Source organism: Erigeron canadensis, chromosome 4 (assembly GCF_010389155.1).
Source record: "Erigeron canadensis isolate Cc75 chromosome 4, C_canadensis_v1, whole genome shotgun sequence".
Classification (NCBI taxonomy): domain Eukaryota; kingdom Viridiplantae; phylum Streptophyta; class Magnoliopsida; order Asterales; family Asteraceae; genus Erigeron; species Erigeron canadensis.
Genome location: NC_057764.1, coordinates 31,194,195 through 31,305,460, shown reverse-complemented (window position 1 = coordinate 31,305,460; position 111,266 = coordinate 31,194,195). Strand labels below are relative to the sequence as shown.

Sequence of the window (111,266 nt, the reverse complement as noted above, 5' to 3'; positions counted from 1 at the left end):
GCTCTAACAATACAACGAATGAGGTTTATCCTTGCCATCAAGTTATACCAACCTGAGATAACTATAACTATAACTATATATATATATATATATACATATATATATATATATATATATTATTGATCTTTGGTACTTAGATCCAAAATTTCCTTGTTATATGACATTTTAACTCGTTAATAAGATTACGATTGGTTACAAATAGGCACCCATAATTCATGCCACTAGATTTAGGCATTTTTAACGTTATTGATCACTAGTCTAATATGTAGTTTGTTTGTAATTTTGTATCACTTTGTATGCATGATTCATGTTTTTTACTCTTATAAATTACCATCATAAACCTATCGATATAAAACCGTTGTTTAGACTACGTATTGTGCACTTTCCTTTCGAGACCTAGATTATAGGAGTCTCGGATCTCCCTACAATGGAAAATCTTGATCCCCAACCATCACCATCGCGCAACTATCAAGATCTCATTGACGTCTTTTGCTTCGTTGGAATTTCAAACGTGAACCTGGCCTTATGCTTTACTTATGGAAGAGAACACCAAGGTGTATTTTTATTAAGCGCCTTTTTGCTAATAATCATGCTCTTGTTCATCTTACTGCAATATTGCCTCACATTAGCCACAACATTCGAATACTACCTTTTTTTCATAAAATATCTTTGTATAAGCTCAAGTTTGAATCTTGTACACGCATCATTTGTTCTGGGATTGGCATTAGTGATCACCGGTGTTACAGGTGTTTCCCTTGTGATAATTCTCTCCTTTTTGAAAAAAAGGTATCAAGGGTGTAACGGAACCAACTTTGTCTCAAATCAGATATTTTTGATGATCCTACAAATTGTATGTATATCATTTGTCAATGGTTACACATGTTTGTGCTATTGGTGTCTAAAACAGGCAAGTCGTGTTTGGGAATTAACAGGAATAGTGCTTGTTGGGGTTCTAGGGCTTTTGACGATGATATGCTGCATCTTGCGGTTAGTCAGCCGATGGCAGGAATATCATGGGAGACAGGTTCGTGTAGTATCCATCTCAAACACAGTTGAAGGAGCTTGATTTGTGACTGCTTTTACCTCTTATAGTGTGATTCATGAACTATTTGTGACTTTTATCATTGTGAACTTGCACATGCCAAATGAGTATGCTTCAAGTGGTTAAGACTTAAGACACATATATAATGTTACTAAATTTAGATATAAACACTCCTAGACAAAGAGATTAAACATTACCATGAAGTCATACCAACTCTAGACACATAATTAGTTTGTCAAAAGATCATCTTCAGTGATTTGTCATGTTATTAAAGTTATACAAAGGTTCGAATCATGTATATAACTTTCTTACCTACAATAAAAATTTAAAATTAAGCCGAATAGCCGATGAAGCAATCACATGTATACAAACTTTGAGATCACGTATAGCAGACTGGTTTATACACTTCATGAAACACCAATAGGGTGTACGATTGAAGTTTTTAAACTTTCTTGAAAATAAACATTTTACAACCTTTGGGCTTTGACAACCCATTTAACTAAAACGTGCCGAGCCTACAGTCAATATGGAGTCAAGGCCCAACACGAAGTATGGAACAATGATGTTGCTATTGGATAGCTACACAGAAGAGGAACCAAGCCCAAAGAACTAAATCTCCCTCAAAGCCCACTAACATTGTAAGAACTAAGAAGCAATAACACAGTTTGAATCATATATCATACTCCTTTCATCCCAATTTAAATGTCATAGTTGACATTTTGGATCTTTCATTGGTCGTCAGTATTAGTGTTATATGATACTTGATGTAAAATATGAATAAATAGATTTTTATGTATTTTACATTAATATAAATCAAGTATTATATAACACATACAAAATTATTTATGGTCAAAGTTATGAAAAAAGACTTAACAAGTCAAAATATGACATTTAAATTGGGACGGATAGAATATATGTGATGAGTGATGACTCATAAGTGTGAGCTCTAGTCTCGTAATGAACACTTCAAAACTATACGTATAATTTGAGTAAATTGTGTAATTAATTTTATTGAAAATTTTATTAGGAAAAAAAAACCAACTACTATCTCTAGTCTTTACCAGTAGATTCTGTTTCAAGCAAAGAAACTTCAAAGTCTCATGATATAATTATTGGATTAGTGTTGAGAATATAAAAAAATTCTTTAACATACAGAGAGAAATCTCTAATGTTGATGATGCTTAAAATTAACAACATGAAATTTAATATATTGGTATATTGATGCATTAATCAATCGTGGTATAGTGGACATAAATTAATCTAAATTTAATTAATTGAATTTCTTGGTAGAATTGACATGAATTGATCTATAAACTGTATAAAGACACCAACAACTTCATTATTAGTATATATTGACACATGACACAAGAATATACCCCAAAAAAGTAAATATTGATTACTATTTCTAATGGGCATTGAATATTAACACTTGTTAAGGGTCTCTTGTACTTTTCATAACATGAAAGTTGTGATTTTTGACATGTATTAAAACAGTAACATCATGATCACATTATCCAACTTTTGGAAACTTTGACTTTTTATAAAAATTTGTTTGCATGTCATATTCAGTCGTAAGATTCCTTTTTTGAGAAAGATAAAATGCATCATATTCTATATACATTAATCAAAGATGTTTGTTGCGTGTTGGGATATAAGATTTACATGAGTAAATATGAGCGTAATTAGCTATTGAAGTTTGGGGTCGATTTAGAATGAATACACACCTTGATATATGCCTGAATTAATTAATAATGACAAACGGCAAAGTAACAAGCAACTCACGAGCCTATTATTAATTTGTAACAAAAACAGAAATTGTATTAGTAATCGAAATTTGAGTGGGGTCTATAAACGTACTATAGAACTTGACTTTCCATTAGTACTATACATCGTCGTTGATGAAAAACAGCAAGCATTCTTTGGTTATAGTTCAAAGTTAACTAACATGATCGATCAGTATAAATTAATAGAATTTAGCTCCCTTTATATATATAATGAAAGGTAACTTTATTATGGCTGTTAATAAATTTAAGGCTGTAGAGAGATAACAAGGTTTTTAAACTTAATTTTACTTTAATATATAAATAATTTTTTTTATTAAAAAAAAACATGAAATTATTAAATTTTGTGTTTGTATAAATATCAATCTGATATAATAACTACTTTTGAAACTTCACAATATATATCATTGTAGATGCAACCTATATATTTTTTATTTTTTTTATTTTAGAACGGCTAGATACAACCTATATAGTTCTGCGTTACCGATATAGCGTGTAACCACATCGACTAATTAAGAGTTACTTAATAATTAATGGAGTATTAAGGAAGACAAACAAATCCATGTAGTTTTGGCTGTTGGTTTTAAATAAGTCCAAAACTGGAAACTCCATGTGGACCATAGAAAAAGGATGACGGAGCATTTGTTTAATTTGTCTGTTTCTTTGTGAAGAATTTTATTTATACATGAAATCATTGTTTTTGTTTTCACATTCATTTTCATCTAAAGCTTCTCAATTCCTTCTTTTTGCCATTTTCATTTCTTTGTAAGCTAGCTTCTTCACTACACATCATATATTAATTCTCACAATTATATATATTTAGCTAGCTATATATGTATGATGACATTTTACTTCTTGGTTACTTTTCGACATATAGTAATCTTAAGTATACCGTTTTTTTTTTTACCGGGATCTAATATATATATATATTGTGTACCGAATTGAATTTAGGATTTTATATGGCTCTTGAAGTGTTATGCAAAGACCAGAAGGAGGTAAGAATTCATGAAAACTTGGAAGAGCTTAGCACAGATTTGGCTGACCATATTGAACAATTATCCGAGGCATCAATCAAAGAGCATGGAGTTTTTGCTGTTGCTTTATCCGGAGGCTCACTTGTTAGCTTATTAAGGTACCAAGAGTTTGTTTGGTCGTAGAAAATTAAAGTGTTTAGTTCTAAAAATTTTTAAGGAAAAACTAAAAAACAAAAATTACGTTCAAATAGATTTTTTCTTTTTTATATAGAAATGTTTTTCAATTCTAGGAATAGAAAACTCTTTGAGTTTTCTAAACTTAAAAGATATAAACAAAGTAAGTGCATTTTCACCACTTAAATTCACTATAATCTCTAACAAAATATAGATATTTCAATAGATATTTCAATTTTTCACATATTAAGGGAAAAATTAGAAAAGAATTATGTAACTCAATGCCTGTCTAATTAAAGGTAGGATAAAGATTCTTTAAAGTTATTTCAATTTTATAGGTAAAGTTGTAACAATTTTAGAATTAAATGAAGGGTTAGAATTAATATATCAAATTTAAATCTTAACCCTTGATTTTAATCCAAGAATTAAAGTTGAATAAACTTTAGATGATTTTTATCCGTGCACCTATCACTTGTCCTACATGTGTTTAATGACATGTTTCAAAATATATATTGTAAATATTATCATCTATATGTTATTTTATTGAATAATAGTATACATTTTGAACTCGATGAATTACAGAAAACTATGTGAAGCTCCATATAGCAAGACGGTGGAATGGTCGAAATGGCATATATTTTGGGTTGATGAACGTGTTGTGGCCAAGAATCATGTTGATAGTAACTATAAGCTTGTTAGGGATCATTTTTTGTCCAAGGTAACTTTTTCCTAGTTTCTTTTTTACCTTTACTTTTGAATCTTTGATTAGCAATTCTACTTATTTTGTTACAATAAAACTGTGTTAAACTTCCAAATGGAAAAAAAGGCTATATATTAAAAGAAGGGGAAGGAAAGAACATGGTGTGTTGGGTGATAGATACTATGTACATTTATGTATACATAAATTAAAATGGTTGTCACTATCTAGGTTACTTGAGAAGACAGTCTCGTATTCAATTGCGCGCACGCAGCCTAATTATTTAGGGATGACGCTTATGTTGCAAAATTGGGCTTGTTTAATATATATGCAATTAGGCTTTATCTTAATCTCATAATTTTCTTGGCCAATAGACTTTACATGATATTTTAAACTTCTATTTCTAGTTGCCTATTGTTCCAAGCCATATACATTCTATCAACGATTCTCTAAAAGCAGAAGAAGCCGCCAATGAGTATGCATTTGTCATTCGGCAGCTAGTGAAGACACGTGTGGTCAACGTTTCTGACATCAGTGACTGCCCAAAGTTTGATCTTATCCTTCTCGGGCTCGGCCCAGATGGCCACGTGGCCTCTCTGTTCCCTAACCACTCAACCCTCGAAGAAAAAAACGAATGGGTAACTTTTGTGACAAACTCTCCAAAACCACCACCCGAACGGATCACATTCACACTGCCGGTGATCAACTCTGCTGCCAACGTGGTGGTGGTTGCAACCGGTGAAGAAAAGGCTGAAGCCGTCCACATGGCAATTGATGACATGGGTCATGAATGCACGATTTTGCCAGCTAGGTTGATTCAACCTGGTGCTGGCAAATTGGTGTGGTTTTTGGATAATAAGGCTGCTTCAAAGCTCACTAGCTAGGTTATCCTAGTTTAGAGGTTTTTGGCTGAGAGTTGAGACTTATAACTTATGAGGATGTAATTGAAGAAATTTGTGTCAAAGAAGTCTAGGAGATTAATGAAATCATTTGCATGACAAACCACACTCATTGCATAGTTTGCTTACCTAGATTTTGGTCATTATGCCAACAAATGTGTACTCTTAATTTTCTGGAATCTGGACATTAAGTTAACAAGCTAGTAACCCAACTATGAAAATAAGTTACATGCTTTGATTACTTTATACAAAAGTATACGTTAATATGTATGCACATATTTACAGTTTATCCATCGTATAACTAATACAACAACCTTTTGTTGATCGATAGGTCCTCAAATACGGACCGATGTCCTTTGATAAAATAATACATTTGATTTATTGATTATAATAAAATTGATATATAAAAATTCATAGAACACAGTTAAACAAAAATTTCATAATGCACAGTTAATAGAAAATATTATTTCGTATATATATTTTTTAGATTGTTTTATCAAAACCATATAACCTATATACATTACAGACCCACGATACACCAAGATAAAATGTAGACACGCACTACGCACATATATAATAACCGACACATAAGCAACATATGTAACCCAAAATTTAACAAATTTCATATAAATTTATGAAGTATTAAATCCCATATGCTTTGAGCTATAGTAAAGCGTAAAAAAAGGCTAAACAAGTTTTGGTCCCAGAATGGCACCAATCAATATTATACAACAAGCTAAACTGTTGGTCCCAAAACTGCACCAATCATGACTAAATAGCCACTCGATATTAAAAAAGCTTAACTTATCTACTATGCCTGCCTTAATTTTTTATGTATATTTCTACATGTTACACGTCATGTATTGACAATTTATTGGAGGTTAGGGGAAAGGATTCATGTCTCCTAAAATTCTCACTCCCAAATTTCACAAATCAAATACCTCAAACTCAATTTTTTTTTTCAACCATCCCAACCATCCCTCACAACAATTTTTAATGGCATTCATGACTTTTCAACCCTCTCAAATTTTATTTTTTTCTTTTTCATTTAATTTAATCAAACTTCTTCTTTTTTAATAAAAACTTAAATATTATATTAAAATTAAACTAAACATTACATAAACATGAATTAAAAAGTACATAACAACATAAATCGAAAATTAAAATTCTACATGATAATGAAGACAACTAAATCAAACTCGCAACTAATGGTGGCTGCATCACTGGATTGTCAAGGTATGATAAGTCTAAAGCCGATACATGCGCCGTGAGATCATATCGGAGCCGATGATGCACGTCCTCGTCCTGTAACTCCAGGTTTGCTTCCGGGTTATAAACTCTTGGCACTGGTGGATCCATAATATGAACCGGTGATATTGCCCGCCCGTTGTCTTTGATGATCATATTCTGTAGTATAGTACACGCAGCGACGACTTTTTTGATCTTATCCTTTGTTCATAGCCGGAGAGGACGGTCCAAAATCTTCCATTTTCCCTTGAGAATACCAAACGCCCGCTCAACATCCTTTCTTGCAGCCTCTTGTAGTCTTTTAAATTTCTTTTCATCTTGTTCCATTGGATGAGGATAAGGCTGGCAATTTTGACACGAAACCTATTAACACGACACGACACGACCTGTTCTTAACAGGTTTCGTGTCTTAACAGGTCCGGACCTGTTAAGATTCGTGTCTTAACAGATCCGGACCTGTTAGGACCTGTTAAGACATGTTAAGATTATACATATATATAAAATACCAAGAATTGATATTATGATTTGATATATGATTTTTATAAGGTAAGATGTTTATGAACTTTGTTATTGTAAGGATTATTGTCGCTATAAAATAGTTGAGATTTGTAAGAGTTTTTGTATCCTTAAGGGGTTTTTTTCAATATTAGTCAAGAATTTTATAATATACATGTTAACAGGTTCCTTAACAGGTCTTAACAGGTGCACCTGTTAATTTTCGTGTCATGTTCGTGTTTGAAAAAAATGGCACGATTAGTTAATAGGTCGTGTTCGTGTTTGACCTTAACAGGTTCGTGTCTTAACAGGTTTCGTGTGACCTGTTATGTCAGCCTTAGATGAGGATAAGCTTTAACAAACGCAACCCACCTAGGATAATTCCATTGGTAAGGTAGTACCCGCGCTTGTAATCATGTCCATTTACGCTAAATGAACTGTCTGGCGCGGATCCATTACGCTCGTTTTAAAACAACGGCGACTACTGCAAAACGTTGACATCGTTGTCCGATCCAGCAGGACCGAAAAACGAATGTCAAATCCACAAGTCATAGGAAGCAACACATTCAATCATAATAGTAGGTACCTTGTGATCACCCCTCGTGTATTGCCCTTTTAAGTGTCTAGGGCACATCCTTCATTCGATGTGTGTGCAATCAAGACTACCAAGCATTTCTGGAATGTGGTGTCTTTCTTCATGAGCTTGTGTGATGAGAGCAACGTCATGAGATGTCGGCCTACGTAAGAACTCCTTTTGATATAAATTGACGACCGCATCACAAAAGTACTCCATGCCCTCGCGTCCCGTTCTGGCAGCCATACATAAATACTCGTCATACGCGTCTGAAGGTTCACCTTTAGACAGTTGTTTGATCGCTGATGTGCACTTATGAAGAGCGGTGTAACTTTTTTTACCCCGTGCGTCGTACCCCTCTTGAAAGTAACTAAAGTTAGCTTTAATATCACCAACAATCTTCAAAAATAACCTCTTGCTCATGCGAAAACGATGACGAAAAAATGGTTCGTTAAACTTTGAGTCTTCAACGAAGTAGTCATGCATTAGTATCGCGTGAGCTTGTTCTCGGTCTCGATCGATATACCTACGAGTGTCGGAAGAGGTGCCGGTATCTTCAAGCTTGGCGTACACTTGATTAAAAAACTGAAAAGTACTCCCCGTAGACGAATTGTCTAACTCCGGTGGAACACAAAATGAAGAAGATGAGGAAGAAGAATCCATTTTTTAGTAATGTGGTGTTTTTTTTGGTGAAAGTGTGAAGATATGTTTTTATTTGGTGATTTTTTTAGTTAAAAATGATGTATATTTATAGATAAAGAGGTAGGGAAATTTTATTTTTTTTTTAATTTGGGTTCAAACAGTCAAAAAATGGGCTGGAACCCACCTCGCACGCTCCCCCCAACGGTCAAATTCCTCCAAGCCGCGCAGGGCTTTAAGCCCGCCAGCCACCATGCCGTCTTCATGCCTTCTTGATGGCGGCGGTGTTACTTCGGTGGGTTGGCCATGCCGCCACCATACCGTTGACCACTCTCCCTCTTATGCATTGCTTTTTTCAACAATTGTCTGATTAAATTATTATAATTAAAATGATACATGTGACGTGTTTTATACGGAAAAACATTTCAACTCTTAATTATAAGTTGTGACCTGGGAGGTTGACCTGATCGTACAGTTTCGTACAATTGGTCAATTATCGATTTTATATCAATTTTTACTATCCTTTCGTGGCTATAAAATAAACTAATAAAGTAATAAACCGATTTACATATGAAGGTTATTTGCATAATAATCCATTCTTTATAGTCACATTTTGATCGATTAACTATATATAGTTTGGTTATTAGCTCGGTCAAATGAATAAGCTTTAAAGGAAAATCCAAAACTAAACTAGTTCAGATTTGCCCCACATGTATATATGTAATCATCTACGTCTACCAACTACTAAATCCTTCAATACAACTAAACTTATTAACATGATATTTACAATTTACCAAATAATGATGTATTAAGAAATGATATATGATGCTATCTACATAGAAATGATGTGCTCCTAAAAAGTTGGACTATATGCGCGATTCCACAGTATATTTTCAAACCGTGCATAGTCCGACCTTGTCCCATAACGGATTATTTCTCCCTTATTTAGTGATAAAACTCAAAATAAGGACAAAAACATTCACGGGTCAACCCAATTACAGATTCTACTACAAAATTTACTTGTATGGGCACGCTACATGATCTAGTAAAAGAAAGGACATGTTATCCAATTACTTGTCCAACTTCGTTTGCTCATATACAAGTATTCACAACTTTGTTGTGGCCTGCAAATTAATTACCTCGTCTAATCATGATTATTACTATTTGCTAATGTTCCAGGAATATATACCTGCAGCTGGCTGTCATCAATAGCCACTGCAAAAGCACCAGAATTTGAGTCATCAGCAGCCAAACATGACAACGTGGCTCCTGATTTCACAGACATACAAGTATAAACAGTTAGAAGCTATAATTGTGCGAAAAGTTTTACATTAGATCTAGTTTCCAAGAGAGATACAATTGCATTTCATATCCATTGATACTAAAATCATCTCCAAAAATATGTTGCATTTTATTTAAATTTTGAAAAGCACAATTTACACACCTACAACCACCTAATACTTTGCACCAATTGCCTCAAGCGAGACTTCAGCCCATAAACTCCAGGCTGATGGGTCACCCCAATACCGCTAGGCAAAAGGCCCTTAGGTATGTTGCATAAAATTTGGGACATTTCAATATAGAAAAACTGCACTTTTAGGCACGAGGTAGAAAGAAAAAAGAAGCATACCTTTGCAATGACTCAGATAACCGAGCTTAGTACCTGTCGACATTTCCCATATGTATAGAGAAGCTTCTCTTGTACCTATTATACCATAACCTGCTGATGCACCAGCTATGGTGGCACTGCATACCATAGAATTACATCTCGGTTATATAGACAAAAACCATATGCATTCAAGGATGAAAACAGATGGCATATAAAGTAGCGGTAGCAAGATGAGCTGAATAGGTCACAGTTTCAAGTCAAACAGGTCGGTTTGGCACGGATCAAAAGGGGGCTAACTGGCCCACAAACACTATTTTGTCCATTTTTTAGAACATATATATAATTTACATCTGTTATTATTCTCATAAAAACAGTTAAAATAATGCTCCAAATTGTTGGGTAAAACAGCTTAGAAAGTTGTGTATATAAATGCGTTTTAGAGGACTTACTGGCCATTTGATTCATTTCCCTTGCAAGTAGAAGCTTTTGCATCTGACCTTACATATCATCAGAAATTATCACCTCTAGCATAAAACTTGACTTAAACTAAACTAATTTATAGGGTATACATTCATTGGTATTCTTCATCTTGTGTGTCATTTTTTAAAGAACAGGTATGTTACGACCATTTCCAGCCCAACTCATCAAGCACAATACAAGCCCAATGGGGTTCCAATCTAAACCATATGGTGACAGAGAAAGTAGCCCACAAGCTTATATACATGCTTAGTGTTTATTCTTTTTCCAATGTGAGATGGGTTTACACCCAACAAGATATAAGCCTCCACTCAATTTAGAGAGATTCTACTTTAATTTTCTGAAAACTAGACCTGGTATTTTCCAACTTTCCATGTCCAACTTTAACATATAAATATTACGTCTTTTACCAACAAAAAGTCTTTATTATAATAGATCTTATATAGTTACCTAGGATCCAAAGAATTTTCTTGAACCAGCTTTCCTTTGGCCAACAATGCTAGGCTCCAGGATCCGGCTGGAGTGACTCCGGAATCTTTATATAGATAGTCATTGTGAAGATCAACATTTGAGACAGAGGAGATGAGAAGAACAAGGGACAGGTCTTCATTTATTGGAAGTGAAGAATGGCAGTCTGTTTTCATAGACCACCTTTGTGTTTCCTCCATTATATCTGCAACTTTGTTCTTTCTACAAGCATCTGTGGTAAAAGAAGCTTGACTGGGACACCTATATATATTAATAGGAAGGAAGGGAAGAGATGAAGTTCCTGGAGCTGAAAACTTGGACACAAGGGCTCTTCGTGGTAGGTCCCTGTACAATGTGACCATTTCCTTGGATGAGGTCCCAAACAACTTGAATTTATACTGGTACTCTTTGCTAGAACAAACACTAAAAACTTATTTCAAATGGGACATAATATTTTCCGAATTATGTTCTTCTCGGAAATTAATTTATATCGAGATCCCATTTCTGTTCAGTGTGCTAGTTTATGCCCTTCGAAAAAGCTGCTGCTAAACCAGATAAGGTGGCTTCAAAGGAAGCATAAAAATCCACTAAAAAACTTGTAAAAATGATTTTGCATGATAGGTTGAACGTCAACACTAATTTGTGCATTCTTTGGGTAAAACAAAACACCTAAATATTAACCAACTATTAATTTGTATCGGGGAGGACAGCGAGACATGTAAGAGCCAAGAATGTACAACAGAAACATGAATGCTATGTAAAAAAACTTTGATGCTAGGTTACCTTAAAATAGCTTCTATGAAGTAATACAACTGATCCAAAACTATTTTAAGTGCAAAGTTAATAGCATATGCTGTTTATCTAGCCACAAGCCCAAAACTTAACATTACAAGGATGAAATGGATGAAGGCATGTGAAGATGTGCTATAAACGTTAACTAAAATATAAGATAAACTAAATAAGGAAATGAGAAGTTAGAGCCATAAGTTTAAATAACATTTACCACAAGAAGAAATCCCCACATGCACTGTGACCAACAATGAGAGATGGAAAACTTGGTATTCTCTTCATCTCAACTATATAGTTTGGCATGCAATCAGATGATGGTAAGTAGCTTTGGTCTGTTGGTGCACTGGAAAAGAAACATAAAGATGCATATCACATACAAGTTAATGGTATGTTTGTGCTATTAGCCGGTGGTGGCATAGCCGGTGGTGGCAGTTACAAGCCAGATATATGATAATGGATTAACTGGTTGGTCAAGTTTTGATTTTATTGACAAAAGGTCAAACATGTGCAATAGAAAATTTAGCTAAACATGATATAGGTCAAATGGTTAAACAAGCAGAAAGTGGCCAAAAGTGAATTCAAATAGACTTAAAATCATTTAATTAAAAATAATATATGATATTATTAGAAAATACAGTTTCTGATATCATACTAATGCACTAACTGTTTATAGAACACAAAAGGCGTTGATGAGTTGACCCTTATGACCCTAGCCCATTTTGAACTGTTACTCTTGCGAAAAGTAACATAGAATCATTCTTTTACAGTGTATAGTTCTATAGTGAGATACCCATATGTCATATGAAATTAACAAAGGTAAAGCAAACAAGTACAGAAGTCAATATAGATGATAACCTCCAAGGTGAGTTCATGGCCCACAAGTTCACTCTTCCACTATCTTCAGCAGCAACAAGATAATTAGGTTCACAAACTAATATAGAGCATACGTTGTTAGTGGTTTTTAGTTTGCATACCACTTCAACATAGCCAAGTTTTACTTGCACAACTTTTACTGCATTCTTCTCGAAACAATCTGATGTACAAGGTGAACATGAACAGTTCACACTGCCTTCCCTAAGAGTATGAATGAAATGTTCTCAATTAACACTCAAACAGTAAGCTGAAACTTACAAAACCAAATACTACGTATTATATTTTTCTGGTCAAGATAGGATAAAAGTATAAACACTTTTTGACTATTCCATAGAAAGAACTTCATGAGTACCTAAAACATTAAATATGCTTAAATCAGCAACATAATGTTACAAAATAATCACAATCTTTAAATATGCAGAATTAGGCAGATGTATGAACGAAAAATACTTCCACCCATTGGGCCCATTTAACACACTCCCTTTCTTAGCTAAATTTATGATCCCCTAAACCCGTTTAGAAAAACAGCCTAACATGACCCACTTGTAAATAAATGGGTCTAAATGCCACCTAAGATATTTGCACTTATGTAACAAACCTGCAGTATGGAGCTTTAATTTCATTCAGTAGAACAAGACATTCTCCATCTGGAGTAAACTGCAAACTTGAGCTATCCAACAAAATCTAGTGCAAAAAAAAAATGTTATGTTGAAATTGGTGAATTTGAAATGCATCGGCATAACAAGTATGGAATATTTTAACTTACTTGTCTGCCAGATGCATATCTTGGAATTGGTGACACAATTGTTGTATGACCAATAATAGAAGGGCAACCTCTTCTTTCTCCTTCGATAGATGCCTTGTAAAAGAGCAAGGTTCTGTCTTTTTCCATCAAAGATCCACATAAAACACATATGAATACCTCGTTCCCTTTTGTTCTCAACATTACCATTGAGATTGGTGTTGGATGCACATAGCAACCTAAATGCTCAAATACATTCTCTAACTCATCATTGGATGACATTTTGGCTTCCTTATTACTGTGCACCATTTTAGTCTTGACATGTTGACTAGCTCTTTGATCCTGCAGATCTAAAAGTGAACCATCTACCTCCTGATGACCCTGCTCAAACAATTCGGTGGAGTCGGAGGCTTCACATTGTTCTTCACGGTTCACTGATTCTCCACAAACCTCTGGAACAACTTTGTAGTTTGGAGGAAAAATATCGTCTTGATGTTGTGCACCGTTAGGCCCTGTGGGTACTCTATCCAGTTGAAGTCTGTCAATTTGTTCTCCATGTCTCAACTTATCAATTTGAGTATTTGAGGCAGATACATCGGCGGTTGAGCGTGTTTCATTGCCATCAACAACACCTACAGTGAAACCTATTGTTTCCTTTGGAGCTCCGTGATCAACAGTTAGCATAGAAGACATGATAGCAGCTCCAAATCCCTCTACTGCTTCACTAGCTTGATTATTAGGAAACACATGGATCCCTTCATCGGTACATGAATTCATAACAGTATCTTGATCAGCTTCAACAGTATCTTCAACATGTCCAGCCTGAGTACTCTCCATGACTTCAAATTGACCGTTCTCAAAACTATCAGGTGCAACAGTTACTGAATCCTCTAAACCAGGTGCAACCGTACTTGTATCTGTACCTGGGAGAAGAACAGCATCATCCTTTTTCTTACAGCTATCCTTTCCTGTGAAGAGTTTCTCTTGAATATGAGCTTCACCAGTAAGCTTTTCCAACTGAATTTGCTCAGAATATTTGGCTGCCAGTTCAGTAAAGAAAGCCACACAGAATTAGCATAATATACAAACCTCTCAAAAACAGAGAAATAAAAGACTTAAGAAACAGGCATAAATGCATAATACATGGCACTTTCCTTTATACTTTATGTATAAATACATAAGCTTCCTAAGTATTACCAGCATAATGCTCCTGGTAACGTTGTTGTGACTTAACTTACTACTACTTTTGCTTCTAGATTAAACTATACCAGAAAAACTAAACAAAAGAGAGAACCCCTGAGTCACCAATTATTATATCATCCCATTGTAAACTTTTATTATTCGTTTGGCGTTTATGTTTGGTAGACAGAAATTATATATACTAATGTCAGTGTAATACTGAACCTGAAGGTACATCCTCTTGACATAGGTCAGTTTCTTTCCTTTGATGCTCTGTTGTTCCATAAAGATCTTTCTTTGTACAGTTTTTGGAGGTCTTTTTCTTTCTTGAGAAAGTCCTGAGAAGAGGAAGAGCCCGGGGAAGCAGTAATGTCATCATTGAATTGGTTATCTCATGTCCAAGTGGATCTGAATCACTCTTCTCAGAATTTTCGCTTCCGGTGGAAATAATCATCTCATCTTTTATATGTGAATCGGTTACACAATTTTCAGAAACTGGAATTGAAGATGAATGTAACTTTTCATATAAGGCACAAGTACTTTCTTTGGGGATCTCCACCTCCGGAATGCATGTACTGTCTGCATCAAAAGATGGTGTTATCTACAACACTAGACTAGGGAATAAGATCAAAAGTAGCAAAATATATCAAATACCTAAGGTTAGATCCAAAGTATCAGGTGCATAGAGGTCCACATCATTCAACATCTGAGAATCTTTTTGAACTGGTAAGTTAACCTGTTCATCTGTCTTCATAGAGGTGAGTGTGCGGTTCGACATCGACACGTCAAGCTGTGAAAGAGTGTTTCCGTGCTACATTAACTAACTACCAGTAAGGCAGTAAATGATATATAATTCAACAATATGAACTCTGAGCTGATGGTAATTAAATGTATCTATAAGCAATTACTATACTGGCATAGTCATAGCCTTATGCCTTTTTAAGTTAGGGTATATGCAAATGCCCCTAAGGAAATAACTAAACAGGTTCACATAGTCACATATGCTAAAACATGTGTAAACTGCTATTAGAAGAGAAAATATATACCATTCAAATGACACTTACATTTTCCTGGTTTTCAAACAAGTTGGTACCTTCTCCAATTAATATAAGATCTTTGGAACCTGTAGAAACATCTTGGGCAGACATACACTTCTCCATTTCAAGATGTTCAGAAGTGATAGAAGTATCAAACTGCGCACCATCTTTTACTGATAACAATTCAGAATTATTATTTCCAATACAAGAAACCGTTTCCAGGCCACTGTTCTCTTCATTCTGGCTGCAATGTGGTCCATCATCTCTTTGTATCGGATCTCGAGGTCGTCCTCTTTTAGGATTGGTACCACTGAGTGATTTCACATGAACTTCTCTACGCTTCTTACTCCTTTTCTCTTTACCCGAAGTTTTAACCAACTTTGGTTCCACATCAGCGTGATGTTCACGTGTTACTTTTGGCTGCACATCGCTACAGGAAGAAGATTGCAAACTTTGCTCTGTAGTTTCGCTGACATTTGCCTTCAATCCCCGTAATAACCTCGAGACAAGTGGATTTTTGAACCCAAAAAGCTGCATTGTTGAAAGGGAGAAATTGCAGGTAGCACAATATGTCATTACATCACTTACGAAAACAGAAAATTTAGGAATATAGGAATACTAGAAAATCAGTTGTTAATGGCTGATGTGAAACACGTATTATTAAAACCAATTGTTAATGGTTGAGTTGATAACTTGATAATATAAAAGTTTAACTATTTTTATGTTTTAATAACCAAGCATTCCGATCTGTTTAGCTAGTATTGCCCTTCTGTTTACAGTTGCTTCTAGTAAGAACGTGAAATATTAGGAAATGTAAATTATAACAGTCGAAATACAAGCCTTGTAAATAGACTTTAAATAACTAATGAAATAGTTAAAACATGAAAAAGAAAAATTATACTCGTAACAAACTTGAATGTGTACACAGAAGAAACCAAAACAACTACCTCTGCGCCATCTATCTTACACGAGAATCTCTTTCCTCGCCAAAACTTTATACGAACACAGCTCTTTTTTTGAAAGCCATCCCATGCAATATCTGGAGTTTGACCAGAACTAGATTGTCCATCTGTTGAACTAATCTGTAAAGTTATCAAAATCGTAAGTAATATTGTCGCTATGAAGTAGTGAGTACAACAAAAAGTCTTACAAGATTTAAAATACTATGGTATTATCCACACACCACAAATTCGGGTCCTTTAAGTCCCTCAAGGATTGCCATCTTGTAGGTATTCCCGTTATTCGCCCGCAGAGATACATATCCAACTGGATATGGATGCCGGTCTTTACCCTGAGAACATGAAAGTATATAGAAAAATTAAATAGTGATAGCAATAACCAGCCTCCTCACCAGGCACTAATTTCTAGCGTACACAAACTATTATTTTACAAGAGAAAGTACCATCTGGGGGTTGGAAATAACTACTACTTTCTTTATCCATATCTTCATTCCTAATATTGCACTGGTTTAGCCACTCTGATAAATTTATCTACTCAACAAACTTTTCCGTATGAATGAAAAATGTGCCTACTGTAGTAAGCAAATAATCTTACAAATGCTGTTGACTTTAGTTACTCTAAACTAGTGGTGTATTAAACTATGCAAGTTCATTCCAATAAGTCGCATTCCCTTACTGACATAATGTCTAATCACAATGGCTCAATATTATCTCGATAGCATGTAGCTCAATTAGTAATGGGTTGAGCATCTTCGCCACAAATAGCACAAGTTGTTGGGTATAAGCCCAGGCATCCCTATAGCCACGACCGTTAAGTGAGTCCGATATGAACCCACATTACAGCCGATTGTAGGCCAGTTAGGGTTGGCCAGTAATCAACCTTTCGCCACAATATTATTTCAAAACTTCAGTTAAATACTAGTTTTTGAAACTTTCACTACATACATTTTTGCATCTTACATGAATCGGCACAAACCTAAACCGAATATGCAAAACGTGACATCAAACCGAAAATTCTTCACAGTTTTCTTACTATTCAACTATCTGTGTTGACCTAATAGAAGCATTACAGAACGATGCATACACCAAAAAATTACTTCATGCCCCACAACAAAAATGGAAGAGGCGGCGGTGGTGGTGGCATTGTTGGTGGTGGTGGCGCCAGTGAGTAGTAGAAGTTATTGATGTAATGTGGTTATGATGAATAGTACATCATGCATTAGAATGTGTACATTGTTAAAACTTAAAATCAAATGTGAATTTGCTTTATAATCAAAAGTGAATTTGCTTTATTATATAGTATATATATATATATATATTTTGGTTCACACATACAATATTCATCTGTACAGATTTGTCTGAATTTGACCGCCCCTAATTTAATTTGTTTCAGATTCTATCTTAGGTCTAAACAATACAATGATACATACAATAAATAGATATACAAACAAAACTATATATATATATACAGGACGTGCGAAATAAATAGATATAGATATATAAAGGATAGATAAGATGGATATCGAAATTAACAAACCCTAGATGAGCTCCAATACTTTTTCTCCCAAGGACCTTCATATAGTTTTCCGATCGAAACAATATCCAGTCCGTCGGATTTATCGGCGGCGGCGACCGGCTCCGTCATAGTAGTCGATTCTGTGTGTGTGAATCACTGTGTGTGGATGGAGAGATAGAGAAAAAGGAAAGGAGAGTTGAAAGTTTTGGCGCGAAATCAAAATGTAGAAAATAGTTGTATTTTGTCTTCCCACCAAACACAAAACAAAAAAAAATAGATACAGATGGATGACACGTGTCGTTATTAACGAGAGAAAGAAAAAAATAAAAATAAATAAAAAGAAGAAGGGTACGCCGTTGCCGGGGATCGAACCCGGGTCACCCGCGTGACAGGCGGGAATACTTACCACTATACTACAACGACTTGTACATCTATTTTAACGCATCTGAGATAGATAATCGAAGGTGTTAGTTTTTAGTTTTTTTTTTTTTCTCATTTTATTCCCGCGAGTAATTCATTACACAACAAAGATATTCATGTATATTTCATTACATTTCGAGACTTAAGTTTTTTTTATATAAAATTTTATAAGAATGCAAATAATTTAGTCAAATTTTTGTCATAGATGGATTTTATTTTTATTTAATTGAAATGCAAATAAACTTTTGATTTGTAAACTACTTCATTACAGGTCGTAAAAGGGAGAATTGGCCACTTCCTATATTGGGAAGTTGGCGAGTTGTAAATAAAAGGTTACTTTTCAAAAAAAAAGGGAAAGTTGCTTTCATTGGTCATGATCAAAACTTGTTTCTTAATGCGGAAAACAAAAACCAAATCCAACATATCATGTACCATTTCAGTGGGAGTTATTCATTTTCATATGTTCACTACAAACCATATTGCATTTGTTTACATTTTTAGTGAGTGTAAACAAATTAAAAATTTTGTCGCGTTTTTTTGTGTGTAAAAATATATATATAAAATTAAAAGTGTATCGAAATTTCTCCACACAAAAAAGTGTGTAGAACTAATTATGCCTAGCTAGTTACATGTTTATGTTTCAAATAAACTTTAGTTTTGTCTAAAGTGTATCCGTGATACAAATAATTCTATAGCGTAATGAGTCTAATACAATTGTTTAAATGGTAATGATTGATAGTGATCATGATAAACTAGTTGCTCAGGCACGAATAGTGTCTTATCACGGTCACCACCCAACCAGACCCCGATATGGTGCTCGGTCAACGTGTGTTGTAATGGCGATACGTCGAGACCTCTAACATCTAACTATCTAAGGATGAATACATGGAAAAATTTTAGTGCGTTACGGATGGTCTAATTGGAAAAACAAGGACTAGCTCATTATTTCAAAATGTAAAAGTTATAATTATATAGGTAACTAGAATATTAAAATTGATATAATTAAGGGCATTTGCTTTCAATAAATTCCAAGACATTAATCATCACGCGAACTATACATCCTTCCCTTGATTGAAGCTTTGTAATATTTCATTGGTCAACCTATCTATACTCCCTATATAAACAAACTACCTCTTCCCAAATTAAACACTCTACTTTTAAAATTTCTATTTTATCCTTTTAATTTACACTATCACCAAACCATTTATTCCTGAATCTATACTATATTTTTAACCATCTACCTTTAAAATACCCAAAATACCTTTAATTTTCAACACATTACTAACTCACACACTAAATCTATCTAATATATTTCTAAAATATTTTACACCCATATTTTTTCAAACTATCTATCTCCTTTATTAATTAATTTAAATATATCTACCTAACATCTCTATAGTATTCTTAATAAATTAAGTTATATACAAAATATAAATCTCTTAACCATAAAAACTATCATTTACGTCTATTATTTTTAGATTAATAACCACATCGTTACCACTGTCACCACTCACCCGTTGCCGTTGCCGTCGCCGCATTGCGCGGGTACCTATCTCGTTTAATTACTAAGCTAACATGGTGGACACTTATTTTGTATGTCACTAACATTATGCAAGTATATAGACGTTTTAGAACATTTATATATATTAGTAGCAAGTTTCAACAGATGTATACAAGTTTCATTCACACAAATACACAATATATAACAAACCCAGCCTCAAGTTTTGAAGCTAAAACTTAAGAGCAAAACATTGTCCATGCAATTTACTCATCTCATTGCATATCAAAAAATAATAATTATTGATCAATAATCAATATAGCAAAAATAAACAAATTAATATTGGAAATATAACTATAAAACCCTTATGAGTTATGATACATATCATCATAATCAACTTAAGTATGTATAACCTTGACTTATAATTTCCCTTGTATGTGTAATCAAGGTTGTTAGCTAGAGATTGGTGCACCCCTTTTGATGCTATCAATATGAGTAGTTTCAAAAACCGGCAAACCACTTGAATAATAACCCAAATCACAGTTTGTTAACTCAAATAGATCAGAACTTGAATCACTATCTCCACCATCATCATCATCATCAAGAATGAACCTTTTTAGTTCTTTAGTCTCCATTGTTGGATCATATTTTTGATGATGATCATCTTGTTTTATATCACACACTTTACTTTTTTCCAATAACCCATTTCCTAAGCTTTTTTTCTCATATAGTCCACTTTTGACCTTTTGGTTTCCGTTCTTGTGGCTTTCAATTATAGGTGGTTTGGTAGTTTCACATGTAGGTTTGTGATGTGAACAACTTATGAGATCTCTATAAGTTGTAGTTTTAGTGCTTGTAGGTCGTATTGGTGGAATGTGATATGAAGGTGGTGTTTTTGAGCAAGAAGATTTTGTGTCACTTAAATGGGTGACATTACTATTATTTCCACTTCTAAAAAGGCTAATGCTGCTTCTTCTTTTTCTTCTCCAACTACTAGGGCTTTCATCTTCATCTTTTATAGATTGAATTGATGAGATTGACTTAGATTTTGATTTAGACTTCTTGGAAGATGTTTGATTGAAAAGGGAATTCAAGAAATGAGCCAACTTTCCTCCCGGTGAACTTGGTTGTTTGTACTTCTTCTCATTCTTGATCACCATAGGGTTGTGATGATCCATTATCATGTCTCTTAAACGAACCGAATTCCTGTTTTCCATCATGGTTTCTAAAGGAGTAGAGTTTATTCTATTGTTTGGGATATCTAAACTTAGTCTTCCAACACCTTCTCTCATGTAGCGCTTATGAGTGAGAGTCGGGTTTGAGGCTTCAAAGTAACGAGCCGCCTCAAAGACATGGAGATCACCCGAACCATTCCTACGATGGAACGGCTTCTTGTTTTCTTGTAGAGTAGGAATGGTCTTGGGCATGGTTGGAAGAATATAAAGACACAAATTTGTTTGATTAGAGTCAAAAACTATAACATGAAATGTTAATGGTTAGGACTCAAGAGTGTTCTCACTCAGTAATTTGGTGTGTTGGTGTTGGTTGGATGGAAGAATGATAAGATAGATGATCAATTTAGAGGAAGCATGACTATTTATAGTAATCATTACCTTCCACTCCGTTTTGTATGAATAAGTTTTACAACTATTTAGTGCATAAAATACAAAGTTGTAAAAGTTAGAATTTGAATAAGGAAAGTGATAAGTTATGTGCCTATGTGGGCATTATGGTTTTGTTTTGCATGATGGCATTTGGTTAGAGAAAAGACATCTCATCCGGCCCATATATATAAGTGGAGTGAATAGCATCTACCTTAATCATAGAAGACAATATCTAGGTCAAGTGGGGCTCAAAATAGAAATTTGCAAATTATAAAGCTTTAGGTGTCGTTTTGTTAGATCATTAAACTAGTATATGCCCGCACAATACGTCAGCTTAGTGACAATGACAATGACAATGACAATGACAGATAGTGGTGGTGTACAGCGGTAACGGCATTGGTGACGGTGAAGGTGACGACGAGTATAATAAACTACCCCCTTTAAGACTTTAAGCGTATTTTTTATCCTTAAGATACACCACTGTGTTTAGTTATTATATTTATACATTGCTATTCTATCAAAACAACCCTTATAAATATATGTAAATTTGTGAGAACTAATTGTACTAATTTGCTGAAACCGTCACTTGTTGTCGCCGACACCGCTACCACCACCAATTGCCACCACCGCCTGCCGCATTACATTACCACATCCGCTTGTCACCGCCACCGCCGCCACCATTACATCATCGTATATCGCGTCGGTACCCTTCTAAAAAGGGTAGTGTAGTTATATATGTAATGAGTTAAGGGTAAATGTTGTAAATTAGTTTTATTTGATATATTATAGATATTTCTAGTATATTATTGTTATATCAAGTGGAAATGCATAAAGTACTGGAAAAAAAATAAGGAGTATCTTAAGGTTATCAACTATATATTTGTTTAAAATGATTTATAATGTAATATAAATACATCATACGTCTAGCGGCTGTTTGGTTCAGTGGAATATTTCATGGAATTTCAAGTGATTTGAAATTTTAAAATCTCATAAAATTTTATGTTTAGTTGTTTTAATTGAAAAAACAACTGGTTAGATGTCTCTATCTCAGATAGAGATCAAGGATGACAACGTTAAATGTTATTTATAACTTTAAAATAGTATTTATACATCTTAATTTTTCTGCTTTTGGTAACACTATTTTTATAAAATAGTATTTATACATCTTAAAAATTAGGATGACAACGTTAAATAGAGATTAAGGATGACTGATGCGGAAATGACCCCGAGTCCTTTTCACAAAAAGGATTGGCTCGTATATTTGTTAATCAAAGATCATCAAGCAACCAATTACCCTTGGTTATCCTTTATTAGCATCATACTACTGGTGTATATTGATCTTGATGTTAATTAAGTCAAGCACTGAAGTTATGCAACGAAATCAAGTGTTGTTGGTCTTAAAGTTCATTAGTAACAAAAAAGATCAACAACAACTCTTGCCACCAGATGCAACCAGCAAGTGTCCAGATCAGCAAACAAAACACTTTAGCGACAAGTCTTCAGTAACTTCATTTAAGTAGTACTACTGATGAGTGACTAGTTGTCAGCTACTAGCTCTCAGTCATTCACTTTAGTGGCCTATTTCAGTTTGTGTTTCGACAATCACTTCTATCAGCAAGAATCTGGAACATCAACTAATCCTTCAGCGAGCAACCTTCAATTACACTTCAGCGAGCATCCACTAGTGATTTTAACATCTATGTTTCAGTTACACTCCCGTGAGATACTTCAGTCTTCATGCTCCAGATTACGATCCAGTTTAGGCTCTAGTGAAGAGGCTCCTGTCAAAGATCCTCCAGTGAAGCGACTCCATGTCAAAACTCCAGTGAAGTGACTCCAGGATAAGGCTCTAGTTAAGACACTCCAGTGAAGGTTCTCCAGTCCAGACCCTTCAGTGAAGATCCTCCAGATCCGTGCTCCAGTGAAGATCTTCCAGTGAAGCTTACCAGTGATCGGCTCCAGTCCAAATACACTAGAGTAATGTCACCAGTTTTAGTTCAGCGTATCTGTCGTCAACTCACTAGATTCTGGTCCAATAAAAAGGATTCCTCATACATAGCCCTTATGAGTATATTCAAGAATATTTCAAAGGGTTATGGATATGAATGGACAGCTGGATGTGACACATTTCCTAACGGTTTGCTTGTGATAATGGTGAGGACCATTTCTATGGAAATAATTCTATAAGCTGTACATGCCCTTTTTTTATTGGTTGTCTAAAAGTAGTGATGGTCCCTAATGTCTATGACAACCTTTTATTTCTTTTATTATTGTATTTCTTTAATTCTAGAAAATAGCATTAGTGGTTATAAATAGGGGTTCATTTCTCATTGTAAGGGAGACTAGATTGATTGAAAGAACTTAATAGAGCAGCCTCTATTTGTTATCCAAAAATCTTCATTTACCTTTATGGATCTTTGATCTTGGTGGTTTGAAGTGACCCCTTTATCTATATTTACGGTGGTTCGTCCTTTATCAAATAGTGGTGAAATCCAAAATCTTCGATGTCTTTATCTGTGTTTGTGGTGGTTAGTCCTTTATTAAGCATAGTGGTGGATTGGATTGTTTCTTTTATCCTTGATTCCGGTGGCTTGATCTTTACGAATCTTGGTGGTGGATTCTTTTATCTATCCTTTTAAGTTTTATTGTCTTGTTTTGTTGGTTTTGTTTCATAAAAATCTTAAAATACCAAAAATGGTCATCCGCTGTCTTTTGGTGCGTGTTTTACGCATCAATGACAATGTCTTATTCTAGCTTTTGGTAACACTGTATACATCTTAATTTTTTTATTCACTGTTAAAAATAGTATTTATGACTTTAAAATGCATTTGAAAGATATTATTAAATGTTATTTGGTTTTAAATGAAAGATTTTAGACTCTAAATAAATGGCTTCCTTCAAAATCCCTTAAAGATTTGAATTAATGTGAATATTTATGTCATTTTCCATGAAATAATAAAGCAAGTTAATGTGAATATTTATGTTTAACTAATTAAACACATTAATGTAATTTAAATCCTATGATTTAAAATCCTCCGATTCTCATATGATTCAAAATTCTTAAAATTTCCAGGATTTGATATTCACAAGCCAAACGCCGTTTTACTTTATAAGATCTAGTTTTATATTTATACTATATTACACATTTACACTTGTATATATTACTAACTAATTGGGAGCAATAAGATTGTGTCTCTTTATACAAAATAATGAAGTAGAACGGTAGCAAATTATAATATTGTCGTACTCTAGAAATTAAAAGAAGGTTGGAAAAGTAAAGGGCAATTAGCAGTTGGTTGAGTAAATATGATTCCTAAACAATTAAAATCGTCTTTTAATCTATTTCTATGCTATACCAAATGCAGCATAATGCAAAGCTAATGTTTCAAAACAATATAACCTTTGTTTATAGTGCTTTGAGAGCCATGAGTTAGGGCTTGGTTTTGTGGGGTCAAAATGTTCTATTTTTCATTGGATTCTATATGTGTTTTCAAATTTCAACACTATAATAGAGGACTAGCTTTCAAAAGTTGATGTTGGCCATGCATTGTGCCAATAATTCTCCTTTACAATTTTTTTTATATAAACATTAAAAGGGTAGATTTAATTTAGATTTCCTTGCCCCCACTCTTTATCAAAACTAACAATCTATAGTCCACATAATATACAATATCGATGTTCTACGTACGGTTAATAAATAGATAGTCTTTTCTATAGATTTAAAAAGTTACTATATTCAGAAAAAGGTTAATTGGCTTCGTTTGAGGTGGTATAACTTTAATGGAGTTTTTGGTCATGTTTATGTCCCAGGAATAAGAAGTTTGTATGCCTTTTTCCTTACAAAATTTCCAAAGCATCAAATCCAAGAAAGAAAAAAAAGGTCGAATACATAAATATTGCTAGTAATATTGATAACAATTAATATATCTAAGATACTATGTTATATGTTGGTGTGCATTGATCATTATTCGATTTATAATCAGCACATAACATGTGTGATAATGAGATATATGACATTAACTAATTAAAGTTCAAAACTGGGGTCATAGTATTTTTAATTTCTTTTACATGAAGTTTTTTTTCTTTTCATAATTATATGTACCTGTTACATTACATTAAAATATGATTGTTTGGTGAACTTTAATTATATCAACAATCATGTATATATGAAGTTTTAAAAATAAAAAAATCATTAAATGTTAACAATAGTATCTAGCTATCACCATGAAACATGCAAGAAGCCCACAATGTGAGATTTGACGTGGTTATTCACTTATTCCCACCTCGACGTGGTGGTGGCCTGGTGGGTGAGGTGACGACGTGACGGCAGCATGGTACTCACCACGTTGTTATGTGTGTGGTTGTTTTGTGAGTCAAGAATAATTTTTTTTCTCGAGTAAATTAATTAAAATATATAAATTCAATGTGTATTTAATAAATAAGTAGAATTAATTAAGAATTAAGGCCCTTTTTTTAGTCATTACTAGTCGCGCAATGCGGCGGTGTTTGTGACGGCATCGGTGTGGTGAGGGCGATTGTTGGTGGTGTAGACGGCGTCGAGTGGTGTAGATGATTGATTTTGTAATTTAATCATTAATGTTATTTTAGTAATTCCTCCATAATTTTTAGATAGAATTAAAGGTTGTTTTATTTATTAAATAATATAAAAGTATAGATTATGTGTATAGGGAAATTAAGATTAAAAAATAAGGATATTTTGGGAATAAAAAAGTGATGAATTTCATAAAAATATGAGAGATCAATATACTTTATAAGGATTTATAGATTATAGAAGTGATGATGAATGTATTAAGTGACTGAATGTATAAATAATGTCTGCATGTATTAGGTAAAAAAAATGAGTAATTGATGGTTATTTTCTTTTATTAGTAAAAAAAAAACATAAAATTTAAATGAATGCATTAAATTCTTAATTATTAAGTCTATTAAAAAAAAAAAACATAGAAGGATTGCATTTGTGATGACGAATAAGCTTACTTTTTTTGAACAATAGATCCTCAATGTAATCGTAGGGAATCCAAGAAAAAAACATCGGCTTGTTATTTTGAAAAGTCGAACCCAAAATTTATAGGTAAAAATAAGGGATGTCTCATCAATTGTCAATTGATCTATATTTAACGTACTTTTCTATTTTTCACGATGATTTGAATTTAGAATGAAAAATATATATATATATATATATATTATATGAGATAATTAAATATATATTAATGTTGAACTTTTGATAGCTAAGTAATTTGTGATTTCAGGTTCATTGGATTGGACGTACGTTTATAAAAAGACATTGGTCAAAACGACATTAGGAAAATTAATAAAGATTATGGGTATGTTTGGAAAAACTAGATGGTAGATTTTTTTTTTAAAGGTGAATTTCGCTGGAAACTTTGTGTCGCGATTCGACAGCGGAAGGTCTAGAATACGTTGTCTTAACCGGGTTGGTGCTAGAGAGCTCTCTCGAAGTAGAAATGTCTATTTCAAATACCCGATGGAGGGAAAACCCCTTACTAATCCGCCCAAAGGCACGATGATCAATAGGGGTAAACTCTGTCCCCTCAGACTTGAACATGGGTATACCCATTGGGTTTTATGGAAAAGTGGTGAAGGAAACGTGAACAATTTTAAGTTAAAAGTTATATTAAATTGTCTTATTTGCCTTTGAAGATGATTTATCATTCTCTGAAATGCATATTAATATTGATACTGATTATATGTGAGAGATGAATTTTGTTTTTCATAAGTTTTGTAGATGTTCAATTATAAAAAACAAATTGTTTATCATGACTTATATCGATCTGCATGTTTTTAAAGTGTGTTTAAAAAATCAGTTTACAGAACGATGTATGTGTAATTTTCGTTTAAGACATACTATTTTACTGGTGAACATTATACTTTCTTTTGAGAGGGCTAAATTAGTCAAAGTAGCACAACTGAAAGAAGATTTTCCATCAACCCAAATCGCTTTTGAGTTTTGGGCCTGATAGTTGCATTTAGTACGTGGGTTGCCAGGCACGTGCATACTCTAAAAACGAACACGTGAATACATTAAATCTCTCACTCCATTACTTTTTTTAAAACAAAGTATTTAAAGGTACCCCATATATGTTAAAGGTACATCTATATAATCATTAATTAATTAATTATTTCATTAAATGTCTTTTTAATTAATTAATTTATTTAATCATGTCATTTATTATTTTTTTTTTTTACCCATACATTAAATGCTTTATTTTTTTTACTAATTACAATATATTTTTAATAAAATTTATTTATTTTTATCTTTATACATTTTTGTTAAATATTATTGACAAAAAAAACTTATGTATTATATAGAAATCCAAAAATAACATAACTAATGAGGATATATTTTAAAAACAATAACTAATATAATGACATTAAAAATAGATCTAATCATTTATATATCAAGAAAAACTCTTTTTCAATGATAAGTTTCGGATGAGCTAACAAAATGAACACTCTAATAAAATATAAAAGTAAATGAAGTCTTTAAAAAAAAGCATAATAAAAAATTTAAAATTTTAACAAATACTAGTTATAAAATGTAAATATAAACTGATGTCTTACAAACAAATTTAACAACAAACGTTTAACAACAATAAAGTAATGTCGTTCAAAAGAATATAATTTAAACTTAGCGTTTAAATAAAAATTAGCAAATGTAAGCGATGGACATTATTTTATTAGCAAAAAGTAAATATATTTCATAGTAATAATAATAATAATAATAATAATAATAATAATAATAATAATAATAATAATAATAATAGATGTGTAAATATATATGATGTAATATTTAAATTTAAAAACCTAACAATAATAAAACAGTTAATTACAAAAAATTAGTGTAAGGATATATAAATTCCTTCTCATTTAATGCAAAAGAATTAATTACATATAATTTGAGTTATTAAATGTTAATGTTTAATTGTATTAAAAAATGAAATGAATTAAAAACTTTGACTGATAATAAGAGTAATAGGGGATGCCTTTATAAAATGGGGTATTTATAACATGTCCTTAATCTAAATTTTCATGAAAAGATTTCTTTACCTTTGGGTTATTAATTTAATACTATTCTCATACATATCTGCATTTGATGTTTAACCGAACACAATTATTGACAGTCGTTGTCTTGTTGACTTTTAAATATATTTAAATTTACACGTAAATCAATTTTTTGAAATTTTTTTCGTAAGTTTCAATTTGTACATTCAACTAGAAGTGATACTTCGTTAACCTCCAATTTTGTGTTATCTAAATCTCGGGTATATTTACATTGATGTTATCTAAAACTCAGATGGTTTATTGGTTTAAACATGCAGTGTGTTTTTTTTCATTAGAAAAGTGAATATTTGACCAAATACAAAAATAATAAATATAAATAAAATTTTCAAAAGACTGATAATTATTTATTAAATCATTAAGATAAAATTTTTATTACATAACTACTACACGTATAACAAATCATTGTGCACACTTTTTTTTTCTGAACATTTAGTCGGTATATGACATTGGGTAAACCTCACCATATAATGGTGAAACCCCACACGTACCCTAGACAACGAGATGTTAACCATGAGCCGTTACAAGTATTCAGAGAAAAAAATTCGCCAAAAAATAATCTTCAAAAATCACTAACGTCTTTTGCGGTTCAATAAACATCTTTTTGTGTGCATACATATAAAATACAGATCTTAATCTCTGATTTTACCAACATTCTCTCTAAAGTTACTAACAAACATCATCAAGGTGAGTAGGTGATCTAGTCTTTACAATTAACCTCTCTACGTTGGGCTAATAATAACTTTTATCTTTTAGTGAAATATTTAAGTTTTTCTCACTAAATTTGATCGTTTAAGCTATAAAATTCGAAGTTTCAAAAATTTGATGCTTAACTCTTTGAAATGTTAAGTTAAATAAGTTAACATAAACTTAGATAATGATTGTCTCATATTAAATACTACATAAAGTATGTGCACTACACTCCAACGAAAAAGGAAAAGGAAAAAAAGACAAACAAATAAAGAACAACTTGTGTTTGTCTCGAAATCATAGTATTTGTTCAATCAAAGGGGTTTCATGCTGCATATAATGCAGGCATATGAATTAATTTCGTCCCACATTGGCATCAGGGTAAACTAATTGCCATCTGACACGTGGATTATGAGACCCAAATAGCTACACAATTTCAATTTCTAATGTTGGTATACACATATACATACCAAGTACATATAAGTTGTATCTATCAGGGTTGGATCCACTTAATTAAACATAATGTTTGGTTGCTTTCTTTTGCTTAAGCACCATACGTACCAAAGCAATAACTCATGGCTATTGCTTATTGGCTACCATTAAAGTTTCCCTCTAATGGTTTAACCTTTATTTTTTTCATGTCTTGGACCCTATGTCACTCATATCACATCACATTTACGATGGTAGTTGATTACTAATTGGAAAGTGATGGATCGAATTACATGTTTAGGAATATGTACTTCTTGTAATTTTTGGACATAGTATGCAGGGTATTAGATCAAGAAGTATGGGTGTTTTAGGATTCAATAACGGAAGGCTCACTTGGTCAAATGTATTCGTAATTTAAGTAAAAGAGTTTAAATAAGTTATAATTAGACGAATACCCGCGCAAGGTAGCGACGTGTTGGTGGCGGCGGTGGCGACTTGTAATGACAACGGGAGTAAAATGGATAATAATTGATGTAAAATAATGTGATTCAAGAAGTTAATAAAGATAATTTAGTAGATAGAAGATGTATGTCATAAATGTTTTAAGAAATTAAGAGATTCCAAAAATAGAATACCTAGTTTGTATTATAAGGGAAGTATAGATTTTAACATACCTATTATTAAGGATTTCAAGATATATCATAACAACAAAAATGATCTAATTAAATTAACATTGATTTTATCCGTGAATATTACATATATTGTTCAAGAATACCAATTTGAATAAGTTTATGAAACTGGTTAACAATTCTTTAAATTACATTATTTTTTCTATAGAGTATCAGATATACTAGTTATTTTTTGAAAGATATTACTTGTTATTTTTTCTTAATGGTACAAGTATTATTAAAATAATATTGAGCATCTTATGAGGTGCTACAGTATTATTAAAATAAACATGTTATGTGGGACCTCGGGGAGTTTAATCCAAGGTCTCAAGTTCGAGCCTTGGTAGGTTTTCCTCGACAGTATTTTTTAATAAAGGAGGTGATATGGTGAGAAAGACTATTTAAGATCTGCTTAGTGCGGGACCCTTTTGTTGTGCGATTAACACACATCATACGCGTCTGAGGTAAAATTCACTTATCAAAAATATTTCAAAGTAAAAAAAAATCTAGAAATATATCAAGCTTGGAGTTTTAAGACTGTAAAATAGATGAAAAACTCAAGCCACTAACATGCTACTCACTGCCGACACACGTCACCGCCATCAATCATGTTGACATTATCACCATTGACACCGGATTGCGCGTATCTTCGTTAGTTTGATTAAAGAAATAATAGTACACAATCGCATCCGGAGGAATTACAATTGTAACGACTTACGAAGGAGAAGTAGGCCGGCCCAAAAGAACTTAACGGTAGTCTTGTCCTAGCTTCCTAGAGTCCTAAAGTCCTAGCCCAGCAATGTAATTAATGGTAACATAATTGGGTTCGTACAAAATTGGGTAATTTCAACGGATAATGGGATATTTGTTAACCCGATCACTTGATGTGATTGGGTCTTCAAAAGATGTAACATCTCAAACTTTTCAAGTTTGACTATTTGACTATTCCGTTAGTTGATGTCAATTCATTTAGTTTATGTGCCCTAAATTGGGATTATGTGATTAAATGCTTATATGTTTCATATGTGATGATTAAAGTAAATCGAATGAAAGTAATTAAAAGTAATATGAAAGTCAAGTGCTTGTTAGGTTGATGAGTGTCCCGGTTAGTAAGTTAACCTTAAAATGTGATGTTTGAGAAGTTGAAGGACTTAAGGTGACAAAAGGAAAGTGATGGCCAGGGGTTTAAGGGTTAATTAGGCTTCCCTAATTCTTATTATTCAGATCTACGTGTGTGTGAAACCCTCCAGCCGCTCCCTCTCTCTTCCAAAGCAAATTTCCTCCAAAACCCTACGTTTCTTGGTGTTTGATTGAAGTTTGATCAAGATCTTTCGTCCTTGTGATTATATAAAGGTAATATAGATGATTTTTCTTTGATTGTTGATGGTATGAGTCAAGCAAATAGACTAGAATCTGGTCTTAGGGTTTTGGGTTGGTTTAATTACAATCCATTAATTGATTTCGCGTCATTCGGGTGATTAATCGATTGTATAACGATGGTAAATGATTCAAGGATTAATTGGTGTTTTCAATGAGTAATTTTGGTCTTATTTTAAGTGTATTTGATGTTCATAAGACCTGGAGATGTGTTAAAGTCGTTTGGGATGTGTTTGGTTAAGTTTTGGGGTTGTTTTTCACGACTGGTCGTCGTAACTCCCGTTACGGTTGTGTAACTCCCGTTAGCTGGATAATTGCGATAACACATCCACTGTAACTCCCGTTAGGGATTGATTTTGTTAACATTTCTAAACGACCATAACTTTTGAACCGTAACTCCGTTTTTGACGAATAAGTTATGCACGGAATCGTGAGAGAGTCTATTTTCTAATGGTAATGCTTTTAAAAGATGATGATGATGTCAAGTTTTCAGAAAGGTTAATTTAGTGAGTGAATATCGAGTTCCGTCGAGTTATGTAAGCTCTAAAACATTAATCGAACCTCTGATGCATCAAGCTTTGTCATTGGTCATGTTTATAGGTATCTAGACCTGAGTTATGACCATAAGTAAGTGGATATTTAATTGGCTCATTATGTCGTTTAATGATTATAGGTAAGCCGAGAATAATTGCAAAGCTCGATAACTTACGTTATCATTTATTGTGCTCTTAATGTGCTCTTCAACGAGGTAAGATACATGACTTTTCTCACGCTGGAGGCACAACAAAAGTAGTTTTCTCTAATTAACCTCTTAATCGGATTATCTTATGTGTGTCGGGTTATCCGGGTCATGCGGGAGGTTATATGGCAACATATGCATGTTGAAGTAGTTAATTATGTTGTGATGTCGTTTAAAGTTGAAGTAATTATATGCATATGTAGCGTGATGATTACAATGATGTTTCCATGAAGTGTATATGATACGTGTTGTTGAAATGATTTATGTTGATACGTTGACATTTAAAGTAAAAGTAAGTATGTGCATATGAAAAGATGATGATTATAAGGACGTCATCATGTTATGATATGTGATGTGATGTTGATAATGTCGTTGATATGCCTTAATGTTGATATGTGATGGCTTGAATGTGGGACTTAAGTATGACATGTCTAGTTCACTAGATACACGTGGGAATTGCTATGAGTTGTGCACGTTAGTGGGATTAAACGTTAAAGTAGATGTGGGATTAATTAGGTAATGAATACCTAATGTTAAAGTAAAGTGTGAAATGTGGGAAATCGTTCTAGCCTTAGTGTTAGTGCGTAAAAGTAAGAAAGATAAATACGTGGGAAATGCTATAGCTAAATACGTGAGATTGACGTGGGAAGTGTTAAGCTTAACCCGTACTAGTTGTAATGCTAGTGCGTAAGATGTGGGAAATCGTGCTAGACGTAATGCTAGTGCGTAAGACGTGGGAAATCGTGCTAGACGTAATGCTAGCGCGTAAGACGTGGGAAATCGTGCTAGACGTAATGCTAGCGCGTAAGACGTGGGAAATCGTGCTAGACGTAATGCTAGCGCGTAAGACGTGGGAAATCGTGCTAGATGTAATGCTAGCGCGTAAGACGTGGGAAATCGTGCTAGATGTAATGCTAGCGCGTAAGACGTGGGAAATCGTGCTAGTTGTAAAGCTAGTGCGTAATATGTAACATGATGTAATATGTAAAGATGTAAGACGTGAGAATAAGTTGATAAGATAATTATAAGAATATGTGAGAAAGATGTGCATGTAATTTAAGACGTGGGATCACAATGTGATGTGGGATTTAATAAGATGTATTGAGACGTGTGATAAAAACAATGCATAGGCACAATTAGGATTATATGTCCTACATGTGCTATGCATATATGTGCGATATGTTTATGTGTGATATGTAAGACGTAAGATGAAGTTGATTAAGCTGATTAAGATGATAATAAGATGTGTGTGGAAGAAGTATATGTGCTTTACGTTGTGAGACCACCATGTGACGTGAGAATATGTGCTAATATGAATACATGTGACAAGTTTATGCGTGATATGACAAGATATGATATGAAGTTACGTTTAAGTGGTAAGTCTATGTTGATATGATATAAGATACTCATTAAGATATGGGTATATGATAATATGATGTATATGTTGATATGAAATGAAATGTGATGCAATGTGAGAAAAGGGAAGTATGGGTTGATCTATGATAATTGTGAATGAAGTGTAATGTGATCATATTTTGATAAGTAAAATATGACGAAGTTTTATGAAAGTAAAATGAAGAACGTTTTATCAAAATGTGTGTATCTTACTTAGCTAATTTTATTAGCTAACACTTGCTTTTATGAAAATGTTGTGTCCTTCAAGATAAGCAGGTTTGAGTTAGGAAAGGATTAGCTCGGTGAGATGGGTAGATGCAATAAAGAAGACTAGCATAATTTGTTGAATGCTTAAACTTCCCCTTTTAGCCTTATGTCATGGCTACTTTCGTTCATGATTTATGAACATGTATTAATGATGACATTTATGTTGGTGCCATAACTTGGATTTCATTTATATTGTTTTGATGATGCACGTTAGTAACACCATTTTATAAAGGTACCATCCGGTTACGGATGGAGCAGTTTTAAAGTGATCCTTTTCCGCTACTTTTTAAACGCCGTTTGGCAAAGTTTTTGAAATCCAGGTTTTTAAAATGACGGGTGTTACAAAAGAACATGTCATTGATGTGTAGTTGTGTACATTTAAAAGTGTACGATTAATTCTTTCACTCTTATCCTCTCATAAGAGGAGGATGCAAGAGTTTCGCTCAACGGCTTAAGGACTACTTGACCTGCTGATCTTCCTGCAATTCAATTCCCTAATGAGCATTTATGTCTGGGAACGTTATGGGTAACATGGCCTATGAGCTCTGTCGGTCTCTACGATTGCTTGACTTAAAGCTATAGTCAACTTTCACTTGCCTGACTTCTTCAGTCTCATACTCTCATGCTTCTATAAGTCTTTTAGAGACTCCACCTATTGTGATATTAGGGTAGGAATTCTTATATGAATTGCCAGAAATCCCTTTCATTTTGTCAATAAGGGACATGTTAGGAGATAGCTCTTAGCCTGTTGGTTGCTTGCCTGTGACTTGACTTCCTCGTACTCCTACTTCCACTTGTGCAGTGGTTGGACATAAGACAATAGTTTCTTTGTGATGGGTGAGGTTTTTGGATCAAACCTTGAAAGGGCAAAGTTTTTCCCTAATTAGTGTCGTGCATTTGGGCGGCTAGTTAGAGGTTTTTTTTCTCCTACCGGGTATTAGAGGGTGAGAAGATATGTAAAACTAGCTTTCGCTGCAATGATTAATCCACACCTTTAAAAAAAAAGTATACTGTATATGTATAATAATAAGAAGAAGTTGGGTATGGTTGGTAAGGCGTTTTTAAGGTGCTGTTAAGAGTTTAAAGGCCTAAACTTTTAAAAACAAACCTTTTTTTTTTTAAATAGCTTCTTTTTTAAAAAAAAAAGGGTATCGTGAAAAATAACCATACTTTTTTATAAATACATTATAGCTCAAAATTCAGAAACAATAAACATTAAATAGTTCAAAGCATGTACAATATATAATAAAACAATAATATAAATATAATAATTATATAATAATAATAATATAATAATCATATATATACAGAAGAGTCTAAACTAAAAAAAAAAACTAATGATATACCGAACCACCTAACTAAAGCAAATCATATATACCACTAATTAGGGGTTTTTCCTCTACTAAGTGCTAAGTGTTGTGATGTTCTCCGCACGGTAAAATAATAATATACCAAAGCACGGACGATGATTTATTTATTAGTCTTGTTCTTCGCCAACTTCAATTTGATCCGCATTCTTGAAAGCGAGCCACCCCTTTTTCTTGATAAAGTTCATCAAAAAATACCATAAAACAGCACCAATAGTGATTAGCGCACATATAATGCGTGGTATCTTTGTAGCAAACACCATGATCAACACCAAAAATGACGACGGTATCATCAATGCCACCGCTAGAAGGATTTTATTATCAATTGGCACGCGATAAGGTCGTCGTAAGGTTGGATACTTGACCCGAAGCCAAAAATAAGAGGCATACTCTATTAACATGCTCAAACTGTATAAAAGATTCGCAGCCGCTATAATAACTGTAAAATCCAAGAATACTGAACAAACCATGACAATCAAAGTTGATAGCAATATACCAATCCATGGTGTATCAAATTTTGATTTAGCCCCAAAAAACTTTGGTAAAAAACCAAAATCAGACATTCCTAGTATTTGATAAGAACAGCTACATAGTAATGCGAAAAATAAACCTATGGTTGATAACATAGCTCCGATAATTATCCATACCCTTAACCACTTTCCTACAATCGTGGCCGCGGCCACGGCAAAATATCCTGACTCCCACGCGTTTTGGTCAAGGTCTAACGCACCGGTAACCGCCATCAAAGGGATTATATAAGCTAAACAAGTTAAAACAACCGCATATAATAAAGCTTTAGGAAAAGTAGTTCTTGGATTTTCTACTTCCCCTGCCATAGTACTAATTGTGTCCCAAAAATTTAAGTTCCAAAAAACATTATTAAACGACCCATTCCAGTTTCTTTTCACACCTTTTTGGCCCATACTTAACCATCTTTCGGGTTTTATATGTGGGACAGCAAAACCCGCCATGATACCAAACGGACATAAAGTTAAAATCCCTAAAATAATCGAAAGAATTCCCACGATATTGACACCCAAAAAAGTAATGAATGAGAGGACTGTGCTGATTCCCATCATTGCCGCGATACGCGGCAACCCAGAGTTCAAAATTGGAAAAAGTGTTTCCAAGTATTGAACCCCAAGGACTGGGTACGATGATAAATTTATTACACAAGTAAGGTACTTCAGTACCCCTAATAAAGACGCCATAAACGGCCCGAATGCTTTATATGTCCAAATAATATAACCACCGTTTCCGGGTAATGCAGTGGAGAGTTCAGCTGTGACAAGAGCTTCAGGTATGCTCCATATGAATGGAAATATCAAGAATTCGAGAATGGCAAAAAGTGGCCCGACTGCTTTTACTGCAGGTTCTGCACCAAACGGGCCACCCGCAACGTCAAAGTAAATGATAAAGATCAATGGGATGAGGCTTAGTCTTCGGTGTACGGTTGTTGAAGCGGCGGTGGTTATGGGCAGGCCATCGCCGGCAGGGATGGTGGTGGTGATGGCTGTTGCGGGTGAGAGAACAGGCGAAGGAGGAAGAGTCATTGTGTTGTTTTGGTTGGATATAGATATATGTTATTCGACGTACGTACAGATTTTAATTTTCCTATACGTAGGTTTATTATATGTAATTTTACTGTACGTACAGACTTGTGTTAGGATATGATCATATGGATTTGTTTTGTATACAATTTAGGATTATTAAAAATTGTAGAAGATATCAAATTCGTGTGGATACTTTAGAGTTTAGATAGAATAGTATACGTAACCTAAACAATCCTACATAAACATAATCTTTTGATAAATACTCGTAATAATAATATTACGAGCATAGTTGTCGACTCGTAACTTTTGACTCGACTCGAAAACCTGATTTTTGACTCGTGACTCGAAACGTGACTCGACTCGTACGAGTCCGGACATTTGTATATACTACATAATAGTGTATAATTATATATATGTGACGTATTTATAAACAAATTCTAAGTGGATTACTTTAATACATTACCAAAATATTACATACTCGATACTTTTAAGTCATAGACTTACAGTTTATCTCCAAATTCGTACTAAAAGAATAAAAAATACATATATAACATACAAAATAATGTAACCATAAATATGATATATAATATATAACCATATTATCAAACTACAACAGTGATAAATTTGCGACTCGTAGTGACTCGTTTCAAATTCACACTGCGACTTGTAAGAGTTAGGAGAAAAATGAGTCACACAACGAGTCGTCTCGTTTTCGGTCCAAATCGACTCGACTCGTAAGAGTCTAACAACTATGAGTACGAGTAATATAATACTCCGTAATGATTGTTATTGATGTATCAGGTCATCACCTCAGTAACAACTAACAAGTCAGCAAAATACTGAATTCACATTGTTTATCAACATAATAAAACTCATTTTGCCCATATTGTCATTCGTATTCAACTAAAAACAAACTATATTACAATAAAAAAACATATATTAATTTTAAAACACTACATATGAAATGAAAATATAGATATAACATTTGAACCGGGTTGTAGTTATAATGATTGAGATAATAGTGTTTTTATAAAAATTTGATGTGGGGAAAATAAAAAATTTACAAGGAACGACTGAGGGGGAAAAATAAATAATATGAAAAAAATTACTATGATAGAATTTTTTAATTTTTTTTTTTTTGAAAACTTAATAACAATCATTAAATTAAACTTTTTTCAATCATTAAATTTTTTTTGAAAACTTAATAACAATCATTAAATTAATTTTTTTTTGAAAACTTAAAAAAAATTACTATGTAGGCAACCTGAAACGGACTAAAATTAAATTAAACTTTTTTAAATAGGTTTAGATATCTACTACAACTATTTACAAAACTATGTAAACTCATGCGTCAAACTCCTTAAGTTATATTACCTATACTTATCTACACTTTCTTATAAAACAAATTACTATTTTCAGGTTTTAAAATATCTAAACAACCCTTCTTTACTCTGATTTAAATTTTTTCATTTAATATATATACCTATGATAGTTTAATAAAATAATTTAAAACGTTTATCGTTCAACTCTTAAAATAAACACATTACCCCTATTAAATCAATTACTGTTATATTAATAAACACATCCGTTACCCACCGCCACCGCTACCAGCGCCACCCGTCGTAGCCGCCATCACTCACAAGTCACCGCCGCTGCGCGCATTGCGTGAATATCCTTCTAGTATATCTAGATCTATACTACTCAGGGGGTGCTTGGTTCACAAAGGGGAAAGAGAAAGGTAATGGGTAAGGAACACTATCATTATAGAATATTATTATATAATAAAAATAATAAACAAAACAACCTACCCATTTTCCATTAATAATTCATCCATGACAATAATACATGTATATCCTCCAATTTTTATCTTCATCCTCTCATCCTCTCTAATAATCACACATACGCATCTTCATTTTCTCTGTCTCTTTAATATATATATATATATATATATACACACATATATATACATATACATACAGGACAGTAAAAACATATATTATATATAAATAACGCCCTAGGAGCGGTGGTGGTTCTTGTATATGAAGGATGTCGGATGGTGGTTCTTGGTGGTGGATGCGGATGGCGGTTGTTGGAGGTGATGTTGAGTAGTGCTTCTTAGAGGTGATGTCCGCTGGTGCTTGTTGGGGGTGATGTCCGCTGGTGCTTGTTAGTGGTGATGTTTAGTGGTGGTTGTTGGATGTGATGTCCGGTGGTGGTTGTTAGAGGTGATGTCCAATGGTGGTTGTTAGAGGTGATTTCCGACGGTGGTTGTCGGAAGTGATGACCGGTGGTAGTGGTAGTCCTAGCCAGAAAAAGGAGAAGGAAGAATTATTGAGTAATGCTCCATTACTTACTTTGAGGTATTGATTATCTTTGCTTATAACAACAAAGTCATATATCTATAATCATTCTCTTTACCATTCCTTACCCCCTCGATGCCTCTTACTAGGCACCCCCTCAGTAAAACAAATTACCACCTCCCCTTTAAGTAATTAAAATTTTAAAATGACAATATTACCTCTCCTTTTCATTCACTAATTTAAGCGTCTTCACCTATTTACTAATAATACTCTTAATGAAATAAATTACAACATAGATTCTCCAACCCTTAAATAACCATATTAACCCCTCTTACATCAATTAATTTACATTCACCACCACGCCGCCGTCACCGCTGCCCATCGCTGTCACCACTGCCGCCGTCACCACATCTTCATCATTACCACTATCAATGTCTTATCGTACGAACATCTGTCTAGTATTGGTTTATAATAAATACTACTATTAAGTTTTGTTTCCAAAATCTTTTGACAATCTAGTTATGATTAAAGAAAAAAAGAAATAAATATGTACTAAATTACGAAAGCATCTTCTGGTGTCAATAAACTTAGTACGAGTTTACTAGAATATACTTTCTTTCTTTATAATCCATGAGTTGACTTATTTAAGTTGGTTAGACTATCCATATATGGGTCAACTTAATTGATAAAACCCAAAATAAAAATAAAACAAACCCGAGACCTATTTTACATGCTTCCTCCGAAAAAAAACCCCTTCGAGAATTCATATTCAAAAGCATCAAAGATGTCAGCGCACCAACCAATCGAAATCCAAGCACAAATCATGAAAAGGCTTCCTGTGAGAATATTGATTCAATTAAAGATGGTATCAAAGGCATGGAAGGCACTGATCGAAAGCTCCGAATTTATGGCCGATTACAACATCTCCCAAACTGGACCAAATCATCTATTTATAAGGTACGACGACAAACTATCCAAGGAGCTAAAATATGTTTCAATTGTTGATAACAACCCATTCCCACAACGCAAATTTGTTCACACTCTTCCTGAATCCTTTAAACTATTTTACAGATACGGAGAACCAAGAGTTGTCGGTAGTTCTCAAGGGTTGTTTTGCCTTCATGGCTACTCAGGTGTCGGTAAGTTTAATATTGTTATTTGGAATCCGTCTATTAATAAGTCTGTTGCTCTTGATTGTTATGGTTTTAGCAGAATAGGATTTGGGGTTCGTCCCGATACGTGTGACCCTATGATTATTAAGATTAATGATGAATATGATTTGGCTCGGAGATTCGAGGTATTTAGATTAAGTACGGGGGTTTGGACTATCCCACATAGTAGCAACCTGCCTCGTGAATCGATTTTTTTTACAGTTAACCATGTTGATGTCAATGGGTTTATTTATTGGACTGTTTGTGATCGTGTTGCATGTATCTATTTCATTGTTTCATTTGATATGAAAAGCGAAAAGTTTACAGAAGTAAATGTACCCAAGTGTTTAACGTCTAAATTTTTTCCGATTTGTAAACTAAGGGAGTCTCTTGCTGTGCTTGAATTCTATCAAGAGGCCGAGGCCCAGAAGCAAGTTTGTGCTGTATGGATGATGATGACCATGGAGGATGGTGTTCAAAAATCGTTTTCAAAGCTATACACTATTAGCACACAAGATGCGTCAATATTAATGGTACCTGCGTTTAGGAACTGTGGCAAACCTATCGTGGGAACAAGAAGAACATTGGATGAATATGACGAAGGAGCGTTGCTTTCAGTTTATGAACCATACTCCAAAAACATCCATAGTCTTGGGATTCACAGAGTACATACTTCATTGACATTGTTTGTGAGCTCTTACGCGGAAACTCTACTTCTTCTTGATCAACCGGGCAAGCCTATTCCATACCGAAGTCGAACCATTCATTGAGTTGTGGTTATCAATATGTAGTTATCCGTCGTGCTTTAGTGATACTTATCGAGTTAAGATCGAGTTTTCTTAGTATCTTTGGTCCATATGTTCATGTAACAAAAACTCAGAAATCTATACATCAATTTTGTGTATTCCATTTGATGCTTATTTTTTTTTTGCTTTTATATGGCACAATTTTGTCCATAGATCTCTTGCTCTACAAATTAAGTGTCCTTAATTCTCGGCTATATTTGTAGTTGTACATTGTCTTTAAGGGAATATCATATACAATTTTTTTTTTTTTTTATTCTTGGAACGCTATCTTTTATTAGAAGGATAACTAATAAGGCGTTTGAAAAAAAAAACTTTGATATTTAAAAATATTAAACTAAACATTAATACGTAAAAATAATATATAAAAAGACAAAAATAAATTTGTACATTGTTAATTGAGAGATATAATTAATTTTGAATGGATTTTTTAGACACGGTTGAAATTTTTTTATTTAATTAAATGATTAAAAAACTTTAAAAAATCTACGCAAATTGATGAATAAAATAAATATAAATTAAGTATTCAAGGCTAAAAAGTTATAAATTATTGATGGAAAATAAAAAAATGTAAATTAATAAGACTTTTTCTAAAAACACTAAAATAATAACATATTATTATTAAGGTTTTTAATTTATAATTAAATTTAAAAATGACATAAGCGAAAGTCAATTTGATAAAATTGAACGATTTGATTGAGTAATAAGTTATTAGCTCAACTGTCTTATAATACATAATAAGATAAGATAAGATTAAGATTAAGATATATGACGGAAATATGCAATTATTTGTTTTATCTATCTTTTTATTATACTAAAACACAGTTGTTCTAATAACATATCAATCAATCAGAGCTTTCGATTTCTTAATGTTGACTTTTGTTTTCAATTTTGACTTTAATTTACATTTTTTAGTTTTTCATATCAAATTTACACTTTTTACTCAATAATTGTAATATAATAAATAAATAATAATAGCTAATATATATCTGATACAATAATAGCTAATATTTATCCAATAAAATAATAAAATATTTTTAATGATTATGTTATATTATCAGTATTTTATTTTTGTTAAATATTTTCATTGACCTTTTACAATAATCACTTTTATATCAATTATTTTTACCCATCGACACCGCCTCTACCACCAATGTTGGGTTAGCCCGTAGTTTCCTTCCTCTCGTTCTCTTTCTGGGCTCATTCCCCACCACCATACCATCACCGTTACGAAATCCATCGCATTGTTCGAATACCATACTATTATTGAAAACACTAAAATACAAAAGGGGGTAAAGTGTATATATTTTTTCGTTTTCGTTTATTTCCCTCGTTCCGAAATCGACGGTTCCATACCAAAACAAAATTAGTTACACACTCACTCACACTTCCAATTACACACACTCTCACTAAAATCCTTCACAACACACACCCAAATTCAACAGAAATTTAGACAATATGATTAGGTCTTCTCGCAACCGTCAGCCCGCCGGAAGAAACAGAGTTCCGATAACATTCTATCTATGGGCAATAGGTTCAGGTCTTCTTGCGGAACAACACGAAGGAAATCGGCGCTACTCGTATCCAGTTGTTGTTATCAAATCGGTATGGAACCTTGCGTTCATTGTGGTTGCGTTTTTTACATTGATTTTGACTCTTGACGAAAAGCCGAAACTGTTGGAAAATTAATGATTCGTATTAATAAATATAATATAAAACATGATTAATAACACTAACCTGAAGATCCTGTGGAACCTGTTAGTTGATTCAACATTCTTGCCATTGAGATTGGTTCCCAAATTAAGGTGATTATAGGTTAGATGGGGAAGAAGATTAGAGAGAAAACACACACAAATTAGAGAGGGGGGGCGTGATTAATGATTCATTCGTTACTAATGATGATTAATGATGTTATATTTATATATATAACATTTATACTTAGCCCCCTTGGTGTTTTGTGTAATGTGTATTATTAGTCTCCTTAATTCTAATCACCTAATGGGAAACCCTATATTATGTCATTAATAGTAAATACGCCCATCGTATATTTACCGACATAAGGATTTCATTTATTTGTCAATTATCATATCGGACTGATATATGATCGGTGAAGGTCACAACTACGTGAGTCCAACAGAAACATCCGTTTAGGCTTTGGATTTCGGTTTATTCGTTGATATGTGTAGTTCTACTCTAATGCGAAAAGGAATACCAGAATTCGAAAAGGAATACCAGAATTCGTATTAACAACGCTGTGATTTCTACTCTAATGCGGTGAGTTCTTGTTATAAATCGAAATTTTCTTTTCAAGTTATGCAGTTAATAATTAATATCAAGTCGCATTCTAATTTTGCACGTTTTTCTATTGTATGTATTGGACTGAAAAAAATGGTTAGAAACTTAGAATGTATATGACTTGTCACGTTTTGTTATAGTGTTTATCAAACTTTCTTTGTTGACATGATGATTATTTAGTTGACTTGTTATCAAAAGTCTAAACCGTCACCGTATCAACATATTAAAACTTATACAAGGCCAATTACATGAAATAGCAAAACGTTGAATGCATAAAACGTGACAAGTTGAATACATATTGACGTATTTATCCCTTAATAAATTGTCCTTTTGTATGTACTCCCTTCGTCCCAAAGTAACCATACTAGGCGAAAAGTCCAAAAAAATGGTTAACAAAAAGTGTGTATAGTGCAACTCAGTTTTTTCATACTATAATGACAGTTTTACCTTTTCCATTTGCTTACTGTTTCTTTAAGCTTTGTGCTACTAGTTTTAATTAGGGGTAATATGAGAGATTATATTTAATCATTTATATAAATGAACAGTTATTTTAGGACAATGAAATAGTAAGGTGGGCAATTGTTCTAATACGGACAGAGTTTTAGCCGATTACATGCTATTGGATGTGTCATATACACGTTAACACGTACACATATGATTAGCGACATTTGAAAGTTTTGTACATTACCATATAATATCTTTTGTTCATTCCTGTTGTAGTTGGTCATAAGCTTTTGATTCTACTATATAAGATATCAGAATATGTAAGCCAATCATAAAACGAAAACGATAAAGCCAGAAAGGTAATTGAGAAGTGAATAGTTTGTATTAGAAGCTTCGGTGTTACAGAGGAATAGTTTTCTAGTATAGCCAGAGAAGAAAAGTTAGCGTAAGTTGGGAAATGTATTGGAATTAGTAAGGAACTGGTCAACGAATTTAAAGTTTATCTATGAGACTGTCATATGCATTGGGTCTGAAACATCATCTGCAAACATTTAAGTGAGTCGGAGTTAACTGAAACATACATGAAAATTTATGATAGGGAGGGTCTGGAGGTTTTCCAGCATGTTGGGTGTTCTGTGTGTGTGTGTGTGTGCAGACACAAGTTTAAATAGCCTAAAGTCCAATAATGTGGTTAAAAGAGCTCAAGTCATGTTTATTGAACAGAACATGATTCAAGTGGAAGCATGTGGATTAATCAAATTCTATTTCAGCCTTACAGGTTTCATTAACAACTTAGTTGAGCTCAATTTGAGTAAGCTAAGTGTTTTTACAGTTTATGTCAGGTAACCACTAATTTGTATTAAAATGATATATGATCACTTATGCTTAGACATGCTCTACACCAAAAACAACTTTATAGGGTATGTTGTATGTGGTTGTGGTAAGAAAAAAATTAGGCTGCTAAGGTATTACATTTGTAAGCCTCAGGCATGGCCCATGAAAGAACTATATTACTTTATCGAGTCTTACTAGTTCCAATATACATCCTCCGACTGATGTCTTGTATTTGGACTTTTCAGTTCTTCTACAATATTGGAAGCTCTTACTATAGAATTCAACGAGGCTTGGATGTTGTATAGCAGTTGGTGACTTGGTGTATCCGTCATATTGGCGAAATTCCCCCGCCTGATGCTCCACGTCTATTCTGGTATGTTTGGAATATATATATATATATATATATATATATAGCTTTATTATCTTCCATAAAAGTCTTGTAAACAGTTTGAAGTTATGCTTGGATCTATTTCAGTCTTGGGTTTTCAAGACTATACTTATTGATATTTATTGACATTTTTTCATTTATAAAATGAGTGGACATAGATTATTGAGTGTCAGTTCCTTTTAATTCTTTCCTTTGTTCATTAATGATGGCAGGTTGGCTCTGGCTTGCGTGCTCCCTGGCTTGTTCTTTTTTCACATTCGTTACTGGCGGGTTCTCTCAAATTTTAGCTCCTTATTCATCAAGGTTTCTATCATAACTTTTGTGTTGTCAAAATTTAGTCCTCCGTGCCTGCAAATCTAGCTCTCAAGTGTATAGGCTCTAAAGTTAATTATTTAGTTTTGTTTACCAATGGTTTTGAGTTTTTGACAATTATGCTTATAATAGAGAGGTGCATCAGATGCTGACATCAGCATGCTTCCCAAATACATATTTGAAGTGTCCAATGATGAGAATCAAGCTGATGGTAGAGCACGTAGAATGGTTCCCATGTTGACAAATGGTCCAGAATTCTCTCCTGAAGGTGTTTATCTAGTACTGGATGCGGTAAGTCTATTTTCCACTGATAAAGTGATTGCTTACTGATATAATTAGCTATTTAATGATAGAATCATGCCAGCTGAAGTTATATTGACTATAGGACCACGTTACACTAGAGTGCTTGTTCTGTATACATGTATAGCAACATATATATCTAGATACCTATGTGGAGATGGTAAAATGGGTGGTTTGGGTAATAACATTAAACAAGTTTGGGTTGAAACATAAACTTTTTTAGCGCAGGGCAAACAAGTTAGTTTGACCGGAAGACCCTTTAGAGTCTACTTTTTAATTTACTTTTAGATAAAGAAAATGAATTGAAAAAAGATACAAAACACAAATTATTGATAATCTAAATGTTTTATTGAAGTCATATAGGGTGTTGTCTGCATAAAAGTACAATTGGTATGACATTTAACCCATTTATCCACTTGAGTTTTAGGTATCATTTTTTGATGCAACACGATTGGGATAAAGATGACTTATATTGTCAGGTAGGATGGTTGTACGTAAATAGCTTGAAGCTGCCAAGTCTAGTGTTAGTAGGTACCATGAAACTGCAGAAGAAAAACTTGGCAGGATGGTTATAACTTGTTCATAGTAACTATGCTGTTTCCCTGTGAAATTAATCCATGCTTCAGTCCTTCAATTTTACCAAAATGGTTATAGCTTAATGCCATTTGTGTGTTGAGTGATCGATTGCATTATGATTTATCCTTGTTAATTAGATATGAACCATCAAACTATGGTATATTTTTTTGGGTATGTACTAAGATAAATTGAAAATAAAGGAATGAATTAGCTTTATTGACAAGATGGGAGGGACAGGTGCATAGGGTGACGTGTGAATACAGGTTTGGGTTGAAACGAACAGGGCTAGATAAACTTGCAAAAACTTTTTCATCCACTTATAAATAATATCTAAATCTTTGTCTGAAATGATTTAGGAGGTTGTAAGTGACAGAAGTACCGTTTCTGTTTAGTTATTTCTTGTATATATTTAGATACAACGAATTTATGAAAGAAAAAAAAAAGTACAACCCATTTAAGGAAATACACAACCCAAATTAATAAATGGGTTGAAATGACCAACTGTGATATTTAATATTGTTGACTAAGTAAATACTACAGGAGCTATCCGAAGAAACTAACCAGTCTGACTTTCATCTCTGTTTTTTTGAAGGACTGCTGTATATGCCTCTGCAACTGTCAAGATGGAACAGAACTTTGTTCACTTCCATGCAACCATCACTTCCATACTAGATGCATCCGAGATTGGCTAGTGCTAAGAGCTTGTTGTCCACTCTGCAAGCGTGAATTGATCAGGAAAAATCAGAACTGGAAACATAGTTTCGATTAACACAAAAGAACCAAAATAAAGGAAACTTGGTATAGGTCAACCATTGTTGATATACTTCCGTTGTTCCATGGCTTCAGATTGTGTGATTACCTTGTTATTGGCTGCCTCTGAATTTGGCAGGAAGGAAGGTTATATGGATCAACTGAAAAAACTTCGTTTTGAGTAGAGTGCTTGTATAGAGCTCAAACAACTAATAGTATCTTGTATGCAAGTAGAGATGTATAAAGTGACTGAACTAGTAATTAAGGTGACATTTTGTCTGATTTTCTTATGAATGTTCGGTTTGTGTTGTGTGTTATTTCAAATCGCCCAGATTATAAAAAAATGCTAAAAGAAAAATGGTTTGAATGTCTCTTAACTTTTGCACATACAAACTTCTAAACCTTTTACCGAAAAAAAAAAAAAAAACTTCTAAACCATTTTTACTCAAAGATTTGGATTTTTGCTGAAAATCCGTACTATTGTTTTTGTTATCATGGTCAATGCATTAACGATATCTGATCTTTTTTAAAAAGGACAAACAAATATTGGTGGCTAACTCATTCATACAGGGATTAGAAAATGGCCTGTTGCACTTCCCTTGTGGCCTCTTGCCCAGCTCACTACCTTCATTCAATTTTGATTCGTTTGAAACCTTCTATACCGGATCCTTGAACCAGTAGGCGCTGATCAGTTTTAAACTTCTGAGCATGGTCCTTTCGCAGACCTCAAGGTCATGTAGGTGACAGTTTCACCTCTTTTAAGCTTATGTCTACCTTGAATGGTTTAAACATGTAAGGTTTGAAAAGATGGCCAAAAAAAGGGGCTAAATGTATCTCTTGGCATACAAATTTCTAACCTATATTATACTCTAAAAACAATACACCCTGTGCATTCATATTTTGCACACTAATTAAAATTGTGGACAAAATGAATTTCATGCCAACCTCAAGTCTATATATATTCGTATGTTTATTCTGATACTCATCTTTAACAAACTCCCGGTCATTATATATAACCATAACCTTTAGATTAAAATTCTAGTCTAGCGGTATGTAAGTTAGGTATAGTAACCATGAATTTATAAGTTCAAGTTTCATTATGAACAAAATTGGGAAGTATTATGTGAGATGTTACTATTTGTAATTATGAAAAAAAAAAAAAAAACCCTCAAAAAAAGTGCTTTAAAAACCAAATTTAACTACGTTTGGATTTATGTGTGTGTATTTTTATTTTTTTTGGATTTTGTAATTGTGTTAACCATAACTTTTTTTTAGCAAAATCTCGAACTTATCGTTATTTGTTGCAAAAACCTGTCTACATTAGTCCGTATTTCACAGTCAAACATTTCTTCAGAGTCTGAAAAGTCAAACATTCTCAACTTTACCTTTTCCTAAAATTGATTTTACTTTACACTACTAATCGCCAAATATTCATATTTTCCCTCTCTAATATAAACAAAAGCCATTCAATTTTATATCAGAATCACACACACACACACACAGAAATTAGCTACGTTTGAGAGATGGCGACGACAGTGCCGGAGATCATCGTGGTCATCGAACCGGAAAATCAGGACGATATCGCCGCACCAGAAACAGTTACCTCAACTTTAATCTCATCAACTCTTCGAGGTCTTTTCGTGTGCCGGATTCTGGTATCATCTGTACTAACCGGATTTTTCTATAATTTTCATGAGCCGAATTGGTTGGAGAACTGGAGAGCGAATTTCGGCCCGGTTGTTGTTATCGAGACGATTCGGAAGCTTATATTAACTGTGGTTTCTGTTGTGATTTTGAGTTGGAGTGCTGTGAGTAACGAGAGGAATGTGTTTCTTTTTCGTGTTTTGATCTCGTTTTACTTGTTACAATGTGTGGTTGATGTTGTGCTGATGTGGAAAGAGTACTATACAAGGAGTAATTCAGCAGTTCCTACTCAAATCAGGTGATTTCATTTACATTATTATTGAATACTTGTAATTGTTACAAGCTTGGATCTGAAACAGGAAAGATAGGACCGAGGATTCAATAGACAAAGGTATCATTCTAAAGAAAGGGAATTTGAGGTAAAGCAGGCATAAGAGAATTGAGTTACAGAGCTAATATTCAAACATCAATATATATATATATATATATATATATGGAGACAAACAGTTTTAAAATAAGAACGGTGAGAACACCTTAAAATCATCATTTTGATGCATTAAAAGTCCATAAAACTGACATAGTGCATAACTATTTATCATTATTTAAGCGTTTAACAACACATTGATTTATCAAAATCGAAAAAATCACGTTTTTTGTTGGATTCATCATTTTGATGAATATGCATCCAAGATGGATGCACAAAACAAAAATCATGAATATTTCGATTTTGACGGATGAATGTGTTGTTAATCACTTAAATAATGATAATTAGTTATGCACTATGTTAGTTTTATGGACTTTTAATGCATCAAAATGATGTTTTTAAGGTGTTCTCACCGTTCTTATTTTAAAAGTGTTCTCACCGACAGATCAGATAGAGATCTACTTTTTATTCCATGGGCAGCTCAAGAAATATATATATATATATAGGGTAGAGATCGAGAGAGAAGGTTCTTAAAGAGAGAAGGAAGAGAAGGTCCGTTTTTTAATTTTTTTTTAACTTGTTTTTTTAAAATTTTTTCATTTTTTTTTAATTAACTCAATCCATAAAAAAGTTTTAAAAAAATTTAGAAAAAAAAAAATTTCTAACCCGAGTTAGTGAGTTATACATGTAAGGTTACGGTACGGGCTTCGTCCTTAAGGATATTAATAAAGAGTAGCTGGTGGGAGTGATAGGTCATTGAGGGTGATAGGTCATTGGGGGTGATCGGTGATGGGGTGATCAACTTTACGGGCTTCGCCCTTAGATATCATGGCTCCGCCATAGTCTGAGAGGCTTCGCCTATAGCTTACGGGCTACGCCCTTTGAAAAAAAAATATTTTTTAAAATTTTTAAAAATTTTTATATGAAATTGGTTAACTAAAGAGGGAATGAAAAAAGTGAAAAACGGGAAAAAAGTTCAAAAAAGAAGCTAAAAAAAATAAAAAACGAACCTTCTTTCTCTTCTCTCCTTAAGGTACCTTCTCATTTGATCTCTATCCTATATGTATATATTTATATATAATATTATAGTAAGTTTATGCAGTGCTAGCTGTAATTTAGAGTAAGCTTTTGATTATACTCAAAACTGAGTGCAAAGAGTTTTATAATGCAAAGTTTGTGCAGTGCTAGCTATAATTTAGAGTAAGCTTTTGATTATATACTCAAAACTGAGTGCAATGAGCTTTATAACGCACGCGCTTTGTGTTAATTAACAGAAAAACGGCAAAAATAAGAATATAAGATACAAATAGATTAACTGATTAAAATAAGAGGGGCTAATTAATGTAGAAAAGAGACCGAAGTATTTGTCACAAGTTCAAATATAGTGGATTAAATGAACAGTAAATTGTGCGACGAGTCAACTCAACAATTCATCATATAGATAAGTTATATAGCTCACCTTAGAGGCTAACATCTTGAGGATCTAACTAGAAGTTTCAGTTTCGAATCCCCTTAGTTACAATTTTGGAGATGGTTGTCTTCTTGGTAACCTGAATAGAAAAAGCATGATTCATTTACCATCTATGAGTAGATAAGTTATATCTATGTATGCAAGGCATAAATATATTAACTGTTAGCCTGTTAGGATAAATAGTAAATTGAGATTAAGATTTGTTGAGAGGTAGCAGGTGTTTGGTTTCAAGCTAAAGTTGCGGTTCTCATCATCATGAATTTAATCAAACTAAAATGGGATGTTCAGCAAAAGTTTTCAGGGGTACTGCCTATATAAAATGTTGACATGTCTGTCTTAGATCAAGTGTATATCATCATATTTGTAATGAGAAATTAAGGAGAAGCAAGTTCTTTTTAATAAATATTGTTGCATCACTCTACTAATGTCAACAACTTTTGGACATTTCAGTTCGTATAGAAGATGGGACATGAGTATTTCACCGATCTGGTGTCCGTGGTCTGTAATTGCCATCCTATGGATGCTCCACAACAACTTCCATTTCAAGATTCTCCTTAATGATGCTCCACGTCTATTCTGGTTTGTATTAAGCAAACACACTTAGTGATTAATATAAAAACTCAACATGTGCCCCCTCTGTCATAGCTGATAAACTGCTTTGGTAGATTTACTCACATCCTTCCTTAGTATATTTCCATGAAGAAAAATCTTTTATAGATGAAAATAAAAAAGAGTACAACAGGTAATATTGTGGGGGCCATTATTTATTATTAAGAGTTCATTTGGAACAAGAGGTATCGCGTAGGGTAATGCTGTCAACATGAACGGTTACCAATAAAACGAATGTTATCAATAAGGTATGTGTCAAGATACGAAGTTGGTTGTGTAATTGACTGAAATTATGTCTCTTCAAAAAGAGAAGATATATATTTGTATCAGGTTTGTATCTCATGTTCTTAAATTTGTGTTATTAAGTTTTCTTCATTGTTATAAATTGATGGCAGGTTAACTTTGGGCTTTTTGGTATCCAGTGAAACTTTTCTTGCTGGTTTGATTGTGATTTTCTGCACCATGGTCTTGTTTATGTTTATCTCTTTTGGAAAGGCCCGAATATTTTTTGTAAGTGCACTACCCCTGCGTCTGCCCCTGTTAACTGTTTTTGTTATATCAATGTAATGCAACTTTGTTTACCAACGATTCTGAAAACCATGCTAATACGCAGGAAGGTGCATCAGAGAATTACATTAGCGCCCTTCCCAATTACATATTTGAGTTGCCCAATTGTGTAGTGGAATTGTCCAATAGTGTGGAGCAAAATGATGGTAAAGCAGGTAGAATGATGCCTGTGGAAACAAATGATCCAGACTGGTCTAATGAAATTCCAACAGATGATGTGGTAAGTCCTTCCCAAAATTCGAGTATCACTTGAGCATACTGCACACATGCACACAGCCTTACCTATATACATACATATTTATGTTGTCTCAGACATACATACTTATTTATATATATGTTACTCTTGGTAGTTGGTACTTCATATTTTATAACTATCCTATCAGATACCATAAAAACCATAGAAGAAAAGCAGGTTCCAATGGTTATAACTTGATCATATGTTTTTTCCAAGTGGCATGAATCTATATCAGAGTTCTAAATATGGTTATTACTTGGTAAGTTTTGTGTGTCTGCCAATCGATTGGTTGAGGTAGCAATTATGATCTTATTATGAGCGGGTCATTCGTGCTATGTTTAGTCTGTAATAGGTAAGCTAAATTTCTGTGAAATGAGTTGAATAGTTTGTATGGGTCAAACAAGGGGAAAGTCCCCCAAATGTATTTCTAATGCTAAAAACTAAACACTATTGTACAAATATAATTCTTCTACTCTTATTTAAGAGTTGAGACATTGACTTATTATAAAATTTTGGACAAAAAAGTGTGTCGGATCAGCCTGACCCATTTTAAAGTTACCCAAACCACCTTTTTTCACTTCTAATCGATTACATATTAATAATAAACGGTCAACTATTGTCTATATCTTTCCAGAGAACTTAACAAAATTTAAGGAACGAAGATGGACTAATAGTAACAATATGATCGTATCTTTTTATATGTTGATTTCTCCCGAGAAATATATGACAACCTTCATATCAAGTGAATAAACTGAAAATAAAACCTTTTCCTCTGATTATAAATAATGAAATCAAGCCATCACCATGTCATCCTTACTTCTTTTCAACTTGCCCAATTTTTATTGCTCTTTCTGCAACTTGCCCAATCTTAGACTGGATTCTTCATTGCTGAGCCGGCATATGAACTATATAGTTTTGAGTTTTGACCATTATCATCATTGTTTCAGGACTGCAGCATATGTCTCGACTTATATGAAAATGGATCAGAAATAAATTTACTTCCTTGCAAACATAATTTCCACGCTGCATGCATTCGGAAATGGCTAAGCATAAAAAGGATTTGTCCGTTATGCAAGCAAGAGCTCAAGTGATATTCACAGGTTTTGAAGAGCGCCGCTTTCTATAGGACTATTGGTAAAGGTACATTTAATATCATTGCGGGAATAATAGTTTAACTGACACAGCGTACAAAAACCAAAATAAAGGCCGGCATCGTATAGGTCGACCATTGTTACTATAGCTACATTCTCAAGTCATGATCTCTATATGTCTTGAGTCCTGGTTCTATATGATTGATACCTTGTTTTTGGTTGTATTTGGTGTATTTGTGAGGAGAGGTTATATGAAACAAACTTCACCTTTTGATCAGAGGGGTCATCTATTTTGTATACTGAGTAGAGATGTCTACAATTGACCAATTCATATTGACTATATGAAGTTTTTAGACGACTAGCAATTTTTACAAAAGCTATTGCAAAACTAGATAGGGAGTCATCAAAACTACTTGCAGAAGTACTATTTCCGAGCTTCCCAAACTTGGATCGTAACTTTCTGATGACCCCAGTTCCCCAAACGGGCTTTGTCCAGTCTGTATGAGCAAGATCACATGCTATCTACATATTTGAAAATGTATGTGTAGAGTTAAAATGATAACTAAGAAATATGGTTTAGACTTTAGACCAACACAACGGAAACAAAAATATAGTGTAATAGTATATAGGTTGAGCATTGATTGCTACTTTGTCAAATCTCCATCTCTCCATGTCTCGAGTCCCAAACCATATGTATTCAGCAATACTTGGTGTACGGTAGGAAGTAGAGCTTATATGGATCCATCCGGAAAAACTTCAACTTTCAATCATTTTAACATCACTTCAAATTTCCACTGATAAATTGATTGCTTACTGATATACTTAGCTATTTAATCGACTATAAGACCATGTTACACTAGAGTGTTTGTTCTGTATACATGCATAGCAACACATATATCTAGATACCTATGTAGAGATGGTAACGTGGGTGGTTTGGGTAATAGTTTTAGACAAGTTTGGGTTGATACATAAACTTTTTTAGCGCAGGGCAACAAGTTAGTTTGACCAGAAGACCTTTAGCATCTACTTTTTAATTTATCTTTAGATAAAGAAAATGAATTGAAAACCGATACAAAACACAAGTTATTGATAATCTTGATGTTTTATTGACGTCATATAGGGTGTTGTCTGCATAAAAGTAAAATTGGTTTGACGTTTAAGTGGATAAATGGGTTAAACGGTTTAACCCATTTATCCACTTCAGGTTTAGGTATACTTTTTTGATGCAACAGGCTTAGGATAGAAATGGCTTATATTGTCAAGTAGGATGGTTGTACGTAATAACGTAAATAGCTTGAAGCTGCCAAGTCTAGTGTTAGTAGATACCATGAAACTGCAGAAGAATTTATAACTTGTTCATAGTAACTATGCTGTTTTCCTGTGACATTAACCCATGCTGCAGTCCTTCAATTTTACCAAAACGGTTATACCTTAATGCCGTTTGTGTGTTAAGTGATTGATTGCATTATGATTTATCCTTGTTAATTAAAAATGAACCATTAAACTATGGTATATTTTTTTGGGTATGTACTAAGATAAATTGAAAATAAAAGAAATGAATACTTTAATTGAATAATCCCTGGAGAATAAATCTTGTTGTCAAGGGACAATATCTGGATCAAAGCCTTTTTTTATTGAGAAAATTACATGTATCCTCCCTGTGGGTTCCCAATTTCATTAATCATTGCTAACTTTTTAAATTACTCTGTCGGGTAATTTTTAAATATTAGGGAGGATTAATAAAAATTTCTACAAACCACAGAGACAGACCCGTGTTATTTTTTCTTATATAAGATGCGGATTGGAAATATTGAAAGTGTGCTATCACCTCACTTCTTTTACTTCTTTCCATCTGGTTTTTAATAGATTGTTTAGCCACTCGATAATTTTCGGATAGCTTTATTGGCAAGACGGGAGGGACAGGTGCATAGGGTAACGTGTGAATACAAGTTTGGGCTGAAACGAACAGGGCTAGATCAACTTGCAAAAACTTTTCCATCCATTTATAATAAATAATATCTAAATTCTGAAATGATTTAGGAGGTTGCAAGTGATAGAAGTAGACGGTTGGATGGACTTTAACCCATTTGAACCGTTTCTGTTTAGTTATTTCTTATTTATATTTAGATACAACGAATTTGTGGAGGTACAACACATTTAAGGAAAAACACAACCTAAATCTAATAAATGGGTTGAAATTGACAAAGTCTGATATTTAAAATTGTTGTCTAAGTAAATAATACAGAAACTATTCGAAGATACTAACCGGTCCAACTTTCATCTGTGTTTTTTTGAAGGACTGCTGTATATGCCTCTGCAACTATGAAGATGGAGCAGAACTTTATTCACTTCCATGTAACCATAACTTCCATGCAACCATCACTTCCATACTAGATGTACCCGAGAATGGCTAATGCTAAGAGTTAATTGTCCGCTCTGCAAGCGTTAAATGATCAGGTAAAATCAGAGCTGGAAACATAGTTTCGATTAAGACAAAAGAACTAAAATAAAGGAAACCTGGCATAGGTCAACCATTGTTGATATACTTCCGTGGGCCCATGGCTTGAGTCTGTGTGATTACCTTGTTATTGGCTGCCTCTGAATTTGGCAGGAAGGAAGGTTATATGGATCAACTGAAAAACTTCATTTTAAGTAGAGTGCTTGTACAGAGCTCAAAAACAACTAATAAGTTCTTCATTCTCTTATATTACAGTATCCTATTCGAAAGTGGAGATGTATAAAGTGACTGAACCAGTAAGGCAGTTATCTAGGTAGACATTTCGGCTGATTTTCTTATGAAGGGTTGGTTTGTGTTTTAATTCAAATGGCCCAGATTATGAAAAATTGCTAAAAGGAAAATGGGTTGAATGTCTCAACTTTTGCACATACAAACTTCTAAATCGTTTTTACTCAAAGATTTGGATTATTGCTGAAATGATCCGTACCATTGTTTTTGTTATCATGGTTAATGCATTAACAACATTTGATCTTTTTAAAGAGGACATGTAAATATTGCCCAACTAATTCATACCAGGATTAGAAAATGGCCTGTTTCACTTGAATCCGTTTTGGGCTCTTAACCAGCACATCTGCCGTTCCATCTTGATTGGTTTGAAACCTTCCAAACCTGATCCTTGAACCGGTAGGCAGTAATCAGTTCTGAACTTCTGATCATGGTCCTTTTGCAGACCTCAAGGTATAAGTCACTGAATTTATACGTGTCCTTCCTATACATATATATATAGTATATAGTATGGATAGCAGCAATAAGATGCATAATAATGATGAGAAATAATAGATAATGGTAAAAGTGGTAGTAACTAGAAACGACAGAATTAAGCATAAAACAACATAACATGAAAAGTACCAAGTAGTTCCAACAACATGGATGACCAAATTAAGTTTGACAGAAGATTATTAAAGGACACAAACACACATGAGCAAGCAAGCAGTAGCAAATAAGCAACCTAGATGATAATAATAACTAAGAAAGCCTATATATAATTAATAGCCTGATCGAGGCCGCTTGATAACTTGTTGAAAGAGATCCTCATCGTGAGCATCAAACGCGAGGGACATGTTGTTGGATATCTTGAAGCGGTTACAATCAAAACCATCCTTGGGATCCAGATCAGGATAGTTGAAGTGGTAACCGTAGTCATGCTTAGAGCTAATTGTGCCGCCCTCATGAGTACGAAAATTTTCGTACCAGGTAGCTGCCCCCTCTCTGAACCTCCGCATATCCTCCTCCCTTACCTTCAGCTTAGACTTGATAAAATTATGAGTCCCCTCCTTTTCCCTCTTCTGCAGCTCCTTCAGCCAAAGATATGAACTATGAACCTCGTCAGCCCAAGTTTGATCATACTTCGTATCCTTCTTAAACAGAGCTTCCACTTTCTTCTTATTATTACGATTAATCTGGTTAATCATACGCAGACCCTCCGCCTTGGTGATTTTTTATACCGTCCATGGTTCTTCCGTTTTCAAGAAAAGAATAAAAAGTTCCCGATTTCAAATCTTCCACTGAAAGCCCCCATATTCTCATCCAAGACTCGGCGTCTGCTAAGATATTAGCATATGCACAATTAGGACGGCTAACATCCATTCTCCTTTTACTATCTGGCTTCAAATCGTTTAAATTAACCCCTTTTCTAATCAACCCACAAACCAACATCTCCTTGCGTCCGCAGGGACCATAAATATCAACCCACTCTTTGCAGGGACCATGAATATCAGCCCACCGTTTCTTCCCACCATCGATTCCCGAAAACATTTTTAGGGTTTTGGTTTTTCCTTTTCTCTTCTTATTCTTATATCTGAGTATCTATAATATACAAATATAATATGTTATTATATTTGCATATAATACAGAAAGTTGAACTAGTTAGACAATGAAAGTACATGAAAGTTCAACTAGTTAACACAAGTAAATTTCTATCCTAAATAGAGAACTACACCATGCAGCAGATTTATTGACTTTTTTTTTTCTTATAAGCATTAAAAATGGGGAAAAAAATAATTCGATGATCATAGAAAGCTATTTATAAATTACTCCCTATAACATTAGATTATTCAAGGCACCATCTTAGAACATCTGTTACTTAATTTAAGGACCACACCTCACATAGAAAGCTTACACTCATATAGAAACCAAATTGGACCACATGAATGGTACAAATTTTATATATACACATGGTTCCCAAAAGTTCAGACTTGAGTTCTGATCAGTATTATGTGCCAAAGAGCAAGATTTTTAACAATCAAAGGTATCTAGTAAACAAAATTAATCTACAAGATACTATTCCATTATATTGTCAAACTACACTAATCAAAATTTATACTATCAAAAGAAGAATTGGGCTGCAACTAAAACTTTGACGTAGAAAAAAAAAAACTAAAAGTAATACGGAGTATATGATTATCATCATACTCAAATTTATCAAGTACAATCAAGAAACTTTAAAGATTTGTTAAAAATACTAAACAAAAAAAAAACAGAAGAACATTACGGCACTTACCACAAGGAAAAGATGAACAATACAAGAGAATGGAATAGGGTTGCGTAGGATTTGCTTATGGTGAAGATGTATGTATAGCAAAGATTTAAAATAGAGATATATACTGAAAAGAAGGAACGTGATTAGAGATTTGGGGGTATATGTGTAATATTAGATAAGCTCTAGATTTTGGTGGAACGCTTTTAAGACTAGCATTCTGTATAACAACTTATTGTTTCAAAATAAAAGCTAAAACTATTTATTATCAAATAAAGCTGTTGATGGAAGAGGAGTTTTTCACCCAAATTAAAATCTAAAGCTCCTAAAAAGCTTCTTGAAAAGCTTGTACCAAACAAAACCTAAGTGAGATGGTTATATAAGGCCGGCCCGTTACTTTTTTTTTTATCTATGTGACCCAAACATTCATGGCTTCCAAAGTGTCGAATCCAAGACCACCATTCTTTTTAGAAGGCTAAGGGGTAAGGTTTAGTCGGCTTGTTTTATCGGCAAAAACCATCGGCAAGCATCGCCTCATCGGCTATACTATAGCACATGTATCGGCTAGTTTTTGGCAAGTTTAATCGGCTAATTTTGGCTATATATATCAGCATGTTTGACCGATCCTTGTGAACGTTGGGAGCGTGTGTACTTGTGACCGTTTTTATTTTATTTTATTTTTGTTCTTGTGCCAATCTTGTGTTAGGAACAGGTTGCACATCGGAAGCAAAACAGAAAAATAAATAAAGAACACGAGAATTAACGTGGCATCTCAGTCAATGTGTGTGAACTAATCCACGGCTGCAACTAGGGTTTTTTATTAGCTCAGCACAACAATTACAATGCATAGACCTGAATATATATAGATAATAGTCTAGGGCTTCTTGCTTGGTGAATAAATAAACCGAATGGGCTTCCTAAATAAGCCCAAGGCCTTCATAAAACTTGACAATCTCCCACTTGAAGGCCTTGCGAGAAAACAAGTCACTAACAAATACACAACAATCCAAGTCTTTAGCAATCAGTAATCCCAAAACACACAGAACGGAAGTACAGGTCCAACTCAACGAACAAACCAAACTTCTAACCATAGCACACCTAGTTGCAGCGGACCCCCACTCATTAGCAAATAGAAGGCCCTGTTAGAGCCTCAGATGACTCCAACACAGTGTCAACAGACCCCGACTTTTCATCCTCAATCCCAACTGATTCCCATAGACTCAAACCATCAGATACAGGGACTCTTATAGGAACACTCTCCACTAACAGTAACTTCTCATGAGAGATTTCATTCGGATCCCAAGTCTTCTGAACCCAACGTAGATTTCTAGACTGTGTCGAGCTACTCCCACTGTCACGAAACTCCCGTACACGTTCAGACTTCCGAATACGCTCAAGCGGATTACCTAGAGTCCCAGAGTTCTTTACCGTCAACTGAACTCGTTTAACTACTGAATCGGCGAGTCCGACTTTGGCGTTTGTCTCAACAAGGGTGGTCACTTCCCCATACGGAACAGGCACCATATACAACGACCCTTCTTGAAACCCCTAGTAACCACGAGATTTCCTTTAACGACTTTCCACTTTCCACCACCAAACTTAACGTCTAAACCTTGTTCATCCAACTGCCCAACGGAGATCAACTTCGTTTCAAGCCTCGGAATAACCCTGACATTACACAAAGTCCAAGTAGTGCCAAAGTAGTAACAAGATCCAAATCCCCCAAGCCAGTCACATCAAGAATTTCACCGCTTCCAAGCCTAACCTTGCCAAAATCGCCTTTTTTAACATTTCGCATGCAATCATTGCTATGGGTAGCATGGAATGATGCACCGGAATCCATGACCCATGAATCCACATTGCTTTCAACACACATCATCAAGACATCGTCTTCGGAGTCGCTTTCTGTAGCACTGTTTAATCCATCAGAATTCTTTTTCAGAGAATTCTTATTCGAATATTGACTCCTGTAATGTCCAGTCTCGTTGTAGTCCCAACATCGCATACTCGGACGAGCCCTATACGAGCTCCTGCCCTGACCTTTGCTGCTCCCACTATCTCTACTATTATTTCTTCCCCTGCCAACATATAACAAATCAGAAGAAGACCCACCATTTGCACTTCTTCGGCGAATGTCTTCACCCTGTACCAAGTCGCGAATCTTTTCAAAAGTCATCCCGTCAGTTCCCACTGAGCTTGTAACAGCCATTACAGTCCCGAACCAACTATCAGGCAGTGAAGATAACAATAGTACAACCTTGGTCTCTTCATCATATATATAATACAAGTGAGATGGTTATATAAGGCTGGCCCCGTTAATTTTTATTTATTTTTATCTATGTGGCCCAAACATTCGTGGCCTCCAAACTGCCGAATCCGAGACCACCATCCTTTTTAGAAGCCTAAGGGGCAAGGGTGTAGTCGGCTTGTTTTATCGGCAAAAACCATCGGCAAACATCGGCTCATCGACTATACTATAGCACATGTATCAACTAGTTTTGGCAAGTTTAATCGGCTAGTTTTGGCTATATATATCGGCATGTTTTGGCCGATCCTTGTGAATGTTGGGAGTGTGTACTAGTGACCGTTTCTTTTTTTTTTCTTGTGCCAATCTTGTTCTCTCACCGGAAACCTAAAAAATCGATTTGGGGATTATCGATTTTGAGGCTAAAACTATGTTTTTCTTGGCTTCTATTGCCGGAATACATGCCGATAAAACTTGCCGATGCTCCTAACTTTATATACAGAGGCGGATCTACCATACAAGAAGGTAGGTCCTATGACCTACCCAAGTTTTGGAAGAAATTTAGAGGTTATATGGTAATTATTTCAAGGACCTACCTACAGATCTGGTCAGGACCTACCTTGGCATCCTATTGTTGTATAAACATTCAGGTTTGGTGGTGAAATGTTTTTTTTCCGGCGACTGTAAAAGAAGAGACCAAAAAAAAAGATGAAGATGGTAGTTATTATTTAATACTCTCTGACTAAATGTGAGGCACATGCTGACTAAAAAAACCAAGAGTGCTATTTTTTTTCTCTTCTTTTTAATAAGTTAAAACTTAGAACTTAGAAGTGACCCAAATTTTTTTTTTTTTCTTTTTTTTTTTTGCTGCTTACCAACTTATGATGTATATTTTTGTTAGCTAAAAGTACAAGCTATAAGAGCTAAGGTGTAAAGAATGAAACAAGATTTGGTGTTTTTCTTTTATCTTTGTGAACATGTAGCAATTATTAATTAATATTATCATTTATTAATTTAAGCCTAAAATTATATAATATTTTTCAAAACAAGATTTGGTGTTTTTTTTAATCTTAGATAACATATTGCCATTATTAATTACTATTATCATTTATTAATTCAAGGCCCCAACTATATAACTTTTTCAAAACGTACATGGATTTGTATTGAGCACAAATTAATTTTAGAGTAAAAAACATATAAAGAATTGTTGTGTGTTTTGAAGGCCCAATTTATATTTTGAAGACAAACATGATAACATTATGTTAATTTTAGTATTTTTCATATATATTTATGTATTATATATGGGTAAATTTATAATGGTTTTGATGTTATGCATTATTAATAATCTAAAATCCTCTTTGTATAGAATTCATGTTTTTATATATGCATTTGTGACCCGATAACTTATCATGTGAAGATTAGGATGAAGGTATTATACCGGCATCATATGGCTCCTACGGGGTGAGTCGATGAGTATCCCATTGTGATACCGAGGCTAGGGTTCTCTCAATTACTTTTTTTCTTTCATTTGTGACCCGATAAGTTGACCCGGCCCATTTAATTTATTTTCCATCCCTGAACTAAATCATCGAGTCAAAATTAAGGACCTACGTAACTTGAAATCCTGAATCCGTCACTGGTTATCACCCTTTCCGGTGAGATCCGAAACCCCTTTTTTGGGTTTCCGGTCGTTCTCGGCAAAAAACGTTCACTTTATTATACCCAAAACTTTGTTTGGCTTGTGCAAGGGTATAGTTGGATAAAAATAATATTTAAAATCTTAATAATGATATGAAATTTTCATAGAAAATTGCTTCAAAATTTCTCTATTTCTTTCTTATTTCTTTGGGAGTACTAAAGAATTAGAACCCAAAAAAATAGAGTAAATTTTATTTTATTGAGAAAATTAAGTATTAACTAATTAACTATCAATGTATATATCATTTAGCAACTCATGAAAAAATCATGTAAACAACTATCCTGCTGACTACTGTATTTACGGTAGATATTACTCTGATTGTGAAAAGTCAAAAATTTCCACTTTTGCGCAAAATTAAATTTTAACTTTACACCGTTTATCGTAAAAATACTATACTACAGGGGGTAAAGTGTAAATATGTATCATTCATTTTTCCCTCTTTTTAAACAGGCTTTTTCATTTTAAAACAGAATCACAACAAACACATATTGGCAGTTACAGACTTACAGTTATCACAAAAAATTATTACACACACAAACTAACAGAATTCAGCTATGGAGGAGGAGATCATTGAAGTCAACGATCCGCTAATTCCGGTGAGTCAGAACACAACCGCCACACCAGCTAACGGCCGAGCTGATACGATTAACTCAACGGCACTCTTCTTTCTTCGAGGATTTTTCGCAGGCCGGCGTTTCGTGTCGTTTCCGTTGATGATTGTTCGATATATGTCAGTGGAACTGCTGGATGACTGGAAAGAGGATTTTGGCTACTTGTTACCGGTCGTCGTTACGGATACGATTTGGAACTTAGCGTTTGTTGTGGCTTCGGTAGTTATGTTGATTTTGAGTGTGTCTGAAAAGCCGAATGAGCCGGTTAGGGTTTGGTTATGCGTTTACTTGTTGCAGTGTGTGGTTCATGTGGTGCTTGTGTGGTTGGAGTACGTAAGGAGAAATAGGCTTGATTCGAGTCGTTTGACAGATTCAACAACTGATATTTCAACTCAGATCAGGTGATTTTACAGTTTTGAATTGATATTTATTTAGATTTATGTTATTAATAAGTTTACGTTGCTATTAATTACTATTTGACTGCAGTAATAAACCGTATGCGGCTGTTGATTATATGTCATATACTTATAAGAACTATATCTATATATGTTAGGCATATAATTCAGACTTGGCTATATAACATACTGTGATATATATCTATATGTTGTGTCTTATATGGAAAGATGAAAATGAATGAATTTAAGTTTTATCCAGTGAATAGGAAGTTAAGGAATTGGTCTATATATATGCGCCACTGGTATGATTTAACTCTCCAAAGTTTGGAAATTAGTATCCGAAGCAGAGTGATATGCAGTAAGTCTTAAAGTTGAGCTCATCACGATTTAACTATCGAAAATTTATTCTTACTAGTTGCCAACTGTTTTCTTGTATTTGGTGGATTTTTGGTAAGGTAACATCTATTTTCCTTCAGACAGTGTGATCTCTATAATATGCAGTCCACGCCAATGTATATTTTTGATTTTTTTTTCTTGGCATGTAAAATATATTCTTCGTGTGCTTGTGAATGTGTGTTACAGAAAAAGAGGCAGAGAGAACTAGGCATGTTTGGGTGTCGAGCACCTCACTCTACTCTCTAGACTTATAAACAGCAAAGTTTTTTAGCATCCTCAATTTCAATCATGTGGATAGAGCTTAAGTTTTGCTTATATAAACGATGATTATTTATATTGAAGCACGTTACAAGTTTTTAGAAGCATTTCGTAAGTTTTTTAGTAGCTTATAGCACAACCTAGTTACAAGTTTCATCAACTTTGTTTCTGCAGTTTATTGAATTTTCGGAAAGGTAACTTATATCGGGAATCATACCTGTGTGTTCATTTGAGATTATACAATAACTTCATATGAGGGATGTGGCTGAACGAAGAATAGAAGCCTTTAAGCTGTTTTCGATCAAGTATATAGTATTAGTAATGAGCAACGTTTTTCGAAATATATGTATATATATATGCAGGCTTTTTGAATCAAGCTACATGTTTGTCTAACCACATTGCTCTGATTTGTGAAATAGATGTCATCCTTGATGCTTCTGCCAATATAAATACTACCTTTGTGGCACAAGAATCATACTATATATAAGACTCTATACAAATATGAAGGCAATCAGTTCATGATATTTTGTAAAATATCTTTTGCACATAAACTAAAGTACATTTTGTGGATCAGAGGAGTAACAGTTGCAGTACTGTCATGATAATAACATGGTGGCAATATGGGGATGTAACATAGAGTTCATTCAAAAGAAGAGGAAATGTAGAATTCCTGTGGTACATTAAGGTATCCGAAATAAAAATGATGTGCTTCTTGTGAGATGGAGAGAGGTGCCTTCTATAAGCAGGTTTCTTAATTTTGATGCAACAGTTCTGCATCTCTCTACTAATGTCCAACATTTTGGACATTGCAGTCCATACAGAAGATGGGAAAAGATTAATACAGTGATCTCGCATATGTGGACGCTAATTGGCACCATTTGGTTGGCTATCGGTAACAAGATTCTTTTGGATGATGCACCACGACTATTCTGGTATGTATTAAACCAAATATACTTTTGTGACTTGTATACGTTATCTGGAAATAAAATTAGAACGATGCATACTTTGAAATAGTTTTCTCTAGATTCATTGTAAACCCATATATTTGATTTGAGAAGCTACTATTTTGCCTTTTCTATTGCACACATACTTGATATAGTCCACGAAAGTGTACATTCAATTTAGAGAGGGGTTCTAAGTTTTGATAATAAACAGCTTAGGGGGTGTTTGGTAAGCTTATTTGAAACGGTTTAGTTTAGAAAAATCCATCTCCACTGGTAGTTCTAAAAAGCATGGTCAATTCTTTAAAAATTCACCAAGCACCCTCCATCCAAAAAGCTAATAAGCTGTTCCAATAAGCTTACCATGCCGTCCCTTGGTGTATATCCTGAGAAAGAATTGAATTACAATAAAAAGAATGTACAACAAGAAATACTGTTGTTTAGTTATTAAGATTTCGTTTACAATGGGAGGTATCATGTAGCCATGTAGGATAATGCTGTCAACGTGAATGGTTATCAGGAAACAAGTATAATCATCATATATGTTTCAGTTATTTGTTTTTCTAAACCTAAATCATGTTCTTAATTTTTCTTATAAGTTTCTTCTGTTGTTTTAAACTGATGGCAGGTTAACGCTGGTATATTTGGCATCAGACACATTTTTTGTGGTCGTTTCTATCCTTATTTCATGTTCATTCGCGATTACTATTTTGTTCTGCTTCCCCTGCATCATTTACGATATATATTTCAAAACTCTTCAGGTGAAATAGATGTGAATTGCTTCATTATTTCCCGTTTATTTTTATATGCGAAAGACTCTGAAAACTATGCTAATACACAGGAACCTGCATCAGAGAATGAGATCAGCACCCTTCCCAAATACAGATATGAAATATCCAATGATGAGGAGCAAAATGATGATAAAGCAGGTAGAATGATCCCTATGGAAACAAATGATCCAAACTGGTCTGTTGAACGTCTAACGCATGATGTGGTAAGTCGTTACTAAAATTAGAGTATCAGTTGAGCATTCTGCATACATACACACATGCTTACCTATGTGCATACATATTTATGATCTGTCACATGGTATTTTGTAACAATCCTAACAGACACCATGAAAAACCAAAATGGTTAGAACTTGATCTTGACGACGGTATCCACTTTCTGTGTGAGAGTAATCTATACCTCTGGCTATAAATATGGTTACAACTTATAACTTGGTGACTTTTTGTGTGTTAAGCAATTGATTCTTTGAGGTGGAAATTCTGATCTCTTTATGAATGGGTCATTCGTGTTACATCTAATCTGTAATGGGTAGGATATTATTTTGTCGCTTGAAATGGGTTATATGGTTTGGATGGTTCAAACAGGTCAAACGCCCTTCCTTTTTAAGACATTGACTTTTTGTGAAGCTTTGGACAAAAGAGTGTGTCATAGTGTCAGGCTACCTGACCCTTTCAAAATTACCCAGGCCTGTGTTGACCCGTTACCCGAACCAACCTTTTATACCATATATAATTAATTTCATTCATCCATGATAGTTAAACGAAGACTTACAAAAGTTAAAGAATGAAGAATTGCTACTAGTAATGAGATGACCATATCTAATTTTACTTAGACTTTTCTTAAGAAATAAATGACAACCTCCATAATAAGTGAAAATAACTGGATTGACCCATTTTACTCTGATTGAAATTACTGAAAACGAACCATCACCATGTCATCCTCACTTATTTCTAACTTGCTCTATTTCTACCGGTCTTTTAGCAGCTCAACCTTTTCCCAGATTAGATATTTCTGTAGTTTTGCTTGACATATAAAATATATACGCTTGACCATTATCTTTATTGTTTTAGGACTGCCGTATCTGTCTCAGCTCATATGAAATTGGATCAGAACTTCAGTTACTTCCCTGCAACCATAATTTCCATGTTGAATGCCTTGGGCAATGGCTAAGGCGAAATGGGGTTTGTCCATTGTGCAAGTACAAGATTGCAGGATCTCTTCAGGTTTGAAGAGCATCGCTTTGTATTGGACTATTGGTAAAGTGTACAGGTAAAATCATATCGGGAAATATAGTTTGACCAATACAACAGGAACAAAAATAAAGGGGACAACGTATAGGTTGACCATTACTAAAGTTCTTTCATAAGTCATGATCTCTCCGTGACTTGAGTTTCCGTATTGATACTTTGTTTTTGGCTATATATGGTGTACTCGTGTAGAAGAGGTTACATGGATCCATTGAAAAAGTCAAAAAAACTTCAAGTTTTGTAGGGTGCTTGAAGCAACTATTGTAATAAGGCACTCACTTTTGTGTATGAGTCGATATATAAGAGACCAATTCATACAAAACCTCTCAATACCTTTGAATCAAATTCAATTGTGATCTTGGTCCTTTAATATTTTTTGCCATTAAATTTATACTGTGTGGCACATGGTAACTTTGACTCGTTAATTTGTAACATGATGATCTGGACTAAATATGTTAAAATCTTTCACCGGATTTCTTATAAATATGTAGGTGGCTGGTCAAAAGTTGACAAAAGGGCTGTGATTTACGAGTATATTATATGGATAAAAAAATAAAATGATCAATACAACGGTTCATGGTTTTTTTAAAACTATTGTTGCCCCCCTAAAGTTTATTGATGTGCACATCTGATTCCTCATTCAACAACCATGTTAGATGAGCTTTTCCCATATACTCGTAATATTTTACCTATTTTGATAAATTATGCATTTTGAATTGACTATGAAAAATTTAAAAAGAGCATTTTCGATTGTCATGTTATTGGTTTCCAATAATAATACTGTTAAAAGAAATTCAATAGTTTTTAATTATGAAACAAAAAAAAAGTTGTCAAATTTTGTAAAGACTTTTGTTCAACTTATTATTTTATTTTTTTTATTTGAATGAGAAAATTTTTATGAAAATTTTTTTTTAATATTTTTTCAAAATGCTCCGTGATAAAAAGCTTTTTATAAAGCTTAATTGGAGATATATTTATACTTTTTTTCACATACATAAATATGAAATTCAGATTAACTAAGCCTCCAAAACGGACTATAAATATTTTTTCAAAATGCTCGTGTATTATTCATTGCGAAAAGTCAACCATTTTCAACTATAGTCGTATTTTCCCTCTTATTTAAATACCAAACTATGGGGAGGTAAGTTGTAAAATTATTTATATCATATTTTCCCTCCAATGTATGTACCAAACATAGGGACGTAAAGTGTAAACTTACTTTTATCATATTTTTCCTGCTATATACACCAAACTATAGGGGAGTAAAGTGTAAAATTATATTTTCCTTCCCTCCTATTTATACAAGCCGTGTCATTTAAAAAGTCAAAACAGAATCACAACAAACAAATGCACTAGCAGTTACGGTGGTTACCACGCTAACACTCTCTCTCTCTCTCTCACACACATACACACACACTCACTAACAGAAATTAGCTATGCCGGAGATTCCAACGACTTTGACGGAGATCACCGTCGTTGACGAGCCTTTACTTCCGACGAGGCAGAACACAACCGCCACACCGTCTGCCGGAGTTGATACAGTTACCTTAACGGCAGTACTCTTGTTTCTTCGAGGTTTTATCTCAGGCCGCCGTTTAGCGTCGATCCCGTCAATGATAGTTCTCGATAATGCGGAGGATCTGTTGGAGAAATGGCGAGAGGATTTTGGCTACTTGTTACCGGTTGTTGTTATCGAGACAATTTGGAACTTAGCATTTGTTGTGGTTTCGGTCGTTATGTTGATTTTGAGTGTATCTGAAATTCCGAATGTGCCAGTTAGGGTTTGGATTGGCGTTTACGGGTTGCAATGCGTTATTCATGTGGTGCTTGTCTGCTCGGAGTATGTAAGGAGAAATAGGCCTGACTCGAGTGACGGTGATGATACCGTGATTGTGGCTTCTACTCAAATCAGGTGATTTTACAGTTTTTAAATTGGTGTTTAATGAAAATGATACTTCTATTAATTAATTATTTAATCAAACATAGGTTTTAGATAAAGTACATCTGATCTGATTTGGGAACTAAGTCAAGTGTTATCCTTGAGGTCTATGCCAAACTAAATACGAGTACTTCCTGTGTACCACAAGAATCACAACATTTTTCTATACAAATATCAATTGGATCAATTGTTTTCGATACATTGTGCTAACTTGTAAAATATCTTTTTCACGCATACTACTAGAGTAGATTTTATGGATCAGATGACTAAAAAAGGCTTGTCCTGTTGTGTAATAACATTGTGGCAAAATGACAATGTGACTTAAAGTTCATTAAGAAAAAAAGGAAGTGTTGAAATTCCAGAGGGAAATTGATGTATCAGAAATGAACATGCTTTGCTTTTTGTAAGATGGAGAGGCACCTGCTATAAGCAGGGTCATTTTAATATAGTAACATTTCTGCATCACTGTACTAATGTCAACCATTTTGGACATTTCAGTCCGTATAGAAGATGGGAAATGATTAATACAAAGATCTCTTATATTTGGTTGATGATTGGCTTCTTTCTGATGGGCTTTGGTAACACGATTCTCCTGCATGATGCTCGACGTCTATTCTGGTATGTTTTAAAGTTTAAACTATTACTCTATACTTTTGTGACTTGTATAACTGTCTGGGCGTCTGGCACACAATTTACAATGATGAATGCTTTGGAATTTTTCTGCATGGCAGACACTCCAAGCTTAGATAAACCAAGGGGGGTGTTTGGGCAAGCTTATTTGAAAGGGCTTATATTTTAGTAACAGTTAAGAATCAATTTCTACCGTGTTTCCAATTAAAAAAAAAAACTAACCAAAGTAGTTCCAACCCTCCAAAAACACAATAAGCACCCTCTATCCCAAGAGCTGATAAGCGGTATCAATAAGCTTACCCACACACTCTTAATGTATTCGCAAAAGAAAAATGTCTGGTTACATTAAAAGGCATGTACAACGGGTAATATTGTTGGGGTAGCGTGTTATTTTTTTGGAACTAGAGGGATCATGTAGGGGTAATGCTGTCAACATGAAAGGTTACTAAGGAAGTGGTATAATCAGTCATCTATGTGTTAGTATATGATGGATTTCGCAGATTTGACTGAAAGGTGAAAGCTTTGTATTTCATTTTAAGAATGAGAACCCAAAATCCTGAATGATGTTCATCAACTTTTCTTGTTTAAAGTTTCTTCCATTATTTTACATTGATGGCAGGTTAACTCTGACATTTTTGGTATCCGACACATTTTTGGTTGCTGTTTATATTCTTATGATATGTATGATCCCTCTTGCTGTTTTGCTCTGCTTCCCCTGCCTCATTTACGTGATGTATTCCAATCCTGTTCAGGTGAAATAGATGTGAATTGTTTTCTTATTTCCCATGTGATTTTATTTACCGATGATTCTGAAAATATGCTAATATGCAGGCAGGTGCATCAGAGGATGACATTAACGTCCTTCCTAAATACAGATTTGAAATGTCCAATGATGAGGAACGAGATGACGGTAGACCAGGTAGAATGGTCCCTATGGAAACAAATGATCCAGAAAAGTATCAAGAACTTCTAATCCAGGATGTGGTAAGTCCTTACTGAAATTTGAGCAAGTATCACAAGCATACATATATAACTTTTGGGTAAATAAAAAAGCAATAAGCGATCGGCTCATATTAAGAAATTCAGGCATACACATATATACACATATATCTAAAAATGATTCACACATACAATGTGCACATGGTAAGATAAAACCATCCTACTTTCTAGCAGAGACCATGAAAAGCAAAGATGAATAACTAGGCTATCATGATTATAACTTGATCATGGCGTATAACTTGTAATCTATACATATGGTTATAAATTATGGTTATAACTTGGATACTTTTGTGCGTTAAGAAATCAATTAGTAAATGTGGAAACTATGATCCTTTAATGGATAGGTCATTCTTGTTATGTTGAATCTGTAATTGGTAAATGGGTCTTTATTCATTTGTAGCTTGAAATGGGTTAAGTGGTTTGTATGGGTCAAATGGGTCAAAAGCCCCCAAAGTGTATTTATAATGCTAAAACTAAGGATTATTTACTAATATAATCTTCTAATCCTGTTTGAGATATTGAGTGATGATAAAACTTTGGACAAAAAAGTGTGTCAGATCAACCTGACCCATCCCAGAGCTACCAACCTTGTATTAACCAGTTACCCAAGCCCCCCTTTTTTCCACTTCTAACCGATTGCATTCATCCATATTATTACAGAAATAAACTGGATTGAACCCTTTGCCTCTTATTAATACTGATGAGAATAAACCATCATCATGTCATCCTCACTAATTTTCAACTTGCTCTATATCTAGGTCTATTAGCAACTCAACTTTTTCAGACCGTATTCTTCATTGTTGGACAAGCATGTGAAATATATAGTTTTGACCATTTTTGTTATTGTTTTAGGACTGCCATATATGTCTTAGCTCATATGGAAATGGATCAGAGCTTCAGTTACTTCCATGCAACCATATTTTTCATGCTGCATGCCTCGGAAAATGGCTAAGGCAAAATGGGGTTTGTCCAATGTGCAAGTACAGGATCCCGAGATATATACACTTTTGAAGAGCACCATTTTGTATTGGACTATTGGTAAAGTGTAAAGGAAACATCATTGCAGGAAATAGAGTCTGACAAACACAACAGAAACAAACCTAAAGGACATCATCGTATACTACTATAGTTATTACTCCTGTAGTTACTCTCGTAAGTCATGATATCTCCATGACTTGAGTCTCCATATTGATACCTTGTTTTTGGCTATATTTGGTAATATGGATCCACTGAAAACACTTCAATCTTGTATAGTGCTTTAAAGCAACCGTAATAAGGGTACCCTTACGGCCCTACCCCACTTGGGTATGAGAAGAGATATAAAGTGACCAAATTATATTGACTATATGTATGAAAGTCTCTCAATACCTTAAATTGATTTTGAATTTTGATAATGATAATGACTAATTCACATGTGTTTAAGCCATTAAATTAGTGGCAGTGAGGCTCGTGGTAATTTTGGCTCTTGAAAATTTGAATATATGTTATATTCTAAAGGATCAAACAAATTGTTTGGTTAAATAGGAGAAGTTATTCAAATGGAATAAAGTCGGCGATGTAATTTTGATACATTATATTTGGTAACTATAAAATTGTACTCACTTTATTATTTTTCTACTGAAACGTACAGCTATGATTTTTATAATCATACTTCACATTTTGAAGTATCTTTATAAAAAAAAAAAATGAACTTTTGGACAAAATGTGATTTGCAGTCTAGCCAACAACCCAGGTTATGGGCTATGGTGCATAAAGTAGTACTGGTTTTGACATGTTATGCATCTTGCAATTGACCTGACTCGTTAAGCATCTTGCATCTTGTGCCTCCAGGCAACTTCTTCTTCTGAAATTGTTGTCCAGTGGATCGGCTTAATTCGTTCCTACTTGCTTTGGCTTGTCAAATGTACGTCATTTTGATCCGAATACATGACATGTTGATACGTACATGTCAATTGTGATAGATATGGTGCCATGTTGGCAAGGAGAAGGTGTTCGTGATATTTAAAAGTTAGTCGCCAACACATGAACACGCCAAATCATTAAAAAAAAAATAACAATGTTGTGAAAACTCCATATATATTAACTTTCCATTGATTTAAGCATGTAACCTGAATTAGACCACTTGAAGAAAAAGTTTTAAGGATATTTATCAAAATGATAACTTGCTATGTTATTCATCTAATTTTATAGATTTTTTAAATCGATCTCTATTGTAAGTTTACACACTATAATATATCATGTCACATACAACTATACACAAAGTGAAAAAAAACATTATCCTATATATATTATTGATTTTGGATTATACGATAAAAAAAATATATAAAATAAACTGACAAATTTAAAAGCTAGATTAGTAAGTATGATTATAAAGAAATAAGCTGTTACCTGTAAGACAAAATGAAAAGTACATTATTTATTTTTTTAAATAACTCTTAAAATTATTTCAAAATTCTGAAGACATTTACATTTCTTATGTGTTATATTTACGGTCAACTATTGTTGTCAACAAAAAGTCAAACATACTCAAACCGCCCTTATCGTCAAACTGTTAAGGGGGGTAAATGTAAACATATTCCACTTTTTCCGTCTCACTATATAAAGTCTCCATTTGATAACAGAATCAGTTACACACAAATCACTCACACGTACTAGACTAGCAGAGAAGCAGTTATTTCACGCACACACAATTCACCACACCTACTATCACTAATCCTTACTGATCGCCGGAGAAATGTCGGAGCCAGCGATCCACGCCGTCAACCAGCCGCTACTGATCGCCGGAGGAAACAGAATATCGTCCGCGGCGACACTCAACATGTTTATCGAATTTTTCGCCAGCCGCCGTGGATCATCGATGATAGTCCGACGGAATGTAACGCGTCAGTTTCATGACTGGCGTGACGAGTTTGGCTACTCGTTTCCGGTTGTTGTTATCGACACGATTTGGAACCTTGCGTTTGTTGCAGTATCTGTTTTTATGTTGATTTGGACTGCGGCGAGTGAAGAGACTAACATTCCGCTTAGTGTTTGGATCTGCGGTTACTCGGTGCATTGTATAATGCATGTGGTTCTGGTGTGGAAGGAGTATAAGAAAAGGAGCAGGAGAATGGCCCGAGGACTGAGTTTAGATAGTTCTGATTCTTCGAGTGATTCGTCAATTGCGTATGATGAACCGAATCGTGCTATAACTGCTTTAGTATATGATCATCTGTTCCTGTGAGTTTCTTTCATGATATGTATATGTATAGTTAAAAATGAGTTTTTGATGCTGCTTATATATATGTAAGACTATAAAGTAGTACTCAAATAGATACGTTAATATCATTAGGTCGAATCTCGACGTATATGGATGATTATATACCAGCTATTTATGTTAGTTGAGGCGGAAACTGGTACTTTTGGAATAACTGCTACCATTATATAGTTCCCTGTTTTGAAGTGTGTAGTGTGATCATATGCATTTAGGTCGGAAATAGTATATACTGTTTTGAAATATTTATGTGATTGAGTTCTTGTTAAATTGATGAAGAATCTATGGCAGAGGGTATGACTTGTAAGTGTGCATAGATCGTTTAATTTCCTGTGCGTGCGTGTGAGTGACAGAGAGAGTGACAGAAAGAAACGAGTGAGAACGCGAGGCATTTTGAGTGTTGAGCTCGTCGTATGTGTCCACTAAAGGTTTTATCAGGTTCGGATAGAGGCATTTTGAGAAACTTGTCGAGTTAAACTTGAGTTAACTAAATTTCTTTTTATAGTTTATGGAACATTTTTAGAAGATTCTTCTATTAGGGCTCTGTAATTATGTGATTACTTTGGTTATGAGGTATGTGTATCTGGAGTAAAAACATAATAATGTTTTAAGTTTCCAAAGTATCGTCTATTTGATGTCTTAAATGTATTTAGTGAATCGATGAGGGAGATTTCAGATCTAGAAGGTCAAGAAATATATCTCGAGTAAAACTTAATTAGGGACAAAAAGCCAATCTGTAATGTTTCTTTTCGATGTCAAGCTATATCTAGGTGAGCCTTCGGTAGCAAGTTAACGTTTGTGCAAGGTCGTTTTTCTAAATTTTGCACTTCACGTTATCCTTGTGTAGCTGCAAAATTAAAATCTCTCTTTGCGCTTTGCGCAACAGGAACCACAACATTTGTCTATGTAAATACTAATTGAAGTACTTGATCATATTTATGTCTGAAATCCCCTTGTAAGTCGCATTTGCATGAGCATCAAATAAGTGAATAGCTATATGCTAATATGTAAGTGATTTACTGCTAAATTAATTGTTAAAGAGTCTATGGCAGGGGAAGGTCTGGATAAGGTCTTATGGCTTGTTGAGTATTTTCTTCACTGTCTTTGTATTTGTGTGTGTGCGTGTGTGTGTGTGTGTGTGTCTGTATCGAGAGATGGCACATCTGAGTGTTCAGCGCCTCACTCTAGCATTGTGTCTACCAATAACCAAAGGTCTTAGAAGGTTCAAATAGAGACATATGGATTTCATGTAATCTGTTACAAGTGTCATCAATAAGCTAATTGTTTTCTATAGTTCATCGATATTCTGAGAAGGTAAGTTAGGGGATCATAAGTTGCTAAAGGTTATGAGGCATCTATCACTAGTATGATCAAGTAAATGCCATTGTATTCTTAAAAAATTATCAAATAATTATGGCTGTTCTAATGTATTTTTCCACTGATGTCTTATATATTGGACATTTCAGGTCTCCTAAAAGATGGGAAAACCTTCATACAATTACCTCTTATGCATGGTGGGTAATTGGCGTCGTTGGGATGGTCTCAGCTTACAAGGTTCTCCTGCATGCTGCTCCTCATTTATTCTGGTATGCTTTAAACCTTTATAATTCTGTAAATTAAATAGTCCATGATTCAATCTGCTCCTCATGGCTTTACAGGACTTATTTTAAACCTATCTGTTTGATGTAAGCCTATTTTCATTCTTTTAAAATATCTATTGATGATCTCATAGGACTGCATAGAGTGGTCTGAGCTGAAGCTCAGCTTTTTAGGGTTAGGGCGGTTAGGCTAAGCTCAAATTTTCATTTGATTGGTTGATAAGACTTTATCTACTAAAAAATTAAACATTTATGACATAGATGTAGAAATGGTTTCTGTGAAGGGGACATGAATCAATTGAAACTAGAGTAATCATGTAGGTGTAATGCTGTGAACATGAAGTATGAAACGGTATAGTATAAGCAGTCATGCATGTAGGGAAAATGTTTTTTAAGAATTTTATATTTCCTCGTTTCGTTTGCTGCAGGTTGACTCTGGTATTTTTGGCTCTAGACGGATGCTTTGTTGCAATCGCCATTCTTTTCTATTGTGTACTGGGGCTTGCTGTTTGTTTCTTCTTTCCCTGCATCCTTGGCTTCATATATTTCATTTCTCGTGAGGTGACATAAATAATTATTTACTAGAAAGACATTATTTCTATTTATATATAACAATGAAATTGACGAATATGCTAATACACAGACAGGTGCATCAGTGCCTAACTTCAGCATCCTTCAGAAATACGTAGTTCAAGAGTTTGATGATGAGGAGCAACCAGGTGTAAGAGCTTTGAAATTGCTACCTATGAGAACAAATGATCCAGATTTCTTAAATGAACGTGATCTTCCAACCCAGGATGCGGTAAGTTCCTTGTAAAATCCATGTTCCATCAGTTAATCATTGTATATACATACAAATTAACTTGCATATATATGCATGTTACATATAACCATCCTGGCAGATACCATGAATATGACTATGTTGTTTCATGATATTAATCTATGCTTGTCATTCTGAAATCGTTGGCAACTTAACTCTGAGTCTAAAATTGTGTCTCAAACAATTGACAGAGATTACAATTTTGATCTCTAAATGGATTCAAGAATTTGATCTTTAAAAGTACTGTCAAATGGCTGAATGGTCAACAGGTTAAGTGTCAAAAGGTTAAATGGATTCAAGCACATGTTGGTTATTCATACAGTTCTGTACAAAAAGTGTTTTGGATTAATATAACTAGTTACAAACTTATAATTGCTACGCATTCAACCCAAGTCTGTTTACCCATTGGCAGAAGCCCAGAGGTACCCATATTTCCACTTATAATTGATGCATCATTCATAGTAAATCACTAATTAATCATTCATGTATATGGTTAGTTGTGCCAAAGAACAGCAAAAATAAAGAAGTGTAGAATAGATAATTAAGCATAAGATTTTTACATTATTTTCTCGTGAGATATAACGTTTTTGTGAAATAATGTTTAAAAGTTTTTGCAGATTGTATTTTCCATTGTTGAATTGACATATGAAATATAGTGTTCATTGTTATCATTGTTTCTTTTCCAGAACTGCTGTATATGTCTCAGCTCATATGAAAAGGGGTCAGAAATCTATCTACTTCCCTGCAACCATGACTTCCATGCTACATGCATCCTGAAATGGCTAATGCTAAAAGCTACCTGTCCCCTCTGCAAGAGGATTGTCCACACAGACGAACTGTTTTGAAGCGCATCAGTAACTGTACAGGTATATTCATAGTAGCAAATATACTTTTTGAGTAACACCAATCAAAACCAAGATAAAGGGCAAGACCTCCTAACTGTACTTAATACGTAAAGGTCAGGGTATCTCCATGACTTGATTTCCATATCATTTCCTTGTTTTTGGCTGTATTGGTTTGTTGTAGGAAGGACAAGTTAAATGGATTCATATAAAAAAAACCCAATTCTTGTAGTGTGCTTGTTTTGAGATTTGAAGCAACTAAACTAATAAAGTACCCACTTGAGAAAAGGTCATGTGTACAAGTATAGTAGTAGATATCTGTAAAATGTCCACATTGAAGAAGAGCAAACCTCTCAATATTTGGTCCTTGAACTAATAGGTTCTAATTCTGTCTTGATCATACAAGTCCTTTTGTCTACCTTTGGATATTATGACTTTGATATTAACAGCCTAGAAGCACATGGAAATTCCGATTTTGAAGCATAAAACTATTGATTTGTTTGATCACGGTCCTTCCACTGTCATTAAGAAAGACATGGAAAACCATATCTATATAATGAAATTTTCATTTTCCCTGCTGATGCAACGTTTTCAACATATTCGTGCATTCATTATAATGCATTTACAAGCCGGGAAGCCGTTATAGATGAACTTCTTACAAGTGTCTGTCTACGTCATCTCAATCTTGTATATGTGGTGTTCTCGTGTTTAGGATATTTTAGGAGTCCTAGTAAATTGACAGCTTCCTCATTATAACATATCTAAGAAGCCTTCAAGAAGCACAAACAAGTACTTTCAAAGTTTGTGTTTGTCATTTTACACTTAAGTTCCAATAACACTCGATCAGTGTTTCAGAGATACTAAAAATGAAATGCGTCGTTAACTCATAAATGATTATCTTGGAGGAGTGGGCTTTGGCATTGGGTTTCCTTACATAGTTAGATACAACATTAACGTCCATACTGGGCCCACCATACGTTTGATACCATTTGTTATCTTGTTGATTACTGATTTTGGCTTAACTCGTACAAAACCAAGAATATATACATACCCAATTAGATTAAACCCGAGCGAAGAAAATTGAAAAACCATAACTTAACATATATCTATAGTTAATACTATTAGATATTAAGTATTAAATTTAAAATAACTAAAAATAAACAATAAATTTTAACAATTTGACACGTAAGCAAAAAACTTAGGTGTAATTAAAAAAAAAAGTGTCACATAAACATTTTCATATCCTCTTTTAGTTATATAGAGAGATTGAGGTCCATTCTAATATCACATGGCAATAGGACATACGATGGCAATAGGACTAGCACATACGTACATAATGCATCTAAGTCTTTCTTTGGAAATGTCATCAGAAGTTTTTGTATAACTTGATTGTAGTGTATAACAATGTTCATTCCATGTGGCAGTATGCTATGTTTCCTGGAACAGTGATGAGTATGGTCATAAATCGGTATGTATTAAGCAAATCGTAGATCTAGGAAATGTGATTTGCCATCGATTTACTTCAGAGGGAGTCAATTCAGGTTAATTTTCAGTCTCTGTCACATGCAAAAAAAAAAAAAAAAATGACGAGTAGATTAAATGGGTTGTGACTTGTGAGCCGTTTTAGCGGGTAGAACCGTAAAAATGTAAAACAGGTCAATTTACTCAAATGCATGATAATTGCATGTATTAAAAATCCTACATCCTGTTATTATTAAAAGAAATATATATTGAACTAATCTAATCCTTGTAATCATATTTGACAAGTCGCCACACAGCCACACAGGTATCGTTTTAGCTGTGGAGTGGACTAACATTGTTTGGGCCAATCTAACCATTCGACCCAAGCCTGTCCTAGCCCAGTACCCAAACTCATTTTGCCAACTCTAGTTAATTGCATCCAACATTCCCAGTTTGATAAAGCACCATCCGATTAAGGTCTTTTGTAAAGGAATGAAGAAGGATATGCCATTATGCCCATTTCCCTTTACTTTAATTTCACGTTGAAATATGTAAATTATATGTAGGAATCAGAATAAGTGGTTGTTATATATCTAAGTTTTGATATAAAATCTTTCACATCTTAATATTTTAATCTATAAAAAACATGAGGCTCAATCATTTATTAATTATACAATTAATATTTAAAATTTAATATATAAACAAAATGTTTATAAATAGTTTCATACTTAAAAGTGTGTGAGTTAATTTGTCACACTTAATTTTTTTCACACTTCCTCTTGTTTGGAAAAATTTGGTGTCACAAATTACTTTCACGTTTAAGTGTAAAAAATTATATAATCTTATACACTTAAAATTGTGAACTTTTTGTTTATATATGAAATTATATATATATAGGGGGAAGGGAATATGAGGCTGTTAGGCACCCAAGTTGGGTGAAAAACCCCTCACATATTTTTTTTTAAAAGGTAAAAATCATGGGAGGACATGTATTTATTTAAAATAATAAAATATTAGTATGTAAGGGTCACCATCAAATGAGATTATGTGAACTAAATTAAAATAAGAACAAATAAGAATCAATAGCTAACATCCACATCACCAATCATCTTAAAGAGTAAATGAAACAAATTAAAAATATATTTAATCTCTATATTTTATATGGCAGTTATTGATTGACTAACGTAACTTCTATTCCAATTTTCAAATTATATATGAGATTCGAGAGAAATTATGTTTTATGTGAACCCACGACATTTCAATACATGGACGCATAACTTTCATAACTTTCTAATAAATGGATGCATAACTTTTATATGAAATGGATGCATCATTTGAGAATTGTAATATGACTTTGTTAGACGCATAGCGTCTGCCACTTCCTTAATTGTTTCTTAATTGAATGCACAATTTATATAAATGATGCATCCTTTAAATTCTATGACTTTGTTGGATGCCTAACTTAGGATAAATTGGATTGGTCTGTCATATAATTTCCTTAATTATTTTTTAATTGGATACACAATTCTTATATAAAAAGGATGCATTCTATGAAAATTCTAAGTTTTTAACTGCTTTTCTATTTTCCTTAGGTGCATCATGTCTTCCCACTGAATGCATTTTCATTTTATTTTTCTTACATGCTTTTTTTTTTTTTAAGATTACCCTTATATCCTTAAATATTCATTCAAAAGACATCTTTGCCTTTAAATTATTTAATTATCACAAAAACACCCTTAATCATCTTGACCTTTAATTTATATTATCCAAATGACATAAACCGTTTTTACTGTTCTTATTTCAAATCCGTTCTCACCGGAAAGCCACCCTATATAAGTGTGTGTATATATATGTATAGATATATATATATATATAAGGATGGGAATATAAGGTTGTCGGATATCTAAGTTTAGGTGTGGAACACTCACATATTATTTTTTTAATCCATAAAAATCATGGGGGTCCATGCATTTATTTATTAAACAAGAAATAATATAAATTATTATGTGAGGGATTCCACACCTAAGCTTGGGTGCCGGACAGCTTTATATTCCTTTTTCTCATATATATATATATATATATATATATAGGGTAACACTCCGGTGTAACACTTTTAAATTAAGAACGGTGAGAACACTTAAAAACATCATTTTGATGCATTAAAAGTTCATAAAACTAACATAGTGCATAACTAATTATCATTATTTAAGTGTTTAACAACACATTGATCTTTTAAAATCGAAAAAAACACGTTTTTGGTTTTGTGCATCCATCTTGGATGCATATTATCAAGATGATGCATCTGACAAAAAACGTGATTTTTTTCGATTTTGACGGATCCATGTGTTCTTAAACACTTAAATAATGATAATTAGTCATGCACTATGTCAGTTTTATGGACTTTTAATGCATCAAAATGTAGTTTTTAAATGTTCTCATTTGTTCTCATTTTAAGTTGGTTCTCATTTGATTGTCACCATATATATATATATATATATATAAGTCAATAAATGTAAAAAGATTTTGATCTTTTGAATTTCTTTCATGCTTTTTAATGTGAGTTTCTTTCACACATTTATTAGTGTGAACAAAATAATAATTTTTTACACTTTTTAAAAGTGCGAACAAATGAATGTCAATAAATGACATATTTGTTGTAGTGGGGTGAGTTTATTTAAAGGGAAAATGATCTGTAATGTAGACTTTACCTAAGCTGAAGTACTGTCACTTTAAAAAAGTTATAATTAAACATTTGAATTTAATAAACATACATAGTCCTTCCTGAATTTTACATAATCTCCCTCTGAATTTTACATAATCCTCTCCTGCTTTACCTAAGATAAATACTGCATGCCTTAACTAATTTTTCCCCTTATTTAAATCGAAACATTACTTATGGTTCTCACTTATTTTCAATGTCTACGATTTTAGTTAATAGGGGTCTATAAGATTTGGGTTGGTTACTCACTTGAGGTGTGGAAATATAGTATAGTTGTGGCACGTCAGGAAGGTGATGACATAAAATAAATATCATTCGATTGTAGCTCATACTATTAAAATGTCAAATTTCTTAAAATACTACCAACGATATTTTATATCTTAGAAAACATATCGTACTACGTATGTCAGTACTAAAAAAGACCATTTGTCATTTGCTACATTTATGTCGAATGCTAAACAATTATCCTAAAGTCACCATTCATTCTGTTGTGTAAATCCAACTTCATTGTTGACTCTATGCTTAACAAGTTAGAAACACAATTAAATGTTTTACATTAAAAATTTAAAACATAATAAAATCAAGAATTTAAGGATACATAAAATACAATTAGCAATTTAGATCTTTAAAAACCAAAAGGAGAAAAAAAAAACTAAAGCGTAGTTTATAGCAATGGCGGATCCAGCGTTGAATTAGGAGGGTCACCACCCCACCCTCAATCAATTTTTCTTAGTATTTTATTTTAGTCTCATAGGCCACGGCGGCGAAAGGAATAAGGGTTACGTTTGCAGAGTATTTTATCTGCAGGTTATCATGTGGAAGAACATATCCTTTCTAGTATTTATCTATTTAAGTCCTTTTTGTATATCTATGCTTTCAGTTTAGTCCTTCAACTTTTAAAGTTATTTCTTGTTTGGAATAAAATGCATAAGGTTATCATGTCTATTATTTTTTTATAACCTCTTCTAAGTTATGATTTTATTAGTTTAAATATGTAGATCTATACGCTCCATAACCAAGATAAGCTTTTATGTTTTATCATTGAATAAATTTTTCTGATCAACTATCCTTATGACCTTATAGGCTTATACCAATATATATTTTTCTAAGTTGCAACTTTGTAAGAATTTTTTAACATAATACACTCATTGTTAGAATTTAACGACCAGTTTAATTAGATTATAACCCCTTAAAGCGAGAGTGTTGCGTGTTCAAAATTTAAACTATGTAAATGTTTTCCGTTTCATCATGTGCATCACAAAATTAAGACCCCTCATGTTTATAAGTATATATATTATATGCAAATTATATAAGTTTTGAAAGAATTCAATAATAAACAAAATAGGCCCCCATCTTCTAAAAGTCTGGATCTGTAACTGGTTTATAGTTTGTGGATTTTGAGTTCACAATTCACAAACAAGATAACTAATAACTATAACACATAATAATATAATATTGAATGAAAGATGATATATTTTTTAATTCATTAAACTAAAACTGTTTTTTAAGATAAGATGATTATATTTGATAAAATCAAATAATAAAATTAAAAAAGACAATCAGTGAAATTCACATATTAAATTCATAAAGTTTTATGAGAATTTTTAGCCTAATTTTTAAAAAGATTAATTATGTTTCATATTGAGTTATTAGCAACTTAATATGAAATAAAATTAAATCATTTAGGTGGGTTGGTCTGGGATATCTTCTAAATTCATTATGTGGGTCTCGGAGGTGAGTTTTTTTTCAAGGTCTTGGGTTTCTCATTTCGAGATTTTTTCCATGAAGAATGGGTTGGAGGTCCAACAAATTACTAGTTAAATATGTTTCCAACATATCTGAATCGAAACTAACTTTAAGAAAAAAAATATGTATAATACTGTAGATACAAATATTTTTAATGGACGGAGAGTGATATTTTTACTATAAATTTTGATACATTCATTGAATTATCATATACAGTATGAGTATCTAATGTAAAGTGGTGGTAAAATAGTCAATTTTTTTATATTAATATATCATCTCCTTGAAAAGTTGGAAGTGGTGGAAAAATAGTCCCGACATATAGATAACGAAATTTTTTGGGTTTTTTTTTTTCTTAATTCTTTTGCTAAGTTTCTATAATGGCGGTGGAGTTTTTTATTTTATTATTATTTTGGCTGGATTATAGGTTGAATTTTAAATTGATGGAGTCGTTCAAATACTGGAGACAAATGGCGGTGGGTTGTTTCTTTTTTGTTTTTTTGTTTGTGCTGAATTATATGTTTAACTTCGATGCTGAATTATATGTTTAACGGCCACATTCATTTTTTTGGTTGGCTGTAAATAAAAGTTGATGTTAAAGAAAAAAAAAAAAAAAAACTAAAGGTCAACGATTCGATTCAGTTCGCTTCAATTAGATTAGTTAGAAAGTTTAAGCTATTTTTTGTATGCGGTAATCTTATTCTACTCTTCGAGCTCAGGACCGTATCAAAATGGTAACCAACAATTCGGTTGTCCGAAAATCAATTAATTTTGGTTAATTTGATTTACGGTTAGGTATGAATGTCACACTGATACAAAATTCTGAGTTTTACATTTAATTTTGAATTATCTATACTACTTTAAAAAAAAATTATACCCCATGTTGAAATGTTATGATTTTTTTAACTTGTGAAATTACGATTTTACTCTTAATGAATTAACTTACATAATTATTTCATTTTCTTCTAAAAGATATCCACTACACTTTTAAATCAAATATATATCTTTATATCAAATACCTACATCAGTTGACACATCTGCTGCCACCAACGATCGTCGCCGCCGTCACCATCTGTCGATGCCACAACATCATTGTCACTGTCATCGTCGCCGCATTGTGCAAATACCATGCTCGTTTTAATATTATATATATCACATAGTATAATTAGTTTCTAAGTGATCTGTTACTTAAATTTTTTCTATATAATATCATGGTAAGTAAATATAAGATTATCTCATAAATTTAATTATAGGGTTAAGTATATAAAAGTGTAAGTAACTTTTACTCTTTTTTTTTTTGTTGTTGTGTAAATGTAACAGTTATTTGGTTCATTGTATGTAATAAACCCACAAAAATGAACGATTAATTTAAATTTTTTACGTTGACCAATATGGCTTGTCACGTGTATACTTTTACATTAATCGTATAATTTAACGAGTTATTTAAATACAATGAACCAAATAAAAGTTGCATTCACACTATAAAAAATGTAAATGTTATTTACACCCCCATATACTAAAGCTTATATCTATGTATTAAAAAATATTTAGTTTCTTTCATTTGTTTTAATTAAGTTGTTGATGACTTTAAAATGTCACTCCTTTTTTTATTCACTATTTTAAGTATGTTACATATATATAGTTATACAATATTATACACTATAAAAGAATGTCGTGACTCTTACAAGTTGATTCACATTCTGAGTCAGAGTTCAAAAATTCATGTTTCAATTCGAGTAAAAAATTACGAGTCGATAACTAAGATCATAGGTATTAAAAATCAGAGCTTTTAACCGAAAGTTTTATATTTGGTTTTTTTTTTCTTTCATGTTAATTTTTTGAGTTTTCAGCTTTTTTGAATTTTGGTTTATCTTATGCATTGAAAATTTAAAAGTAAAAATTACCTAAATGGTCAACTATGAAAGTATATATCTAGATTTAGACACCTATAAATTTTTTTTACTCATTTGGTCAATTAATTCTTACAGACTAATCTTTTTAGTAAGAAATAATACCACGCTATAAAATAATTTCATGTGTCAAACATGAGATCCAAATGTAATAATGAAGCCGGAAAAGTAACACGTATCGGCTATTAGTGGTATAACAATTTTTATTTTTATTTTTTGAACGGTTAACAAAAATATTGACATGGCAAAGTATATTGCTATGTAGCATAAGTTTTGTCATAGAGATGGGTTTTAATGGGTCATTCTAGTTTGGACTGCGCATGTGGGTATGATCAACTCAAACACATGTTTGATACTTCATGGTTTGCTTGTTTGTTAGCTTTGGAAATGTGTCTACAAAAAGTTAGAAGTCATAAGCTCGTGCGTGTTTGTTTATTTCACTTGCGAGTCTGGGCTCTACCAGCAAATTACCGAGCTACTATCATTATGGCCTTATGGGGTATTAACTATCAACAAACTTCAGTGTGTGTAAATGTGTATTAATAAACTGGATAAAAGTCTGAACATCTTTCAACATAACTTAATTGCATTGGCTGCCACGAACACAGATATTAGAAGATTTATACCCAGAATACAAATTTGTTTGAACTCGAACATGGAATTTTGGACCTTGTTTTCCACAATCTATACAACTCTTCATATATATAGTGTATAAAAATAAAAGTTACAATTTTTGGATCCACATGTGATGATTTTATTGGATTATTCTATTTGATGTTAGGTAGTACTGTAAGAACTAATTAACCAAATGGGTAAAATATTTTTTAGATGTCTATATACCTTCATATTTGACCATTTGGGTAATTTTCCTAATTTAAAATACTTTCTAGAATTTTCAAGCAACAACTCCAATAAAATAAAAAAAAATTACCCATATGGTCATAATTTAAGGTCTATATCCCCATTTTAGATATTACAAATTTTCTTTTACCTATTTGATCATTAAATCCTTACCACTTAAAACCTATAGTAGGAAACAATACCAACCAATCAAAACATTACAATAGTCACTTCACAACTTTAATTTGTACTTTTGACAATCTATAAGTTTCTCCTAACTTTTAAGCACAAATAGATATTACATAAATAATAATAATAATAATAATAATTTAAGCTTTGTTGACGGAAAGCTAATTTATCTTGGATGAAAAAAAAGTTATTCTCATCATGATTTTCCAAATGCACAATCTCTTCATCATCAAGATTTGTGGATTAGTGATGTTTTTGTAAAGATGTGATTTCTAAATTTTAGGATTTATTGGCCTTTTGATGCCGATGGTGATCAAGCATCATCTTATTAATTGTTTTGCATGTTTCTATATTTTCAACTTTAAATTTCTTAATTTGAAACTGGGATAAAAAAAAAAAGTCTTGATTAACTATTCAAAATTTGAGTTTTAAAATCACAAAGGTTGTTTTGCGGCTTACAAAAACATCTATTCATTGATTGTTAACAAAAAAATTTACGAAACCAAAGATCTAAAACTAGCATCATGCATTTTTGTAACGATCAAACTCATTTTTCATTAAACGACAATTTTTTTTCCTTATAATTTTTTATTTAAGATTCGCCGCGTGTTTTTATACATGCGCCGCATTTTTTTCAGACATGAAACATGCGCCGCATATTTTGATCAGAAGGCACCTAAAAATTTCAGACCTCCAGAAATGCGCCGCATGGACCAAAAGATGCGCCACATATTTGGGCCTGACACAATTTAAACTCAAATTTTCCATTTGACCCCAACTTAAAAATTTTACCAACTCAAATTCTCAATCAACAAAACAAAATTCCATATTTCAAACATCCATTTGACATAACATTTGCTACTTACAATAAAGTTTTTAACAAAAAGAATCAATGCACGACCAAACGGGTCATTTATCCAAATCCATGACCTACTAAACGTTTAGTAGGTCTAAACATTTACTTGACCTACTAAACGTTTACATAACCAATTATGACTCAAATGGCTACAAACTTGTCCAAAACACAGATTTTATACACAACAAAATTTGTTAATCCAAAAAGAGTTTGTATCAAGAGCCAAAATATACCAAAGGATTGTCTGTGCCATTATCCAAGTTGTCAACCTTCGAAGATGACCAAAATACCTTCAACAACAAATTTCACTTCAAATATATCACTTGATCAAATCATTTCCCTTGCTACTACCAATTCATATAAAAAGTTAAACAACTAAAACATAAGCAATTGCTTAGTGAATGCATACATATATGATCATGACCTAGCTATATAATTTTAAGTCCATACAAACAACTTTGAGCCATTCTTCCAATAGTCAAAACAACAACAACAACTCATGATCATGCTAGTTCTACTTGGCCAATGATGTTTGCTATTAGGTATCTCATCATCTACTAGTCTTACTCATAATATATGCTAGTAGGTATCTCATCATCCACTAGTCTTACACACACCTTATATGCTAGTAGGTATCTCATCATCTACTAGTCTTACACACAATATATGCTTGTAGGTATCTCATCATCTACTAGTCTTACATATACAATTTATGCTAGTAGGTATCTACACATCTACTAATCTTACACGAAAGCAACATACAATCGGGTCATAGGAATTTACCCACCTATGACTTCTATATAACTATGATCATATACATATACACTCACTTTGGTTCTTGACAAAAAAACACACTTGACTTTTTGACTCACTAGAACAATCTTCTCTACCTATACATTAAGTAAGTTACTATGAGTTTTTCTTAACTCAATTCATTCACAAAACTAACCAAACTCAAAATTCAACCATCATACATGGTGTTTGGCTTTCAAGGCCATTTTTCATAAAAACTTCCCATAATTCTAACAATATAAAAATTTGGCCAAACACTCTAAAACAATACTTTCACCAATATGGGTTCACCATCAAAACACCATTTTCATCTTCCCAAATTTCTCATAACAATCTCATTAGAGTTCTAACAAATTCCCAAACTTCCAAAAATCCCAATTTATTCAAATTCCCAATTTCATTAGTCAAGAACCCCAATTTCAATAATCAAAAACCTTAATTTTAATTGAATCAAAATAACACTTCTTTAATAAAATCTCAATTTCATATAATTCAAGAACCCTAAATTCAAATAGTAAAAAATAATTAGATACTTACATACCTTCAAGGAATAATAAATCAACTTACTAAAAATCATACTCTCTTCTCCCTTTTTCTTGGCAATTTTGACACACATTCACACACCACTTCTATCAAAATTTCTCTTATTATTGATTGTTGATATGTTTAGATAGAAGATTAAATATGTAATTGATTGAATTTTGATGTTATTCTAACCACACATGAAATTGGAAGATTGGAGATGGAATGAGTTTCAATGAAATGGAATTATGATTCATCAAATAAATGACTGGCTCCCCCTTGTTGCCACGTTTTTAATAAATAAAATAAGGGTATTATACCCCTTAGCCACTAAAGCTCTAACTAAATTAATCCATTATCTCAAAACTAAATACTAGGAAATTATTTTAAGGGCTAAAATATATTAAATATTAATTTATTTATATTTTATATTTTTAGGGTGTTACAATTTTGATAGACACTTGCTACTATATTTCAAAGAGTAATAGAAAAACTTTAGGATAAATATTAATGACTAATCGTACATTATATTCATAATTTCATATGTCTAGTTGCTGATGCTAATATGATAAACAAGTCAAAACATGAACTCAGTTTCTGAAATTGAATAAGAAACACTCATCAAATAAAACTAGCATTGTACCCGTGCAATGCGGCGGTGGTGACGGCGACGGTGGATTAGTGGTGTTGGTGACGAGTGGTGATCGATGACATCGACAATTGATGTCGAGTGGTCTAACCGTGTAAGTTGATACAATGATGATAGTGATATTTTAGAAGATAAAGGTTTAAAGTGTAAATTAATTCATTAAGGGTAATTTTGGTAATATTTAATAACCCTTTCCATAAGGGTTGTTTATTAAGAGCAATCTAGTAATTTCTCATTTAACTATTTTTCTAACTCTTTCCTAAAATAGGGGGTGAATAATCATTATAAAAGAGTAATAGATACTCATAAATAAATGGTGCATACATTTAAGCTTTTTTAAATAACGACAATTGAATATAATTTGTGGAACTTACCATGGACACTTGTTACATTTTGATTGGCTAGGATTGTTTTCTTACTAAAATATTAAGCGGTAAGGATTAAATGACCAAATAAGAAGATTAAATGACCAAATAGGTATATTTTTTTTGGTGTCTAAAATAGAATATTGATAATGCTCAAATCATATATATTTAGTTGAGCGTTTTTGTGCCATTTAACGTATAAATATGACTCATTTAAATATAAATTAATGTATTTTAGCTACTTATTACTTGCATAAGTGTTTTTGTAGGTTGCATTGGAAATTGATGAGAAAAATGCACTAAAAAAGACAATAAAAATGTTGCTGAACTGTTTTGGCAATAATATATTCATTCGGACTCCGATCGAGACAATTCAACTTTCTACGGATTCAGAAGATTAAGCTCTACAAGTTTCATGTTGATTACTTTTGAAAAATTAGCCATCATGATAACGTTTTGGAAGTTTGAAGCATAAAGATAAAACATGCAAGCGATATTATTTACCTTGACTCCATCTATTAAACATTTGCAACAAATGAATTGAAGATTTCATTTGAATTAGCACGTTTTTGATATGATTTGGCTATGTACTTGCTATTCACGTACTTGGCAAAATTCAGATATAAAAAGAGCATGCGGGGGATCAATTGAAAGTGTGCCTGATAGGTGCCTAGGAAGAATCTTAAGGTCTCCACACCATCTCAGTCATAAACTAGTCTAAGTTATCATCCAAAATCTTTAATATTAGTGTGTAATAGAATAACTTAGTTCTCAAGTTATTTTATTCTTGTGTAAAACTTTTGCTACTTTTGGAATAAACTTCAATAACCAATTCTTAGAATTAAATTTGTAGTTGTTACATTGCTCAAAGTTACTAAATTTTCAAAGCACTCATCTGTTGCATCTTTCATTTGAGTTTAAGTACGAAAGTTTGTTCAGGAACTTCTTTGTTACAACTTTTACTTTGGTTCTCTTTATAAGTTTAATAATAATCGGGTTTTGATTCCCTCATTGAGAAAAGTCTCATCAAGTTTAGTTAAAATTCACAAAGTTTTAGTTTTAGTTATTGGTATTATTCTCAAATTACAATTGGATAAATCACAAGGGTTAAGTGGAGCCGTTGGGATTTAACATTTGAGTATAAGTTAATTGTCCTTAATTTATTGCTTGTATCGATTATTTTTCTTGTTCTGCAGTTACCAATCTTATTTGGTACACTTTCATTTCAAGGTTAGAATTTCACTTTAACTTATTAGTTTATCAATAGGATAGTGACAGTCTGATTATAAACTGGGGGTTGAAAACAGTTTCTGGTTACAAAGATCAAACAAACTCTTTTCGTTAAAAATAGTTAAAAAACTATTTTTAGACTGTAACTCCTATTTAAAAGCTTTCAAAAAGACCAATTGTAGTTTGTTAAGTAACGTGACAACTCGGTCACAAAACCCCTCAATTTTACACTTTCTTTTTAGATTTGATTTTATATCGTTATTAACTTCTAAACTAATTCCCTTGAACGATCTTGGACTTACTACTAACTATAATATACGTGACGGGGTACACTGCCCGTGTGTGTCATATAATTATTAGTATATCCTTGTTTTATATGAAACTTGAGTGATTTTTATGAGCAAAACGATTTAATAAAATATGCACTAAAATACACGCATCAAACATACAGCACAAAATATGACCATATAGGTAATTTCTTCATAAAATAATACAAACCCAGTGCCCTTTCTATTAACCTAGTGTTTTATCCTAGTATTATTCATTCTATTTGGAGATTGTTTTAAGAAATCCAATTGATAATCGTACCATTTGTTTTGATGTTTTTACCACAATATTGCATTACTGACTTATACAGTCTGCTACATATATTGTATTTTATGGTATATTAATTGAAAAGTGTTGTACTAATATCATTTCTTTTTAAGAAAATGACCCTTCAAATTATGTGGCAAGTTCAATGTACGTATCGGAGGAGAAAGTCTAAGCGAGACAATGAATAATTAATATTTTTTTAGAATTTAGCAGTGCACTTTGTTACGACTTACGTATACATCGACGCACGTTTGCAGACACTCTCATGGGTAAGAACTGATACGACAATATTTTTATTTCAAAATAGTCGCCTCGGTTGAACATTCCCTTTTGATATTTGTTCTTTGTATATGTTCTAGTAGTTTATTATCCACGTAGAATACCGAAATTAAAGAAAAAAACACTATCAATCGTTATCGCCACCATCCTACCGCCACCGCTACTACCATCTTCGCTATATCGCATGACACTACAAATAATATTGTATTTGTCTACATTTTTAGTATATGTGAACAAATTAAAAATTTGTCACACTTTTATGTGTGTAAAAATATGTAGAACTAAAAGTGTATAAATTTATTCACACTAAAAAGTGTTGAGAACTATAAGTTCACACTTTTTGTTGTGGACTTTCATAATTATTTTGTAACACCCCATTTGTCCACACTCACTTTCTAGTTTGCGTAGAATTCCACACAAAAAAGTCTGAACTTTAGTTCTACACACTTTTTAGAGTGGATAAATTTTTACACACTGTTAGTTCTATATATTTTTACACACATAAAAACGTAACAAAATTTTTAATTTATTCACAATCACTAAAAGTGTGAATAAATGCAATATTATTTGTAGTGTGGGTACGTTAATGATTATGTATAACATACATGAGTTAATGTTTTGAATATCTATACTACATAATAAAAAGAATAGCCCCTCATGTTGAAAGTTACATGAGGGAAAATGTCTAAATTACCCTCCACTATAAAGCTTTCCCTTTTTCATATATAGTCAATCATTCAAACACACGCAACTCTTTTTCAATATATCTCTCTCTTTTTTTCATTTGCACCATGTTAATGGTATTCCCGCTAAAACGTACGGGTACCATGCTAGTATCATATAACGCAAATTGGATGCAATGCCAACTTTGAATTTTCTTTCGTTAGCGTAATATTAGTTAGTGAGTATATATAGTAATGATTATAATTATATATGTGCTAGATTTTAGGCTCATGTTTAATACACGGGGCTTAGAACGTTATTAATATTAGATTACAAAATATAATATGTCTATCAAAGTTGTAAATTGTGATATACTTAGGGATATTCGAACATTAATAAATCATAATAGGCCACTATCATTTTATTTGCTATATTGTTATATATGGTGTATTACATTCTAATTTTACACTATCGAAAATAATGTATTACCTTTAGATGAAAGATATATCTATATAATAGAACATATTATTGGATATATATTAGTTATTATATTATTTGATATATATCAGTTATTATTTTATTGGATAAATGTCAGCTATTATTCTATCGGATATATATTAAATATTATTATCTATTTACTATATTAAAATTATTGGGTAAAAAATGTAAATTAAAGTCAATTGATATATATCAGTTATTATTCCATTGGATAAAAATTAACTATTATTCAATCAGATATATATTAGCTGTTATTATTAATTTATTATATTAAATTTATTGGGTAAAAAGTATAAATTTATAATGAAAAATAAAAAAATATAAATTAAAATCAGATTTAAAAAAACAAAAGTCAATTTTAAAAAATTAAGAGCTATTATTAGTCGATAAGTTATAAGAACAATGGTTATAATTATGTATCATATAGTGGAGTGTTTATTATAATGTTGACGGCTAAGTAATTAGATTAGAATTTGTTGAGTCAAGGATACATACTGTATACTGTAATTTAATCTTCAATAATGATTCGGGGTAATTTTGTAACGCTATATAACATGTCCACATATAACCATTTGAACTTGGGCTAAAGAGAAGATATAGTAGTAGACTGACAACATTATTAATGGCTTCTTCGACTCTAAAAGCAAGGTTCGTACATTCATTTCTTCTTATTTTTATATAACCAATTAAATTAATAATAAACGAACTGTGCCATTATTTACCATCTACATTATATTTCATTTTTTTCTTATCCAGTTAATTACTATAATCGATCGTTACATGTACATGTTTTTCCAATGATCATACCAGCTATAACATAAATTGAGTGTTTTAGACTTGAAAATAAGGTAGCAATCGTCACCGGTGGAGCTCAAGGAATTGGAGAATCCATGGCAAGGACGTTAGCAAAACATGGAGCTAAAGTTGTTATTGCTGATCTCAAAGATGACTTAGGGGAATCACTCTGCCAAGAATTGGGACCCGAATTCGTTTCATTCGTTCACTGTGACGTCACCATAGAAACCGATGTTGAGAACGCCATCAACACCACCATCACTAGGCATGGCAAACTAGACATCATGGTAAACAACGCAGGGATTATCGACGAATCAAAACTAAGCATCTTGGAAAATGACAAGGCAGACTTTGAACGTGTTGTTAATGTCAATTTAACAGGAGTTTTTTTAGGAACTAAACACGCGGCCCGTGTGATGATCCCTAACTGCAGGGGAAGCATCATCACGACCGCGAGTGTATGTTCTGTCATGGGGGGTATTGCTTCTCATGCTTACACAAGCTCAAAGCACGGCGTTGTAGGACTAACAAAGAACGCGGCTGCAGAGCTTGGCAAGTATCAAATTCGGGTTAATTGTGTTTCGCCTTATGTGATACCAACTTCATTGGCACTTAAGTTCTTTAAAATGGATGAAAACTCAACTGTTTTCTCAAACCTAAAAGGAAAGACACTTGGACCACAAGATATTGCAAATGCTGTTCTGTTTTTAGCAAGTGATGAATCTGAGTATATAAGTGGGCATAACTTGGTTGTAGATGGTGGCTACACAGTTCTCAATCCTGCGTTTGGCCTCTTTGATTGGAAACCATAGATATATCTCCTAAATTACTACTACTATCATATGTTTCAGTATTTGTATTTTGTGTGTTTGCTTTTTTTTTTTTTTCTCCTCTTGTTTCCTTTCCTGGATAAAAATCTAGTCTTGTCCTTATAAATAAAGTTAAGGAATGCAATAAGAAGTTTCTTTGTTCTGTTTTTAATGTAATACGAGTAATCCCTAAGTACCATAAGACTATTAAGTATTAACATTAGTAAACCAATCTAATCCAATCTTTAATTAAAAATTAATTTCTCTTTCTTCCATCTATACAATTCAACCTAACTCAAATTTTTAATCACATTCACAACACAACCTAAACTATCTTTTAATTGTATTAATATAATTTATAAATATTTTTATCATATTAAAAATAATTATTTTACTTTAAATAAATAAAAAATATTCACATCAATCTTATAGATACAAAAAATAACAAAAGTAGAATACAAATGAGTAAAATATTAGAAACTACATTTTTTTAAAAAAAAATAGTTCCGTTTTTAATAAAATTTATGTCAAAATGTTCGTAAAAGAGTAACAAAATATATGATGATTTTATATTTATATAAAAAGTTATAAGATTTAACTTTGAAGAAATGTTAGGTAAAACATGCAGTACCTATCTTAGGTAAAGCAGATGAGAATTATGTAAAAATCAGGGGGGGTATGTAAAATTTAGGAGATACTATGCATGTTTATCAAATTCAAAGTTTTAATTTATAACCTTTTTTAAAGTGGCAGTACTTAAGCTTATGTAAAGTCTGCAGTACGGATCATTTTCCCTTTAGCTTATTAATGAAAGACTAAGATGAAACTAACTATATATAATAAATAATATAGAAAACGTTATCTACCGAAAACTTGCCATGTGGCAACAAACTACAACAATCTTGGATTGAAATGAAAACCAAATCGTGAGGATGACTTTTGGCTTTTTCTAGTTTAATAAATTTTATATTAGTCGATCTACTCTTCAGTTCACCGTTATGAATGGTCTAACGTCTTATTTTAATTTTCTTATAAAGGGTTTTTTTAGATTTATTGAGTTTTTTTAAAATTAATGTATATATATATATATATATTATTGCTCAGTGTGGAGATGATCAGCTGGTTCTGATGGTATACCCAACGATCCATTAGTAAAAACAAATTTACCATAAATAAGAATTAAAAAAAGTATACTCCTATATTTAATATTTTATTTCATCAGTTCATACATATAAACTTCCAATACTTTAATTTGTTTTGCGCTATCAACCTGTCCTTGTAATGGAATGTTCATAAAAGACACTTTCACCTAATTATCATTTAATCATGACTTTTCCAGTGAAACTTTACTAATGGTTCTTTAGGGATAAGTATTAGATGGTCACCTCATTATCATTTCATTAGACTTTTTCATTAATTTGATATATGCCTTGATTTAACTTCCTTACATCATGTCTAAGGTTAATGGTGTAGTCCGTATATTTCAATCCACATGGGAGTGTGGGACTTCAGCACACATCGTCACCTGACATCATTACCCCCTTCATTTCGGCCTAAATTGGCGTTTAACATAACCCCTCAAATCGGCATGGTGATGCCGATGGAACCAGCCGTTGGGATCAATCCCCACCACATAAAGAGAGTATCAGAGTACTATGAGCTAAAATTTTCCATTAATGTTTTGATTTTCACTTCACCCAACACCCTAAACAATTTGACATCATTGGCATGTGTGAAATGACCGGATTTAATTGGGTGTTGACATGTTAATTCGGGCAAAGTGACAACGGCACCATTCACCATTGTATAACTTAATTTTAAATTATCAATATACTGTCCAACTGAAAGTCATTATGGTGTCTCGAATGCTAACTACTAACTCGTTGTTTAAAAAAAAAAATCAATATACTACTATTATAGTTTCAATACAAATCAAATGATATTATATATAGACGTAATTTGTGTGCCTAAAAATAAAATATGACATGTTTCATAATGAATGATAAAATTTAAAAGAAAGAAAGTCATGATACATGTGTTAGATATCATTAGACATATCTTTCCGTCTATATTTAAGTATATCAATCATTTTGCATATCTTATAAGTATATATATAAGGAAAATGATACTCAATAACAACTTATTACATGCTTGAAAACTTATACATTATATATTAAAAATCGCCCCTGATTTTTCTAACAGCAAGGTACAAATTTTAATGCACCCAATTAGTTTTGACAACCCTAAGGGCTGTCACTAACAAAACCCTATATATAAACTACCATCTTTCAAGAAATAATTATCCATTGTCATGTACAAGAATTTATTGGATGCTAACGTAATGATAAAAGGGAAAATATAAAAAAAAATAATTATTGTATTTTTAAAAAGCTAAAGAGAGGGGGATCAGTTTAGCTTCGAGAAAACAAAAATGTAAATTTCGTGATGAATAGTCGGAGAAATTCAAATGATAACTAGTGCTGTCATAACTAATAACTAATAACATGAATACAAAAGCATGGGCCATTTGTTAAATCTTACCATTCGTATTTGGGCTATAATCTTTCACACACAACGGAAACCCAATAAATAAAGTATTTGGGCCATATACCGTAATTAGAAAAATGGCTCAATGCCTCAATCTAATTATTAATTAAAAAACTTAGAAATACAATAATTCTTCTGTTTTCAAATGAGTGACACATCATCATTTTAGAAAAGTCACCCTAGTAAACGGTGATCATATCGCACCATTTAACATGCATGTTTTAAGGTTAATATAATATCTTTTCAGCTTCAAATAGATCAGATATTTTGTTTTGACACTATAATGAACAACTTACTGTAAATACCCTTGACTACTTGAATTTCATTTTTTTTTTCCTTTTGTCATTATTAAATTTATATATATCTGTATCTAAATTTTACTATATAATAAAGTATCAACCTCTTACAATTTTTTCAAATTATAAGTTTAATGTATCCAAAACACCTTTTATTATGCAAAACCTATTACCACCTAACATATATGGTCTTCCAAAAATATACTTACTTAAATAATTTACGACATCTCTTTTCGCTCTTAAAATAATTAAACCACTCCTTTTATATCAATTACATTTACATTAATAACTTAAATCGATGCCGCCGTCATCAACCATCATCGTCATTACCCTCATTTCTGTCGTATCGTGTGAGCATGAATCTAATTTAATGTAATGTAGTGTTTTGACATATTTATGTTTACAAATCCAGTCGCATAACAAAATAACAAGAAACTCTCCAATAACTATATTTACCCTTTCTCAGCCTAACAACCTTACCGAATGCAATATAAAATTTTCATTTTTACCGAAACGTACGGATATCCGCCAAACAACAACAAAAAACATGGAAACAAATATTGATGGATTCTATTTTTATTTCGATCTTTCAGAAATCATTCAACAGCAAATATTTTTTTCCAATCGATCTTATACATCCTAATTATTTAAAATTTATATCCTTAACGATCAGTCATAACAATAACTAAATCTATATATTATGGGTTTAAAAAATCTGTTAAACCGAAGAAAGAAGAAAAAAACCGGAAACGAAAACAGCTCCCACAAACATGATCAATCTGAACCCGAACAAGCTGAATCTAAACCTCCAACAAAATCAACGTCGGAGCCAACGAGGCACGCAAAGTCAAAGTCATCCTCGGATTCACGAATACGAATAGAGGAAGAGCTAGAACAAGTTTTCAAGAAATTCGACGCAAATGGTGATGGCAAGATATGTGCTTCGGAGCTAGGTTCAATCATGGCAAGCCTAGGACAACAACCAACCGAGGATGAGCTAACGAATATGATAAAAGAAGTGGACGGAGATGGAGACGGGTTCATAAATTTGCACGAATTTATTGAACTAAACACGAGAGACATTGATTCGACGGAAGTGTTGGAGAATCTCAAGAATGCATTTTCTGTTTTCGATATTGATAATAATGGGTTGATCACGGCCGAAGAGTTGCAAAATGTGTTGAGAAAACTTGGTGATACGTGTAGTATTACTGAAAGCAAGAAAATGATAGCCGGTGCTGATCGTGATGGTGACGGTATGATTAATTTTGATGAATTTAAAGATATGATGATGATGGGTTCCAAATTTGATTCAATGGGCTTACAACAAAAACAAGAGATTTCTAAACAAGATTAATTAAACTTTCCTTTGGATTATCAATTAACTACATTTTCTTACTTTCTTTTAATTTTTTTTTCTTTTTCAAATTGATTTTTAGGAAACTTGAATCATATTCAAGGAGTGAAATTTTCAGCACTCCCGAATTGTTGAAATCCTCAATAGGATATATGTATTAGATTAATTATAGATTTGCCTTGTTTTTATTGGAAATTTCTTTTGATAAACTTGTGTTTGTGATTCCTTGTAAGCAAGTGCTATATTATTGTGTATATATAATTTTGAATCCACGGATTAACATCTTATAATGGTTTATTCATGACCCAATATATTCATATAAATTTCTTAAGAACAGTTTGTATCTAATTAATTTCCTGACGATGTTAAAACCAATTTCTTCGTGTGTTTTGAATAATTTGTTTTACACAAATCACAAGATTCACAACCTTTGGGATTTTATCATCTTTTTCCAGTTTTGTGGTGTTATTGAGAAAATCTTGGAGAAATTGGAATTTCCTAAAACAATAAGAGCGCGTTTAGTTGGAGAAAATGTTTTTAAGTTTTTCATTTTTAATTTTCTAGAAAATGAAAAGGTTTTTCATTTCTAAAAAAACCCTTGAAAATTTTGAAAACACGTTCAAAATAAAAGATGGAGTTTTCATTTTTTCATTTTAGAAAACTAGAAAACATGTTCAAATTCACCTGTTTTCTAATTTTAGGTTTATATAAGGTTTAGAAAATAGAAAAGTGAATACAAAAACTGAAAAAAACAATTTTCTAATTTTAGTGCAAAAGTTGGAAAAGAGAATTTTCATTTTCTAGGAAAACTTTTTTAAAAAATTACAATTTGAACGCGTTTCCTGTTTTCCATGTTTTCTTAGAAAATGAAAATGGAAAACAATTGGCTGACTTGAAAATCTTCAAAATTTCGCATCATTCTTCTTCTCTTCTTGAACCTACTAACAAAAAAGTAAACTAACAACAAAACAATAAATTTGACTCCCCTCCCCAACTTTGAGCCAAGCATTGCCCTCAATGCTTAAAACTAAAGATAAGTCCATTAATCCAACTATCCATCTTATCTCTTGGGTTGACAAAAATAAACAAGTTAATACAAACCCCTCCCCAACTTTGACCCTGTCAAAGTTGATGAACAATTGAATTATTGGTGACATAACTAAAAAAAACACGTAAAATAAAAAGACTCGAAACAAACTAAAATAATGGGTTGCCTCCCATTCAGCGCTTAGTTTAACGTCATCAGCCTGACTCACCCAAGAGATTATCATGAAAAGATTTTCAACAACCCTACACATAAACGGTCGGGTGGTCTACACCAATAAGGTGAAAAATATGTGAATTTAATTTTTATCATTACCCAGTCAGTCAATTTCACCTTTTCAAAATTTCCTTTCAACAAACAAAAATCATTTATCTTCTCTTTAAAATTCACATAGAAAATCCATCCTTTCATCCGAACATACAAAATTTTAAAAATTCCGTTGTGATGCGGAATCTTCAAATGATTAATTTTAGAGCTTATGTTTGTAAGTTTGAAAAGATCAGGGACTAAGGGATCCGGGGCTAATTTTTGGAATAAGAAACATGGCATAAAATTACTACTAGCCCCTGGATTGACTAATTCATTACACTGAAAATTAACTGAAGTATAAGGAATTAGAGAGCTCCCTGGGTAACACGGCTTAGTCAGAAAATATTCTTGCCTTGTATCAACAAATTCAGTTGTAAAAGTTGTGATCTCCTTGTCTGGCTTTTTTTTCTTCTCTATCAACATCAAGTTCTTGAAAGATTTGTCAAGTTTTGTCATACCTGAAAATAACATAAACGAAGACACATTAACTTTTATAAAAAATTTATCATGTTCGGGTACTTACCAATCTTTTCTTGAATTTTTTCTTCCTCCGTTTGTTGTGGGATAGTAATTAGAGCTTGATCAACATATAATTCAAAAGCTTTAACTGACTCCAATGGATCAATGTCAGCCTGATAGACACAGTGTGGCGCACCATTAAGAACAGATTCGACGCTTTGAGCAAGGTTTGGCTCCTCGAAATCTTCTTGTTCACAATGTAATGTACCATTAAAAATTAGTGGCTCATCTTCTTGGAAACTCATCCAGTGCGGCGCATCAATAGGATCATGTGTGGCACACTCGGTTGGTAGATCATATTCCAAGCTTTCTTTCTCAATTTCAATTTCCGCATGTTCGACCTCCTGTATCTGCACATATTTTTCAGTATTAAATGGGAAATCATAAACTAAGTCAGAAGATTCACCCGAATCAATGAATCCGTCATTCACTGTTACGTTCCTCGTCGATTCATACTCATCTATGTAGCTTGAAAATGCCTCATCTTCCCTCCTTAATCGCTCGGTATGTTCCTTATTTGACTCTCTCAACTCTTCCAGAATCCTGTCCAGCTTTGACTCAAAGCTAGATGACTGATTATAATCTTGATTCTGATTTTGGCTTTGGAAAGATCCTTGACTTTGGCTCTCATACTGATATTGATTTTGATACTGATTTTGAAATGATCCTTGGTATTGGTTCTCACACTGGTTCCCATACAGATACTGGCATTGGTACGTATCTTGTTGGTACCCATAATCTTGACATTCCATGTAATAGTTGCCCTGACTTTGATAATTTTGTTGAGGCCACTGTTGGTAAGATCTTTGTGGGTGGTTAAATTGTTGGTATGCTTGATTTGGATTCATTGTATTATCACCACGCCATCCAGTTTGGTTGATCCATCCATCTTGAATTACATGTATTTGCATATTGATTATATCTCCAACCTTGCACTCTATTCCTCTGCAAAATATTAGCACTACCACTCCTGAATTTTTGGAGTAAAAGATCAACTTTCTTATTCATTAAATCTAAATCAACTCGAATACTATTATCAAAATTTCTTAAATTAGAGATAGCATTTGAAGAGTAGTAATCCATCGCACTAAAACTAACTGAAAAAAAAGAACAACAAACACAAAAACAAACGTGTAAAATAGAAAAAATAATAATAAATGTAAAATTTAAACTATAATAAAAAGAGAAAATCTTTTTGTATTTTTTCTCTAAAGTTTTATAATTTTTTTTTTTCGAAATTTTAAAAGTAAAGAAAAATAACTAACTAAAAAAAATAAAGAAAGAAAAATAAAACTTGAACTACAAGCGCACTCGTTCCCCGGCAGCGGCGCCAAAATTTGATCGACGTCGAAGTATCAATCAAAAATAAACCTAAATACCTTATACTAGATAGAGTAAGTGGGTATCGTTCCTACGAGGAGCGTCTGTGGTTATAGTCAAGTTTTAACAATTTTAATGAACTTTAAAGACAATACTAAAAGTAATTTTAATTAACTAAAAGCAAAGATAAAACTAATTAACTAAACTTAACTAATAAAACAAGACAAATTTTAAAAAGAGAAGTTGTAAACAATAATGAAAAGTGCATCCCCCGAATCCCAAAAGTTGCGTTAATTTACCTAATAAACTTTACCGAGTATTTATTCTAAATTACATAGACATAATTTTATTACTTGACAAGAACAGTTTTGGGCACAACTTATGTTAATTATATGACCTGTCTTAATCCCTAAACTAGGTAGACTCGACACAAATTATTAACTCGCAATAAGTTGTCTTACGAAAATCCAAATCAAATAATAGTGAATAAATACTCAATCAGTCATATAAATTATTATAAAAAGAACAATATTTACGCGACTGAAAGTAAAGTTCATTAAATAAAATTAACTAACAATTGTTCATCGGGAAAGATTGCAAAAACCTTAGCAGAACATTATATTTGATAAGAAAACGGTTAGTTCCATCGGCTCCTGCTCGTTCGTCGACTCCATCTTTTCGTACGCAGCCACCTCGAATTATTTAAGGCTGTCGAATCTTAATTGTCGACTAAACAATCCCCTCCAATTAATTGTGCCGATATATTAATGGAAGGCTGCTCCAGAGGTTGTATAGATGAAATATATATACTTTTCTTTTCTTGATCCCACGTGCAATCTAGCCGACATAACTAGAAAACCAATTGATGGGCTTTTCTGTATTATGCTTGTTCACCCAATAAGGAGCCCAAAACAAATAAATTAAATATGGGCTTATGGCTCCTTTTGATATCATCTGTAAAAAGCAAGACCAAAGTAGTCAAAGTCAACAACAACTTTTTGTGTAGCATTTGATCTTGATTTATGTCATGTTTTTGTCTTGATCAATATTCGAACAACTTCACATGATCCTGTCATTTAAGCCATGATTTATCGGTTTTAGCTCATACCTGAAATACATACAACATATATTAAAGTAGGTTTATTCAAATAGAAAATTAAATTAATACAAACATTTAGACCATTTAATATATATCCAAATATGACTTATCAAGAGATTCTCCGCTTCTTCTCGCATTGTAATCTCAAGCTTTCGATCTGTTTATGCAAACGATCGCCTTTCTCATCTTCCTTTTACGCCAATTCCTGAATCTCTTCTTCGCCGAGTTCCCCTAGATGATCCTGACCTTAGGATCTATAGAGTGTATTTAAAAGGGCGTATGGCCACTCAACACCGAGTTGTGCCTTCCCCACGCCCCCATAGGTCGCCTCGTGAGGGTTGTAGGTCAAGAAAAAGAAAAGAGGGGTTTGTTGATGTTTCGGCACCTGGCACTTCCGCTCCATCTTCTTCCACTGATATTCCTGAATCAACTGAGCCTCAACAAAAGAAGCATAAAACTCACCACCGATCAAAATCAAAATCAAGATCTCGTTCTGCTACCTTCATTGCTCCTTCTCCTCTAACTCCATCTTCTTCATCTTCTGAAACTCATATTTCTCCTTCTTCCTCATCATCATCTGCCGCTCGCCCGCCAATTCCAAAAATCACCCTACGGGTCAGGACTCTTCTTCATCCAATTCCTGAGGATGTTCCCGAAGTTGTTCCTTCCACACGTCATGATGATACTCACGACGATAATCCTTTTGATGACGTTGTGTTTGATATTCCGGAGAGACAAGGTGGTCCTGAGAGAGGGGTTGAAAAACAAAATGGAGAGGATGTGAGGTATGGGCTAAGTATAGGGCAAAAAGAAAACGATGGCCCTCCGATAATTGAAATAACTAGCCGGGAAGACACCACTAGGGTAGAAGCCGAGGATTCCCCACCCTCGCATATTTCACCTTCTCGCCACTCTGGATTCTCTTTACAGGATCCAGTTTCATCTTTGCACAGACACCAACCACGTCCACTATCAATTCCTCACTCAGAGGATGTCGATATTGAAGCAGCGGAGACTCTTGCCTCTCTCCCACTTTCATTTGATCACACGGTTGAGTCTAGATCGCCAGTAGGACCACGTATTTCTGAGCACACACATTCTTTGAATGTTGCACCAACAGACCGAGAGTCGGTGATCTCACCTTCTCAAGGAGTGTCTGGAAGTCCTGTTCATGTTAACATGTCAGGCGCTGAGGATCTAATCCACAGCACCACGGGCAATCTTGGAGGTCCCGGCAGTCCCACCAACCGGAACGTTGTGCCTGACACTTGTGTCGAGCCAATCAGTTCTGAAACAACCAATGTCGAGCATCTGCTTCATAAATCATTGGGAAGTCCTGGTGGCCAACACCATTCAGGCGACACTGTAAACCCACTGGAGCCTAAGAGGCATCAATCTTGATAACTTTCACATTGGGGTTGTGTTTGATAACCCAAGGGGAGTCGTATGCGATCAGGGGCATAAGATATTCATCCGACTCGACGAGCTATGCAAGTATTCTGACGGCACCCTCAGACAATGCTTGAGAGTCATTGAAAGTCTTCATGAATTTGAAGAGTCGGCTAAAGAAAAGAAGAGATTGTTGAAGGTGATCAAAAAGATCAAATCAAGGCTTGAACATAGAGAAAGATCGAGGACAATCATTGCTGCAAGGCTCCCCAAAGAACAAACATGCGTCATTCACTTACCAGAAGGGTCTTGGGTCATTTATTAGCCAAACAATAAGCCCGGTTTACACAACATGCCTCCAGTCAACTTCGCCGACAACATCATCGAACCTCCCAACCGGCCTGCTGATCCAAGATACCATTTTGTCCCAAGAAAGTACTGGAAGGAAGGCAAGAGCCGATACGAGAAAAGAGCATTCAAACCTCAAACCTTCTTCAAAGATAAACTCGAATCCTCCACCAAGAAAAGAAACCGAAGGCAGAGGAAAAAGAAGAAAACCCAACAAGGACTAACTCCAAAACCGCACTAAAGGGGGAGATTGTTAGCTTTTATAATAATTAGCACTACTAGAAACAGGGCTATCCTTGACCCGCTTTTTATGACCCACGCTAATTGATGACGCGCAAAGTGAGAAGTCATAAAAATACTGTCATAAATTGTAAAGTCTGAAGGGTTTATGACACGCATTTTTTAGCCTGTGTTCTTGAGTTTGTATGTAAAGGAAGGGGAAATAAGAGAAAAGGGATGAATGGAAGAGAAGGAGTGGATTTTCCTTCCTTCCAAATCATCCCAAAAGTGGGAAGAAAATATCTTACACAAAATTTATAGAATTCTCCTTCCAAATCTTTTATCTTCTTCTTTTAAATAAAACTCAAGAACCCAAATACTTTTAAAATCCTTTACAATTTTTTCCTTTCCTTTAAAATAAAACTCAAGAATATACCGTTAATGTCATAAAAAAAAAGTAAGTAACACGGGGTAAGTGTCTAATTGTGGTCTTGTTATTTTGTTTTTGCTATTGACAAAAGCTTCCCGCCTGACAAAAAAAACCCAAAAAAAAACCCTAGTACTGATAAAAAAAAAAAAAAAAAAAAAAAAAAAAGAAAACCCATTCAATGACGATCGATCGATTACCAAAATCTGCTCCAAAATCGATCGATTGAAGGTTCAAATTCCGCTCTCCAAAAAAACCCTAAATCTACACAAATTCCGGTCCAATCGATACTGATGATTGGAAGGGTTTCTTCGAGATCTGATTTCAGTAAATTCTCTTTTTTTATTTAAGTTTGTTACTTAATTTAGGTGCAATTTAGTTTGATTTCAATTTCTTCAAAATCTGATTTAAGTTTTTTTAAGTTTTTTTTTTTTTTTTTTATCTAAATCTTATTATAACCGCTTATATATATATATGTGTGTGTCTGTCTGTCTGTATATCGTGGTCGTAGTGGAAGTGTATGTATACTTTGGGAGTGAATTTTTTTGATTTAGGCATTGTGTGATTATTATATTGATATTAATAGTGGATTTAGGGATGTTCATAGTCTCATAGTTTCTCATTGGGTTTGGTAATGATATAGCTTCTCTCAAATGCCTGTTTTTTGCTGCAGGCCGTCATCTGGTCACATTCTTGAAGCCTTACACATTGATCCCGCATCTGGTGTATCTGTTGATAGTGAAAGAAATGCCAAATTGTCAAAGCCACCCACGGGGTACTTTTGTTTGTTGTTTATGTTCTGTTCTGTTCGCTATAAAAGCACCATACAGTACCTAATATTCTTATGTTCTTTGTTGTCTTGGCAGATCTTCATCAGGATTAGCCAAGTTAAGCAAGCCTTCTGGTACGGAATTCTTGCTAAACAGCAGGGAGAGAAAAAAGAAACACCCCAGGAGCGACTTAAGCGGATTATGAGCAAACAACTAAATAAGCAGAGTAAACTTCATTTTTTTTTTGTCGATTTCATTAGTTCTAGGCTAAAATTTGCCATTAATATCTTGTCTTCGCAGTCAAGAAAGATATTGCTGCTGAAATGGCTAAGAAACGAGAACAAGAGCGACAGAGGCTTGAGAAACTTGCAGAAACCAGCAGACTAAGTAGACGCAGGCACCGAAGCCGAAGCAGGAGTTTCAGCCGCTTGCCTCCAAGGTGGTCTATTTTTATTTGATGCCGATGGACTGTAAATGAGTCTTTTACGCACGCTTGTGGTTCTAAGAGGTTTGTGTATTTTCAGACGATATAGGCGCAGTAGAAGTCCAAGCAGGGGCAGAAGTTCTAGAAGATATCGTTCACGCTCTCGCTCCCGGTCCCGTTCTGTAACATCTCTCCGGTCTTGTTCCATATCTCGCTGTCGCTGTGACATCCAAAATTAAGGTACTAGATATTTAATTTTGTTTTATATAAATACTTTGGATAAAAGACCTTTTACTAGAATTTTAATTGATAGTTAGAAGGTTAAATATAACTGGTTAAAGTAAGAGTAGTATTATTGAACAAGTTTTGAAGTTTGATAAAAATTGTGATGGTAAAGTCGGTTCCTAAATCCCAGCATGAATCCGTAGACTTTTCCAACTCTTTAAGTTATATATATAGAACATACGAACCCTACCTTCCATTTACAATAGCTCTTAGTCGGTAAACCATCTGAGAGAGTTTTGAGAGGGAGAGAAACAACAACAACAGCAACGAGTATTGAAGGGAGTTCTGGTAGGAGTTTCGTTGTGGTAGTCTCGATTTAGCTGCGGTCACGTTAAGGTAACACCCTCCCGCCGCTAGTTAGATTTCATATTGTTATTGTACCATCAGAATCCTAACTAGGACACTATGCAGTTGGTTGAGCTAGCGAGGTTTAATGATCAGTCGATTAATATATGTCTTTAACAATGAGTCGCGATTTCGTTTGTAACTAATTACCAATGCTTATTTTGATCAGTTGCTATGGGGTATGGTGATATATGTGTAAGTTTGATAGATACAGAATGATAAGGTCTTTAAAGAATGATTTATTGAAAATTCTATAGTCTTGTAGGTTGGCAAGGTTTCTGTAAATATATGTATTTATGTACACATAGTAGTAGCAGTAGTAGTAAAGGAGATGGTAATACTAGTTTTGTTTTATGAATATTTTAAAGGGAGGTTTTGGTTTTTGAATGTAAGCAGATTTCATTAATCATTAGTCACGTGTATTTCTTTTAGATTAGTTTTAATTATGAGCTAGCTAGTCTCTAATAAAATGGTAATTATATAAAAGAAGGTTAAAGTAAGATACTGTCAGCCAACATCTATGTTTGTGTCAAGCGTTTCTGCAATCACCATATTTATATTTTTTTTACATAAAGTAATAGTGTTATTGTTGTACATTTAGGAGTTCAGTCAGTTTGATGCAGCAGTAATAGTTTTTAATCAACTCATAAATGGTGTATGTTAAATTAAGTATATGATATTTTATTGGCAGTTTAATGAAAAGGGATTTTGTAAAAGTGGGTTTTTGACTAGTATAGATCACGTTTTAGAGGCTCAACCAGTTAGCTAGGGTCCTAGTTTAGGCATGTAGAAGGTAGTTATTTTATAGAGAAGTTTAGTAAGAAGTCATATTATAAAATTGTAGGAAGCTTGCAGAGAAAATTCAAAAGTTAGGCAGGCACTTATGGAAAACTAATTATAGCCAATTTTGCAGGGTGAAGTACTAATAAGGCAAAGAAGTTAATGGAAAACTAATTATCTCATCAATGAGCAGAGGAAGGTTGTTGGCTTTACGTGTCTCTGAGTTCGGTCTTGAATTCTATATACTTTAGCGGTTGTAAACTTTTATGGTTAATTTTAGAATTTTAAAATTACTTGTGGTTGTATGAAACACATTGTTTTGATATATATGAAATGCACTCTTTTGCTATTTGTGTGTTTATTTGTATTATGAGATTAACTGTTATTTAATGTGTGGATATTAATAATTTCATAAAAAATATTTTTTTTTAAAAAAAAAAATGGACCATGACACGCAAAAAAGGAGTCGTAAAAGTTTGTCATAAAGGTTTGTCATAAATGTGTGTCATAAGTGCGCGTCATAGACGGATGACGCAGAAATACGGGTCATGAATCTTTATGACTGGTCCTTCCTTGACGGGCTTTACGCGTCATCCGAGCTCTTCTTGACGGGCATTGTGCGTCAAGGATGGGTCTGTTTGTAGTAGTGTAGTGCTAGTTTTGTATTTCCTAATTGTATTGTCCTTGTATTTAATTAAGTGTGGTTGGAGGGTTGTTTTGATAATTAATTAAGGGCTTGTATTGAAATTAACAAGGGTGCTAAGTGTAATTGTTAGGTCTATATAAACCCTCCACCACTCCACATTTTGTAACCTTTTTCACAATATATTAATCATAGTTCTAATACCTACATTCCCTCCAATACATACTTTCCTTTATTTCACCTAAAGGTTCACTACACATTTAGCATACTTTACAATCCAAGGATGAAAACAGATAGCATATAAGTAGAGGTAGCAAGATGGACGGAATGGGTCAAAGTTTCAAGTCAAACAGGTCGGTTGGCATGGATCAAAAGGAGGCTAACTGGCCCACAAACACTGTTTTGTCCATTTTTTGGAACACTATATAAATAATTTACATGTGTTAACTTATTATGCTTATAAAAACAGTTAAAATTAATGCTCCAAATTGTTGGGTAAAACAGCTTAGAAAGTTGTGTATATAAATGAGTTTTAGGGACTTTCCGCCCATTTGATTCATTTCCCTTGCAAGTAGAATCTTTTTCACCTGACCCATTCCTTTACATATCATCAGAAATAATCACCTCTAGCATAAAGCTTGGACTTTAACTAACCTAATTTATAGCGTATACATTCATTAGTGTTCTTCATCTTGTGTGCCATTTTTCAAAGAACAGGTTTGTTACGACCATTTCCAGCCCAACTCATCAAGCACAATACAAGCCCAATGGGGTTCCAATCTATACCATATGGTGATAGAGAAAGTAGCCCACAAGCTTATATACATGCTTAGTGTTTAATCTTTTTCCAATGTGAGATATGGGTTTACACTTTACACCCAACAAGATATAAGCCTCCCCTCAATTTAGAGAGATTCTACTTAGCTTCTATGAAGTAATACAAATGATCCAAAACTATTTTAAGTGCAAAGTTATTGGAATATGCTGTTTATCTAGCCACAAGCCCAAAACTTAACATTACAAGGATGAAATGGATGAAGGCATGTGAAGATGTGCTATAAACGTTAACTAAAATTTAAGATAAACTAAATAAGGAAATGAGAAGTTAGAGCCATAAGTTTAAATAACATTTACCACAAGAAAAAATCCCCACATGCACTGTGACCAACAATGAGAGATGGAAAACTTGGTATTCTCTTCATCTCAACTATATAGTTTGGCATGCAATCAGCTGATGGTAAGTAGCTTTATTCTGTTGGTGCACTGGAAAAGAAACATAAAGATGCAAATCAAATACATGTTAATGGTATGTTTGTGCTATTAGCCGGTGGTGGCAATAACTAAAGTTGTATTTGATTTGCAAAGGGTCAAACATGTGCAATAGAAAATTTAGCTAAACATGCTATAGGTCAAATGGTTAAACAAGCAGAAAGTGGCCTAAAGTGAATTCAAATGGACTTATAACCACTAAAATCATTTTTATTAAAAATAATACGAGTATATGGATATTATTAGAAAATACAGTTTCTGATATCATACTAATGCACTAACTGTTTATAGAACACATTAGGCGTTGATGAGTTGACCATTATGACCCTAGCCCATTTTGAACTGTTACTCAACCCGTTTGATTAGCCAGTTTTACCACCTCTGGTGAAAAGTAACATAGAATCATTCTTTCACAGTGTATAGCTCCATAGTGTGATACCCATATATGTGTCATATGAAATTAACAAAGTTAAAGCAAACATGTAAAGAAGTCAATATAGATGATAACCTCCAGGTGACTTCATGGACCACAAGTTCACTCTTCCATTCTCTTCAGCAGCAACAAGATAATTAGGTTCACAAACTAATATAGAGCATACGTTGTTAGTGGTTTTTAGTTTGCACGCCACTTCAACATAGCCAAGTTTTACTTGCACAACTTTTACTGCATTCTTCTCGAAACAATCTGATGTACAAGTGAACATGAACAGTTCACACTGCCTTCCCTAAGAGTATGAATGAAATGTTGTCAATTAACACTCAAACAGTAAGCTAAAACTTACAAAACCAAAGACTACGTATTATATTTTTCGGGTCAAGATAGAGGAGTAGGATAAACAGTAAAAATATATTTGTATCAAAGTGGATCAAACTATAAACACTTTTTGACTATTCTGTAGAAAGAACTTCATGAGTGCCGAAAACATTAAATATGCTTAAATCAACAGGATAATGCTACAAAATAATCACAATCTTTAAATATGACAGACTTAGGCAGATGTACGAATTGAAAATACTTTCACCCGTTAGTTTCATTTGACACACTCCTTCACTTAGCTAAATTTGTGATCCCCTAAACCCGTTTAGTAAAACAGCCCAACATGGCCCACTCTTAAGTAAATGGGCCTAAATGCCACCTAAGATATTTGCACTTCTGTAACAAACCTGCAGTATGGAGCTTTAATTTCATTCAGTAGAACAAGGCATTCTCCATCCGGAGTAAACTGCAAACTTGAGCTATCCAACAAAAACTAGTGGAAAAAAAAACATGTTATGTTGAAATTGGTTAACTTGAAATACATCTGCATAACAAGTATGGAATATTTAACTTACTTGTCTGCCAGATGCATATCTTGGAATTGGTGACACAATTGTGGTATGACCAATAATAAAAGGGCAACCTTCTCCTTTGATAGATGCCTTCTAAAAGAGCAATGTTCTGTCTTTTTCCATCAAAGATCCACATAATACACATATAAATACCTCGTTCCCTTTTGTACTCAACATTACAATTGAGATTGGTGTTGGATGCACATAGCAACCTAAATGCTCAGATACATTCTCTAACTCATCATTGGATGCCATTTTGGCTTCCTTATTATTGTGCACCATTTTAGTCTTTACATGTTGACTTGCTCTTTGATCCTGCAGATCTATAAGTGAACCATCTACCTCCTGATGACCTTGCTCAAACAATTCGGTGGAGTCGGAGGCTTCACATTGTCCTTCACGATTCACTGATTCTCCACAGACCTCTGGAATAACTTTGTAGTCGGAGTTTTCATATTTTGCATGTTGCATTCCTCGGAGAATGGCTAAAGCAAAACAGGGT

At 33.3% G+C, this 111,266-nt stretch overlaps 13 protein-coding genes, 2 long non-coding RNA genes and 1 other non-coding gene across 16 annotated transcripts; 10 read left to right on the top strand and 6 right to left on the bottom strand.

The window, feature by feature from the left end:
• The first annotated feature begins 3,545 nt into the window (after window positions 1–3,545).
• On the top strand, window positions 3,546–5,649 carry LOC122595867 (probable 6-phosphogluconolactonase 1). The gene is made up of 4 exons (XM_043768330.1): window positions 3,546–3,588; window positions 3,775–3,955; window positions 4,554–4,689; window positions 5,076–5,649. The coding sequence occupies exons 2-4, from the start codon at window positions 3,783–3,785 to the stop codon at window positions 5,550–5,552; spliced, it is 786 nt and encodes a 261-aa protein (XP_043624265.1). The 5' UTR covers window positions 3,546–3,588; window positions 3,775–3,782; the 3' UTR covers window positions 5,553–5,649.
• Window positions 5,650–7,947: 2,298 nt separating this feature from the next.
• LOC122597401 lies at window positions 7,948–8,370 on the bottom strand. Its single transcript, XM_043770001.1, has one exon. The coding sequence runs from the start codon at window positions 8,368–8,370 to the stop codon at window positions 7,948–7,950; it is 423 nt and encodes a 140-aa protein (XP_043625936.1).
• Window positions 8,371–9,467: 1,097 nt separating this feature from the next.
• Window positions 9,468–18,347, bottom strand: LOC122597400. The gene is made up of 13 exons (XM_043769999.1): window positions 18,194–18,347; window positions 16,881–16,988; window positions 16,606–16,779; window positions 15,725–16,228; window positions 15,315–15,450; window positions 14,886–15,239; window positions 13,506–14,521; window positions 13,338–13,423; window positions 12,722–12,940; window positions 12,081–12,209; window positions 11,060–11,422; window positions 10,154–10,269; window positions 9,468–9,792 (listed from the first exon to the last, which is right to left on the bottom strand). The coding sequence occupies exons 1-13, from the start codon at window positions 18,299–18,301 to the stop codon at window positions 9,668–9,670; spliced, it is 3,438 nt and encodes a 1,145-aa protein (XP_043625934.1). The 5' UTR covers window positions 18,302–18,347; the 3' UTR covers window positions 9,468–9,667.
• Window positions 18,348–18,523: 176 nt separating this feature from the next.
• TRNAD-GUC lies at window positions 18,524–18,595 on the bottom strand. Its single transcript has one exon. It is a non-coding gene; the product is annotated as a tRNA-Asp (tRNA).
• A 1,751-nt stretch (window positions 18,596–20,346) lies between these two features.
• On the bottom strand, window positions 20,347–21,767 carry LOC122595866 (protein BIG GRAIN 1-like E). The gene has a single exon (XM_043768329.1). It carries the CDS (start codon window positions 21,515–21,517, stop codon window positions 20,543–20,545), a length of 975 nt encoding a protein of 324 aa, XP_043624264.1. The 5' UTR covers window positions 21,518–21,767; the 3' UTR covers window positions 20,347–20,542.
• A 13,936-nt stretch (window positions 21,768–35,703) lies between these two features.
• On the bottom strand, window positions 35,704–37,311 carry LOC122598539 (probable polyamine transporter At3g13620). The gene has a single exon (XM_043771132.1). The coding sequence runs from the start codon at window positions 37,278–37,280 to the stop codon at window positions 35,838–35,840; it is 1,443 nt and encodes a 480-aa protein (XP_043627067.1). The 5' UTR covers window positions 37,281–37,311; the 3' UTR covers window positions 35,704–35,837.
• A 2,878-nt stretch (window positions 37,312–40,189) lies between these two features.
• On the top strand, window positions 40,190–41,668 carry LOC122598324. The gene is made up of 3 exons (XM_043770917.1): window positions 40,190–40,537; window positions 40,652–40,719; window positions 41,114–41,668. Exons 1-3 carry the CDS (start codon window positions 40,311–40,313, stop codon window positions 41,182–41,184), a joined length of 366 nt encoding a protein of 121 aa, XP_043626852.1. The 5' UTR covers window positions 40,190–40,310; the 3' UTR covers window positions 41,185–41,668.
• A 3,793-nt stretch (window positions 41,669–45,461) lies between these two features.
• LOC122597399 (E3 ubiquitin protein ligase RIE1-like) lies at window positions 45,462–47,710 on the top strand. The gene is made up of 4 exons (XM_043769998.1): window positions 45,462–45,484; window positions 45,708–45,798; window positions 45,940–46,098; window positions 47,276–47,710. Exons 1-4 carry the CDS (start codon window positions 45,462–45,464, stop codon window positions 47,450–47,452), a joined length of 450 nt encoding a protein of 149 aa, XP_043625933.1. The 3' UTR covers window positions 47,453–47,710.
• A 1,199-nt stretch (window positions 47,711–48,909) lies between these two features.
• LOC122597591 (E3 ubiquitin protein ligase RIE1-like) lies at window positions 48,910–56,293 on the top strand. Its single transcript, XM_043770169.1, has 6 exons — window positions 48,910–49,375; window positions 51,423–51,551; window positions 51,977–52,091; window positions 52,195–52,368; window positions 53,331–53,523; window positions 55,772–56,293. The coding sequence occupies exons 1-5, from the start codon at window positions 48,957–48,959 to the stop codon at window positions 53,472–53,474; spliced, it is 981 nt and encodes a 326-aa protein (XP_043626104.1). The 5' UTR covers window positions 48,910–48,956; the 3' UTR covers window positions 53,475–53,523; window positions 55,772–56,293.
• On the bottom strand, window positions 53,927–58,553 carry LOC122597593. Its single transcript, XR_006323442.1, has 5 exons — window positions 58,493–58,553; window positions 56,506–57,798; window positions 55,992–56,072; window positions 55,741–55,910; window positions 53,927–53,996 (listed from the first exon to the last, which is right to left on the bottom strand). It is a non-coding gene; the product is annotated as an uncharacterized LOC122597593 (long non-coding RNA).
• A 4,413-nt stretch (window positions 58,554–62,966) lies between these two features.
• Window positions 62,967–63,428, top strand: LOC122597398 (E3 ubiquitin protein ligase RIE1-like). Its single transcript, XM_043769997.1, has one exon. It carries the CDS (start codon window positions 62,967–62,969, stop codon window positions 63,426–63,428), a length of 462 nt encoding a protein of 153 aa, XP_043625932.1.
• Window positions 63,429–68,485: 5,057 nt separating this feature from the next.
• Window positions 68,486–71,746, top strand: LOC122597396 (E3 ubiquitin-protein ligase At1g63170-like). Its single transcript, XM_043769995.1, has 5 exons — window positions 68,486–68,961; window positions 70,238–70,370; window positions 70,450–70,602; window positions 71,470–71,580; window positions 71,684–71,746. Exons 1-5 carry the CDS (start codon window positions 68,486–68,488, stop codon window positions 71,744–71,746), a joined length of 936 nt encoding a protein of 311 aa, XP_043625930.1.
• Window positions 71,747–73,351: 1,605 nt separating this feature from the next.
• LOC122597395 (E3 ubiquitin protein ligase RIE1-like) lies at window positions 73,352–77,133 on the top strand. The gene is made up of 5 exons (XM_043769994.1): window positions 73,352–73,836; window positions 75,337–75,456; window positions 75,897–75,975; window positions 76,112–76,270; window positions 76,975–77,133. Exons 1-5 carry the CDS (start codon window positions 73,352–73,354, stop codon window positions 77,131–77,133), a joined length of 1,002 nt encoding a protein of 333 aa, XP_043625929.1.
• A 15,882-nt stretch (window positions 77,134–93,015) lies between these two features.
• Window positions 93,016–94,216, top strand: LOC122597842 (secoisolariciresinol dehydrogenase-like). Its single transcript, XM_043770413.1, has 2 exons — window positions 93,016–93,088; window positions 93,276–94,216. Exons 1-2 carry the CDS (start codon window positions 93,063–93,065, stop codon window positions 94,045–94,047), a joined length of 798 nt encoding a protein of 265 aa, XP_043626348.1. The 5' UTR covers window positions 93,016–93,062; the 3' UTR covers window positions 94,048–94,216.
• A 3,371-nt stretch (window positions 94,217–97,587) lies between these two features.
• LOC122597394 (probable calcium-binding protein CML25) lies at window positions 97,588–98,244 on the top strand. Its single transcript, XM_043769993.1, has one exon. It carries the CDS (start codon window positions 97,588–97,590, stop codon window positions 98,242–98,244), a length of 657 nt encoding a protein of 218 aa, XP_043625928.1.
• A 6,815-nt stretch (window positions 98,245–105,059) lies between these two features.
• Window positions 105,060–107,872, top strand: LOC122597756. The gene is made up of 6 exons (XR_006323455.1): window positions 105,060–105,246; window positions 105,593–105,694; window positions 105,786–105,915; window positions 105,990–106,128; window positions 106,214–106,353; window positions 107,657–107,872. It is a non-coding gene; the product is annotated as an uncharacterized LOC122597756 (long non-coding RNA).
• Window positions 107,873–111,266: the final 3,394 nt, after the last annotated feature.

Excerpts from the sequence above, each read along its gene's own strand:
- LOC122595867 (XM_043768330.1), top strand. The coding sequence starts at position 3,783 with ATGGCTCTTGAAGTGTTATGCAAAGACCAGAAGGAGGTAAGAATTCAT. Across the intron at positions 3,956-4,553 it reads TCACTTGTTAGCTTATTAAG|AAAACTATGTGAAGCTCCAT; the intron begins GTACCAAGAGTT and ends GATGAATTACAG. Across the intron at positions 4,690-5,075 it reads GGGATCATTTTTTGTCCAAG|TTGCCTATTGTTCCAAGCCA; the intron begins GTAACTTTTTCC and ends TTCTATTTCTAG.
- LOC122597401 (XM_043770001.1), bottom strand. The coding sequence starts at position 8,370 with ATGCATGACTACTTCGTTGAAGACTCAAAGTTTAACGAACCATTTTTT.
- LOC122597400 (XM_043769999.1), bottom strand. The coding sequence starts at position 18,301 with ATGACGGAGCCGGTCGCCGCCGCCGATAAATCCGACGGACTGGATATT. Across the intron at positions 15,451-15,724 it reads TGTTTGAAAACCAGGAAAAT|CTTGACGTGTCGATGTCGAA; the intron begins GTAAGTGTCATT and ends ACTCTTTCACAG. Across the intron at positions 12,941-13,337 it reads ATTAAAGCTCCATACTGCAG|GGAAGGCAGTGTGAACTGTT; the intron begins GTTTGTTACATA and ends TCATACTCTTAG.
- LOC122595866 (XM_043768329.1), bottom strand. The coding sequence starts at position 21,517 with ATGCCCAAGACCATTCCTACTCTACAAGAAAACAAGAAGCCGTTCCAT.
- LOC122598539 (XM_043771132.1), bottom strand. The coding sequence starts at position 37,280 with ATGACTCTTCCTCCTTCGCCTGTTCTCTCACCCGCAACAGCCATCACC.
- LOC122598324 (XM_043770917.1), top strand. The coding sequence starts at position 40,311 with ATGCTTCCTCCGAAAAAAAACCCCTTCGAGAATTCATATTCAAAAGCA. Across the intron at positions 40,538-40,651 it reads CCAAATCATCTATTTATAAG|ATACGGAGAACCAAGAGTTG; the intron begins GTACGACGACAA and ends ACTATTTTACAG. Across the intron at positions 40,720-41,113 it reads TCATGGCTACTCAGGTGTCG|GGAGTCTCTTGCTGTGCTTG; the intron begins GTAAGTTTAATA and ends TTGTAAACTAAG.
- LOC122597399 (XM_043769998.1), top strand. The coding sequence starts at position 45,462 with ATGCTCCACGTCTATTCTGGTAT. Across the intron at positions 45,485-45,707 it reads CTCCACGTCTATTCTGGTAT|GTTGGCTCTGGCTTGCGTGC; the intron begins GTTTGGAATATA and ends TAATGATGGCAG. Across the intron at positions 45,799-45,939 it reads TTAGCTCCTTATTCATCAAG|AGAGGTGCATCAGATGCTGA; the intron begins GTTTCTATCATA and ends TGCTTATAATAG.
- LOC122597591 (XM_043770169.1), top strand. The coding sequence starts at position 48,957 with ATGGCGACGACAGTGCCGGAGATCATCGTGGTCATCGAACCGGAAAAT. Across the intron at positions 52,092-52,194 it reads GAAAGGCCCGAATATTTTTT|GAAGGTGCATCAGAGAATTA; the intron begins GTAAGTGCACTA and ends GCTAATACGCAG. Across the intron at positions 52,369-53,330 it reads AAATTCCAACAGATGATGTG|GACTGCAGCATATGTCTCGA; the intron begins GTAAGTCCTTCC and ends TCATTGTTTCAG.
- LOC122597398 (XM_043769997.1), top strand. The coding sequence starts at position 62,967 with ATGGAGGAGGAGATCATTGAAGTCAACGATCCGCTAATTCCGGTGAGT.
- LOC122597396 (XM_043769995.1), top strand. The coding sequence starts at position 68,486 with ATGCCGGAGATTCCAACGACTTTGACGGAGATCACCGTCGTTGACGAG. Across the intron at positions 70,603-71,469 it reads AACTTCTAATCCAGGATGTG|GACTGCCATATATGTCTTAG; the intron begins GTAAGTCCTTAC and ends TTATTGTTTTAG. Across the intron at positions 71,581-71,683 it reads AATGGCTAAGGCAAAATGGG|GAAATAGAGTCTGACAAACA; the intron begins GTTTGTCCAATG and ends ACATCATTGCAG.
- LOC122597395 (XM_043769994.1), top strand. The coding sequence starts at position 73,352 with ATGTCGGAGCCAGCGATCCACGCCGTCAACCAGCCGCTACTGATCGCC. Across the intron at positions 75,976-76,111 it reads ATTGTGTACTGGGGCTTGCT|ACAGGTGCATCAGTGCCTAA; the intron begins GTTTGTTTCTTC and ends GCTAATACACAG. Across the intron at positions 76,271-76,974 it reads ATCTTCCAACCCAGGATGCG|AACTGCTGTATATGTCTCAG; the intron begins GTAAGTTCCTTG and ends TTTCTTTTCCAG.
- LOC122597842 (XM_043770413.1), top strand. The coding sequence starts at position 93,063 with ATGGCTTCTTCGACTCTAAAAGCAAG. Across the intron at positions 93,089-93,275 it reads TCTTCGACTCTAAAAGCAAG|ACTTGAAAATAAGGTAGCAA; the intron begins GTTCGTACATTC and ends TGAGTGTTTTAG.
- LOC122597394 (XM_043769993.1), top strand. The coding sequence starts at position 97,588 with ATGGGTTTAAAAAATCTGTTAAACCGAAGAAAGAAGAAAAAAACCGGA.